The following is a 144179-nucleotide window of genomic DNA, read 5'->3' as shown; positions in this document are numbered from 1 at the left end:
CTTATATAGAAGGAGGAGATTCCAGTCAGAGGGGTCAGAGGAAATGTACTTAGAAACCATGTCACCAAGAGTACGGTTAAAGCTTTCGGTGAGTTCATTAGTCTGCGGATGATAGACGGTAGAGGTTCAATGAAGTATAGCACTTGTTTAGTAGCGCGTTAACAACGTCAGGTAAAAAGACGCGTCCTCTGTCACTGAGTAGTTCACGAGGTGCACCATGGCGTTGGACGAATTGCTGCAAGAGGAATGAGACTACGTCTGACGCTGTGGAAGATGGAAGGGCAGCGGTTTCTGCATATCTCGTCGGGTGGTCAACCGCGATTATGGCTCAACGATTTCCAGCGGTTGTGTGGGAGCGGGCCGTATAAATCATTACCGACGCTATCAAAGACCGCGATCGACAAGGTAACGCTGCAATGCGCCAGCAGAGAGATGAGTAGGGGACTTGCGACGTTAACAGAAAAGGCATGACCGAACAAATGTGAGGACAACGTTGTACATGCCCCTCCAGTAGTATCGTAAGCGTAGGCGATGGTATGTCTTGAACACTCCCCCATAGCCGCATTATGGGTCAGCGTGAAAGCAGTAGCAGACTCTCAAGCGTAGGTGGCGGAGAATGACTGGCAACCATCTGCGGCCATCAGCACTGCAGCAGCGTCGATAAAGAAGGTTGTGGCTGATGGCAATGTGTGATGCATGGCGGCGAAGTGCACATGATGGAGAACCAGTCTATGCATCTGAGAGGAGCTCGATAAGAGAAGCGACATAGGGGTCCCTCCGCTGCGCAGAAGGCATGTCACTTATGCGAAGTGACATTGCCAAGGCGTTCAAGGTAGAGACTGGCGACGTCAGTTGGAATTGGGCAGCGAGAAAGGACATCGGCTTCTTGATGCTTGCGGCCAGATTGGTAGACTACGTTTACATCAAATACCTGTAGACCAAGAGCTCACCTAGCAAGACGGTCGGATGGGTCTTTCAAGGAGGAAATCCAGCACAGGGCATGCTGGTCGGCCTCAACTTCAAAAGAGTGGCCATAAATGTAAGGGCGGAAGTTGTTCAGAGGTCAAACTACTGCGAAACATTGTTTTTCAGTGACTGAGTAATTTGACTATGCCTTCGCGAGCGTTCGACTTGTATAGGCGACGGCGTATTCAGCAAATTCAAGTTTCTGCTGAGCAAGTACAGCGCCCCGAGACCAGCACCACTGGCGTCGGTGTATTTCAGTAGGAGCCGTCGGGTCGCAGTAAAGCAGTACTGGCGGTGTCGTGAGAATGTAGCGCAACCTATATAAGGCAACATCACAATGCGGTCACCAGAGCGAAAAGTCTCAAAAGCCCGACAGAAGCTGCGTCAAAAGGGCAGCAATAGAGGCGAAGTTTCGAATGAACCGATGAAAGTAAGTGCAAAAGCCTAGGGAGCTGCGAAGGTCTTTGATAGATCTCTGCTTGATAAAGGTAGCGACCGAACGAAGAAACCCCTTTCTTGGAGACAACGTGCCCTAAAATGGTCGGAACGAGCGGCAAAACGACCATTGTTTAGTTTGAGCGACAAGCCGGCATCAGAAAGGCAGATCAAAACGTGCTTCAGGCGGTAGAGATGAGAGGCGAAGTCAGGAGAAAAGACGACGATGTCCTAGAGATAGCAGAGGCAGGTCGTTCAATTCACTCCACGCGAAATAGTTTCCATAATTCTCTCAAATTTCGCAGGAGCATTGCAAACTCCGAAAGGCATAACAGTAAATTCGTACAGGCCGTCTAGAGTAACAACAGCGGTTTTAGAGCGGGCGGCCGCTTCCATCTGGAACGTAATCATAGCGGAGGGGGGGGGGAGAATTCAGCCCCTTGCAAGCAGTCCAGTGCGTCATCTATGCGCGGAAGAGGAGAGATGTCTTTGTTTATAATCTTATTAAGTCGGCGGTAATATACACAGAATCGTATGAAACCATCTTTCTTTTTACCGAGCATAACATGCGATGTCCAACGGCTGTTTGAGGGTTGAATGACTCCGTTATGTAGTATCTGGTCTACATGGTCTTCAATAACTTGGCGCTCTGTTTCAGAGACATGGTAGGGCCACTGTCTCAGTGGTACATGGTCTCCAGTGCTGATCTGATCAGTGACAGTGAAACTTTGGCGCAGGGAACTTGATGGGAGTCAAAGGAGGAGCTTAACTTTTGAAGGAGTGCAAGAAGTTGTTCTCACTGAAGCTTATGAAGACTGGCGTCGAGGGAGTTGCTGAACAGCTCTGTGGAAGAGGGAGGTGACAAAGTTTTAGATCGGAGCTCAGCCATAGCGAGGCGTGGCACGTCGTCAGTCTTATCATGGAGAAGGGATACGATGGGTTGAAGGCTCCCAAGACATTCACCCTGGCGCAAAGCAGTGGGGTAGTTGAACTGGTTAGCGAGCCAGAGCGCAGAGGAGCCAGCGGAAATAGTGAGTAAAGCATAGGGCAACGGAAGGCACTTTCGACGCAGAAACGTATGTGCTGGTGTGTATAGGACAGTTTTATCGCACACAGGGTCGCAAGTGATATTTACAAGCAGGGACGAAAAAAGGAATGTCGATGTCTTCGGCAACGAGGGCTTTCGCGCATTGACCAGAAGGAGCGTTGTGTGACACGAACTCGGGCAGCGCAAAAAATCCGACTTCAGCGCTAGTACAATCGATTATAGCGGCGTAATGCGACAGGAAATCACAACCCAAAATTACAGTGTGTGACCGACTTGGCAGCACGAAGACCTCAATTATATAATGGCAATTCTCGATCACTACTCGAGCGGTGCACCATGCTAAAGCATTGATTTTCTGAGCGCTGAGCATTCGCAACGAAAGTCCTGCAATTGGCGTCTCCATGTTTTTTACCGAGCGACAAATTTTTGCGTCCAGTACTGAAACCTCAGCACCAGTGATTAGGGCCATGACTGAAACACCTTCGACGAAAATTTCAATGAGATTGGCTGGCGATAGGTGAGGACTTGGATAGTTCGACGGGTCGTAATTCTCGCCTCAGGAACTGCGGCCGCTTGTTTTCCTCCCGTGAATCATTTGATCGACGTTGCATCGGAGAGATAGAGTGGTGTCGCGGGGACGGTGAACGATGGTCGGTATTGGCTCAGCGGTCTGGTGAAAAATGATGGATTGCTGGAGGCTCATTAGGCGCGGAATACTGAGGCACCGAATACCAAGTACCCAGACCTTGGGTAGGTGGTGCTGACACTGGGAGGCGGTCTCAGCAACAGCGGGAAATGTGCCCAGCCAGCCCGCAAATGTAGTAAATTCGCCGATTGTTTGTCACGCGCCAGCGATTGAGTGGTCTTGCAGCCGGTGGAAAATAGGGCTCTGGCGCTTGCACAGGCACTGACGGTAGAGTGTAAGTTGGCGGCCAAGGTCGTGAAACCATTTCAGCGTAAGTGAAAGAACCGGAGACAGGCCTTGGAATGACATCGTCATAGGTCATAGTAGCGGCGACAGGTATTGGAGCGACGGTGGCCTAAGTCAGAGGAGCAGGAGCGACAACTGATGGCGGATATACAGGTGGAAGCACCTCAGCAACCTGCTCCTGAATAGCCTCTAGCAATGTCGGGGTCAAATGGTGTTGCTGCTGTTGAGGGCTCGGAAGCAGGAAAATTTGACGCGCCACCGCTTCATGAATAAATGATTTAATTTGCTGCAGCAACAATGGCTTGTAAGCTGCAGGCGTCACTCCGGCAAGCGTTTCAACCTGTGCTTGGGGCTGATGCGTCCACACTTTCTTCTTGCGCATCTCCTCGAAGATCTGGCAGAGCATGAAGACTTCATTGAAGGTACGCAAGTCGCACGCTAACAACATCTCGAAGGTGTCGTCGTTAATACCCTGCAAGACGTGTAAAAGTTTTGCAGCCTCTGACATATTCGCGTCCACATGTTTGCACAGGTCGACGACTTCTTCGATATAGCTTGTAAAACTTTCGCCAACCTGCTGTTTCCGTTCACGAAAGCTCTGCTCGGCGCGTAATTTCCTGACAGCCGGGCGACCAAAACCTTCGGCGAACGTTGTTTTAAATGAAGCCCACGTATGGATGTCGCCTTCATGGTTAGGATATCACAAGATTGCCCCGCCGGCGAGATAAAATATTACGTTGTTCAATTTAGTTTCGTTGTCCAATTTTTTTGTAGAGGTTCACCCATTCGTAAGAAGTGAGCCAATCTTCGACATCGTGCTCATTGGTCCCGCTGGATAGGCCGGCTCCAGCTGGCGAAGGCAGCCGGCGCAGATGATAGTTGGACCCGCTTGCCTGCAGCTTCAAAAAATGTGGGAAGGGGTTTATCACAGGTACTGCGTGATCTAAAAGCCCGTCATGAACAGTCCACGTACAACTAGGTTGAGAGCACACACCGATAGCGATGTCACTGGCGACTGCGCACGGCAGCTTCTTCATCTTTGAATGTGCATCTTCTTTTTCACACTGTCGTTCACAGGTTTGGGTATTGTGCGCGCGCATCTCAGTGTTTGTCTTCATTCCTTCAATAAATCTTAATATTTTAGTCCAGCCTCGTCTTGTTCGCTTCTGTTCTCTTTGTCTTGTTGTTGGCTAGTTTAAAAGGAATAAATAAAGATGGGCCCGTAATTTCATTCGTTTCGAGTTGAATGAATAGAATGGTGCGAATAAGAGAGTCGAAATCTTTAGATAAGTCTATGACCACAGAGAAAGCACATTTTGCATTGTCAAGAGATTTCTTACGTTTGTCTTCAAAAAAAGAGCTACATATCTAAAGTACCCAGAACGGCAGAAATACTGGCATGAAGAAAATAGGATAAACTTGTCAAGGTATTTTGTTACGTGCTTTAATAATAGGCTTTTCATTTATTTTGCTAAAACAATGATACACAAATTGATGTACGATTTTATTGAGTTGCGCTCACCTATTGTAAATCTGATGCTACCTCACCATGCTTATTTGGCGGGGAAAAATGCCTGTTCTAAACACGACATTTATGATTGCGGTTAGTAGATGGGATATGAGGTTTGCACTAGTACACTATGACTAGGATAAAGGTTATCCCAGCCAGTACATGGCACTTTAAAGATGTTAATGATCCAGGTAGAACGAAAGGAAGAAGATAGCTCGACCTGCAAACTGAGGCGTACCCCATTTACCCTTATTCAGTGCTCCTTCACAAAGATGTTAATATTATATAAATATTCTTCAAGTGTATTTGGAAATAAGAAAAACGAATGCGGAAGATAATTAGGTGGATGCGAATAGTGAGATGTGGTATCATTATCCATACCTAGGAGAAAGTTGCGACCTTCAGCCCTAAGGTCGCAGGAGGCGATTCTGCAGGACTTGATACTTCTCTGCTTCCGTCGGTGTCTGATGAGCGTTTTCGGATCTGGTCGACATGACGTCGAACGACTCCGTCCTCAGTAGCCACAGTGACTAGACGGGCACCACTCGTCGATTTCACTTTGCCTGGTGTCCATTTTTCTCCTACGCCGTAGTTGCGCACGTAGACTGCGTCTCCCGGGGTGAAGTACCAACTGGCGGAATCAGTCTCTGAATGCTTGGACATTTCGTAGTTCCTGGGAGGAAAACACATATCTAATTTTGTACGCAAACGGTATCCCAGAAGAAGCTCGGACGGAGTAGAGCCTAAAGCTTGTGGCGAATTTCTGTAGCTACAAAGAATTCTCGCCAGAGCAGTTGTCAACTCCACGCCCGGCATTTTCTTCAAGCCCTCCTTGACTGTTCTTACGGCCCGTTCCGCAAGACCATTGCTCTGGGGGTGATAAGGCGGGGTACGAATATGCTCGATTCCATTTTTCTGTAGGAATGCCGCAAACTCTAACCCTGTAAAGGGTGTACCGTTGTCAGTAACTATGGTGCGGGGCAATCCAAACCTGCTAAACAAGGTTCTCATGCAATCGGCAGTGGCTTTAGCGGTTGCTCGAGATACTGGAATGGCTTCTATCCAATTGCTGTGTGCATCGACAATTACCAACAACATTTTGTTTCCAATAGGCCCTGCATAGTCTGCATGCAGCCGTGACCACCTCTCTCTTGAAATCGGCCAGCTGACAGGATTCCTAGGGGGCATGGGCAAAGCCTGCACACAGTTTCGACAATTCGAGACCAATCTACAAATATCTTGATCTAAACCGGGCCACCAAAACTTAGCCCTCGCCCTTGTCTTCATGGTTGACGCACCCTGATGAGACTCGTGTAGCATCGTCAACAGTTTCTCACGCGCCGCACTTGGTATCACCACACGGTGCCCCCAGTACAACAGCCCCTTCTCCACAGACAACTCATGTCTCCTTTTCCGGAATTCCGCCACTTCCCTGCTGTCACCTTCTACGACGGAGGGCCATCCGTTAGTCACGTACCTGCATATCTCTTGCAAAAGCCCGTCAGCTGCTGTGAGCGCTTGAATCTCTTGGTGGGAAACCGCTGGTTGGTCCCATTCGTCGATTATAAGCACCATTTCCGACAGATCCTCTGTTTCCGCTTGCGGCTCCTGCGGCGATTGAGGCAAACGGCTTAGAGCGTCAGAAATTAGCATCTGTTTTCCAGGTTTACAAATGAGCTTGTACTTGTATGCCCCTAGCAAAAGCGCCCAGCGCTGAATTCGGGCGGCAGCCATGACAGAAGTTTGACGATCTTGTCGGAGTAGACCGAATAAGGGGCGGTGGTCCGTTACAAGCGTGAACTCCCGGCCCAACAGGTAATCGCCAAATCGTGTCACGCCAAACACCAGGGCTAAAGCCTCTCGCTCAATTTGGGAGTAGTTTCTCTCAGCTGAGGTGAGCGTCCGTGATCGGAAGCCAATAGGCCTGTCTTCACCATTTATTCGGTGGAAAAGGGCAGCACCGACACAGTAAGGTGAAGCATCGCATTCCAACATTAATTGCAGCTGCGGATTAAAGTACGTTAGCACTGGGGCTGAACACAAAGCATCCTTGGCCTTCTTAAATGCCGCGTCTTCTTTTTCGTGCCAAACCCATTTTGCACCTTTTTCAAGTAGGCTGTACAGGGGTGCAAGCATAGTGGAAAGATTTGGCAAAAACTTGTTGTAAAATGTAACCATTCCCACAAAGGATCGCAACTCGGCAACATTTCGCGGTAAAGGGGCTAGCCTGATTGCATCCACGTGCTTCTCGAGGGGGTGTAGCCCTTCAACATCAATACGATGACCAAGATACGTCACCGATTGTTCGCCAAACTTGCACTTGTCATAACGAAGTTTGATACCGTTCTCGCGGAAACGCTGTAGCACCGCTTGCAGATTTGCGTTATCAGCATCGCTGCTCTCGGCTACCAGGACATCGTCTAGATAAGCCTGAGTCCCTTTTAGTCCTTGCAGCACCGATTCAATCTTTCGTTGGAATATCGCTGGCGCTGATGCGATGCCAAACGGTAACCTGTTGTAGCAAAAGAGCCCCTTGTGTGTGTTTATCACTGCTAATTTCCGCGAGTCTTCATCTAGCTCAACTTGATTGTAAGCATCGCGAAGGTCTAAAGTACTGAATTTTTTTCCTCCACATAGATTTGCAAAAATGTCGTCTATGACAGGCAAGGGGTACTGCTCAACCTCGCACACAGGGTTTAGTGTAATCTTGAAGTCCCCGCAAATGCGCACTGTTCCGTCCTTCTTCAAGACTGGCACGATGGGCGTTGCCCATTCAGAATGAGGAACTGGTGATATTATGCCAGCCGAGACTAATCTGTCAAGCTCTTTAGACACTTTATCACGAAGTGCAAAAGGAATTTTCCTTGCCTTAAAGAACTTGGGTTTTGCTCCGGCCTTGATGTGCAGTCGGGCTGGCGGACCTTTCATGAGACCAGCGCCTTCAGTGAACAGGTCGCAGTTTTTCTGGAGCAGCATCGGCATGTCCTCCCTGGCTTGCTTTAATACGGAAGGCTTCGCATACATGGTCAGCACCTGAATGCGTTCGTCTGTCACTTTTTTCAGCATGTCCCGACCGCAAAGACTGGGGCCATTGCAGTCTAAAACCGTCAGACAGCATTGTATTGTGGTACCTTCATAGGAAACTGGCATGGTCAGTGTACCGAGGAGTGGCAACTTTCCGAGATAGCATGAAAGCTGTACTTCCGACTTTTGCAGCTGCGGGCATTGATGGGAGTGCACTTGGTAAATGCTTTTGGGAATGACGCAAACAGGGGAGCCGGTATCAATATCCATCATTATTTCGATGCCATTCCATGCAAACGATTTTCTGATGTGGGGTATAAGAGAGCGCGTGGTGGTAAAGGACCAGATTTGGGACGCGCTACTATCACTCTCTTCGGTTTGCCTGTCTCATTTGCCGCACACATTCGCGCTAAATGCCCTGGCCGTGCACACTTAAAACATTTGCGCTTGATTAGTCGACAAGCCTTTGTATTATGACCATGCTTACCGCAACATTTGCATTGTTGCACGCCCTGTGACTTCGTGCGCGATTCGTATTGACCAGAGAGCTTTAGCAATCTCGCTTGTTCTTGGTCAGTAACAATCCCTTGCGACTCGCGTTCAGCGTTCTCTGCGGCGAGGGCAAGATCCTCGGCTTCTTCGAGATTCAGATTTTTCTTCGCTAACAGCTGCTTCTGCAGATTCTTGGATCTGACACCACACACAATACGGTCTCTTATCATTCTGTCTAGCAGCATTCCAAAATTGCAATTGTGTGCCATCTGCCGTATTGCCACAATGAATGCATGTACAGATTCCCGTTCTTGCTGGCAGCGATGGAAGAACTTGAAACTTTCAGAGATTTCATACGGTACCGGGTCGTAGTAGCTGCTTAGCGTCTCCACAACTTCTTTGTAGGTAAGGTTGTTAGGCTTTCGCGGTGCTACCTTCGCGTTCAAAATTTCTATTGTCCTTGTTCCAAGCGCCGCTACCAGCAGGGCTCTTTTCTTAGCATCGTCTATCAGATCATTCGCTTCGAAATAAGCTTGAACCTTGACAAGGTACGGCTGCCACTTATCTTTTTCGTCTTCGAATTCCGGTAGCCTGTGTGCCATGGCTGATCCTTGGCGGTGGGTTCCTTCTGCGTGACTGTCGTGCTTGGGCGTATTGCTGGTTTCCTTGCTGCAGCAGAATCCTCGTCGCCACTGTTGCGTTCTACCGGCCAAAGGCCGGCAGCTACGCGATGAAAACCAGGCAGATTCACAGAGCGAAAAGACGACGCTTTATTTCCGGCTCGGAAATATATAGAGAAGGAAAGAAAGGAGGGGAAGAAGGAAAGAGGGACTAGCTACGCATGCGCTGTTATCTGCAGCATTGTTGTCAGCAGCATTTTTCATTAAAAAAAGAGCTACATATCTAAAGTACCCAGAACGGCAGAAATACTGGCATGAAGAAAATAGGATAAACTTGTCAAGGTATTTTGTTACGTGCTTTAATAATAAGTTTTTCATTTATTTTGCTAAAACAATGATACACAAATTGATGTACGATTTTATTGAGTTGCGCTCACCTATTGCAAATCTGATGCTACCTCACCATGCTTATTTGGCGGGGAAAAATGCCTGTTCTAAACACGACATTTATGATTACGGTTAGTAGATTGGATATGAGGTTCGCACTAGTACACTATGACTAGGATAAAGGTTATCCCAGCCAGTACATGGCACTTTAAAGATGTTAATGATCCAGGTAGAACGAAAGGAAGAAGATGGCTCGACCTGCAAACTGAGGCGTACCCCATTTACCCTTATTCAGTGCTCCTTCACAAAGATGTTAATATTATATAAATATTCTTCAAGTGCATTTGGAAATAAGAAAAACGAATGCGGAAGATAATTAGGTGGATGCGAATAGTGAGATGTGGTATCATTATCCATACCTAGGCGAAAGTTGCGAAAGGCTTCCGCAATTCTTGATGGGTTGCGAAATACGTTGTCATCATCGACAATCTTGGTAAATGTATTGTTTCTAACGTTATTTAGGAACGAGGACTATCTCCCATTTTTTCCAAGATTGCTTCCCCATCTTAGTATCTTATATTCTTAGTGCCACCGAAACCATCAAAGCCAGACTAGCTCGTTCACGAAAAGTGCACGAATTGTTGAAGCGAACCAAGAAAGAAGTAATAGAAGCATTTGTGGTTGCTGCCGATGCCTTACGAATGTGAAACGTGCTCAAATAATAGTTGAACATCTCTAATTGTTTCACTAGTGTCACAGCTGACCTAGGCTCAAAACCCCTATGAAGAGTACACCAAAAGCGATTGCCACATTTTCGATGCAAGTTATATCTGTGTGGGGCGGAGATGAAAATTGAATGCAAGCCGGGGGAAACAGAAAATTAAATTCAAGCATAGAAAACTTAAGACCAAACCAGCCGGATATGATTTTAGATATGTACAAAAGCACACATATGTTGAAACGAGAAATCAGTTTACAAATCGGAGCACGCGCACCGCATTTTAGAAGTCGGAAGCAGTCATGCCGCATTCGTGCAGCAATGAAGCGCAACAGCAATCTGATGTCAGGTGACAGCTTAGACGAAGGTATGGAAATTAATAGACAATTTTGCTTGGTTCTTCTGTGTGCACAAGCCGCCTGACGTGACCCTACGCATCACCAGACATGATTATGCACAACTAGAGGGACTAGATGCGCAAGCTGATTGCAAGCTTTAACAGTTGTAGAATCATTGGCTTGATTAGTTGTCTCGTGGATATGAAGTCCAATAAATCGGGAGAATCATACGCGAGGGATGGGCTCACTTGCAATTGCGAGTGATGAAATTATTGTCTTCGCGTTGACAGCGAGTTCTACAATCAGCACTAATTCGATTTTTTCGGGCGTTGAAAACAGACCTAGTTTGTCAGGATGACAAGTGATTGCATCAATGCCTTGCGGTAAAGTGTCCACTATGCTCCAGTAGACCTAACAAGGCACCAAAATTAAGGTCGTCTACATAGAATGTATGTTTTAGGTTTTAAGTAGATGCTAGATTATAAGATAGGTTGGGTCGTTGCGAGATTAAGAAGGGTGCGTGACAGAAAAGCGCCCTGAGAAGTACCACGCGTAAGAGGGCGAGTTGGAGACAGAATTGGGGAGAGGGAACTTGGCCGTGCGGTCGTGGGCAAATGTAAGAGGTAACGATACATCTGTAGACCACACCCGGTAGAGGCAATGTGTTTAAGAGAGGATCGTGGATAACGTTATCAAAAGCCTTACCCTCATCAAGTTCCTATTGCCTTGAGTCAAGGAAGAGGGCGGAGGGTCAAATTTGTTGTAAAGAGTACATAGAGGTGAGGAGTAGACACACCTTTTCTGAAGCCAATTTGTTGAGGCAGGAAAAAATCTGTGGATTCAATGTGAGCCCCAAGTTTATTCAGCCCCGTCCCTTTCATTATCTTTCCCAAGATTGAGGTTAGAGTCCGGGCGGAGGTTTTGAAACGTAGTTTTCTGCCTGGCTTTGACTATGAGGTTATGGTTTTCGTGAAGCATTGAGGACGCTCTCATCCCTGTGCAATTTTATAATTATCAGAAAATTTATTTGTTCTTGTCAGAGAGGTCTCGATGAGATTATGTAATTTGTTCATAACATGTGGCTGACTCCCGCTTTAGATATTCTAGCGTCCAATCGGGATCCCAGAGCGTAATCCGCACATCGAAGCCTTTATTGGAGGTACCTATGTAGGGAGGATAAAGACCATGTAGGGGAGGATGAATATAGAGGCCGAGGTTTGAATACTTAAGGAATCAGCACAAAGTAGCCAATGTTGAGTGAACAAACTTTATTGTCCGACTGAAAAGAGCTCTTTCCTACCCCTTGTCATCCCCTCTAGAGAAGAGGCGCCTTAGGGCAGTTGGCAATCCAGCTCATATGCTGGCCAAAATTCCTTGGATCTCGACGGCCTCTTCAGCCAGTCGAACCGCTAGCAGCTGCTGTTCCGGGGATGGGCTTTCCAGAAAAGCCTCCCAGGCTTCTCTACTATGAATGTTGTTTTCTCTGCCTGGGTGGATGCAGGTGGACGGGGTCGTTGAGAGAAGAGTTAGATATTCCGTGCGTTCACCATCCTGTAGAAGATTACCGATAAGCATATGCGTGATTCCACTGCTGTGCTATTGGGAGACGTGTAAAATAAAGGTGAGGGAGGGATATGGGAAGTGGCGGGCTTGGTTTACCCCGTTAGGTCAATGTAGCTGGCGTGAGGTGCGGACGTGGAGCAGCCAGCTGTTCCTGAACTTCGCAAGGCCGTGACACTGCTGCCAAGGTACTGAAGTTTCGACTGGTGCAGGCAGGAACAGTGGAGGCGGCTGGAACGATCCACCTGAGATTTCGAAAGTAGAGTAGAAGTACAGTTGTCAGAACGGAAATCTATGCTTGAGTCCTCATCCCATTCTGTGGTGTCCGGTATGGACGAAGGGAACGAACAGGCGCAGACTGCAGCCCAGGGTCGACTTTATTTACCACAGAGAGTTTAGGTTCCAGAAGAAATAAAAGTGCTGATGATGATAGCGCTTGGTAGTACATGGAAAATGAAACCGAAACTTGTATGAGATACAACAATCAATACCTCAATTTCGCGGGCAATGCTTTTATATCACCTTTCACTAGTTTCAACTCCAAAGCGGATAGATTCGCAACAAAAGAAGAAGGTCGAAAAATGCAGAAGGCTACATGGAATCGAATCCAGACGCGATCGTTTTTTATTGTTACGTGGAAACTCGATGCATTTACAGTGTATTTACCAAAGCCTTTAGTGGCATAGCAGCAAGCAGCAACACCGAACCAGTCCCGCGACCTTTTGTCCCGAGTTGTTGAAGACATCCTGCGCTCATGTTCTACGAAGCATAAGCTCGCGAACGCGTACCATCCCCAAAAAAACGGCCTTACCGAGTGCTTCAACCGCACACTTACGGACATTTTATCCATGCATGTATCACCTGATCACCAAGACTGGGATCTCGCTCTGCCATATGTGACCTTTGCTTACAATGTTTCCAAGCACGACACGACTGGTTATTCACCCTTCTTCCTGCTCTTTGGCAGGCACCCCGCTTTACCTTTGGAGACGCTAATTCTTCCAGCTGGCCGCCCCATAACTACCAACGCAAGTGACGCAATTGCGCAAGCCACTGAAGCGCGCCAAGTAGCCCGTAGTCGGCTCCTCGCCTCTCAGACTTCTCAGAAGTCTGCCTACGATAGGCGATATCGCCACGTAACCTATGACCCTAGGTCCGTGGTTCTTTTATGGTTTCCTGCAAGCCGCATTGGTCTCGCCGAGAAACTTCTGTCCCCCTATAGTGGCCCTCATCGGGTGGTGCGCCAAGTAACTGACGTGACGTATGAACTTGCACCTCTTGTGCCCGCGTCCTCCTCCTATCGCTCCACTACTGACAATGTCCATGTTTCGCGCCTGATGCCATACGAACTAATGCCTTCTTTGCCAGATTAGCGCCGGGACGACGCTTACACAGCCGGGGGGTCACGTGACACGATGAGGAAGACGAAGTGTTTCCTTCTCTTGCCTCGCGGAAGGGACAAGGTGATGACGAGTGGGACTGGCTCGGTGTTGCAGCTTGCTGCTATTCCACATGAGGCTGTTGTAAGTACACTGTAAATACATACAGGTTCCACGTAACAGTATCATTTCTAAAATGACACATATATAAACAACGCAATGGAGCCCGACTTGCAAATAATGCGGCTAGAAAGCTGTATATATTAATATTCTATGGAGCTGGAAAACGGCCCCACCACCGGCGTACCTACTACCAGTCCCCTCTAGAGAGGAGTAGCCGGCTTTACAAGCCAACCCAGGTATATTGACGCGTCTGGAACATTGCGACAGCTCGCAATATTGCGAGAGCCACTGGCTCGAAGCCGTATATTTAGCACCCACATAGGGATAATTGCTGATAATAAAATGTTTACAGACCAATCAAAATTTCACCTCTTCTTCCAAACCAATTTCAATGCTTCGACCCTTCCGTGCAACCACCCTTAGTTTCGAAATTATCTCAAGCTTGCCATTATATTATTACGGACGACAAGGAAGAAGAAGCGGGCAGTGGCGCGGGAAGGAGCGTTCGCGCTAGGCCCGCGAACATTCATTAAACGTCATCTACCATCGCCATCGGTCATGTTCTGTCTCCTGTCTCCATCGGCTTGCCGCTTCGTAACATTTGGTTGGAGGTGCGGCGTACGACATCCCCATCCTCGCCTTGGGGCACCGAGGCCATCTTCAAGCTGGGACCATCACCGAGGGCCCAGGGACATCGCCGAGCAGCTTCACCCCAGCCCTTCAAGCCCAGACCTGAACAACTACCACCGCTCAGCCCCCAGCCCGGACCTGAAGACAAGGAGAACAGAGATACGAATCAGAACCGAGACGAAGGACCCGAAAGACCCGAATGACCCGAAGGAACCGATGGACACGAACAGGCAACCCCCACCTAAGCTGCCCGACGTGACCTCGAGTTATCGGTCCCATGGACTCTGGTGACGGATGGTTGACAGCTCCAAGGGAGGCGGATCACCCACGCATCAGACATCGTACCGGCAAGCCGTTCTATTCTTCCTTCTTCCTCTTCTTCTTCAAGCATCCAGATACGCCCATCATCATGCCATAAAATCATTAACAACGCTAAACTTCCTCGTCCACGATCCGGACGATCGCTGGGTGGCCCCGGGTCATGTTATCGACGACAAGGACGAAGAAGCGGGCAGTGGCGCGGGAAGGAGCGCTCGCGCTAGGCCCGCGAACATTCATTAAACGTCATCTACCATCGCCATCGGTCATGTTCTGTCTCCTGTCTTCATCGGCTTGCCGCTTCGTAACAATATTCTACTGACTTCTATCCTCCTCCATACTTTCACCCCTTTGGCATCTCCTGCACCTAAAGTAGGGCTGGCAGAAGAAGACAAACGGAAGAGATACACAGACACAACAGCGCTGAAATTTCAACTTTATTTTGAACCTGTTTTGAGCCGCGCTTTATATTTAACAAAAGGGCATCAACGTGCAAGCGCGCCTATAAGCCAGATATGACAATCTCAGTAGCCACGTGTGTATTTTATCACAAAATTTTGGAAATAAATGTCGAAGGTTGGCCCACAATACCAACGCCGCGTAAAAACGCTAACGAGGCTAAAAATGAGGCTTAGAAGCAATTTAAAAATACACATCATGCTAACAAGTGAAAAATGTCAAGAGGAGCCAACAATTAACAAGTCAAAACTCGTAAAAAGTATTCAGGGGAAAGGTGAAGACGCATGAAAAATAATGTAGACCAACTAATAACACGGCAAATAACTTCAATAATGCTATAGATAAAAGCACGAAAACGATATTCATAAATCAGGTAACGATTAAAGCCAAAACGTCAGGGTAGCTAAAATCAAGTAAAAGATGACCTAAGAGAGGCGACAATCAAGAGGCCAAAAAAGAATGAGATAGGTAAGAAAACTAGAAGTTCTTTGACACGGCTTTCGATGCCATTTTCGCCAGTTTTTACTTGTTATCGTGCCTAGTCTTTTTACTTGCTGCTATGCCTTTTTTATTCTCGTTAGCGTTTTTGCGCGGCGTTGGTATTGTAGCCCGTCCTTTTACTTTTCTTTCTCTTTTTTTTATGATTACAAAAATACGTGGCTACCGAGACTGCAATACCTGCCTTGTAGGTGGACTTGCGCGTTGATGCCTTTCTGTCAAATAGAAAGTGCAGATCAAAGCATGCCCAAAATGAAGTTGAAACTCTAGCACGCGTGTGTGAGTATCTCGACCTTTTTGTCCTCGACTGCCAGCGCTGCGATCCCACGACGCTCAAGCTAACTACGCACCCTGTTCTCAGCGGGCACGTAGCAATAGACCAATATGTTATTTATTGCAATGTCTCTTCGGCTGCTCGCCGCCGAGCCAGTTGGATATTAATATTGTTATGGCGTGTACCACGCTGGCATCCAGCAAGTGAAAAAAGAAGTGTCTAAGTGTGTGGACGAAGATAACGCTCAGTGTTGAGTTGCGCGGCTAAGTGGCGCCCATTGAGTTCAGATTGGTGTTACCTATCGGTGCGTGAATTCCACTCATAACATCTTTACTGAAGGTGAAATCATCGATCCCCGTACAACAGGCTGGATCTCGGCAGTGGACGCCACGTCGGTATCGTCACCATGTCCACAGAACCAACACCCCCTCTACGGCCGCCACCCCAACAGTCGTCATGGCTCAACCCCGGGACCCGGGCACCTTCTCCGGGATCGACGACGTTGATGTGGACGACTGGTTGGCACTCTATGAACGAGTAAGCAAGAACAACCGCTGCGATGCAACCCTCATGCTGGCAAATACTTTTTATTTGACCGGCCTCGCGCGCGTCTGGTTAGAAACGCACGAAGACGAACTGACATCTTGGGGCGACCTCTTTAGCAAACCCATTCGACGCCGCCTTGCTGCCAAGAAAGACCTGGCATCTTCGCGCCCAAAGAACGTTCGAGTCATATATTTCCTACATACAAGACGTCCTATCCCTGTGCCGAAACGTTGACTCGGCAATGAGTGAGGAAGATAGAGTGGGCCACATACTAAAGGGTATAGCCGACGACGCTTTTTACCTCCTCTTATGCAAGGACAGTTCAACTGTGGACTCTTCTCTTCAGATGTGCCGGCGTTTCGAGCGGGCGAAACAAAAACGCATACGTCATCGTTTTGACTGCCTGTCGAACACAGCTGCTACCTCCTCCTCTACTGACCTGCCTACTCTCCGTCAGCCTTCCAACCCGACTATTTTGACACGAATCGTCCGCCGAGAACTCGAGGCCATGGCTCCCGCTGTTTCCTCATCTCAGCTGACAGACAACACCCTTCCTACGGTATTCTTCATCCAGGCTCTTGTTCGCCAGGATGTTGTTAGCATGGGCATCTCTACTGACCACGTCCCGGATACCATCAACTCGAACTTAGCCCCTCCTGTGATCGCTGCTGCCTCTATCCCCAGCTTTAGGCCTCGATACCGCTACCGCAATCCTAATGACTGCCGTACCGCTGAGGATCGCCCCACATGCTTCAACTGTTCCCGTCTTTGTCATATCTCCCGTCACTGCCGCAACCGCTGGTCCATGCCGTCACGCCCATTCTACTATGTCAGCGCAGTGGAGTCTGCACCGTGCCATTCCTCGCCCTAACCTGACCCGTCCCGGGCAGATCCTGTTTCACCTGTTCGTGTCTCCAGCCGGGCGCTTTCCCCGAAAACCCGACAATCCCGCTCTCCGCTTCCTCGTCGTAATTCTTCACCGTCCTATGCCTGCCGCTTCTCGGAAAACTAGACGATGCAGCTCCCGGAGGTGATCCTGCATTCGTGGCCCGGACTGAAAACCATCTGTTGACCTTTGCTCCACATTCTAACCTTATCGAAGTCTTTCTGTATGGTGTTCCTGTCTCTGGCCTTATTGACACTGGTGCCCAACTCTCTGTCCTCAGTTCATCGTTTAGTCGTCGCCTGAAGAAAGTCCTGACGCCAACAGTTTCGCCCACCGTTCATGTCGTCAATAGCAACGCTGCTGCCGTGCTTGGTATGCGTGCCGCCCGTGTAACTACTGCTGGTCCTCACAAACCAGTCTTATTCACCGTGCTCCAGGAATGCCCCCATGCCTTATCCTTGGCCTTGACTTCTTGACAACTTACTCAGCCCTTATTGACTACACAACTGTAATTCTACGCCTGGGCCTTCCCCTCTGCTCTAAAAACTTCTCTACGCAACCGCGCCTCTGCTCAGCAAAATATTCCCGCCTCCCTCCGGAAGCTGTTGTTTATATTCCTATAGGCCCTTTCCCGCCCGTGCCCTATTGAAACTGCCTGGCGTGCCCAATTACAGACGTTGGGCTGCAGCGTCACGTCATCCTCCCACACCTCATCGTACACGTATCTCAGAATCGCACCACTCTCCCAGTCCTAAACTTCAGATTGTCGACCCAAGTCCTCCCCGACGAAATTTCATTAGCTGAACTGTCCCCCCTGACCGACTGTGAAGTTTCAGCACTAAATATCGACCCTCCGTCTGCACCTTGCACAGCTCCTGCTCCTCCTACGTCGCCTCCTACGTCGTCTCCTTTACATCGTGATCCTGCTTCTGGAATGATTGCCGCCGACCTGCAATCCGATTTTGTCGACACGATCTTCAAGCTGTAACTCTCATATAGCGACAATTTTGATTTTGGGGCCCGAACTCTTGGCCAAACGTCTGTTGTAGCCCACCGCATCGACATCGGCGACGCTGCTCCTGGTCACAAGCGACCGTGCCGTGTCTCTCTTTCCGAGCGCCAGGTGAGAAGTCGACAAGATGCTGGCTGACGACATCATTGAGCCTTCCAACAGTACCTGGACGTCACCGGTTGTGCTAGTCCTGAAAAAAGATGGGAACTGGAGATTCTGCGTCCACTATCGCCACCTCAACAAGTTGACGGGAAAGGCGTTTACCCTCTTTCGCGCATCGACAATGCACTTGATTGTTTACATGGGGACAGATACTTTTCCTCCATCAACCTTCGCTCTGGCTACTGACATATATAGACCTCTGCGTTGTCCTCAACTTAAGTAGAACTCTCTTGGTTAGCCTCCACGTTTCAGCCTCATAGGCAAGTACAGGTAAGATGCAACTGTTTTATACGTTCCTCTTGAGCGATACCGGTAAGCTGCTAGTCATAATCTTCGAGTGCTTGCCAAATGCGCTCCATCCCAATCTTATTCTTCTTGTTATTGCCTTTTCATGGTCCGGATCTGCGGTTACTACCTGTCCTAAGTAGACATATTCGCCTACCACTTCCAGTGCTTCGCTACCTAACGTAAATTGCTGTTCCTTGCCGAGGCTGTTGAACATTACCTTAGTCTTCTGCATACCGAGTTTCAAGCCTAACTTTATACTTTTCCAGTCTAGGTCACCAATCATTCTTTGCAGTTCATCTCCTGAGTTACTTAGCAAGGCAATGTCATCAGGAAATTGCAGACTACTGAGGTCATATTCATATACCCTTATCCCTAACAACTCCAATTCCAAGTATCTGAATACTTTCTCTAAGCAACCTGTGAATAGTACTGGGGAGATCATGTCTCGTTACCTAACATCATTCTTTATGGCAATTTTTTACTTTCTTTATGCACAACTATGGTTGCTGTGCAGCCAGTATAATTATATATATTGTCGTGACGCTGGGACTAAGTCGACCCGGCCTTCACTTGGTAGTGTGTAGAGACTCCGGGTTGATGAAGGATTGAATCTTCGAAGTTGGTAAAATATATACAAGCAGGTTTAATGTCACTTTGAGAAAACTTATTCACATGAAAAAAGGGTATATCAGCAAAATGGCAAGCGTTAAGAGTTTATAGCGAGAAGCGTCTAGATGAGCCGTTTGCCCAGGGCTCAGAGCGTCATTTCGTGCTCTGCAACGTCCTTAAATCCCCTATGTCCAGCCCCTCTCAGAAGATGCTGACCAATCAGTTCCAGGGCACACCCATCCGATATCGGCAACCAATCGAACACATCACTGCACTGATGGTCTGATGCATTGACTGGTCCAGTATTGTTTCGTCGGGCGTGGTCGCTTGTGGGGTAGAGCTTGGGAACGGCGAAGAGGTAAATTTCGATTCTTCTGCAAAGATCCGCTATGTTGGTTCCGGCAAGTGGATTTCCTTCTCAGAAACCCAAGTGTACGATAGCGCCACGAATACTGCTCCCAGCATTGTCCCTTTCCGGCAATTGCAACTGTTTCCTGCATTCAAGGGAAATCCTCTAATGGCCGTAATCCTCAAGCTCCTTTCTTCTCCTGTACGTCATCGGACGTGTCACTGGACAATAGGCATTCCTCACTTGACAATAGCGCCTCTCGACGGGAAGGGTGAAAAATTGAGCAAAAGCACTTCCGGCTATTTCTTACAGGGCGACGTTTCTTTGCATTTTTCTTGACGTTACCTTGACAGGGCCAACTTGGCAGTTGTAGGGTCACGACAAGGCAAAGCATGCTCACACAAAAATATTCATGTCAACAGGCTCACTTAGAGCCCTTGCACAAACAGCATGTATCAATACCATGCCCATAGGCGCACAATAGTGCGCGCAAGCGCGGACCATGCACGGTCACAACAGCCTCATCCCCCGCCAGAAGAGTGACGGAGGGCAGCAGTCGCAGCTGCTGCATGAAGAGATGACTTAATGGCCGCCTGCACATAAACGCTTGAAGCTCGCTGTCACTTGTCGCGTTGTCTTGATTGTCGTAGGCCAAATTGCTTGAGCTCTCTCCGAAACTCAACCACACGTCTAAGCAAGCACTTGGCTCCCGTCTGAAGAGACCAGGTCAAAAGAAAGCTGCCATCGTTGTCCGAGAAAAGCCCACACTCAAGACGCTCAGGACCCACGTATGCCTAGAAAACCAAACGTGCTACTTTACATAGTCACATATATACAAGCGCACAAACAAACAAGAACCTTAGTATCAATTTGGATATATGGTGAGGAGCACCTCGGACCGCTTATAAACAGCGGCTAAGCGCGTCCGCATTCCCATTTAACTTCCCCTGTTTGTATCTTATTTCAAAATTGTACTCCTCTAAAATCAAGCTCCACCTCAGAAGGCGACTGTTCTTCGATGTCGCAGTTTGCAGCCAAGCCAGGGGACAATGGTCCGTCTCTACAGTGAATTTGGCCCCTCCAAAATAGCACTGCAATTTTTGAATGGCCCATACACTGCAAGCGCACTCTTTCTCTGCCGAGCAATAAGCCCTCTCTCTAGAGCTCAGTTTTCTGCTCAGGTAGAGCACGGGGTGCTCATTACCATCGTCATCCCTCTGGCATAGAACAGCACCTAGCCCTCGATCACTTGCATCACACTGGACCGTGAATTTTCGGTCGTAGTCTGGAGCTCGCAATACCGGACGGCTAATCAGCACAGCCTTTAGGTTTAAGAAGGAGGCTTCCTTTTGTTCGTCTCAGATTACATTTGTCGGTTCTGTCCAGCGTAGAGCGTCGGTCAGAGGGCTAGCCAAAGCTGAATAGTTAGGTATGTAGTGATTGTAGCATCCCGTCAGCCCCAAGATTGCCCGAATTTCCGTCTTCGATATATATATATATATATATATATATATATCAGGAGTTTCACATACGGTTCGTCTACTCCCTGCTTTCGCAATGCCTGCATCACCGCCGAGGTTTCTCCTGAGTCATATGCTTTTTCGTAATCAATGACTGCTATGTATGAGGGCTGGTTATATTCCAAGAATTTATCTATCACCAGGTTGATGGTATGGATATGATCGACAGTAGTGTACCGTTTCCGAAAACCTGCTTCATTCTTCGCTTGATTGCAGTCAAAGGTTGTCCTGATTCGATTAGCGATTACCTTAGTAAATACCTTATACGTAACAGACAGCGTCTCGCATAGCCTGAGTCGCTTTGGGACGTTAAACCCCAAAAATCAAACAAATTGATCGCACCAGACAGTAAACCGATTGGTCTGTAATTTTTAAGGTCCTTAGCGTCCCCTTTCTTATGAATGAGGATAATGGTTGCTATCTTCCATGGTTCCAGTACCATCGATGACACTAGGCACTGCGTATACAGGGTGGCCAGTTTTTCTAGCACGAGATTCTCTCCGTCCTTCAACAAATCTATACTTATCTGATCCTCTCCAGCTGCTTTCCACCTTTTCATAGTTTCTATTGCTTCGTCCTTCGTCATTGGTGGAACGACTGTTTGGTTTTCTCTGCCGCCAATCTCATTACGGTCCTGACTACTTTGGCTGCTATAGAGATTAGTATAGGCCTCGATCCTCGGCTACATTGACAGTCTTGTCCATATTCATAATGACGTTGCCCGCCTTGTCCCTTAGCGCATACATCTGATTTTTGCCTATGCCCAATTTCGTCACCACTTTAAGGCTTTCCCCATTGTGTACAGCATGCTCAATTTTCTGCATCTTATACTTCCTTATATCGGCCACTTTGTGCTTATTGATTAGCTTTGATATCTCTGCCAATTCTATCCGGTCTCTTAGATTAGAAGCTTTCATACTCTAGCGTTTCTTAATCAAATCTTTCGCCTCCTGAGACAGCTCACCGGTATCCTCTCTAACTGTTTGACCGCCTACTTCTACAGCGCACTCAGTAATGATATCTCTGAAAATATTGTCAATTTCTTTTAGGGTAATGTCGCCATCCTCACTTAGAGCTGAATATCTATTCTGTAGCGGTATCCTGAACTCTTCTGCCCTCTCCCTCACCGCTAATTCGTTGATGCACTTCTTTCTTACTAATCTGTTGCTTTCCTTCTTCAGATTTAGACTAATTCGAGACCTCGCCATCCTGTCGTCACTGCATCGCACTTTCCCGATTAGTTCTACATCTTGCATAATGGCAGGGGTTGAACGCAGTATGAAGTCAATTTCATTTTTAGTCTCCCCGTTAGGACTTTTCCATGTCCATATCCCTATCGCAACCGGCTGGTCGCCTGCTTTGCACATCGTTTTATACAGATTGGAGAAATTATTTTTGAAGCGAGTCCTGCTGAACAGGTGGCAAGAATACCTCGAGAAAGAAGACCTCTACCCGGAAACGATCATTGGCTTCAGGCAGCATCTGAGTACCCAAGACTCCATGATACAACTAAAGCACCAGATCATCGACGGCAACACCGGCAACAACAAAGCAGTACTGGGGCTCGACCTTCAGAGCGCCTTCGACAAGGTGAAGCACTCGGTGATACTATTCCAAGTCTCGAAACTCAACATGCGAGAGAGATCATACAATTACATCAAAGACGTTCTCACGGACAGAACGGCCGAGCTCAGAGCGGGGGACCTGAGCACAGGCACACCTCCGGGATCGGTCATCTCGCCGGTGGTTTTCAATTTTGTGATGATAGGAGTGGCCGAAAGGCTCAGGAACATCAAGGAAGTCCGACATACGATATACGTGAACGACATAACGCTGTGGGTGGAAGGGGGCAGCGATGCCCACATCGAATCCACCCTACAGGCGGCCGTTGATGCGATCGAAGACCAACTCGACGGAACGGGGCTCAAATGCTTGCTGAGCAAGTCGGAGCTCCTCGTCTGCCCGCCTGTCAAGCACCGCAAACCCAACAGCAGCCCGAGAGAGTACGAGGCAAAGTCAAGACCAGAGAGGGAAACACGATCCCAAGAGTCGACAAGATCAGAGTGTTGGGAATGACGATCGAGACGCGCGGCAGAAACGGCGAGACCGTCACCCGGCTCATTGCAAAAGCGGCGAACGCCACGAGACTACTCAAACGGATCACGAACAAGAAAAGTGGAATGAGGGAAGAGAGCCTGATCAGACTGATCCGCTCGTTCGTCATATGTCACGTAGCGTACGTGGCGGCCTGCCACAAGTGGAAGAAGAGCGAGAGAAACAAGATAGATATACTCATCCGCAGAGTCTATAAGACGGCAGTGGGACTGTTCGAAACAACGAGCACCAAACGCCTCCTGCAGCTGGGGGTGCACAACACGCTGGAGGAGATCGCGGAGGCCCAACGCGCCGCACAACTCGAAAGACTGTCTACGACCAAGGCCGGCCCCAAAATCCTGGGCAACCTGGGAATTAGATATCAAGGCAAGGAGCAGACGCAGCTCCCCGTCCTCGATGAGATCAGGCACAACATCAGAGTGGACTCGGTACCGAAGAACATGCACCCGGAGTATAACAAAGGGAGGAGAGCAGCGAGAGCCAAGGCGGTGATAGATCAGGACGCGGCCGACACACACGCACGCTACGCTGATGCGGCTGAGTACGCCAAGATACACGGCTTCACGACGGTCGTCGTCGACGCGACCGGCACCGTTCGCACGACCGCCAGCACGAGATGCACCAAGGCAGAGCAAGCGGATGAGGTGGCCATCGCCCTGGTCATCGTCGACCGCGACTGCCACACAGTGCTATGTGACTCGAGGCAGGCGGTGAGAAATTACGCCAAAGGCAGGATAGCGAAGGAAGCGGTGCGCATACTGCAGGCAACCAAGAACGACGATGGCAGCAGACAAGTGAGAATCATGTGGTTCCCGGCGCACGCGGGCGAGGCGTCAAACCGCAACGCCAAACACAACGAGACGGCACACGCCGAGGCGCGCGCGCTAACGGACCGCACCTCGGTCGATTGGCGGCTGTGGTTCAGCACCAAGGACCGAATGACCGACTACAACGAAATAACCAAGGCGTTCCGTCTAGCTCACAGACCTCTTCCATTCCCTTGCTCGGGGTTCAGTCGAGAGCAAGCCGTTGTATTCAGACAGCTACAGACAGGCTCACTCCCCAGCCCATCGATAATGCAGAGAATGTATCCCGAGACGCACCGGACAGACAAATGCAGAGTCTGCCGAACGGAGGCGGCCGGCTTCGCACACATTCTGTGGAATTGCAACAAGTACCAGGAAGAAGCTAAGTCTGGGAGGATCCCGCCGTGACTTGAAGCAGCCGCAGGGAGCGACAATCAAGAGGAACAACTCTGGGCCGTCCAGCAGGTCATCAAGGCGCTGGCCCGGCCGGGAACCAGCGAGCCGGCCACGGCGAGCAGGGACCCAGGCCGCGCGGCCGGTGACTAGAGGACGACGTAGGCCCCGTCCGGAGCGAGAGCGCGCGAGCGCGCGTTCTACTGCAGGCCCCAAATAAACGTTTTACCAATCCAATGAAGCGAAAGCTTGACATCGTAAACTGCGGCACGTTTCGCATACGCCGCATGATTAGCGGCGCGCGGTATACTCGCCGCCAGCTTCTTCGCACGTGTGGCGCACGGACCTGACGGCTCTCCGTTTCTTCTGCTACTGCTTCACTTCTTCTACATCGCCTGCTTCTTCCGTCGATAAAGGAGACCGCGAAAAAACGGCATTTATCACTCCTGACGGCCTCTACCAATTTAAAGTCATGCCATTAGGCCTATGTAATGCCCCTGCAACTTTCGAACAGATGATGGACTCTTTGCTGCGCGGCTTGAAGTGGACGACTTGTCTTTGTCACTTAGATGACGTCATTCTTTTCTCCTCCACTTTTGAACGCCACCTCTCGTGCATTTCTACCATTCTCGAGCTATTCCGCCGCGCCGGCCTTCAACTATACTCCAAGAAATGCTGTTTCGGCCATCGGGAAATCAAAGTTCTTGGCCACTTAGTGAATGCTGCTGGTGTTCAGCCTGACCCCGATAAGATTCGCGCCATTCGTACTTTTCCCATACCACGCTCATCTAGTGATGTTCGAAGTTTTCTTGGCTAGTGTTCGCATTTTCGTCGCTTCGTCCATAACTTCACAGCCCTTGCTCGCCCTCTCACCACCCTACTGAAAAAAAAGTACACCTTTCTATTGGGACCCTGGCCAAGCGGTAGCTTTCTGTCAACCTGTCGCTGCTCTCACCAATCCACCCGCCCTGGCCCATTTCAACCCTTCGGTTCCTACCGAACTCCGCACTGACGACAGTGGTCACGGCTATCGGAGCTATCCTTGCTCAGCGACACCACGACCGCACCAGAGTGCGTATGCAAGCCGCCTGCTATCTAGGGCAGAGCAAACTTACTCTATCACAAATAGGGAGGGCCTAGCGCATCTTTGGGCTATTGCAAAATTTCGCCATTATTTGTTTTGCTGACTCTTTACTGTTATCACGGACCACCGTGCCTTATGCTGGCTATCTACACTCAAAGACCCTACTGAACGATTGGGATGCTGGGCGTTAAGGCTGCAAGAACACACCTTTTCCGTGGTTTATAAGTCTGGTAGACTTCACCAAAATGCAGACTGCTTGTCCCGCCACCCTGTAGATCCTCCCAGCTCTGCGGACTGTGGAATTGACGCATGTGTCCTGTCTTTATCGGACCTTTCCCCACATAGCCGACTAACAGCGCTTGGACTGCGCACTCCGGTCTATCATTGACCGTCTGACTACCGGCCAGTCTCATCCCGCCCTCGCTGTGTTCGTACTCCAAGGTTACGCACTACAACGCCGCAATATGCGACCTGATGGCGCTGAGCTCTTGCTCGTCGTTCGAAAACATCTGCGCTCCACCATCTAAGAACAATTTCATGAAGCTCCCTCCGCTGGACAGCTTGGCGTGTCCCGCACGTATGACAGCCCGCGTCGACGTTTTGACTGGCCGGATCTCTATCGCTCAGTTCAGAATTATGAGGCCGCATGTGAGCTCTGCCAGCGTCGGAAAAAACCATCCGCATTGCCTTCAGGAGACCTGCAGCCAATATCCATCCCAACTGACCCGTTTTCTCGTGTTGGTGTTGATTTGCTTGAACCCTTCCCTGTCTGCGTCGGGAAACAAATGGATGGCAGTAGCGACCGACTATGCTATGCGTTACGCCATTACCCGTACGATCCCGACTAGCTGCGCTACAGACGTCGCTGATTTCCTCCTCCACGACGTGACACTACAACACGGTGCCCCTCGTGAACTACTCACGGATCGTGGTTGCTGCTTCGTTTCCAGAGTGGTTGACGAGCTACTTCGTGTATGCACCGTCCGCCACAAATTTACCACCGCCTATCATCCTCACACCAACGGCCTCATGAAACGCCTCAACTGTACACTCACAGATATGTTATCAATATATGTCTCCGGCGACCATCGGGATTGGGACAATAATCTACCCTTTGTAACATTTGCTTATAACTGTTCTCGTCATGATACCGCTGGCTACTCTCCCTTTTACCTGCTCTTCGGCCGACACCCATTAATCCCCTTTGATACAAAGCTACCTACTACTGATGCCGCCGCTAGTACGTACGCTCGTGATGCCATATTCCGCGCTAATGATGCTAGCCACATTGCACGCGACAGACTCTTTGTCTTCCTAGGCTCCCAGCAATCCCGTTATAACAGTCGCCATCGCGACGTGCACTACGTCCCAGGCTCTCTTGTTCTGCTCTGGCTTCCATCACGCCGGGTGGGCTTGTGCGAAAAACTTCTACCACGCTACACAGGCCCCTACCGTTTCTTGCGCCGAGTCACTGACGTCACATAAGAAATCGAACCTTTGAACCCGAAGTCTTCTGCACCACGAGCTTCCGACATTGTGCACGTGACAAGACTCAAGCCATATTATTCACGCCCTACTTCTTTTAACTAGAACGCACCGGGACAGTGCTTTTGAGGTGGGGGTAATGTTATGGGGTGTACCACGCTGGCATTCAGCAAGAGAAAAAAAAAGTATCTGGCTGTGTGGACGCAGACGACACTCAGTGTTGAGTTGTGCGGCTAAGCGGCGCCCATCGATTTCAGAGTGGTTTTACACATCGGTGCGTGAATTCCACTCGTAACAATATTATTCTTTAAATAATTGCACGAAACTAACTTCTACCTATCGTGAATAGTGGCGACTGTAATTACTAGTATGTAGAAATTTAGATTGATTCCTAGTGAAATCTTTGAATGACATGAGTGATGGAAATAGAGAAGAAATAGAAGGTGAGAAAGACGCGCGTCGAAACAGCGTCGTGGGCTTACAAGACATAACAATTTAGAGGCAGGCTAGCCCCCGCCGCAAACGGCGTTGACCTACCCATCCAAGCCCCGTAGGGCCAGGAACTGTACCCCTCGTCACCGACCCTCTCCCACCGGTGCCTCAGTATATTATATACACTGACTCCCGGGCTGCTATCCGTGATATTCAATCTAAAAGTCCAACGCATCATCTGTCCACGGAGCTCGAGGCTCCAGTTGTTGCGCTACAGCCCTGCCCCGTCTTCCTCCGATGGATCCCTGGACAATCGGTGATTGACGGCAATGAGCTGGCGAACCACCTCGCCAGTGAAACTCGTAACCGGGCACCGTTTATCCCCTGGCCAAGATCCTTGGAGGGCGAGTCGAGACTATTTCTTTGCACCACCATCAGGGAATATTACAATGCTGCTCGCTTAGACCGCAACCTAATCTTTCCGTTCGGGATGCTCATATCATTCGGCAAATACAGTTGAATACACTCATAACCCCCTGCACGGCCATATCTCTACAAATTACGTCGTGATTCATCATGCCCCAACCGCCCTTCCCCTAATGCCAACCTTTCACACTGCCTATTTTCATGTCCGGTTGCAGTGCAATCAGGATTGCTTCCCATCTCCTACCATACTATCTGGAATTGGGTGGACTGGCTTGGTGCTGAGGATGAAAACGAATAGCGCCTTTTCATCCAGCAGGCCATCGATCTATTAAGCGCCTAAGTGTTGCGCCTCAATAGTTTTTTTTCCACACTACTACAACTAGTGAAAGCTGCGGAGGCAGGGTCAGTTTTCTACATGACTTCAACTAGGATAGCCCTAACCGCAGCCTCACGATGCCATATAGAAGCTAAATAGCTTGCACAGACGCCTCATAGTTCTCAAAATTTTATTCTTGGTTCTGCATTCAAAACCAAAGCCAGCATCTGACTAGAGCTCGATAGAACCTCGAGCGCCGTAAGTTCATTAAAAAACTGCAGTTGAAATTTCTCTGCTCGTGAATTTAGATAAACCCTGGAGATGAAGTACCTTTCTATGAAGAAATGAAGGACCACTTGAATAGCAACCGTGCCGGTTTTGCATGCCTCCTGCCTTCTTATCGTCATGACTCCTTGATGTGGCTACTTCTCAGTAAATAACAGAACCATTCTCATGTGCTTCAACAAACTTTTTCCGTTATTTATCTTGTTGATTTCATTACGCGTTCAGAAGATCACCACCGCTGAAGACGTAAAAGTTTCCGCACCGACTGCGTCAAAACATACTACGAACTCACCATCTTGTCTTGCGCGTAATCCGCTAGGGGAGAGTCTTCACGCGAGGGTGTTGTAAGACAGATATTTGGAATTGGAGACACTAGCGGGAAGCGCAAAAGAAGATGTCAAAGAGCACAAGGTTACGAAGAGCACGAATGTGTTGAAGCTTGAAGCTCGAGCTCTCTCTGAACAACGCTGGCCTTCGCAGCAGCTAAGTGCGAGCAAAGATATTGCCCGCAAATTGCGTAATCCGCCTCATTACAGTATATACACTCGTTTTTTTTTTTGCATGAAGGAGTGAACAATCTTTCACTCACATGCCTTTCAGCATGTGTGCTTTCGAAATTTATCTTTTTCTTTAAATAATGTTGACGTTCCTAACAGTGCTCAAAGACTGGCATCTTATTTTCTTTTCTCAGAGTCAAAACGCAATTGTATTACTTACACCGTTGTTTTTGTCAGTACGTCTTCACTGTATCTGTACGCTCAATGGTGAAATTACATGAACAAAAGAGTTTTGTTCCTAATATTATTGCTAAAAGTACAAGTACGAAACAAATAACCCACATATTCTGTTCGTGCCTCTCCTATTGTAATAAACTGTTCTATTGGGAAGGATCTTTTGTTTAGTATTCAAAAATTACTAGCTTAGTAGTAAACTTTTTTATATCCAAAATTTGCAAACTTCTGTGCTCCATGAAAAGCACTCACGGATTTTCACATTCACATTAAGACTAATTGCTTCTTCTCGCCTAGATTTCATTTTGCTTAAGCACACACCATTGTACGGAAGCAATTTTAGAATGAGCCTTTTTTCCTGAAACCTATGTGAGCGTAGTCTATGTTACTTTGAAATATCACCTTGTTAGAAGAGGTTTGTAGGCTAATAATTATAAGAATAATGAGCCTATTTCCCAGTGCCCCTAAGACTGCACTGAGAAAGTATATTTTCATCTAGAAGAATAGATACAGTTGCACAATGTTATCCTTTTCTGCGGCAATGAGGCAGTGTTTTGCTGCAATAGATAGAAAACATTATATAGACAACACGAAAAGCCGGCTATTTGAGTAGAGATGCTATGTTCAAATATCGACGATTTTTCTCCGCAGATATCTTGGAAAGCATGACCATACCTGATGAAAATCAAAACGTGGCCCATAAAGCCGGAGTATTATACAGAACCTGTCTAGGTATGTTACTTGCGTCTGCTTGCGTATAAAATTATCAAAATATTTCTGTCAAGAAAGCTAATTAAATCGCATAAAAGCATACAATATAAAAAGCAAAATTTGGTTTCCCGTTCATTCAGTCTGCTTCAGTGATGCAGTCTTCAATTTTTATACAATCGTTGCTGCTAACACGTGTGAAGAAATAAATTAATTATCATTATGTATCAAGTAATAACATACTTTATGGTGATCAGAATATTAGATTTCAGGCATACTCATATGTACACTCCTGCAGCTTTGACATTTGGCTGTTTCTCTGTATACCTGGCAGGTTTTCCAAACGAGACAAATGAACGGGACGAATGGCAACGGAAGCTTATGAACGCTGAACTCTCAATGTGGCCAGTTTTTACACCTTCTTCCTCCAGCGGAAAGTGGACAAATGGAAAGGAAGTGCTCACGACTGTTGGGATTTATCCCCTGTTCGAACTCTACATTCGGCAATTATTGGACAAGACGGCACATTTTGTGCAGGTAAGTGAGAGAAGAATATAGTCGACATACTGTGGAACAGTTTCCAATTTAAACATCACCTTACATTATCCAAGCAAACAACCAGTCGTATGCAATTTTATTCATGATACTACTCTCACATTCTGTTGGCGATGAACACGCTATTGGACTTTTACATACTCTTTATAAAAGTCTTCTGATAATGCTCTGTAATTTCACGTAAATTACAGTGAATTTTGCTACAGTAAGCAATATTCTTATCGACGACTAAAATAATACCAATATATAATTTAAGAAATATATATTGTTAGGCAGCGCTTAAGAGAGAAAAGAGGAAGTGTGAGGAAGAAGAGGCTCACCATCTGTTGGTTAACGCACCTGGCTGAGGGGAAGAAGTGCTCTGTAAATAAACCTTAACAGTATGGAGGCAGGGGCTGCAATGGTCACCACGGATTCTTCTCTACCTCGTTCGAACCTGCCACTAGCTGGACTCCCCCCTTTGACCGTAACCATGATCCAAGGCAGCGGCGCACGGCAGCCAGGCCCAGTGGCACCCACTTGGGAGCATTACTGTGAGCCGCGCACCTTTTCTGGCTAGGCTGGCGAAGATGTGGATGAGTGGATTGCCAATTACCAGCGGGTGAGCAAGTACAATCGTTGAGAGGCCACAGTCAAGCTGGCTAATGTTGTTTTCTTCTTGGCCTCCACAGCACTGCAATGGTGTGAGAATCATGAAATATCTTTAACTATCTGGGACCGCTTCGATGAGGAGATTTTTAGTTGTTTTAGGGAGACCACGGCAAAGCGAAAATGCGCTGAGCAGGCTTTACTCAAGCGCGCGCAAGTGCCTGGGGAAACGTGCACGACGTACATTAAAGAGGTCCTAAAACTTTGCAAAACGGTGTATTCCCGCATGTCTGAGGAAGACAGGGTTGGGCTTTTCGTAAAGGGCATCGCTGTGAAAGTATATAATTTTTTTGTCACAAAACTAGCCAGTATCCTCCCACGGCCATCATCAAGCACTGTCGCATGGTCGAAGCTTTAAAGCTTTGTCGCATAACCAAGAAATTTAGCCGTTTGACTAATGTGACCACGGTTGCAAGCTTGTATTCTCCTGAGCATTTTCAGGAGCCTCAGAATTTAGCCGACATGATTCACCACATCGTTCGTGATGAACTCTCTCGCCATGAGGACGTTGGGAGCCGTAATGCAGTTTCCTGTGACATCTGTTCGCTGCAGGCAGCTCCAATCCAGCGCTTCACTTCTTGGGGTACTACCGCTCACACTCATACTGTCCGGGGGCACCGGAACGACTCATGCGGCCCTGCTCTACTCCCTCGTTCCAACCACAGCGCGTTACTGCTTCCGCAACAACACCAGCGGCCTGCACTTTGCTAATCGCTTCGATCCTTCCTCCGAGGACTATTATTTGGACCGTGCTCGAGAACCACCAGTATTTTATCGCTGTGGTAGGCTCGACTACGTATCCAGATTCTGCCGCCGACAGAACCAGGATCCACGTTACCGGCGCCAATGGTCGAACCCTCAGTATAGTGTGAGTTCAGAAGTCCGTGACCAGCCCTTCTCTTCGGCCTCCTATCCTATGCACCACAACGCAATTAATATCCAGCTTCTGACCGCCGCCTGACTGCCCCTGCTCAACGCTCCTGACGTTCGCCATCTCCCGGCACCTCTCGCCGCCACCGGGAAATGAGCGTGTGCGATTGATGGAGGAGCGTTCGCGAGGTCATCAATGCTGCCAATTCCTCTACCTGTCATCATGCTAAAGAACCGCCTGGAAGTGTTAGTGGATGGTACCTTTCGTATGGCCTAAGTAGATACGGGTGCTACCATTTCCGTGATGAACTTAGAATTTAAGAGTCGCCTCGGCCGTAGCATTATCCTTTGTTGGGACAGACAGAACTGTCATATTTCATGGCGTAGGTAGAGAATCGGTAATTCCAATTGTTATTTGTTACGTAAACGTAGCGATTGCTGGCGACGTGTTTAGAACTGAATTTACTGTGCTTTCTTGCTCTACGCATGACGTTATTCTAGGTGCTGACTTTTTACGACAGCGTTGCGCAACTCTCGACTTCAACTGTGGCGGGATATCAATAAGCCCTAGCCTTCGATCGGCCCTCATAGAAGAATCACCGCCAAAGCCCTAAGAATTTTCTTTCTTGGAAGAGACCGTAGTTCCGGCGATGTCCGCCATCTTCATCGAAGTTGTATCCTCGGAAGCAGTTCCCTATGCAATCGACGCTCTTGTGGAACCAGCTTCTCTTGCTGGCGCGAAAAAGAATTTGTTGGGGATCCGTAGTGTTGTTCGAACGAACGGGGGCGGTGCCACGGTTTGTACTGTGAACCACATGAACGAACCTGCCGTATTGCCGCGTGGTTTGAAACTCGCCGACTTCGAAGAAGAACACCTTTCTATGCACATTGGCGCGATTAGTGACGGCGTCGCTCGTCCAACTAGACAGCCTGATAGTACTGATTCCCAGTTCCAGTCCGTGATAAATGAATCACTACCCACGAGCTACCACCGGATATTCATGGAAGTTCTTAAGAGACGTGTGGACGTGTTTGACTTTACTCGAGATCAGCATCAACCGATTCCACCTTCCCGCACCCATCACATGATCGACACTGGGTCTGCACACTAGATCAGACTGACGCCATACAGTGTACCGCCTTCAGAATGCAAGATAATTTACGAACAGGTCCGTGTTAAGAATAAATGGGGAATTATTCAGGAATCACCTAGCTCGTGGGCCACCCCAGTGGTTATCGTTATGTTGAAAAATACAAATCGCACAAGGCGATTTTGTGCAGACTATCGTCGTCTTAACACTGTCGCTAAGAAAGATGTTTATCCGCCGCCGCGCGTTGATGATGCAATGGACTGCATCCATCTAGCTTCCTACTTTTCCTCTGTTGATTTACGGTCCAGATACTGGCATATCCCGCTGCCTCCGAAAGACAAAGACTGGTTCGTGACTCCAGATGGGTGATATGAATTTAATGTGATGCCTTTCGGGCTATGCAACTCTCCGGCTACCTTTGAAAGATGGATTGACACCCTTTTGCGTGGACTGAAGTGTCAAATTGGCATGTGTTACCATGATGACGTGGTGATTTTCGGGAGGACATTCGCCGAGCATAACAGCCGTTTAGTTGTCCTTAACTGCATAGAGATAGCCGGCCTCGTGCAGAACCCTAAGAAGTGCCGCTTCGGTGAACGCCAGATCGTTGTGCTTGGATACCTGGTTGACAAAGACGGTGTTAGGCCCGACCTACGAAAGATTGAGTCTGTCAGCTGTGTCAAAGAGCCGAAGTTTTTGAAAGAACACAGGAGCTTCTTGGGACTTCGCTCTTACTTTCGGCGATTCATCCCCAAGTTTGCTGACGTAGCCTGCCTACTCACATGTCTTTTTCAGACAGATATTTCCTTCAAATGGATTCCCGAATGTGATTCTGCGCTTCGCCAGCTCAAGCTTCTTCTTACCTCGCGGCCCATACTACGTAATTTCAGCCCGACAGCTCCCGATGAACTCCACACTGACGCTAGTGGCATCGGGGTAGATGTTCTGCTCATACAACGACATGGAGGGAATCAACACGTTGTCGCTTATGCCAGTCACACCCTCAGCAAGTCTGAATGCAATTATACCGTGACGGAGCAAGAGTGCCTCGCTGTCGTTTTTGGCGTACAGCGGTTTTCGTTTGTACCGTCATGGACGTGCTTTTTCAGTTATCACTTATAATCATACGCATTTAATCATCATTTGTTTCCTCGTTCTTCTAAAGGTAATCACTGGGTCATTGTAAGCGTTGATCATTTCACGGGTTACTGTGAAACTGCCGCCATCCCTTCCGCTACCGCAGCTGACGTCTGTTGTTTTCTTCTTCGCGCTGTCGTCCTCCGTCATGGGCCTCCTCGTGTAATTATCAGTGACTATGACCGGCAGTATGCGGTAGATTTGCGGAATAGCTTCTACGCTTTTGTACTTGCCAATTGCGTCACTCTACACCGTACCATCCCCAAACAAATGGCTTCGTTTAACGCACATACCGGACACTGACGAACATGCTTGCGATGTATGTCGACTCTCAGCTCAAGAACTGGGATGACGTGCTTCCCTTTAATACATATGCCTATAACACCTCGAAGCATGAAACAACTTATAGTATATTTTTTCCTCTCCATGCCTGTCCACCTCGATGTTCTCTCGAAACTATTTTTCCGTTCTCTCTAGACACCGAGCCTTCTGTTTCGAGCACCAATATTTGCGGCGTCAGCATGTATGCTACCTTCCTGGCGACTTAGTATGGGTCTGGATGCCTGTCCACAAATGCACGTGGTTTGTCCCAGAAACTGTTGTCGCTCTACACAGTTGCATTTATTGTGCTCACACGCATCAATGACTTTAATTAGGTGGTGTCTCGCCAATGTTCCCAAGGCCGCCTCACTTGGAAAACACAAGTTGTCCATGTCGCAAGAATGAAGCGCTGCCACTCTCGGGACTCTGATGGACAGTCCTGCGGCTTCGTCTGCGTAGGGGGAAATGTTAGGCAGCGCTGAAGAGAGAAAAAAGGAAGTGTGAGGATGAAGAAGAGTCTAACCATCTGTTGGTTCGCGCACTAAGCTAAGGTGAAGTGCTTTGTAAATTAACCATAACAATATTATTCGCGTTGTTTCATTTAGACACGTTGATTGAAGAATCAGGCAAACAGTGAGGAAATCAATGGTGGTCCTAAATAATCAATGATAAAAATTTTTCGCATTTCCCTGTGGTTATTTTATAGCCCAGTAGCAGTTAAGCAGGGAAAGCGTAGCAGGGGGCGGCAGAAAGTTAGGTGGGCGGATGAGATTAAGAAGTTCGCAGGGGTCAAGTGGATGCAGCTAGCACAGAACCGTGTTAAGTGGAGAAATATGGGAGAGGCCTTCGCCCTGCAGTGGGTATAATCAGGCTGATGATGATGATGATGAGCAGTTAAGCTCCAACAGCATGCTCGAACTAAGGCTTTTACTATGGCCAATATTTTAAATTAGTATGTGAGACTTGCATGTGAGAAATATGCCTTCATAATTATGGTTGTGATTGCTTTCGTTTCACAATGTGTTCACTAATGAACGATTGGTCGAATAAATATAAACATGAACCGAGTTAAAAAAGGGTAGACGGGCTGGTGGATATTTTACTTTTGCTTTGTCATCGCACTCACATAGGGAATTCTACGATAATGTTACATGGCGAGAAGCAAGGAGACGGCACAAGAAGGTGGTGGGATGAAGGATAACGTAATGGCTAGCCGAGCGCCTAAGCATCTCTCGAGCCACAGCCGAGCTTCTTTGCCACACTTTTCGGGGCCCCCGAGCGATCGTCCCAATTGGTTCGTTGAAGTTGACGGTGGAGTCGGAAAAAACCACAGAATATTTTCTGTTGTTACGACAGAATTTCTGTGCGTTGTTTTGACGGAAAAATCTGTTGTGACAACAAAATGTTGTAGTAACATAAGAACTTTGTGTAGTTACAACAGCAATGTGCTACAGAACTACAAACAGCATTATACTACAGAAAAACTATACAACTACCGAAAAATACTACACAACTACAGAAAAATCTGATTTTTAAGACCGAAATAAAGAATATTTTGATGTCGTGACGGCGAGGATGTTCAAGAAAATATAGAAGAGATTGATGTGCTTGCCACCACGATGACAATGACCACCATGATTCTTGGGTGATCCACCTCCCCGTGAGCTCTTAAAAGCTATCCGCCACCAAAGCATCCATGGGACCCAGCATCGACCCACGGGATAGATGGGTCGAGGTCACGTCAGCCGGCTGGATGGGGCGGGGGTTGCGTATTGGTGTTTCGGTTCTTCGGGTCGATCGGGTTTCTGATCTGATCTAGTTACTGGTCAGCTCGTGTGTGCGCTGTGTCTTCAGATCCGGGCTGGTGGCTAGGCGGCGATAGTTGCGGCTGGTAGGGTCTGTGCAGGAAGGGCTGGGGCGAAGCTGCGCGGTGATATCCCACGGCTCTCGGTCGATGGTCCCGGAGTACAGGTGGCGTCGATGCTCCAAGGCGAGGATAGGAATGACGTACACCCCACCTCCAACCAAAATATTACATGGCGACATGCAAGAGAACGGCAGAACATGGCGACAGGATGAAGGATGACTTAATGGCTGGCCTAACGCTAGGGCTCCTAGGGTAGCTGCCGATCTTCTTCCCAACAATACGAAAAAATATCAACTGTGTCAATAATACAATAATGGCAGGGTTTGGGCGAGTTGGTTAGACATGTTAAACCTGGAAAGCGCATAAAAAACAACGGACAACAGCAAGTGTGTCTGTCTCTTGCTGTTGTCCGTTGTTTTTTATGCGCTTTCCAGGTTTAACGTGTCAATAATAATCGGCGTTCATCGCTGCCAATGGCAAATCCAAGCACGTTATTCAGAAATTGCTGCGTGTCACACTCCGTAAGCATAGTCCTGAGAAGAGTAGTGTTAAAATATAGTGATTGTGATGAGTGATTTAAAAAATTTTGAACATGTGGAAGAAATTTGCTTTTATTTGGGGGAATTCAATTGTTTCAGTTTTAATAAATAAGTGTTTCCAAGTTTTTCGGTATCCAACCTTTACTGACCGAAAGAATACGCACTAAGACACTTCAAGATCTAGATGTGGTATTCGTAACTAAAACCTGAAGTTGTGGTCTCGAGGGAATGTAGTCTTCTTATCGAACTTTTAAATTGAGATCTTTATAATTACACAGTTTTTAATATACTTTTTTTGGATACTAATTTCGTCTCTTTCATATGCCTCTTTTGTTTAAGTTTCCATACACTGCAAATTGTGCAACAAGACGTTTCACATTCCAGTTGCATTTTCTTCCTGCAAGTAGAATTGATGGATATAGGAACCGACACCGTGATGAGGTGCTAAAACGAATCATAAAACATATATCCAGCAGCCAACATGCTCAAGAACAGCTGAATAATTTCTGTGAAACTATTGCTGCCTTCGAGCATACGCTTCACAATGTAAGTAACAAAATGCTTCTTAAGTGTTGTCGGCGTGTAGTTAACGCTTAGTGGAAAAACTATTTCCTATCAGGATAGCACAAGCTAATGCTTGTTAATTGTTTAAACCTTTTCACGCTACATATGACGCACAAAGACGGCTCACATGTGCAATACAGACGCAGGCTGAAAACAAATCACATCTTGAAAGGAACTCTACATATAAAACGCACACAGACGGCTCAGATATGCAATACATACGCAGGCTGAAACAAAAATCGCATCTTGAAAGGAACTCATAAAATTGTGATTTCAAGGCCTCTATTGCGTCCTCCACTGCCGTGTCGTCTTAAAATGCAAACATAAATACCTAAGTATTTTCACTACATAGTTATCAGGCTTGTGCTATGATTGTCGATTTTGCAGCTAATACTCCACGTTAGGATATTGCCAAAGAAAGTACTGCAAAGAATTTATTTAGCTTGCATTCGGCAATGAAGATAATTAAAACATAGTTCAAAACTTTATATTGAAAGTGTTGTTTTAGAAACAAGCTGAAGTGATTATATCAATCAATGATAGTCGAATGCATGAAATGTGCAAAATAGCATGAAAAGCAATTTTAGGTAAGCATTTGAAATTCTGATTTAATCGCAGTTAAATAAACCGTGAGGTTTCTGAGGGGGCTCCTTGTCACGCACTTGCAGATTTGGGACGCATGATGCACCATTTATCCTGGCTGCACATTTATAACGTAGCTAATACAAGCTGTAGCTGAGCGCTACATTCGGTATTGCAGGTAATATTTCCCCGTACGCCATGAGTACCATTAGTTTACCCGTCTACCACGTATACGTAACATTCGTATACCGTTTACCTGCGCGGCTCATTTATATTGCATGTACTGCTCTCTTTTAAAAGAAAAAGGTAATAGCTTTAGGGCAAAAGATGCGAAGATTTTCCTGGCAGGAAGCATGACATGGTGTGGACTCAGGCTTTGGGAATATGTAATGTCGCCATTCATGCAATGACGGAAAGCTTCACCGCATTTTACTCATCTGTTCGGGGAGTGCACCGTGATATCGATATTTGCGCAGAAAGTATAAGCATGGTTTGCCTACAAGCTACATATGTTATCATTAAAGAATATAGGAAAACTTTTTAAATATGGTTTAGCGGAACAGTAACGCCCAAACTTATGTGGAGATCCCTGAAACTGGGAGGAATATTCTATACAGCGCTAATAAAAACAAATATTGGGCCATGTACTATTCGCATTCATGAAGATAGTCTTTTTTAAAACACTATGTTTCTCAAGCAGGGCACAAAAGTGTATTGGTAGAAGCTTATACAAGAAAGTAACCAACCTTTTCATGCATTTTGCGGGAGGCCGGGCCTCTCTCTGGCAGCCGGAAATAACACAAACATGCAATATCAAATAAAATGCGCCGCTACATCGGGTATCATTGAGACGATTGGTGAAGACTTTGAACTCAAACAAAATTAACATGTACATTCCAGCTATCGTTGGCTACCGACTGTCAAGGCAGAATAAATTTGAAAAGCTGAGAAGCACTATGAGAAATGTCGATTTATGCTAATAAATCGGCGAAAAGCAAGCGGTACAACATTGTTTTATTTGAAAATATCAAAGGTGCTATTAATATCCCAGCATTTTCGCCAGTCTGTAAGGATCTAAATACATGTTAGGGGTCGCAAGGAACTGTTCGTGCAAATGAACTCCTGAGATAGTATTGCAATATTGAAATAACATCAGCCTGAAGAGAGGTTTAAATAAAACCCTAAAACGCCAAATATTATGAGTTAAATCTTATAACAAAATTCAGAGATAGACATGGAGAACAGTGTGTGTATAAGCATATTCGTTATGCATTGAGGTGAATTTAGCACGTTGGAGGGGCTCTTCAGCTCACCTACTTGAAGTAGGCTTTGCCACTTGCAATGTCATCTGTTCTCATTAAATATTCGAAATGCCCTCATAGTCCCTACCCTCAGTAATTCATTCCTCATAAACAACCAGTTTCAGTTTGAGACAGGTTATACACTTCAATACTCTTATTCACATGTATATAAGAAGAGGGTTATGCTGCGAAGCATAAATATAAATGTGTTGGTGTCGAAATTCGTTTAGTCGCAGTACTGAAGATTGGGAAACGAATTTGTGTGGCCTTTCACTCAAACTATACAAGAAACCTAAGCGCCTCCCGAGGGAGGTGCTGCACATATATGTATATTATTGACCTCACTTCCGATGTGGGAAGCAATTGCACTGATTCGCAACTTAGCAGTGAGTTAACGGCTGTTGACTATTACTTGAATGAAGTCACTGATTGGAGATTTATAGATGCTAGGCACTAAAAATATCCTTCCTGCAATCATGGTTAACAAGAAAAAGGTGTTGATCAGAAGGAGCATATAGCTTCGACTATCCAGTAAGAATGTTGAAGAATTGGAAGACATCGTCAACTAATGAGATACCAAGAAAATAAGTTCTCGATTATGTATTTGGCGCAGCTTGAAACAAAATGCGCAATCTAGAGCACTTGTGATAGTTCAGATGTGAACGAGCTGGTTATTTAATAAGTTCTTTTTTTTTTCGAAAAGTTTGCCACGAGGCATAAGTTAAGAAAGGGGGAATGGGATGTAGGAGATAGAAAGTTAGAGGGAGTGAAGTCCAGTTGCACTTAGGCATTCGCAGAGGTTAGCGGTGTGTGGTTGTCCATTTTCCACTTCAAAAATGTGGAACGCTTCACGATTTTGGATGTCAACCTTGCGCAGGGGCCATGCTAATCTTCTAAAGACCCGCTCTGCAGAATGTATCATTCGCTGGAGGTGGCTAAGTCAGCGAAAACTCTCAAGAACAGTTGGTGATAGTCGCATTTTATATAACTAGCTACTAATTGGTCAGTGGCCTGCGTGACCACATCGTGCCGAATTGACAGGAGCTACCATTTCAAATTGTGTATTTTGCATAGAACGATAATACAGGGATAATAATAGAACAAACCAAGACGCTAAATCCAAAACCATACGTTGTACAACCTGAAATTGTGGCTGTTGCGTAGGTCCTGAACAAGGATGAATCATAACAGTTGGTCTTTCACGTAATCTAGAAGCTTCGTATTCGATGGTAATCAATAATGGCAAACTCGTAGGCCTGGAGAAACGTTTAGGTTTCCGACAAGGAAGACGAAGTGCGTTCAAGGGCTATAATTCTTGTTGCTTGGATTTATGGCTGTCTACATATGCATCTTCAATCATGTCTGTAAAATGTGTCTCAACCTTCTTGATGTAGTCGTGCCTAGCCGCAACACAAGTTGATCCTCAGAAGTGGACTCAACCTTCTAAGTTATTCTGAGCTACATCGACAGTCGCATCCCCGCAGTCACTGAACACCCCCGTGACCTCGCGACTTTTTGCAAACATGGAAATATAGAGGCGGAGGATAGCCTCGCTATATACAAAGGGCTTACCACACATCACGATGTAACACTACAGTTATGTTGTAAAACGTGATATGCCTGTAATATGTTGCCCTTGTTTTCGGACCCAAAAGGACAGTCTCACAATTTTTCAGGTTGTTGTTTTCGCGCCGTTGTCCCGAAACTTGACAATAAAACCAATAGCCCATGAAAGTCTTCTTGCAGGCATAGGTTCCATGCCCTGTTCAGTGCTCTAATTGGCTAACAGCTCGCGACTATGAATGGCTTCGCGTACCGTGCACCGATGGGCACAAAGTCTTGCGTTTCATGCGTTCATAAAGTATTAGCCTATGCCTCAGATCCGATAGCATGCCATTTTAGTGTGACTAGTTGCGTCTCATCTTTAAATGTATAGGCAATGACGAGGCCTCTCTTCTCATTTAAAAGGACGGTAATATGCTTGATGGAATCTTTTTTTGAATGTCGCCACATGAAGAAATTGATGAGCCGCTACTCCAGCCACGCGTTCATGGGTCTGCCGAATACAGATGCGACGGGGTTTTGCGCCGACTGACACCCCAGTGCTCGACACTGACATCTGAAAGCGTGACGCGAATTGAAAGTCCTCAAGGAGAGGCCAGATCACTTTCCCCACACAGGCGCCCCATCAAGCACCTACAACCTCCTAACTTCAATCTCGCTTGTGGTAAGGGTTCTAAAATCATGTGTTTTTAAACAGGGCGCTCCATCATTTCCCTAGACGGTTGCGGCATTGCCTTGGTCCTCAGCCCTCTTAATAAATACTGTCAATCAGGAAATCCGCCTAGCGGAAAACTCCAGATAGCAGGCATATGTGTTTTATTTTTCCCTATTATGGCCTTTTCTTTCACACTGCTGAATGAATCCGCTCGTCGTTGACCGATCACCGCCATCTGGGATATGCCAATTGCGTTTCTCCTCTTAAGCGCTTTGACCCACACTACTGCAGCCCCGACCTGGACATCCTTCTTACCAAACGCTCGTTGTTAACCCAGCTCCGCCGAGCTCCATGACGCTGTTTTCTTCTCCTCTTCTGTCTTCCCCCTAGGAACCATCCGGCTCTGAGTGCTGCCAGTGGCTGCGTTTTGAAACGGCCAGAACGTCTCCAGTTGCGACTTTTATCAAATTTGAACTAATCTGTTCTATTGCGGCGCTGTCGAGGCTCCATCTTTCTAAAGTTCATTCGGTCTATTCAAAAATGATAGCTTTGCTGATGAAAGCCCCTAACGCTCTAGACAATAGATTTATATTCCCTGCCGTTGCATCAACTACAGTTTTAGAGGTTAAGCTCGGCTACTCATGGCTAAACTTCACATTTCGCCAAATTGTTATCAATGACCTTGACTTACTACTTGTAGCTGTTCGCCGAAAAGTAAGACTGATATTTTGCCTTCTATTACCAAACAACCAAACTAAAAAATAATTGGGCAATTTATAGGCGCTGTTAAAGACTATCCTGTCACTCCTAAGGCCAAACTTGAGTGTCTATATAATTCAACCACCCTATTTTCTTCAACCTTGCTGTAACAAAAAAATATATGTTTAACACATTTTCGTCGTATCGCGAGTTTTAAGGCCTATTTAATTACCAGTATGTTTTGCTCGGTTTTAATTTTGGTTTTCAGAGCACGGTGTACAACTCACTTGAGGTAAAATGTTTCAAAAAGGATAGAAGATCTGCTCCGTAATATTGATTTGCAGGTTAAACCCTAATCGTAATTTTTAGGGTAAAATCTTCATTTTCCGTCTAAAAAGTAATTACATTGATCACTGCAGTTTTTCTCGTTACTTTCACTGTCTTCAAGCGACGTAGAAAAAAACAGTTACTCAAGTGCACATAGCCGTGGTTTCGTGCTGAGACAGCATCGTAATTTCAGGAATGAGCACTATGATATTTCCATTTCAAACTCTTAGCATTCTTATTTTAGCATAGTAGTTGCATAGCTTTTCAAAACGTCATGCGCTAAGTAACCACCACATATTTTCCACGCATGCAAGTTTTGCAATTTATCACTGAAGACGATGATAAATTATTTCCTGCATGGATTCATCATGTTTCTGTAACATGAAATGATATGCTACAATGTTGAAGTTGATGAACTTTCTTCTTTATGTTAATTGTGGCGCTTTCAGATGGTAAAAGATGATCGCTGCCGAAGTTTCGACTACTACTTTAATCAAGTATTTGTTAACAATCGAAATCCGGTAAGTTCTAATTTTATTCATCGTGCACAACATTTTTAAATATTTGATACATGAGTAGATTATATTCCTGGCAGTTACACACAAACCTTGATCGAGCGCAACTTCCTCTTCGTCCTACTCCACGCGAAGAAAATACTGCCAATGTATGAGGGGATACCCAGACCTATAACGGCGCCCTAATTCCAAACGGCGACCAAAATAATTCACGCTAAGGAAAAAACATGCAGCTGCGCAAATTGATTTAAAGTTGTGTATATTTCTTTTGAAATTATGGGGATAAGAGATGCGCGCCTGATCATTCACGCGCCGCCAGCGATTGTTCTCATTATACCACCGTCGCCGACGCAAATAAGGCCACAGGAGCGAACCTATCGGCTAGCCAGGGCCCTTGTTTTCATTTGGCTCGCCATTTAAGTAGTTATCAAATGCTAACGCTACTTTTGTTTCATTTCAACTACACCTGGGAAGTAAAATGGGAGTTTCCGGCTTTGGGTCCTGCGCATCGTCTCACATGGCGGTGGACACCCAAAACAAACCGTCACTCTTAACGTATGTGCACATGAGGGTGTTCCCAGGTTGGATTGGATTCTTGGAGTTGATGTGGCCGGCCACTGTTGCTTATGGGCGGTACTTACTAATGATAGGGAAAGGGGCAGGGGGCGCGTTCCCTGATCGAAGCGGAATCTGAAATTAATAGCGAAAGGAATTGGGGAGCGGGAAGGGGGCCGGGGAAGAGGGCGCATGCACGGTTGAAGCGCTTGCTCGGAAATTTAAAGTAGTTTCCTGTTTCAAAATACTGTAATAATAGTGTGGACATTTTTGAGCACACATTAGTAAATGCATCGGTGTTATTAATAAATAATAAGCAATCGGGGCAGATGGCACATTTCTTTCCAGTTTACACAAGTGGTGGAAATGAATAGTAAGATTATGGAGATATCAATAATCGTTCTCTCCAGGGATATAAACTGCACGTTGAAAATTATCAGTAAGAAGTGTTTGAATAAAGAACAGTTCAAGTTCATCTTGAGCGTGGCTCTGGCAGCAATTTCGACTATGTCAGGCCATTTTGTTCTCTGCAGCCGCAGCAGATTTGCAGTTTGTTAAGAACGCGCATAATATATTTTTCTTTCACACTGGTTTTTCGTTTTGCACCAAATACCAATTGCGCGTATTGAAGTTAAATTTGCTCTTCTTTTTTTTTAAAGGATATTAGGCCACAATATGCCAATCATTGCTTTGGAACGGCGAAGACAATTGGCTCTTGGGAAGTAGAGGCTCCGAACGTAAGATATATTTTGCAAAAATATTGTCCTTTTTGTACACGAATACCAAAGGGTTAAAAAGCACACATCTATTTAAAATAGGCCTGCATCCAGCTACTCGAAAAATATAAATTGAAGGATTAAGCTTTTATTGCTTGAGTCCTTGCAAGCGCCTTGACGGTCTTTGAGGGTTGCCAGCCAACAGAGTAGGCAATGGTAGATCACGGTGTTGAAATGTATGCTGTATAGGTATAGTCTCCACACTGAAAGCAAAGACAATAGCCAGGCATTTCTTTTCTGTGGAAGAGCAGTACCCGATCTCGGGTTATGCAGGCGCAACCCCTGAGGCTGTATTATCTTTCTTCCACTACGGGAACGGTGGGGCTACTCCTGGCGTCCCGGAGAGCTGTACTGACAAAGCAGCGGTGATTGGAAGCTGCTTGGGCCAGGGCCGGCATGTGAAATGAATTCTGTGGTTTCCAGCGAGAGCTGTCCAGGCATCGGACAGAAGCCATCAAAAAGATACCCACGTAGGGCCAATTTCTTATGGAGGCACCTGCGATAGATATGTCTAACCTCGCAGCAATATTAGCACAGCGGTCACGGCCGGGGGTCGCCTGGCAGCAATCCTTTGAAAGCCTCAGCGTTGTTTGGCCGGCCGGTAAGACACATGGGTAGCCGGTGTGTAATTCGGCACATAGCGTCGAGCAGAAGGAGTTCGTCTCAAGTTCCAAGACGGTTGTGTAGCTGAGAAGGGTGTGGTCATATCTAGCGCCTGTTGTACTCCGCGCCTGAGGTGAGAAATCGTGGCCACCTGTGGCTCTGTTGTGACCGGCAGGTATTTTTTGTCCCTTCCCGCAAATTTGTCCCTTCCCGAAAATCGTATCACGCAGAGGTTCTGTGGAAACTAACACGGTTGCACTTGCACTAGATAATGGACTCAGTTTTGCGCTGGTACATCCGTGCTCATATGTCAAGTACCTTTGCGATGACGGTAGCTTCTGTGTACGCTGAACGTTTCCGAAAAGAACATGATTAATGAAATCAGCCACCCTTAGCTGCTCCCTAATAACGATGTAAGCAAACAGCTGCTTGACACCCTTCTCCAAAATGCGTTTTTCTTTATCTTCTGGCGTGGCGGGGTACACGCGACAAAAAAGGCTCTTCATCTCTTCGAAATACACCGCAACACTTTGGTTGAGATTCTTCATTCGGCTGCGTATACGCAGAGCTGTTTTCCTTGTCAAATGGGCTAGGTAACGTTTTCCTTGAATGTGTCCGATTTTTGAAGTAGGGCTTTGAAGCTATAAAATCATGTACTTGCAGAATATTCCAGTGCAAATTTAATATGGTGCTACCCGTAATCAATGTTCAAGTATTTGAAGACAGCCACCCTGTCGAACTACACTACCTTGGCGTTCTCATGAGGCAGGCAGTGCAAACATACTAAATTTCGCTGATACTGAAGCAAGGTCGTATTGTTCAATACTGGCGGACGCACTGCGCTAGCGCCAACGTTTCGTGTCATCTTGGGGTCAGAATGAGGACAACAGTCGAGAGATGCACCTTGAACTCGGTAGCTGCTCTGAAGCACTGCAGTCTCTACTTCAGTTATGTGTCCTTGGCTTCATTCTCGGCTGGCAAGGGGCATCCGTTGTATAAAAGCAGTACCCAACACCCCTCAAAAATGATACGTAGACGAGAACCCTCACAGGTGCATCCGAAAAAGATTAAACAGATTCGGGACGGCATGATTAATTGATAACTTTCGAACTCTTTTTAAAGCTGGCGCACTTGTTTTCTGCGGTTTCGGTGCCCTCCTACTATATACTCACTTTGTATCAAAGGATGTTTATTACCGTATTTGCCTTATTGTATCTTATTCGTCCATTCAGAGGCAAACCTTGGTCTGCGATGTTTCATAAGAAAGCGTGGCATCACCAGGAACGGGATAAAAAATATGTGTTTAGAAGAAGGCTAAGGAACGTATTAGCATCCCTAAAATGCGTTTCATATTCAACTTTATTCTAGGTATAGGTACTTCGTAAGGACATTGCGCTTATTTCGGCGTTCGGCTACATTCCGAAACAATAGATAAAATATAAAACTAAACGAGAACAGCGGGGTGGCGGTTCAGCTTTAGTGCGCAAATATCGCAATGTTTTTCTGTTACTACATTTCCTGCAAGAAATCTGGTGCGACATCCAATCTGTAAAGCCGTTTATAATTTCATTTGCGAGAGCAGCACCAACGTTTTGCACTTGGACAGGTATAATATTTGCGGTGCTTTTAATCCGGACTAACACTAATTGCCGCAACTAGAAAAACTATTCGAGGATCACAGAAAAAATTTATTTTTTTGTAAAACAAGACAAGTTGCAGTTGCAAAATAGGCAGATATAAAATTATGCTCAATATTTCTGCTTCTTTGTGTGCGCAATGCAAAAGTCCGTATAAAAGAAACCCACTGACATACTCAAAATTTTGATCTCATACAGCATGATTTTAGGCATGCTTTTTATATGTAAATAATGCGTCCTGCACCGGTTGGCTTATACAATTTTGCACTTGAATGGAGTTTTACGTTAGTGCGCATGACGTCTTGGTGTCATTGATCAACGAATGCATATTTGTGATATAATAGTAACTGGTTTCCGCATTTACTACCGGGCGGAAAAGTTCCGCGAATATAAGCTATGTTTTATAAAAACATAAATATATGTAACAAAGTTAACAAGGGAGACTTTACGCACTTTTCAAATTCTTTTTTGCAGATTCCTCTTTTCTCTGCAATGACAAAAATATTTTCGCAAGTCAGTGATAACGTAACGGAAGGCGACACCGTAAGAATACACACTCAAGGATACTACAAAAGGATAAATGAATTCCTTGAAGGATCTGACCCGTAAGTTATCTTATTGAGCATAGATTTCGCAATCACAAGCTTTCGCTAACACATCTAATAGAAGAAAAACATTTTAAATGGGGCCAGAAGGTCTTTCGAAAAGGTGTTTCTCAGAATGTAGGATTCCCGTAAAAGCCTACGTTTAATATAAAGGAGGTAAAAATAATGCTTCCCTATTTGAGTGTGACCCAGCACTCTTATAAATGACTCATTATATACGTTCAGAAAAGAACAAGTTGTTGGTGAGAGTTGGTTTGATGCGAAATCGCCAAAATTGCTTATTCTAACCCAAATTCAGGCTTTGCTGTTTGCGTAGCGAGTGTAGTGAGATTGGCATTGAAATAGGCCTTTTACAGCATGGAGGATACCACCGATCCTATATATAATTATCAAATACTTTACCGTGAGCGAAAAACTAGGGCCCCAACTCTAGCGAAGAGAACAGTTCAAGAATTAACAATTGAATATTTTCAATTTCGGATTTCCTTAACCGACTTGAGCGCTATATACCGGATCTTTACACTTTTTTCTCGGGCTAGTGCGCAATCCTTGGTGCTACATGAAGGATCCAGAACCTTGTTTATACCAGGTGTACGGTCAACAGACCGCTAAAACAGCAATGCGTGGCGGTTCTGTACATTCACTAGGACATCTCTTTGCTAGGAAGAATCACGTGCAGAAAACGCTTGTTGAATAATGTATTTAATGTATTTCAGCGTTCACTTCAGGCATAACTAGGTTTTTCACTTCTTGCTCAGGGTAGTGCAGTTATCAGTGGGAGGAGAGTAAATTTCAGCATGGTAAAATGAAAGAGAATGGCGCTCGAACCAAAGTTCTGTTAATGACAACACAAGAAGGGCACCAAATTCTGATCAACTATTTCGTGTGTCCACTTCAATCATCCCACCAACCAAAACTACGCACCGACCACTGGCACGAGTGCTCCTTTTTTGGTTAGCCGGAAACGTTTTACACAATGTGAATAGCAATGTTCTCTATCAAATAAAAGTTAATAGGAAAATATTATCAGCCATAAGGTATGAAACTTTGATCACTTTATTTGTGCTACTTCGTATTTTATGATTCCCTCATGGCACAGTTGGGATTACCCGTTAAGTCTGAGAAGGTACTTTCGCTTACCAGTGATTATAGAGCAACTCAACTTTTCCGCTAGAAATCATAGCTGCAGAAAAGAACATAGATGAAGTAATTATTAAAGTACAAACACTGACATGTTGCTTTGTAAGACAAAGTAAGTTTTGTCGCATAGAAACCGACATTGAACATGAGAAGGAGTACCATGAAATCAACGCGGTTTCCTGATGTACAATGCCAAGAAGAGCAAAACATTATGGGTGACGTTTAGGCTTCACTTTTAAGCGATAACTACGAGCCCACAAATAAAGGTCCGCTTTAAGAATGCCGTACGAATGTGCATGCCTGTCCTAGTATTAACGTAAATACAAGGGTCCAGGTAGGCTGATTTTATTTGAAGTCTCCCATGTGAAAGCATACCATCGACTTGACAGCTTCTGCCCAAAGTGTCTTCAGGCAAACGTACACGTCCAGTCTCTGCGCTGCCATGTCAGCTGCCAGCTATCGCCTGGCAGCGCCATGTTTGATGTTTCGCTCAAGACGCCAAAGCCGACGCTGATGCCAGGTTTTGTGTGAACGAGGCTTTTGATGCTATCGCGCTCAATTGCTTTGTCTTTCTTTGGATCTCAGTGTCGGCTCCCATAAAAGTGTATTGTCAAATGCGCTTGGTGGTAAAATATATTCCTCGTCTGAACGTGCGTTTCGACATCAGAACTCCGCTAGAAGCTGATCAGAAGCTGATTTGAACAAATTTAGGGAACTGGGATCGGTTTGGTTCCAAACGCTTAAATACCATAATACTTTATTTTCATCCTCAACTAATATTGCGGAATGTACCACTTATTATCCGTTTCATTTTATATGGTGGATAACATATTACCTGTTATTTTTCTTTTTGCTTGATTACTATTTATTATAATTTTCAGAGGGCATTTATTAGTTTTCTCTTAGCAATGTATCGCCGTTCCAAGAAAAAAAATGTGTTAGTTCGTGTGCAACACTCTGGAAGCTCATGAATAAATCTGTTTCATGTCATTTGTTCAATCGGTTGAATATTTAGGTCAGGTAAATCAAAATAGGAACTATTTACTTATATCCTTGAGCATTGTAAATAACATTGCTTTAAGGGCAAAGATAACGGTAAATTTTAGAAAATGGAACAAAATTATATCTTTCGGTGAAATAAGCTCGCGAAAACGGTGGAGCTCTTACTTCATGTACGTCGTATTGAAATATAGTATTTTCGACGTAAGCAAGGGCGCGTAAACACTGCATTCTTCAATGCTGTCATAATTAGCATCAGCCGGCAATATCGTCTCCAAGCCGTAGGTCTCTCCAGTACTCAAACAATCAACCCTGCCTTGCGCTAGCTGCATCCACATGACGTCTCGAAAATTCTAATCTCATCCGCCAACCTAATTATCTGCTGCGCAGGCTTTCCTTTCATATGATGCTAGTTTGTTACCCTTAGCGGCCCATATGAGTATTCTCTCCGCATTACAAGACATTGCCATGCCCATTTCATCAGCTTGGTTTTAACTAGAATGTCAATACTGGAGTCATTTTTGACATACTCTACGCCACCTATCTCTTGAAGAGGCCTGAAATGCTTCTTATAATAAAGTTCTACTGCAAGATATTCATAGTGGTCGTCTCGGCGAGCATTAGACTAAACTTTGAAAGCTTTGCGTGTGGCGACAATATGCATGTAATTTGAAATGTACTCCTGGCCACTGCGCTCAAACTATTAGGGCGTCGCATCCACGAGCGCGAACCTCCCCAGTGACGTCAATGAAGCTGCTGGGTGCGCACGCTTTTTGGACGCTCCGAATTTAGATGAGCGGGAAGGGGTGATTGTGGAACCGTCGTGACTCCTTTTCTTCACTTTTCTTGCGCTCTGACCTAGTTTAGGTTGATGGAGGAGCGGAAGTGCTTTATTTCTGATCGCCCTTATGTTCGGTGCCATGAAGCTAGCCTAAACATTTCTGCATTGCGAACATACTAATGGGACACCTATTTCTTTTCATGAATACATTTTAGTAAATAGCTTTTCACTGGTGCATCAATTTTAGTAAATAGCATTTTATTGGCCCTTTAAAGTTCCTCCTACAATTTTTCGCTTAATTTCTTCCTACATTTTCCTCAACTTAAGTAGAACTCTTCGTTAAACTGCACAATTGACCTCGTTGGTTAGTACTGGTGACGCGCCTGAGATATATTTCCTCTTGAGAAATACCGGTAAACTGCTACTGATTAGGTGCGAGTAATAGCCATACGTACTCAATTTCTATTTTATTCGCCTCCTTATTTTGCTTTTGTGATCCCCACATACGGTTGCTACTTGTCCTAAGCCCAAATAATCGCCTACCACTTCTAATGATTCGCTAACTATTGTAAACCGATTTTCCATTTCGATGATGTTGAAAGTATCCTTCTCTTGTCTACATAAATTTCACGCCTACCTTCCTGCTACTGTTAGGGTCAGTACTCATATTTTACAATCCGTTGCCTGAGTGATTTAGCATGGTATTGTAATCACAGACATTCTCTATCAATCCATATCTGTAACTGCCCATTATTCAAGTCAACATAGAATGTTATTGAATATTCTTCAATATGTGGTATCAGAATAGTGGAGTTTGCGATATATGTACCATAATCGCTGAGCACACTTGCGAATTTGAAGTTCGAAGTCGTATACAAAACGTGTTTGACACTAACCGCATTCCAGCAAGAAATGCTTCAAAGGAAGATCAAGTGGCTACACAAAATGTTTCATTAATTGACGTTGTAGCCTATACAAAAGGCATTCGGAAGACAGATTCATTTTTATTGTTCGAATAACCATGTACGCAAAATAGGTTTCCAAAGTCTTTACTTATGTGTTAGGTAAGATTCTCACTCGTTCACAAGAAAAGCTTATTGTGAGCGATATATGCAGCTTTGGTCAAGGATGTCCGCCTAATGTTAGCATGCGCGGCAATTGTGACACTGTTATTTTTGACGATCGGAATTAGGCATTTCTTATCCTGAAGAATTGATTAAAACTCTGGATGATATATAATGTACAAGGTGTGCCAAGAAATCCATGTCTGCACTTAAGCCTGCGTAGGTGTAGTAATGCGAAATTATCGCGCTTATGTCTCCGCTCTGTGTTGGTGCATATTCGCTTCTGACACTTTTGTCGCTGTAGATAAAAGTAAGGTGAGGCTCGACCCCCATTTGCTGGTGCATAGTTCACAAGACTGCTCGGATGTAGTTTCTTGTTCCAAAGATGTTAGATGGTGCAACGTGCCTGTCCAACGGGAGATTCATAGCCTTTTGTTTGCTTTTTTTTTAGTTCTGAACGCGCATATGTCAAAAGCTTTTCGTTGCCCACCATAAGTCATACTCAAGGAGAGGTTTCTAAATTTGTCTTTATTGTTAACGTTTTCTTCTTGCCTAATGTCACTATTGTCCTTACCAGAAATTCCCACCGGTCCTTTTACGCTATACAAGGGGATTAACTACCCGGTACTCGGGCAGAATGATTTTTAACAAGACTTCCATGTCGAGCGAAACTACCCCGATTCTTTTCTTCGCCTCATTTTATCTGTTTTTCTGCAAAGAAGCTGCAGCTGAGATACGGCTGAGCGCTTTGTAAACGTTGTATATATACCTTCTTTCTACATAGTATGTAATAAATACTATGCATGAAAAGAAGTCAGCGCAGAATAGTCGTTTTTACGTTCGTCTGCATAATGAAACGATGGATTCCTGGTGGCTACAGGACTTGTTTTTTTTTTGTGGGTCAGTGTGGAAACATTTGCGCACACATGAGCCGACAATCTTTGTCCAAATCTCCTGTGCTTTAAATATTTACGTAAGGTGTACACCCATCGCTTCCCCTCGGTTTCTTTTTCGCCGTTATATACCTCCGTAAGAATTACGAGAATTGTGTGTCGCCATTGAGTGAAGCATTTTGTACACCCTTTGTATCGACAATAAGCGTCCCTTTTGATGTGAAATTCAATGATCACGCCCTCCAGGACCAGGGAAGCTCTGGCCTGCTAGTTGCTAGGATCGTCTTATATTAAAAGGCTGGAATCAGACTGCATCAGGTCACCTCGGTATCACTTTTAGGTGGTGAAAGTCATTCTGATTTAATTACATAGAAATAGCCTAACGTGATATTTATGGCCTTGCCATGGTGTGAAGGCATTTGTGCGCATTCAGTGCACAAATATTAATATTTTTGCGCATGCATAGAGAAAGAAAACAATTTTCATTTCTTGTCGTTTCGAAGAAGTGTAGCCATATGGAGTTTATCGCCTGTCCTGTCCTTGTCTATTAGTGAATTCGTATTTATTAGCGTTTTGAAACTTTGCCTTTATTTTACTTTATTCATACGCTGCGATGCTTCACTGGTGACTATGAAGGTATTTGTAGTCTTGAAACGTTTTGCCAAAAAGGAAGGGTCCTCCACTGAAGTGTGATTAAGGGACTTAATTTGAAAATGTGTTGCGGACAAATGAAAAAACTTTTACCGGTAAATATAATAGCAAGCATACATGAAATAGTGTTGCGTCTAGACCTATTCGACTTCCCTATTATAATTTACCGACAGCAACAACGGTATCCTGAATAGAATGTGTCGACGCTACCGTGAAGTGCAACGTGACTAATGATTATTGACCATAAAGATTAATGGCAGATTGTAACAGATGAAATGGTTTTTAATACAGGTGAACGGACGCACACGGCTCAGAAAAACCCGGAACAGTCTGCGCGCGCCTCGCTTGCTCCGCTTCTTCTTCTACTCCTCCCGCTGCTTCTCAGTGCGCCGCTACGCGGCGTAACAATTCCCCCCCGGCAAACGATTCTCGTCCACGAGAAAATTAGGTAGATCGAAGAAGGCAGCGCTTCATGCGAGCCACGTGAACAACTTGTGTCTTGCGGGATCGGCGGTTATCCGTCGTGACTTTGGCGATAACGTTATTCACGTCATTCAGTTGGTCCAACACTACGAAGTGGCCATCGTACTTGCAGAGAAACTTCTCATGTAATTCTCGCTTGCGAATAGGCGTCCAAAGCCAGACGTAGTCTCCAGGGTAGTAATCAACTGCACGATGATGCAGATCGTAGTGTTCTTTCGAGTGGTTTTGAGAGGCCAGTGTGCGTAAGCGGGCTATACAACGGGCTTCTTCGGCACGGAATAGTATCTGGGAAACAGACGCATCGTCGTTGGGGGAAAATGGGAAGATGGTGTCTAAGAAAACGTGCGGAGTTCTTGCATAGAGTAAATAGACAGGAGAATAGCCGGTAACTTCTTGATTTGCAGTGTTGTAAGTGTACGTCACATACGGTAGCACTGAATCCCAGTTGCGATGGTCAGACGAGACGTACAAGGACAGCATGGTTGTGAAGGTGCGCTCGGTGAGACCGTTGGTCTACGGATGATACGGTGTCGAGTGTCGGTAGTGTGAACCACAAAGTCGGAGCATTTCTTCCACGACATCAGCAGTGAATTGCCGACCACGATCACTTATAATAGCATGGGTTGTGCCGTGGCGAAGAATAACAGATTGCAAAAGAAACGACGAAACATCAGCAGCTTTTGCGGTAGCGAGAGCAGCGGTCTCCGCGTATCTGGTAAGATAGTCAACGCAGACGATAACCCAGCGGCAGCCCTCCACAGTCTTTGGAAAAGGACCGAGCAGGTCAATAATTGCAATCTTTTCGAACGGTGAGGTAGGTGGCTTGACGGGTTGTAAAGGTCCGGCCAGCGTGGTGGTGCGTGCCTTAAGTCGGCGGCATTTCTCACATATCGCAACTTATTACTTGGTGGTCTTATAAATTTGTGGCCAATAAAAACGCTGGCGAATTCCGTGCAGGGTACGACAGAAGCCTAGATGTCCAGAGGTATAATTATCATGCAAAACTTGTGCACGGAGACTTTTTGGGACAACCAAATCGAGGGCAGCACCGTCAACTGAGTAGTTCATCTTGAACAAAACACCATCTTTGATAGTAAACTGCGTTGACTATGATCTTCCTTCTGCCTCTTGTATTAGAGGCTGTAGTGACCGGTCGTTGCGCTGTTCTCACCTAAAGGTCGCCATACTAGGAAACGTCGATGCGATTGAGGCTAAACATCCGTCGAAGCCGTCTTCATCGTTAACGGAAGTCGGCAATGGGTGCCGTGACAAGCAGTCTGCATCACTGTGATGTCGTCCACTCTTGTACGCGACACCAAAGTTGTATTCTTGCAGGCGTAATGCCCAGCGCGCCAGACGACCAAATGGATCGCGAAGTCCGATGAGCCAGCATAGCAAATAGTGGTCAGTAACTATGGTGAAGTAGCGTCCATATAGGTATGGTCGGAACTTGTCCACAGCGAACACAACTGCGACGCACTCCAATTCGGTAACTGTGTAGTTCCGTTCACATTTTGTGAACGTTCGGCTGGCATACGCAACAACGTCTTCAGCCCCACTATGCAGCTGCACAAGCACCGCCCCAAGACCGACGCCACTGGAGTCAGTGTGGACCTTAGTCACAGCAGAAGGGCCGAAGTGGCGCAGCAGTGGTGCTGAAGTTGGAGCTGACTTGAGCCGATTCAAAGAGGATTCGCACTCTGGGGTCCACACAAATTGCGAATCCTTGTGCAGTAGAGAATTAAGGGGGTGGGCAAGTTGCACAAAACCAACAATTAAGCGACGAAAATAAGAAGAGAGGCCAAGAAAGCTCCGAAGACTTTTCAGGGTGCGTGGAGTTTCGAAGTCGCGTACTGCAGCAATCTTCTGCGGATCCGGCCTAATACCATACTCGTTGAAGAGGAACCCAAGAACTAAAGTTTGTCGCTCTCCAAAATGGCACTTCTTCGAATTCAAAATGATGCTCGCTTTGCCAAATCTTTCAAAAACTTTATGGAGCCTCTCATTGTGCTCTTGGAAGGTCTTTCCAAAAATGATAACATAATCAAGGTAACACATGCATATTTCCCATTTGAGGTCACGAAGGATAGTGTCCATAAATCTCTCGAACGTCGTGGGAGCGTTGCATAATCCAAAGGCATTACATTAAATTCGTATAAACCATCTGGTGCTACAAAAGCAGTCTTCTCACGGTCGGATGGATGTAGAGGAATTTGCCAATACCCTGATCGCAAATCAACAGAGGAGAAATATGACGCCGAAAGCAGACAGTCGACAGCGTCATCAATGCGAGGTACCGGGTATACGTCTTTCTTTGTTACTGCATTCAAACGACAGTAGTCTACACAAAATCTCAAAAAACTGTTTTTTTCGCACCAGGATCACAGGTGCGGCCCACGGACTAGAAGATTCTCGGATGATTCCTTTGTGCAGCATTTCGTCCACCTGTTCTTAAATTATCTTGAGCTCTGCCGGGGAGACTCGGTAAGGTTTTTGGCGAATAGGGGGTGCGCTTGCTGTGTTAATTTTGTGTTAGCCAAAAACCTGGGAAATGGCTACCCGATCCATTTGAGGCAAAGTCGAACATTTGAGCATGAGTTGTCAAAATGTCTTGCAGAATACGGCGTTCATTAGATGGGAGCGATTTGTTGACCATGCCCTCAAACTCAGCACAATATTCGGACTTGTCTTTCGCTGCTCCTCTGAAATCGGAAATAATTCCAACGGTATGAGTCACATATTTCTCGAATCTCGCGAGTGTCAAACCAGAAGGAAGACAAACTGGCTCTTCTGACATGTTCACAGCCCAGAGGTATGCGCGATCGTCCTCCACCTCCACGACCGGAGCGTGGCACCGAAATATTTTTTTCGCTCCATTCGAGACATCTAGCTCGACGACTATTGAATGTTTAACCATGAAGGATTTAGATGACTTCATGGGGAGAAACGTCGCCGTCATCGCAGGCAGCAGTACATCTTCCTTCAAGGCGAGAACTCCTTGATGACTCTGAGACATGTTATCTACTAATGCGGGGATAATGTTCGGCTGCAAACAAATTTTACCGGCACTAAAGTCTAAAGTCGCACCACACTCGCGCAAAAAGTCAGCACCCAAGATAACGTCATGAGTGGCACGTCTCAAGACAACGAATTCTGACCTATAGCACTCGTCACCATTTACAACTGAAACTGAGCGCAGGCCAACCGGAACTAAACTTTCACCCCCAATTCCACAAAATGTAGTGTTTTTGTCCCACACAAACATAACTTTCTGTCGAAGGCAGTTCTTAAATGAAAGACTCATAACTCACACAGCGGCACCAGTGTCAACCAAAGCATCTGTTTTAACATTGTCTACATACATTGACACTTTGTTCTTTAGCATGACGATAGGTAGAGGTATGCGCGAACTGACCGTCTGGCGACCTTACCTCCATCGGTCGCACCACCTAGTTTCCCAGTGGTGGAGAAACAAAGCGGCGACGCGGGGATGGCGAACGGGGTTGTCGCAGCGGTGGGGGAGTGATGCTGCGATCGGACACAGGGGCTCATTCCGTGCATGGCGTTGAGGGGAAGAGGGCCGATAGAAGGTAGCGGGTGGCTGCTGCTCCCACTGGGCACCATTTGTGAAGCGCGGTGCTCGTTGGACAGGGGGTTTTACAATGTGACAAAGTTTCAATATTTCTTCGATATAACGTGTGCATGTCTCACCGGGCAGCTGGGATGTCTGGGAAAGCTGATTCTCAGCGCGTTCCTTCTTCGCAAGGGTATCCCCAAAGGATTTCGTAATTTCTTCAACAAATCGGTCCCAGGTTGTCAGGATTTCTTCGCGGTTATCAAACCACGTCAGGGCCGTGCCAGCGAGGAAGAAGACAACATTGTAAAGACGTGCGATCAAATTCCAGCGGTTGTACTTGCTTCATCTTTCGTAGTGTCGGAGCCATTCCTCAACGTCATCTTGGGGCTCAAAGTAGAACGTACGCGGCTCTCCCTGGTGGGGAAAGGCCGTCGTCTCTTCAGGTCGCTGTTCATGAGTCTTCGTCGTGCGGGTGGTAGCCATTGAAATGTACTGTTGAGGACATAAAGGTGGCAAACCTGCTACACGACGGCTGCGACGAGGTACTGGGAGATCCAGAACGTTTTACCCCGCACCTCCACTAAATGTAACAGATGAAATGATTTTTAATACAGGTGAACGAACGCACACGGCTCAGAAAAACCGGAACAGTCTGCGCGCGCCTCGCTTCTTACACTTCTTCTTCTGCTGCTCCTGCTCCTTCTCAGTGCGCCGCTACGCGGCGTGACAATATTCTTTGCCGGAAGCTGTTTTTTTTTCTTAGCAGTAAATTTAACATTAGGCGATATGTTCTTCGGAGGGCGATCACGGCTGTGGCGAAAATGGCAAAACCTTCAATATTTCAAAATCAAAAAGCCGCTCGATCTATCTGTGAGTTCAAAATAGTGATTATAATGGCTGTATATTAACTTTCCTACCAACAAGTAAATTATAACAAACTGACTTTCGTGATCTTCTGGCATTGTATGTATTCGCTACTCCTATTACCTTTTAGGTTTCGTTTGTGCGCGCAATATCCATGCACGCTTAGCTTTTATGCTTACGCTTCTCAAAACATACGTTACTTGTGACATCACTTTCTACATTCCTCGCTCAGCCTTAATCCAAAATTACTGTTATCAAAAAATATTTTTAAAAATTATTGTTTAAAGTAAAATATAAGGTGTTACATTAACCGCCCCATAAATTTTGAATGCCAGAATACTACCATTGTAGTATCTAACAAAATATTGAAGCCACGTAAAAAACAATTAACTGCATCTATGGAGATATCCTGGTGCCGAATGTTCCTTCCAAAGCAAAAAGGATACAGATCATGGGAATCCAGATATACCAATCATTATTTGCATCCTCATCAATTATAGCACCTTGTCTGGGGCTTCAATAGAAGTACTCGCATGCATAACATTCTCGCAGTCCAAAAGAGACGCATCGGTTACATCGGAAATCAGCCGTACATTTCCCACACTGGCCACTTGCTTGCAACCCATTGAATATCCGTGTTACATCTTTGTATGAGTAGAATTTTACTAACTGTTTTCTTCAAACAACTCGTTACATGAGTTTATAATTGCAATAATAGGGATAGTAAAATATTGCACTCATCATTTAATGGTTACATCACAATATTGCAATCAATTGTTGCATGCTATCTGAGTGACGTGCATTCTAACATATTCATGGTGTACATTGTGCTTTTCGTCTTCTATTTAAAGGGAGAAAGTCGCCAATATTGTAAACTATGCTGGCGTTAGGAAGATTTACTCACTGACAGGTGACTGGGCGAAGCTGAATATTCTACTCAAGGAGGAAAAAGAAAGGTGGAAGCCCTGTTTGGAACTGGTCAAGAAAGAAATGCCAGATGTCGTCAGTTATATATATGCAAATCACAGCTTTGACAGAGATGCAAGAGATCAGGTACTTCACTCTTTTGGTCTATATCTCTAGACGTAAGAGACCCTTCGCTTCAGATTTTCTGTTAATAGCAAAATGGGACATAAATCATATAAAGTAATGATAGAGTATCAGAAATTTGTTTCGGTAAAACTTGCAAGGTTGAGTTTGATTGCGTAGAGTGTGAATAATATTGAAGTAGTCAATGTTTTATATTTCATAAAGTTACATTCCCCAACTCGCCTAGTGATGAAATGTAACTAGTTCACCTTTCAAATCAAACCTGATAAAACCAAGGCGTAATTATGCTTCAAATAAAAAAGGAGCGAACAGAAATTTCAGGAATGAATAGCTGACTGCTTTCTATCTTATGTATTCATGAGAGATACAATATTTAGTTACAGGAAACAACAATGGCATGTGCCATGAGGTAACCCGACTAGTCTGCATTACTATGTTTGTTTTTTGATGCCTCACTAAAAACACTAAGGAGTTTTATTGTTTTCTTTTGTGTTACTGGATTTTTACTACCTTTTCGTAGATAATAAAGTAAACAAGCCGCGTATATTTTACTTTTAAAATGTCTAGGAACACTGCACTCGAGCGGGCTGTAGGTGCATCGTAGAGCTCCCGATAAGCGCAACGTGCCTTTCTAACAAACAAACAAAGAAACAAGCAAAAAACGAAAGAAAGGAAGAAAGAATTGTTCACTACCTTTCAATATTTATCTTTACTGTTCAATACATAAAACAGCGCTCACTAGCAAGAGTCAATATGCTACCTTGTTCATACATTAAAATCTCAGAACAGACATCTAAATTACGCGCTCACTACGCCAACACTCATCGAGAAGAGATCTTGTAAACCGAAGAAGCTACAGGGCCGGAAATCCTACTCGTGGACTTGGCATTTCTTGTGAATTGTGCTGTGTTTACATTCTGGAAATGCTGAAATACTTATTAATGAAATACCTAATATTGAAATACTTAACGGAACAAAATTACAGAATAAGTCAAAGGCAACGGTTAAGCACAATAATTACGGGGGACGCATAACTTTCGTCATTAAGGCTATGATGAGATAGTGAAGGTTACCTCCAGACGTAATGGCCTGGTCTAACTTGGCTATAAGAATGCGTCGGCGTTGCCTAGGTGCACCATGCCTCACTAAATGAGATGCAAATCAGATGTTAACACCAGGTGAATATTACAAACATAACAATTTAACAGCAGGTGATAGAAGGCTTAAGTATAACTGTAGACAAGATGGCGCATAGTGCATGAATGACAACCAATTTTTAGAACTCTGGCGCCGGGTATCGTCGTGATTGTTGGCGCATCCGTTGACTCCTGCGGACTTGTATAGATTCGGATGGCCTTGTTGTGTCTTGGGCTCGCACAGCATGCAGTGGTGCGGATGTCTCATGGTCTGGAGACGAGGGAGGAGGCGGCAGTCAGAAGGGTTCTCTTGTGCGCTGAAACTGTTCGCCCTCTTCCGTTTTATAATGTAGGCACGAGGAACCTAAGCCCGTTTTATGACCCTGACAAGGGATTATGCTCTTTAAGGCATGTTACCTCTGCCATTTACCTCTGTTGTAGAAGCAGCGTTGCTTGCGCCTGATTTCTTCTAGTCTTTGTCGCGCCGTCTTGGGTGGCTCTGTTTCTGGTCGCAGGTGGCAGATTGGAACAGAAAGCAGCGTTCTTGTCTTTCGCCCTATGAGCTCCTGCACAGGGAACTTCAGAAAAGAGTCCCGAGGTGAATATCTGCAGTCGAGAAATGCGGCACAAATTCAGTGCTGCCGGAACGCAACTGCCTTAACAGCTTCGTAACTCCTGGTACTGCTCATCCTACCATTCCATTATAGCGAGGATAGTACGGACTAGACCGGATGTGTTGAGGTGCACTCTGACCGACAGAATCCTTGAACTGCTAAAGGGTGGTCGGTTTACTGTGCATAGTCACCCTGCGAATGCATGTGGGGCAAAGATGTCATTGAATGCTGAAATAACCTTGTTAGCTCACGGCGCTTGCACAAGCCTGTTTTTGATTCATAAAAAGGAGGACAGAAGTCAAAAAGAATAAAGTACTCGTCACCGTCATGATTAAATATCAGCCATTGTAAAAAAATAAATGGAAGCGAGCTCCCATTGAAGCATTCTTGCCGACTCCAGGCGAGGTTTGAGCTTCTTCGCGCCTCGTGATGTCAGTGACGTACTTTCGGCGAATAATTTGATATGCTTGTTTTAATTTCGGCGACAAACAAGGCCAACGAAGACGGAGGCAGAATGATGCTCGAATAAGCCGGGAAAATTAACACCATAATAACTGTTGAGCCAACTTTACTTGACATGAATTTCTACTGTGAAGTTGACGTTAACTGAAATGTTACAGCATTCTCAACCACCTTATTATAGCGTCGTTCTTGCTCCATCATCTTTAAGCTAGTCTTTCGTGGCGTTTAACGTAAACGTATTTTGGGGCTTTTCTTCTTACTCATTTATGCACATGGCCTTCAAGTGAATTTGGCAACCACATGGGTAAGAATCACAAGGCTTGAGTGATTTCACTAAGCACATAAACAGTGAAGTCCTGCTGCATTTCAAGCAAGGCTTTATTAACACATGGATACATGCATAGAGGCTTGAACTGTAGGGTGGCGACCACCGTTCATTTGTCTGTCATGGTCTTCATGTAATCCCTGTGATAACAAAATGACCTGAATGTAGGTCTGCAAACGAGACGTGGTAAGATTATAAAACGGTAAGAGATTTTACCACCAAGTAAAGGGTGTACCTATTGTCACGTGGTGGTGGCAATGTCGATGACACAAATAAAACTTTGGGAGTACACTGAAGAAACTCTTTATTGGGCAAACGAACTTAACGATTCGGCAGCGGCGATAGGAACTTTTGTGCTCGGTGTCGTCGGCCAAAGAATGCACGTCGCACGCGCCAACGCTCAATTTAAAGGCGGCAGGGAAACATCGAGATAAAGCCACACCGTGAGTAGCGTAATCTTGAACATTGCAGAAACACGCGATTGTCAAGAACCTTCTAGATGTCCCCCCTCCCCCCCCCCCCCCCCCAAGACGCATCTTGCGGGACTTAAAAACGAAAAAGCAGCGTCTCGCGACAACGAGCATGAACAAAACAAACGACCAAATCGATCCTTGTGCTAGAATTACAATGATAACGCAGCATGCCTAAAGGCGAATACATTGCCGCATAACTCCCCCCTTAAAAAAGCATCGCCTCGATGCTTACAAAATAAATACTGAAAGGTAAATAAAATACTAGAAGTTAAAAACCGTCCTTTAGCGCGCGCCAGATAAGGCTTCAGGCGCACCACATGGACGATTTCTGGACGTGCCCGACGCCAATGTGATACGCTCATGCCGTCAGGAATGACTTCGTAATCAAGTTGTCCTATGCACTGAATGACTTTGTATGACCAAAGTATTGACGCAGTAACTTTTCACTTAGACCACGACGGCGAATTGGAGTCCGAACCCACACTTAGTCTCCTTGCTTGTCTCTGCGTGGCGTCGGCGTAAGCTGTATTGTCGGCTGTCGGTGACATTCACAAATGTGGCTTTAAAATGCATGTTCTACAACTGACCATGTAGTCCACCTAGAAAACTGTCCGTGAAGAATTTATACATATACAAGACTATCTTGTTGTCTTTTTTATATGGAAAAGGCATATGACACAGGCAGGCGTTTCGGCATTCTCAGTGGCTTAGCAAACTTGGGCATCCAAGGCGGAATGTTAAACTGCCTTAATATCTCCTGGTGTAACCTTCTATTCCATATGCGAGTAGGTTTTGCACATCAACAAGCCTGTCCAGGTGAATGGAGTACCTCAAGGGTGCTTCCTACGTACGATTGTTTTTATCATAAAAATGAACTCTATAAGTGAAATTATCAAAAAAATCTTTAATTGATTCAGTTTGCGTGGATGACCTGCAGATAGCGTGCACGTCCTCGATTGTATCATCATGCGAAAAGCAACCGGGGTTGACTATCAATACACTAGCAGCCTGATCGACAAACATTGATTCAACTTCTCTTCACAAATATTGCCCATTCGCATTTTATTTCTAACGGATCTTACAAACTGAACCCACTCTATGCATAAGTGAAGCCATATTGCCTGTAAAGAATCAGTTCGAATTTTTGGAAGCAACTTTGGACAGGAAACCGACACTTCTACAAAGGATAAATAATCTCAAAAAGAAGGCTTCTCAATCTCTTAAGATACTCAAAGGGCTGTCCCGAAAACACTGGGGCTTTAACAGAACCTGCCTTTTGAACATCTGTTATGTGTAGTACGCTCTTCCTTAGACTACGAGTGCGTTGTGCATGGGTAAGCAAAAATGTCCTACTTTAAACGTCTTGACACAGTGCAATCTCTCGACTTGCAACTCTTGACGGGTGCGTACAGAAGATCCCTATAAATTGCCGCCAAATCGAAAGAAATGAACTTCCCCTCGAAAACAGGAGGACAATGCTAATGTTCGCTTATGTGCTCAAAAATAGATCTCTATCAAAATATTTTTGGTACCCGACAGTCATACGTGCCCATCTGGAACACTCTTCAGCCACAAGCCGCAACAAATATAGCCAAAGATGTCATAGAATTTGTACAGAGAATACTGAAGGAGAAATGGAGAAATAGCAGGATTCATTGAACAAGGAACTACACAACAAATTAGACTTAGTGAAGCCAGTGTTAGAGAAAGCGAAATCATTTATTCACAAAAAGCATTTCATCGAAGTCGTTTTATGTCACTTCCAAATTGGTTACACAACTTCCTACTTGCAAAACAAATGTGCCTACATGCGAACTATTGGGGAGAGGTTGTCCTGTCTAAGCGCACTTAATTTACATGTAATAAACGTGAAGAACTGGGACAAAAACACTTCCCGTAGGTTTTTGTGTAACATACATCACTACACCCAAGGTTAATTATACCATAAAAATCACTCACTGACATTGCTCATGATTTTTTTCATCCTGTAAAGATGTGAAGCCTTCAAACCATTTATAGAATTGCGAACTTATAGTGTTTATTTTCAAACCTTGTTGGCGCATGATGGTCTAAGTTGCCTATGTGCCATCAAGCACAAACAACACACTTCACATTTGTCTTAGCTAGCATGGCGTTATCCTTCGGAGGGTCGATGATCTTGTATCGAATTTTGATGATTACTCGACGTGAATTGACGCTCCGGGAATACTGAAGTAGTATCACAAACCTGGCAGGATAAAAGAATTTGTTTACTGTAAATCTGGCGGCGCATCGCCTTGATGGCAAAGCGAGTCCGCGGGCCATCCCAGGTGGTCCTTATTTATTTAAGCTCGGAAGTGAGCCATACGCTGATGACTGAGTAGTGAGGTCCTGTATCTACTAAGACATTAATAGCTCGATTGTTGGCGGCCACTTCAAGGTCATCTATTCACATCCTCCATTATCTGATGGCCTCGGTGTGGTCCAATATCCTTACCGTCTTGTACTGAATTCGCTGTCGAGCACACCATTGTCACTTCGCTGTTTGGGGGCGTAAGTTGGAACTCAGGTTTCGTGACTCTTTATATTGTCATGGTATGGAGTGGGGGTGGAGACATTGCGGCACTCTGGTATACTTCGTCGCCGGAGAAGGATCTTCAGTCGCTGTACAGCATTATCACTTGCAAAGATCGGTGTTTTAGTTCTCCCTGCAGGGTAGGGGACTTTCCTCGCACATAGCTTTGGCCAGAAGACGGAAACGGGTTCTGAGAAGCTATTGTGAACTATACAGGCAGCCTTATTATGCATTCTATCGCTCGCAGCGGAAGTGTCATGGACGGGTGTAGGGTGCCGAAAGCTGAGTCGCACAAGGCAATACGTCTCTACCGGCAGGGCTGTGGCATTTGGCCGGCCTAGCTACATTGGAAGCAGAATGTTCTTTTTCTTCGAAGTCTATCAAGAGTATAATTTCCTGGTGCTCGAGAATCGTTCGTAGACTTGGGAGGAGTGGGCCCAGGGGCGGGGTTTGGCAACGCGATAGAAGCGATGAGGGCTTGATATTTGTATTTTCGGTAGCTAGCTACTTAGTAAGGCGGTCTTGTTCGCGTCTTGTGGTTGCTATGTAGTAGCTGCCAAAGGCGGGTTGCCAACTGCCTGCTACATGTTCGAAGCAGGCGATGACCTCGAAAGCAGCCACATGAGGCTGTTAGGATTACGTTAGCAGCTGGTGCACTTTTTCCCCGATAACTTCCTCATTGATTTCCCGCAAGTTTTCTCGGCCTAGATATGTTACATCTATGTCAATAGACGAGGCTTGAACTGGGCGGTTGTATTCGAGGGCTTCAGAGCCGAGGATCGTTTCCTTGGTGGACGCTTCGTGAACAGCCACGACTATGGATTTGAGGGGTTTCTGCAGAGGCCAGAAACAAACGGCTCTTTGAGGGGACAAAATAAAAACTGCCTTTTTTTTCTCCAGGCATGTGTGTGTTGGCTCGAAAAAAAGGCTCTTCAATTCGTCCCTACCGGGGTGGCACAGTGGTTACGGCGCTCGATTACTGTTTTCAAGGATGCGGGATCGAATTCTGGACTCGGCGGCCGCTTTTCGATGGAGGCGCAAAGCGAGTAGCCCATGTGCTGTGCGATGTCAGTGCACGTTAAAGAGCCCCAGGCGGTCGAAATTTCCGGAGTCCTCCACTACGGCGTCTATCATAGCCTGAGTGGCTTTGGGATGTTAAGCCCCACAAACCAAACCAAACCATCTTCAATTCCTAATTGTAAGCACGGAGAGACTCATTGAGCAGCTGAGGTTTAGTCTGAAGGAGCGGTTCGAATTTTTTTTGAAGAGGTTTGTCGACTTGCTCGTTATTTGAATATTCCCCAAGATATTAATGAAGAATAATGGTCTTCATACCACGTCCTAGCTGCCCCAGTTAGCGTGAAAAGGTTTGTAGCTTGAAGGTGTAGTCCAAATAGTTAGACGCAGCAATTCGTCCGTTCTGATCAGGGCAATCCTCTAGACGATATGCCGGGGTTCCATTAAACAGTGGCGGGCGGCTGCTGAAAGACGACCGGAACAGATAAGATGGTGAGGTATGGGAATTTTTGAGTAATTGAGGCTTTCATCTGGGCCAATTAGTATGAGGCAGTAGCCGCTGGTAGCCGGTAGCACATAAAATCGGCGGCTTTCTCGTAGGCTAGCTCTCCCAAGTGATACTTTCACGGCTGTTGCTGCTTGTTGTAGGGTGTGCCCAAAACATGAAAAACAGCAACTTCAACACATATAATGTGATAGTGGCGATGTTGTAGCCAGCGAACGAACAGACAGGTTTAGGTCTGCAGTCAACTCTTTCCTCAGCTGACATGCGCTCGCGAAAGAACTAAGTTAATCAGCATCGGCGATGGCTGCGAAAGGCCTCGTCAACATCGAACTACAAATTCCTCTTGCCAGCGCTTAAAATAAAGTAGTGACGAAATATACAGATAAAGCTTCAAAGGTGCATAGAACAATTTCATACAATGTGAAATCGATGCGAAAGGTTGGAATTATTTGAGGTACACTCTGTCCCATTTTGCGCTACAAGCAATATGATAAAAGCTCATTCGGGAAGCTTTGAAGGTGAACAAAGAAACAGCATAAGTTCCTTTTGTATGGTACAGGCACATCTATAAAGCTGCTGGCCAGAGCCTTCCAACCGTGAAATAGAAGCATTACAAGTACTTGCTCCACTCCCTAGAATGAATGTAGTTGGTGGCCTTTTTTGAAACTGCTCCCATTAACGTTGTTATATTATTCTTAAAATTAAACCTCATCTGTAACTCTTAATCAAAGGAGACGAGAAGTAATGATTCACCTACAAACATTTCTTATATACACCCAGTGCTTTCTCTGCAGCCCGTGGTAATTCTGGTTCTGGTTGCTTACCTTTTGTAAATAAGGTGTGAGATCTGTTGCCATCGCGAACTATCCCCAGCATCCTAACACACTCAACCAACTCAGGTATGTATTATATGATGCGACTAAAATCATGGTGGGGACTGATAACGCTTTCCACGCCTGATCGTGTTACATAATGTATAACTAACCGCGCGCTCTTGCTGTAGAAGGTGGAGCTCCCAATAGTGAATTTAATGTAATTACCGCGAGGACATGAAGGTTTCTCGAGCTTAAAAGGTATGGCCGCTGTGAAGTGCGAGAATATTTTTAGAGAAAGCGATGGCCATGAGCTGTTAAACTTCACGCTTGCAGAAAAGGATTCCGCAGTAAGTTACCTAGTAGAAAACACTTGGAGCTTATCGCGGTGAATCAGATCGATTTCCTGATTTCTGTCGCCGTGCAGCTGATCACGTTTTGCTAAGGCAACTACTTAGAATATTTTTTATTTCCTAGATATATACAGTTATAATATGACCTGTAATGAATGAGCATGGTCACGAATATTACCATAAACAATATCAAGAAAGGGTTTATGGATCAGTCTTCGCACACTCCATTAAATGTTAATCGGTTGTTAAGGCACTGGTAACGGGCAAGAACGGAGCGGTAATGGTTTAGCTTGCAGATATCTAGTCAGTCGAAAGCACTTCTTCCTCTCTCTCAGCCATATTCCGCATAATAGTACCTTCTTTATAATTATAACTTTCAATAGCAAATTTGATTGAAGCAAAGTTACAAAACTCATCATCATCAACACCATTTATTATTCCCTCAAGGATCCCTACGAGGGACAATAAATAAGGGGGGGGGGGGGGGAGAATTGAGAGAAAGGGCCATACATTAGCATAAAAACAAATAAAAAGAATACAGAATTGTATATCGTTGATAAATTGGGTAGAAAAAGAAATTTAAGGAAAAAATCAAAGTCAGGAATTCGAGACAGTGCACACTAAATACGAATAATCATGTAGCAAAGCATAACAAAATATGATATGCGGTAAAATAAACTATGATAAGCCGAAATGGAAAAAAGAGGAAATACAGAAAAATAGACGTTGGCTCAACATTGCACGCAAGTCGGATTCCTAATAATGGAGCGCAAGAAAAAGTGACTATCGCAGGTCAAAATGATCAGTTAGTAGCTGCCTAAATTTGGAGGGATTAAACTCGTAACTACGCATTCGGAAACTATGTTCCATTCCTCTATGGCGATCTATAAGAAGAATTTGTTGAAGGCGTTTGTGGAAGTCGAGCTGTATACTTTTAAGGTATGAAGCGTGCTGCACGATTCTGAATGGCTTCAAGTGAGTGGATCAAGTAGGCCTGATGGGGGTTCCATATTGCTGAGGCATATTGTATTTTAGGGCGGATGTATGTTTCGTAAGCTAGTTGTTTACTGTTTAATGGGGACATAGCCAGTGATATTCGGATGAATTCAAGTGTTCTGGAGGTGCCAGCCCAAGTTTCGTGATATGGTGCACCCAATTTAATTTGTGCGTTATTTCAACACCGAGGTACCTGTACGTGTTCTTTTAGTGATTGAGCGGTGGAGTTGAAGGAGAACGGGATTTAAATAATAGAGCGTTTACGTGAAATGTGCATGAATTTACATTTTCAAATATGAGGCTGCATGAGCCAGTTGGAGTGCCATTCCTGCATTTTGTTAAAGGCGACTTGTATAAGCTCCTGGTCGGTATAATTGGAAATGCGGCGATAAAGGACGTAATCAACAGCAAAAAGGCGGACGGATGACGAAATCCCATATGGCAGGTCGTTGATAAAAACGAGGAAAAGAAGCGGAGCGCGAACAGAACCATGTGGTGCTACGGAGATAATATTACTTATGCCCATCAGTTATCAACTAAAACCGGAGGTACACTTATATGTTGATGAAGACAACAGTGCTCGTTAGGCGCAGGTACATATGTATACCTTGACAAGAATGAATGTATCTAAGGTTCCGTTCCAGTACCGAATTACTGTCGGAACAGAAATTGGCCATATATATATATATACCTAAGCCTAACTGGGCTGATACTTTCAGCTACACAAATAGACCTATACCTGTCAAATGGCTTTTTGTTTGTCAAGCACTTGTGAAAAACTCGCTTACCATTACCAAACTGCTGCTATTCTTTCAGAAATCTGGTACTAGAAGTTTATTATTATTATTTAGCTGAATTATCGATTCTCAGTCGTCACAATGAATCCCACACCACGAATGTTTATTTGCACTTTACAGGTAAATACACAATTCGTTAAGTGCAGGTGCCTTTCCAAGATACCGATGATTGAGGAAATAAACTGGGCTGTGAAAACGAACTTTTACGTCATTGTAGCCTACTAGAGGCTGTTAAATCGGGATAATAAAACTATAAGGTCTGACGAATGCCGAGAAGGTGCGTTTTCAGAATTGCAAGGTGAAAGAATTCGAGCGATTTACGACAAGCTGCATGGCGTCCAAATTATTTAAATCTAAAACTTGTTCTAAGAAGGCTGTGTGGGTCGGGTATATACATGAAAACATCAAACCTATACTGTAACTTGGCAGACCAGTGTTTTCAGAAATTATTTTGGCACGAACCTGGAGAAACCTTCAAACCTGAACAAAGAAAATAGATGCTTTGCGTCTAAGCTGAACACATACTAAGGCAAGCATTTCTCCTTATTATATGCCATACGAAGCAGAGAACCCTTTTTTCAATTGAGGCCAGTTCTGAGCTGAAGGTATACCTAATTATAGCGGCCCTCTCCAATGATATATTGGATGCGGTAGCCATTTCGTACCAGAGAAAAAAGCGTAGGGCTCTTTGAAGTTCAATCGGCGACAGTACGCAACTTTCTTGAATACGCTGAAATTACAAGAAAAATGAATATGCGAGATTATTATCTTAAAATATTACTGTTCACGTGGTCTTGGCGCCACATACAACAGTTCTGCTCTTTTGATGTTCTCGTGACCGAGGGTGGCAAACGTGGCCTACGTCGCCTAAAGGCGATGGTGTCAAGCCTGTATGCGCTGCCACATTAGAGCAGTCGGGCGTGAATAAGCATTAACCCATTTGTATCTACCTTTTGATAGTTAGACAAAATGTGCATTGCTTTGGAAATAATTTTTGTTCTAGTCGGTACATAGAAGACTTTGAAATGTGCGTAATGCAATTACATATACTCTGTTCAGCGACACTAGAGTCGTTGAGTCATTGGTTACGTTCAACAATTGCTATTCACGGCACAACCTCTATTTTATAATTAGGTCCAAGAAATTGCTGATAAAATTAAAGAGTCTTTCATTGAAGAGATAGTGAAAAGCGAATGGATAGACAAGCAAACCAAGGAGACTATAACTGCAAAGGTAAGGAGCCATGTTTTAAAATTTAAAAACTTTTGGGTGCATATTTATTTAGCGCATTGGCCGATCCTAGCTATAAAAAAATATTTCATTAGTGAGGAGGAGGATAGGAAGAATGAGAAAACGTAGGTAGGATAAGAGGCAACGAAGTCGATTTACTAGCCTGCATTGAAAAAAGGGCTGTGAGGAGAAAAAGAACGGGTTAAGGGTGGAAGAAACCTCTAGATGAAACACACACGGTAAAGTCCCAGCTTCTCGTGCAGGTCCGATGATAATAGAAAACGAAGTAGTGCCTGGTAGGCCTTCACCGCTGATAATTGCTGCGGGCACTGCTCGAGGATCGTTTCCTCCGGCAGCGGGTATCGGTGTACAATCTGTAGTGCATGACTTAGAGGCCGTATTTTGTCAGTGTATAAGTTGCACTTACAAAGACTAGGGAGATGTTCTCTCACTACCGGAGATACCGCAATTCGGGTTCCATGTCCAAAACTAGTTAATAATGGATTGTGAAAGCAAGCCAAGCCAGAGACTACACTGCAGGAGTTTGTTCATGCCATATCAAACAATTTGGAAGTCAAAGGTTTAAGCTATGGTTTAGGAAAAGTAGACGTCCGCTTGAAATGTGGCAGGCATTCCCAGAGGAAATATAACATATCTTGTACCATTGTTTGATGCCTACTCGCTGCGCTGCTTTTGCAAAGAGCGAGGACACAGATTGTCTCCTAGTGAGTTAATAACGCAGCCTCGTTCGCCCTGTGATTGCATTTTATGTCGAATGTCCACTTGCAAACTCCAGCTACGAAATGCGTTTGTACTCAAGTATTGTTGAAGAAAAACTTTTTGTTAGGCTTGTTGGTCCATAACGATTTGAAAACGTTCAGTGCAAATGAAATAGCCCGAAGGGGAAAAGAAGGGACATATTGTCGAAGAAATGAAGCTACGTTTTTGCTGTGCTGACGCCGACATGAGGAAAATTAAGATATCGAATTTTATGATGCAAGGCGTCAGAGTTACTTTTTGCTGTCCTCGTGAGAATTCTACCATGAATAATGGCCGGAGGCCAAAGAGAAGCGTCCTCATTCGAACGGACCTTAGAAGCCTTAAAACTCTTCAATGCACCACCCAGCTCAAGTTTCCAATCTCCAAGCCAATGCAACGTCTGTGACAGCGACAATTTTCGGGATATCATACTGGAAATTGTCAAAAAAGAACTTCGCCGGCTACTGCCATTAATTCAACAGCGAAAAATTTCGACGATTACAGACTTCATTCGCGAAGAGGTAGAGCGCACCGTTAGTACCACTCCGATTCAGACGGCCGCGCCGAGTAACCACTAAGGATGAGCTATACCGCCGCCACCATCCTGTGTACTGAAGCTTCCCCTTGGCTCCCACCCGCCAAGTTTACGAACGACACTCCAACCCCAGAAAAAGTGACGAGTGGAGGACTTCCAACAGCTGACCAATCTGCTTCCATTGGGGTGCATCCTCCGTCGTGGTGCGTAGAGGCATATCGCCCTGCGTAGCTATTACGCCTCGCCTCAAAGCCGCGTGGCTCCGTCCTGGCGAAGAACCATAAGAAATCGACACCTTCCTAAGCAGAGAGGAGCACGCGTCGACAAGGTTTTTGTCCTGCACCGTATCCAGTTCGAGGACCGATCTGCATCGTCGGGACGAAGCTCCTTGAAAGGAAGGTACCCGAGCCCCCGTAGGAGCACTAAGGAGAGCAACCTTTGTAGGTGAAGTTGATGTTCAGGCGAAAAACATTCTCTGCCGCCGATTGCGAGTGACGAAGCCGCGGACTTTAACAGGAAGCTCCTTATGAAGACGCCCTCGACGAGCACGTGCCCAGACTTCTAAGTAACCTTCCTTCATGCGAAATCTTCACGGCGGGACCAAACAGCGACTTAAGTACACGAAGAAACCGAGATTGACCATCAAAGCCAACATGTTATGCAATGACGCAAACAAGGAACCTCTTTGATGCTGTCGACGGAAACACCGTTATCATCTTAGAATAGATTTCGCCCAGTGGCTCCTGTGATATCGCTGTTATCACTGGACCCGACAATTCTGTCATCAGTGAGCCGTTCGCTGCCCAACTCAAAAACACTGAATACTTCGGATGACTGGCGGATCCGCACCTCTGGAGGCAACCTTATTGCGCCGTTGGAACGATGCATCACACGAGTAACAGAGAATGAACGTAATTATCCTACCAGCATTGTGGTCCTGGGGCAGTAACCCCTCAACGTGATTTCGCCAATTGATTTCCAGAATGAGCAATGAGCGATTATTGACCTTGGCTCAGATCTAATCAAGGTTACATAAAATACATAGAAAGCCCAAAAGGTGTCGTAGATGGAAACACATAGCTACTCTTTCATCTTGAAGTGGGAATTGTAAGGAGCGTCACCCTTGTCCCGCATGAACAAAATAAAGTGGTGGTGACGAACTTCGGATACAAATACCGGCATCTCAAAAGTGTACGACGACTACTTTTCTCGAATGCCTAGTAGATATCCCTGAGGTCTCCGCCCTCACTGAAAGACTGAAAGATTCTGCACCCAACCAAGGCAACCAGCTCTCATTCGACATCAACCCAGCGCTATTCCGAAGCATACAAGACCAGATACGCGCCCTTCATCAGAGCTACAGCGAGTGCTTCTCTTCAGCATCGGCAGTGCGACAAACACTCATTGCGAAGCACCGCATTAGACCATGCAAACAGGGCTTACCCCTACACCAAAGCCTTACCGTGTATCGCCGTGAAAGCGCTAAGTCATCCGCGAGTAAAAAAGAATGAACTGCTTCGTGGCGGTGCTATCTAGCCATCAAGGAATAGGAATAAAAAAGAAACTTTTCACTTCTTCGTAGATTACCACCGCTTTAATAGAAAAAGAAAGACGTTTGCCGCCCCTGCATAGACAACATAGCGGACAGATTCTGCAACGCCACATATCTCTGATATGGTATTAGGAGCGGCTACTGGCAAATAGAGTTCGGCAAAAGAGATCGTTAGAATACCTTGTTCATCATACTGGGTGGCCTCTTAGAGGTAATGGTCACGACTTCTTGCCTCTGTACCACAGCAGCGACGTTTCAGCTAGTAATGAATACTGTACTGGCTTGCTTGAAGCAGCATATTTGTTTGGTATTCTTAGAGGATGTCATTGTCTTCTCATCTAGCTTTGCAGGCCACGTGTAAAGGCTCCTGATAGTGTTAGATGCATTCAGGTCGTGTTGCTAACGTTATAACAAAAAATTCAGATTCAAATTTCACCTTCCAGATTAGTCACAAAAAACTCTGAATGGTTCCTGGAATAAACTTCGCCCTCAGCAACTTAATGAAGGCAAAGGGAAATAGTGCAGAACAGCAGTCCACGCAAGTTGTCAATAAAGCAACAATAAAACAAGCGAACTTATCAAAATTGAAATAAACTTTAAAAAGCTATTTGCATCACGACGCACACGTATATGAAACCTGAAAAGAAACTGTTACAAAACTGGAACATGTGGTGATAAGACTGAAAACTTGTTACAAAATATAGGCTTACCATGAGAAGGCGTACAACGTAGTTTTCATTAGATCAAAAGAACGTATATAATCCTAGCATAGATGCCAAAAATGTTTTAGTTCTTTCTTTGATGAAAAAGTATGTTCGGGGTATTTGTTGAGAAGAGATGGCCAAGCACAGAGAGTGAATGTATTTTCTACCGGGTGAGCGACAGATTGTTATGCAGAATAAGTCTCAAATGCTTCAACATTCGGAAGACGTCGAGCATGGGCCTAATTATTTTAACGTGATAGCGTTAAGGGTGGCATGTCACAGAAACTCCGGCGACGGCGTTCTGATTGTAACTCGAAAATAAGAAGAAAGTATGAAACCAAAAAGCTTTACAGAAACCCAAGGAATCAAACAAGGTTCTTTCCCAGTGCTATGAAGGCACGCAATCACTCCTCCATAGAACCGCATTGCTTCTCTCCAATAAATGTAGACCTAATGTATGCATTGACTTATGACTGTCGGCTAATGTTAAATGCGTCATTAAAAAGAAGCTAATTACAGAATCAAGGCATAATCAAGTAGCAACGAACATTTATGCTTTGTTTACCTACAATACGGCGTCCGCTAGAGAATGTCTTCGATCACACGGTGCTGCCGCAACACATGGCGCTAGTCGCCACCAGATTAAAAGCCTCATACATCCATGCATCGCCCATTGATGAGCTCTTATAATTCGATGCATCCATGCAAAGCATTCAAGTTTGAACGCTATTGCGTTGAACTCTTAGGCAAACTTCAATTTTTGGCAGTATCATGTATTTGCCCATACTGAAATTTTGAACACAACTTGGAGATAAATGCTGCAACAGATTTTGCTCGCATTGGTTCTTACTTCAAAGAAATATACGCCTCCGTTCCAGGTCAATGGAATCAAAACAACGTTTGGATATTCAGATAGTCTGTTTGACCAGACTCTTCTTGAAGCCCGTTACCAACATGTGAGTATGTTTTCAGGTCTGAGACGGCTGCAAGATTAACATTTCCTTTCAATATTACCTTTTTTGCTGAATGTTTCCAGTAAGACCGAATTCAATCTGTTATATATAAAATAAGTTATTTAAAATAAGCCACTGCAAAGCTTTGCGCCCGCCGCACAGGTGTGTATCACAGTACCGCTAACATGGAATCACTAGCTGGCTTCTCACCGCATTACTATGTAATTTTAATATTCCAAAAAAGTACTTAACTCCAAGGTTTATAATTTATTTGAAGCGTTCGAGCTTAATGTAGCTAGTATCCGCAGAAGTTTTAAACATGGAAAATATTTAAAAAGGGATAACACGGCTAATCCTAAGTTGAGAAAGCGAAAGCGCGAACCACTCCTCTATCAGTATCTGCTAACGCAAGGACACCTCAAGCGGACCCTGACGACCCGAAGCTTTCAAAGGGGTAACGACGGATACTTGTATTCATAGCAAACGCTATGAATACAAGTACAAATATTTTTACAATTCAAGACGTTACGAAGGTTTCAATAGTATATTTAAAGGGGAGTCGCAGGTGACGAGCCGAGACGGACAACGTTGGTGGAAAATGGCAAGCAGGGGCGTAAAGGCTATGTGGCATTTTTTCAGGAAACGATTTATATTTGTATAGCTATGTACAGGTACGAGTGAAGTTTGCCATGTATGGGCAAACTGTAGGGGCGTGTATGAGCAGCCCTCTCGTAACTCGACAGGGCTGTATGAAATCTACTCGGATTCAATCTCGGAAAGGCGCGGCCTCAATCTCCTTAGCGCTGCAGCCTAAGCGACAAGCGAATTTCTAAAATTATAAAAAATCAATATATATCTACGGCAACGTTCGCAGATGTCTTTAAAAGTAGTGAAAGACCGGTACATTCATGAATTATGTTATTTACATTTGAAATCCTCCTGATAGCTGACATGTTTTAGCTTCAATATGATGCACTCTTGAAAAAAAATCCCGTTTTCGTAAAATAATTTTGCATTTGAAACGAACATTACCTTGAGTGAAGCATCACCTCTATAATTTCCTAATTGGATGATTTGTACTAGTGTTACTTCCCTTGCATGCATGAAATATTAAGGCGCATGCCTTACTAGCCCCATTACACGAAACGCCGTATTCGTTGTTCCGAACTTCCTACTGATGAGAACATAAAGGTCGAATTTAATTCCGCCAATTTTAGACCACTGTAGCAACATATATAGACGGTGCAGCAAACCAACGGCTTTGGATTTCCAAATGAGGCAGCCACGGGCATACGTAGTGCTTGCGCTCTTACGCTTCCAGACTTTTCGCGGCTAGCTATTCCTAAAATCATCCAAAGTGAAATTCAGCCTGAGAAAAGACTGCAATGCACTTCCAGCGAGGCAGGGTAAAGCACAACTTCCACATCTTGATCGAAATGCATGGTAAACTGTATGGTACTTTTACATGCAAAACGAGTGCTGGTGCGCCTTTTCCGATTGGATCTGCACGCGCAATGATATGTATGGAGTTCCAAAGCCATTTCAATACCAAATATAGTTTACTTTATTGGGGTCTCTCCAAACATCTGTCGCAGCCCGCATCTGAAAACAGGTTGTTGTGGCAAGTGCGCACAAAGAAGCCACATTTCCGCGGTTTCGCGTCACGTACCCGCCACCACTTCACACGCTCATTCACATCGACAGCACATACTGGCTACAATTCCAGACACATTCGTCCCATTTTGTGCACATCTTTCACCCCATGGACTTCCCACCATACTGCACCACCTGCAACGCCATCCCACCCACTCTCTACCATTACTTATGGGAATGCCGACATTGCATCCGCTTTCCTCCCATCAAAACCCCACCCCATATCCTTGGATATACCATTGCTCTGGCCACGTAACCCAGAGATCAGCAACAAACGGTTGAGCGGGCCAAGCTAGGGGGAACAGCCAGATGGCTTCTGGACTAAGACGTCCTCCTGGGAGTGTTTAGATTAATTTTAATTAAAAAAAAAAGTTTTTTATTCCTCCTCCCTCTGATGTCTTCATTTTTATTTCAGCAGGGTAGAAGAAAGAATTAGCATCAGGACAGTGAGTTGCAATTAGAAGGATTTGCCTTTTTTTTAAGAACCATGACCGGCGTGGCATTTTTCTTGTGTGATGAGAAGCAACCATAACCATTCAAGTGGGATTTCGTGACTGCTTGGTGTTCGTTATGAGTTTACAGACACCACGCGAACGTGAAATATATTGCCCACTGCAATGGTTTTGCTAGCACTGTAGAAAACAAGTTTCCTACCCATTCATTAGTGCCGACCACCATCACCCAATCGAGCAGGTAATTATCCTTCTCGGAATCATAATCAGCAAATATGGGTGTACCACCAAGACGTCTACGCGGATTTCAGCGAGAACACGTACGAAGCTTCTGGATCCAACCGGCACTGCGAGTTGCCGTCACCTGCTACCTGCCACGACCAAGCAAATCCAATCAATAATATTCTGCATTTTTTACCTCTGTGAGCAGGAAAAGAAATTCTAAACTACGAACAAAATGCTCCAAACGCCCTAGTGTGATAAGATTACTACCCCGGTTTCGCATGAGCGACAGATGGTCAGGTTATTATATATTTGCATATAGAAACAAAACAAAGTAAGCAAAAGAATATACAGTATAGACTGGTGCTGTGTCTGAAACAACGGGGACGTAGACATGCACATGCATCTCTCAATAACTAGTCACAACCCTTATATACTTATTACGAACATAATCGTGTCAGCAGCTCCAAAGAGCCAGATACAAGCGAGTGTACACAAGTTCACAAATTCAAGGCAGAAAAGTAGAGGATTACCAAAGATTACAATACATAAGTAGGAAAAATCAAATGGTATATAAAAGCTTCCAAGGAATATGCGGCGCACACGCGAAGACCTGTCCCGCACGACCTGCCGTCGCCGGGTTCAAAACAGCGCAGCGACCGGTAAATACCTCACGCTCTTCGTCGCCGTCCACGGCAGACTGCGGCGCAAAAATATTCGCCGCTGAAGTGGCAGCCTTATTTTCCCAGCCCTTAAGCAACAAGCCCCTTTTGTTTAGCCTTCTCTTTCCAAGGAAAACCTTGTTGCTCTTGTAAGCTGGCGGGCATACTCTGTACTGTTTGCAAATGCAATTCTAGTGTTCATGCTTTACTGTCATGGACTTTTTCCATTTTTCACTCCACGGTTCGCTGCCGTGGATGATGCACATGCGGTGTGGAGTGGAAATGGGACGGAATACCGCATTCTCAAATCGCCACAGCACATGGGTTTCTTTCGGAGTGCAAAACAAAATTCAAAAACACAAAGCCGCATTGTTTGACATGCGAAGGTACCATGAAATTTCCAAAAACTCGGCTCCAGGTTTTTAAGCTGTGCTTGGCACTGCCATCGCAAGGCATGAAAAATGGTATTTTTCTGTACTTCGAATTACCTTCTGACGGTATGAAGAGCTTGAAAACAAAGAAACGTACAAGCGCGAGCCTTAGTATTCCTGTCGCCGCTTCGTTCAGTAGCACAGAGCCGTTTCGCTACAACCTCATCAGGTGACACTATCACTATAGCGCTCTCAAAATGACGGCGTTCAGTTTAGAATCTGTGTTGCGGTTTAGAGTAGCCACATGGATGGCGTCATCGCCTACACAGCCAGCACAGCAGGGGAGAGCGGAAGCGACGCGAAAGAGTGATCAATGATGACGGGTCTTGGCGCGTTGCATGGGTTGGCGATTGACAAGTGTTTTCACCCAGGCAACGCAACAACAGGTTTTCGGCGGAGACGTATACTCTTTTTGCCAGGTCAGTCATCTCAACTATTTGTGTGCACTTGAAGTCAATAAGCAACGCTAAACGGGACAGGCCACGCAAATACTTTGTTTAAGAGAAGGGACAGAGACGCTCTCGAGAATCACAAGACCGTAAGAATCCAGCTGGCGGCTGAAGGAAGCAGCGCTCGCTTCTGAAAAAACGATCATATCTGCCCATCGTACGGCCTACTCTACGCGCTCAACAGATAGCTGACGTAATGAAGCAACCGCGATCCCAGGCCCAGGGACAGCAGAAAAGAAAAGAGATTCAGAGCGAAAGCTGCAAAAGCAAGACCACGACAAATATTTAACAAGAGGCTGAAGCCAAACGCAAACGTGAGTCAAAGAGGACGAATGCCGTCAACAGGAGGTGCTGACGCAATTCATTTGCACCAATAATAATCGAATTAATATTTGATTGCGGATATATTACGGCCGCAACAGGTAACGCTTTTGCATTCCCCACATTGTCTGTTCAATGTTTCGCTATCAATTTTTGCAGCACAACATAATTGCTAGTGAAGGAGACGTCGGGATGAAACCTGTACGACATTTGCCTCCGAAAACATGGTTATGAAAGTTTTCTCATGGAAATAAATATAGCCGTGAGGCTAGCATCAACAAATCGGGACAGAAAAGGTTTTTATTGTCTGTCAGGTATTCTTCACGCTGGCGCATAATATTAAACATTTCATAACGGCAATAACCAAACAGCATTGGAAGTAATGATCCCAAGCGCTAATAAGCCGTTTACAAGCAAACTCTCTCTCATATTGTGATATTTAAAAAACGTGATGACACCTACGTTCTAGAATTGTTATTTTGAAGCGTATTGGCGGTTAATTTATTGCTAATTATAGGCATTTTCTGATGCTATCGTGGCAATTCAGCCCAAGATTATAAAGTGATGAAATTAGCCTGGATTGTTTACATGTTCCTTCATCTTATTTTAGATTGTCGAGCCAAATTCGTAATTCAGAATCAGGAGTGCTTATCGTTCTTCGTTCTTAGCTTCTTGTTTTGCACACATGGCTTCAGTTTCAAAATAAGCGTACTGTAACGATGTACAATTATCTCCTCATTAGATTCCAAATCTGCCTGACGGAACATCTTTTCTGGAAGTACTGGAAATGGTTCGAAAAAACCAGCAGTTGAACGAATTGAAGATGTGGCGGAAAGGAGCAACAATAAATCCAATGCAAGTATTTCAAACATCAAATTCTCACAGAGAGAATCCGATAGCAGTAATCCAAACAGCAGTAGTTTCAACATGAACATTTCTTACGGTTAACAAAGATCAACGCAACCCATCGCTAATCAGTAAAGTTTATTCACACTTTCAGGCAACAAAAATTTGCTGTCCGGTTTTTGTTATTTTCATACTAGGAGGCTACGGTTTATTCATAACATTGGAACAGCAGGCTTTACAGACAAAGCCTGCACACTATTCCATGCAGTGTAATGTTCGCTAAAGAGGCATTCCTGAGATAAAGCAAGATGCTTCGGTTGTTGCTAAAAAGCTCATACCTATAGAGCAACGAATTTACAGCTCTCAAACTGCTGCTTATTATTCTCCATATATAGTCTAAACGGCAAAAACCATCGGTCTCAACTGCTCACACAAATATTTGTGTTGCAATAGGGTACACGCTGCCTCCGAGCAAATCCTATGAGGGTCTATTTGCTGAAAAGCGTTATGGTATAGTTAGGCTTCCTAAGCATATAGACACCTTATATGATGCAACTTATTTATTGCTCGTAGAGTGCCTACTTCAGCATGGCACACCACAATACCCCGCCTCATAGTTCTATCTTAATGAGGAATCTAAATCACCCAGAATTATTCGCAAAGTCTTATTTCCATGGTACTTGTATAGGCAGAGTGGTTTAACATATTTATATGAAGGCATTCTTGTAAATTCAACTTTCAGAGCTCTTACCACACGTTGGCTCCCAATTTCTTGTGGGAAGCCTTTAAAGTTCACTTGCCTTTTGTTTCTCTTTTTCCCGCTAATGGGTGCAGGAGGAAATAAACTAATCGTGAACAATGACTATAGCGTGATAAAAGGGCATATGCGGGAGAACCAATTTTAGTGATTGCGTGCGCCCGAAACTAAAATACAATAACAATAATTGGCGGTCTACTTGAAAGTAATTTTGATTCGCTCAAACCTTGTGCACGACGAATATCAAAAGCATCGAAAGCAAAACGTATAGGAAGCTATGATAATAGTATTGCTCCAGGCCAGGTTCATATCTAGTTGTGTGAAGGTTTTTAAACTTACAAAATTTTTTTCACGTATTGCAACACTCTAGTAGACAACCATGGTCAAATCAATGCGTCTCCACTGCATATTACATTTTTGAGACATTGTGCGGTTTCGCTGCCTGGTGTACGCTGAGAAATATTTTTAACCAAGGTGTTGTCAACATTGATATATTATTTAGAATATTTGCATTTTGCTGAAAAATCATTTTGCACATTGGTTGTATAATGTCGTTTCTGATGGGCAAAGCTGATTCAAAGCTCCTGACTAAACGTCTTTACGGTTCATTGCTCCTGAGCTTCTGTAGTCAGCATTTTAGGCAATACATCTTGTGATGGATATTTCAAGTACTTAGACTCATCTTGAAGCGTGACACAGAAGGTTCAGCATATCTGGTGAAAGTAGTCAAGGAAAATATCAGAGATACATTAACAGCAGCTGGCTTCGAGGAATCTATTTTTTAGGAACACCAGACGTAGCTCCGAGCACGAGCGAACTGTGAAGTGGCCTGCCTAAGAAACTCTTCATAGTTCCCAGAAGAGGCATTTTAACTCCCCGCCGGGGTGGTGCAGTGGTTACGGCACTCGACTAATGCCATAAAGCGCTCTAGCAAAAGTAAGGGTTCACAAAGTTTCAAAAACGCTTTAGGTTGGCCAGTTCACTCACAACTGGCATCCATTATAGATGGCGGTCAGGTTGTTGATACTCTCAATGAAATACTCCCTCGCTGAGCGAGCATCCACGTCCTCGTGTATCACAGCCATTCTCGTTTTCCGTACACTGTGGAGGCAAAGCAACATGAATAAGTCACATGGCACACCCCCTTGATTATGGACCGGCAGGAACCGTATTCCATAGAGCGTAATTGGCAAGTCCTTTTTTAAAGTCATCAGCAAGATATCCCACAAAAGATTGCATCCCGGCAGTCAAGAAAAATATGGTCTATGGTTTCCGGGTTATGACAAATAAATCAGTCCGCCAACCACGGGACAGACACCTTTTCCCTCAACCACGGCTTAACAGGTGATGTACCACTGTGTAATATGTAGAAAAAACGTTTTTGCTGACGACCGTGCTGGCATCTTTTTAACTCAAGCAGGTCCTTATACAGTTGCTTTTGGGTTACAGTGCTTAGGTATTACAATGAGAATCTCACTTTTAAAATTTTAAAGAAAGCCACAACCTCACACCAAAAAAACACTGTCTTCTCTGTTTAAAATTGCTAAAGGACACCAAACATTCGGGTAAGTCTTGGCTCAGTCTAACTTGAAAAACCGTACGCAGAAAAAAGTCGGTTTGGTTCCGTAAAAACATAAACCTGGATACTATTTGTCGTAAAAATATTTGGGCCAAACCAAGTCCTCCACTTTTTACCGAGCGAAACAAATTTGTACGACTTGTTCTCTCCCAAACTGAACCCCATACGAAAACCGCCAGCAATCGGTGAAATTTCCGGACGCTAAACCTTGAGATAGACAATGCTTGCAAAACATGCCAGACTTTCGCAACAATGAGCAACTTGCATACAGTTGAACGCACGAACATTGATAAATCAAGGCCACCCCATTTTGTTGTTTTTCACTGGACACGTTCTTGTGCAGCATTTCAGTAATCATTCATATCCTTGTAGTGTTCCAGCGGCACTCCAAGGTACCTCGTAGGTGTGACGGACCATGAAACATTTTGGAAAATGGAAGATGCGTTGCACCAAACCCGATGCCACAGCCTCAAACATTTGTCCACGTTGACTTCGCTGGCTATTTTCCTACAAATTCGACTAGCATATTTGCTTCTGAAACGCTGTCTTGATCTTGGCAGAACACGGCTATGTCACCAATGTATTGAACGAGTAAAACTGTGCGAAAAAGACGGGACGTAAGAAACACAGGCAAAAACAAGGCCTGTGTGTTTCTTACGTCTCGTCTTTTTCGCGCAGTTTTACTCGTTTCATTAATATGAACCAACTAGCCCTTCAGAGTGTATTACTTCGTCAGCATATGACAATATTTTTACTTCGCTTTCCATAAGTCTAAATCCACGGACCCTTTAATTTTTATTCACCTTTAAGCAAAACGGTTCTATACATATGGCTAATAACAGAGGAGAAAGTGGACACCCTTGTCTTACGGACTATTTTATCTGAAAGCTTTCTGTGACTTCCTTATTTACAATAATACTAGTGAAACAATTTTCATACCCCGATTTTAACTGCGTCTAATACGAGTGAGCCAACATTTATATAACCCAACATTGAAAATAAAATTTCGTGACTAATCCGGTCAAAAGCGTTCTCCAGGTCATTTGTAACATTGCAACGTGATCTGTAAACACGCCACAACTTTACAAAATGGATATTTGTATATATGCTTCTCCCTTTATTTCACATGTTTGGTGAGGCCCAACAATATCTTTAATTACCTTCTGCAACCGTTTCGCTAGGATCTTCATGGAGAACTGGAAGTCTCTGAAATATTTGGGCGTTTTATATCATGACCGCATTTATAAGGTTGCGAATTTATGTTTCGCAGTCTACAGGCCCCCCCATTGCTGCCGCTCTAATAACTACAACTTCTTAATCATTGGAGCTTGCTGTCTGCTCTCACGACTCAGTGTCAGTGTGTCATGAGATACCAGAGGCGCGGCGGTCGTGCTCTCTCTCAAAACGCTCGAAAAGACCTATCGAAACATGGAAACTCTAGAAAAAAGATACTGCATTTGTTCTCTTCCAGGCTTCACAGCAAAAAGCGCTTACTTGAACCATATTTTTTATATGCGCCCCGATGGCTGATTGCGAGTACGCTGTTGCCATGTTGGCTCCTGAGGGATGCTAACCGGTCAACGCCGTGGGCCGCACCGGCTATACTGGGACACTGGGACCAGTGCGGCCCCAGCGCACATATAGCGGATTTCTCAGTGCATCGCGAATGCCAGCGACACACCCAGCGTCAAAAAGCTAATCCCAGCGTTTTTCTCCCATCGCACAAGTGCAACCAGTGTCTTCCCGTTACTGCTCCAGTGATTATCGCAGATATCCAGCGAGCCCAGCAGATCTAGTGGAAAACCAGCGCGAAACCCTTACTGGTTTCGCACTGGAAGACGCTGGGAGACGCTGGTTTTCGCAATAGGGTAATTTGTATGGCTCATATTCATTTTCACTGGATCTCAAAATCTTACCGCGAGTCCTACCTGAACTGGCCGAACATTTCCTAAATCATGGAAACAGGAATATTATTCTCAGACGTTCCCTAACTTTCGTTTAACTAATGCAATAACTTTGAATTTGGCATGTGAAAGACAATCGCCTGTTTTTTATTTATGCTGCACACAGGCAAGAAAAAATAGCGTGCATCATGAACAAACTGGCTCAGAAACAAGTCATTTTGCTACCACTTTCTAGTTGTCAGCCGTGTGTACGTGAAATCTTGCGCACTGTGCAGTGCCTTTTTTGTCGGCTGTTTTTCCGCGCAGCACGAACCAACTAGCTCAGAAATAATGGTTCTCTTTTATAATCAAGTTTTATTTGAGCTCGCTCCTGAAAATATTCGAGAACGACCCCTTTCGCGCATGTACATGGCAATTTACTGAGTGCCTTACGTGAAACCTTTCCGTATTGTTTTTATGGCATGCATTCTGCTATTTACCATAATATATATACAACGTCCAAATATTGGGCGTTTGAAACAAGCCGGCATGAAACTCAGCACACATTTTTAACCAAATAGTTTGAATGGTTTCTTAAAAAGCACTTCACATTCATTGGAGCTGATAGATGCGGCCAACGGTATCAACAAATAAATTGCCGCATTGGATCTACGGAGACGAACCGGAGCGATATATTGTCCATTACTATAGCTCAGGGCACCATTTTCAGAGCACAGAATACAAGATATAAAACACGGCTATATGAAACAGCCGCAAAGCACCAGGCGCCTCCAATAAGTTGAGCAGTAAACAATTTATTATCCTTTTGAGCCCAGAAAATTATGGAAGTAGGACGTAACCACCATTAGAATTTCTGTGCCAGCCCACAGTCCCATGTAATGCGGGAAAAGCATTGATGCAGTTTTGCAAGATTACTACCGCTGAAGAAAGCTGTCATTGAAGGTTTCTGAAGTTGCGTTGGTGGCGTAACTTCAGCCGTGTAACAGAGCGTTCTCAATTCTAAGTGCTTTGAACGGTCAAAATCAATTTTTTTTTCTCATTCCCCTACTTTCTTCAATGCAGAACAGTAATCAGAAAGGACTTGAAGGATTGCGACCACAAACACTCAAAAACACCAAATCATTTCGGTGAATGTAACTTTTTTTTATCTCTTTAGGACCTGTAAATCATTGTAGATGTAATAGGGTTTCTCCAGACGGTGCTAAAAGTTCAATTTGTAATTACGTCTTCCAGAAGAGAGAGAATGTACAGTGCGACGACTCCTGATGGTCTAGTAACCAATTATCGCCCAGTTTATTGGGCGAACAATTTCTGTAGATTGTTGGAGGGTGCTATTTTTTGATTCATAGTAAAATGCTTATAAAACCTTATAATTTTGTCAACTTACTGGAATGCCGAGCCTCTGCTCCCACTCTTAATTACTCTTTTTCCATCTAGCCCGATTTCTTTCTTCCTCTTGGTCATGTCTGAGTTTGTTTATTTTAAGCCCTGCCTGTGTTGCACAAACGCACAACAGACGGGTTATTTGAAAGTAATGAGATATGCACCTGCGGACGAGCAAAGGTTTGTCCTACCTTTAAAGGCTGCTTTACTTGTGAACACTCCTTCGCATGTTATTTTCCCTTGTCGTCAGTCATCGCGGTAATAACGGAACAACAGTGAAGACACATAGACGACGTGATAGTTTCTGCGCGTCTTTGTTATCACCCCGTTGTTTTCTCGCTATACCTATCCTAGCCTAACCTAACCTAACTACACTTAATAACCAGCCAAGATTAATACGGGAAGGGGCGCCTCCAGCTGGTCTAACATTAAAGAAACAAGCATAATGGTTCCTTTCTGAAATTTCACAGCAAGAGCTAACTAGTAAGGCCATGAAGAAGTCTACGTATCCGTTACCGATACGACCTGCTTTTTGTAGTTCAAATAGTCGTCAAATGAAAGCTCTTAAATGACTACGTGTCCGTACAAAAATAGATAGACAGATCGAGATAGAGGACTCTACGAAGCGTTCGGTGACTGCGAAAACCTAACGTTCTACCTGTAACTGTTTTCTAAACATCTGAGCATTTAACTTAGCGTAAATTGCTCTTGATTCAAAGAGAAGCAGTGCATTATTATGGCTAATTGGGTTTAAGTGAGGAATGTCAACTGTTACCCAACTTGTATTCGAAGTGCATACATTTTCAAGGGTACTTACTGGATGCTTTGGGCAAACAGATGTCTTATTTCTTACTTCAGTAGGACATTTGACAACGAGCCTCACGGAAAGGTGCTGTTTAAACTGGACAAAAAACATTTCCTTCTTTTATTATTCAATAGATCAGCGCCTTTATATAAGAATGCTGTTCTGACATGCCTCATGTGACTTCAGGTGTTCCCCAAGGCAGTGTCTTGGGGCCCGTGTTATTTTTCATCCATGGCAATGTCCTAATAGATGTTGCTTAAAAGGATGTATCTGTGAGGGTATTCGCCAATGACTGTGTTGGGGTCAAAGAAACAGTGAGTGATTATGATTACCTGTCGCTGCATAAAACCGTAGCATCAATTGCAGACTGGTGTGTGCGCTGTGGTAGGGTTATTAACCAAGAAAAAACGGTTTTGCTGCGAATCACAAGAAAAAAGTTCCCAGGCAACATGGTTACATACTTGACGACCTTCTTATTTTGGAAGTGGACAGGTATAAATACCTCGAAGTCCCCCTCACTACAATGCTCACTTGGAAGTCGCATATCTCTGACGTATCTGCATCCGCAATGAAGAAATTATGCTTTATTATAACGAAACATAGAATTTCCCAAATGAGTGCTAGAATCACCGCGTACAAGGCTTGTGTTAGGCAATATGTGGAACAGTCTGAGATCCACATAATAAAAAAAGACATCGCTCAACTGGAGCGTGTACAAACAAAAGGAGTTATTTATGGTAAATAACTCCTTATGTCCATCCAATAGGCTCTTGAAAGTATTGAAGGATTTTTTATAGGGCTCCTAGTGTTGGTGTTTTGCTGAATGCTGGGTTTTATGTCCTGTAAATCACTTGCGGCCGTTGCGGTTGTTGCGGCTGATGATTTTATGGCTTTTATAATTTAGCAATGTGCTCCTCCTACTTGGGCCAAATATATTGCTCCAAGTATGTCCAAATAAATAAATAAATTATAATTTTATTTGATTTAGCCGAATATTTCCTTTCATATACTCAGAAATATTGCGATCAGTGTACCAGCGCTATAAAAATTATAAGTAAAAGAGGATTACCTTTTCGTCCTTATAAACAATTAGAAGCGTTAAGTAGAAAATGTTTTCCTTTCTTATTCATTGGAAACGCTAATTCCGAGAATCATTTGCAGTTTTTCCGATGGAATTCTTCCAGGCACCATTTTTTACGCATGGACTTCCATGGTAAGTTTCAAATTGATAATGCAATTTTGAACGTCTTCAAAAAATGTTTAAATATAACGACGCGATGTATATTGCGATTGTCGTATTGGTTTTGCGAGATGCCTTCCGGCAGCAGCATAGAAATGAATAGCTTCAATCACGAGGCAATGAATGACTGCCAAATCTGGCCATAGAATGAAGTTGTCGGCAAAAACGATTTAAACCTTTCTTGGGCATGTAAACTTCTAAGCCATCTAAAGAGTGCGGCTTTCTTGTAAAGTGGTTTTCAAGAAGTGTTCTCTGAACATCTCGTATGTTGCCCAAAAAGCGCGATTAAGAAACTTCGTGCTTTTAATAAACTTGTTCCCACATCACCAGAAAGATTGTAATTATTTTTGCCTGCAGTTTAACTCGTCACTACCTTATTAACCGTTTTAAAGACTTATCAGAGCAAAATATTATTAACGAATGCAGGACCAATATCATGGCAGTAGGTAATCCTAATATGCATAATATGAATGCCGAAATCGGCCGTGGGAAAGGGTAGTATCCTTAGATGCGGAATTTGGCATGAGGTTCATTATGTCAGGTCCTTTAATGCGCACTGATAACGCACGATAAAAAGAATTTGCTGCATTGAGCAACCAGGCAGTCCACAATGAGCAAAAAGTGCGGAAAGCTCAAATACGGGTTCTGCAAGCGTTTTGTGATTCAAAATAACATAACTATTGCAAAAAAGTATAATCTTTCTATTTGTAATATATTTCAAGACTATTATCTATTTTCTTAAATGCCCTAGAAGTTCTTTGGTTGACCTGAAAACTCTCCGATCTGGCATAACAAGACTAAGAAATCAGCCATACAAGGACTAATCGGTCAGCGATAAGCAACGCAGCCTACACCTTGAAAAGAATGCTGACATAGACGAAGATGAAGATTTGATGAAAGTCGTAACTGTTATCACCCCTGTTACCTCAATCTTTATTGACTTTATGTGATCGTAAATATTAACTTAAGCGCCATAATTGGCGACTAGCGTTATCCAATCGCTTACGTTTACAGAATTCTGCAGTTGTATGCTTGACACAAAAGTATTTTCTAACACCACTGCAAGCATTGACCCGTCATGCTGGCCGCCTCTATTTTTATTCTTAATGACACTGCAACACTCCCTGACACAAAAGCTTTTGCTGTCGAAGACAGTCATTACACGCAGTATGTAACAAATTTAAAACAAACATTGATGAAGTCCAACAATTCCGAGACCATTGTGGAATGTACACTGCAGAAATGTGAAAGCCTATGCGTTGCTGGTGCATACGGTGTGTCACGTTTGCTCTTATTATTATTATCAACTAAATGCACTGTCATTATTATAGCTAATGTAACCATTATCATTATTGCCATTTGCAGCATCAGTGTCACCGCTACTACAGTCCTCATGGTACTAAACAATCCCCGGTGAGGCGGAGTTGCTTAAAGCGCTCGGCTGGGACTTCATCGTTTACAGGGACTTCATCGTGACGACACTTGATTGGCAGCTACAATATGACCGAACAAACGCCGACAGTATCAGCGTTTTTTCAGGTTTTTCGTTGTCAGAAATGTATTACACAAATTATTATGGTGTTTTTGATACAGAAGGAAGTCCCAAAGTGAAGCTTTCAGGGGGCCTCCTATAACAAAATGCTTAAAACAAAATCACAAATATGGCAGAAATTAACCGTTAAGATATGATAACATCCGTGAACAACAAGAACAACGATACTTAAAAAAAGGAAAACATACCCTTGTGGTTATAACTTGGTTATTAAAAATGCTTTGATGTTACTAGTGAAACGCCTATACGACCAAACTGTTTTAACATATGAAGGTAGTGAATTCCATAGAGTTATAGCTAAAAACAAAAGGGTTTGTTTGCCATAATTAGTGTTAACTCTGGGAAGTAATGCCGAATGTTGGACGAGTTGGTGAACATTCATGATGGAAAATAGCACAAAAAGTACACGAAGGACGCTTGTCCGGTAGCGCTTGTCCGTGTCGTCCTTCCGTCCTTCGTGTACTTTTTACGCTATTTTCCATCATTATCTTTTGAAGTAGCAAATTGTCGCTTTGGGAAATTTTACTATTTATGAGGGGTTATGACGGAAGGGCAATAATGACAATGTCACCATTGCGGGCGCTGTATATAAGTGTGGCTAATCTTAGATGGAGCAGACTCAGTAAAGGGAAGATATTAAGATTTCGATGTATAGGGCAGCTGAGGCAGTGGACGGGGAAAAGTTAAGTATCCGAATCACAGAGTTTTGTGAATGACCGATGCTTGACATATGAGTGAGATATGTAGTTCCCCAGGATGATATGCAGTAGGTTAGGTGACTGTGAACAAATGCGAAATAAAGCGTCCGAATAATATGGGGCTGAACGGAATGACGTGTTCGAAGAAGCTCCCTAATGCCAAAGGCAACGTTTTTGCATAATGATTCAGTGGGCAAGGTAAATTTAAATGTTTGTCTACTAGGATGCCAATAAATGTAGTACAATGAGAAAGTGGAATTATGTGTTTATCTAAATAAAGCGGAGCAATATTAATCGGTTGTTTATCATGCGAACGAAAGGTCGTGAAATTTTTAAAATTAATTTCAAGCTGATTATCTTGGCACCAATGAACTAGAATTGCAAGTTCAGCATTCAATGTTGTGCTCATGTTATTTATGTTTTTGTCGCCAGTATATAATGTAGTGTCATCGGCCTATGGAATGCAGTTAATTTTGGTGAAATAGCTAGGTAGATTGTTAATGTTTATTAAGAAAAGCAGTGCTCCTAAAATGAAACGCTGTGGCACACCTTGGTTAATGGATACTGGCTGAGATAAACGGTCGGCTAACTTTAAATTTGAATTCTGTCAGTAAGATAAGCACGTATGAACGTTAATGCTGGGCCGTAGATTCCCAGAGACTCCAGTTTTGAAAAATGTATGGTGTGGGTAATTTTATCAAAAGCTTTAGTAAAGTCTAGAAAAACAGCTCCCGCCCAAAGTACTTGGTCATTCGAACATTTGATAGCGTCAGTTAGTTCTAATAGCGCAAGCTCTGTTGAATAATTGGAACGAAATCCGAACTGTTGGGGAGTTAAGAGATTAAGCTTAGTGAAGTACTTCATTAAACGATTAACCAAAAGTTTCTCTATGAGCTTGCTAAAAAAAAGGGTAAAACAGGTATTGGTAGATCGTTGGACACATTATTGCGGTCTCCATTCTAAAAGACCGGTATTACTCTGCTTCTCTTTATCGCTACAGGAAAAACGCCTGTTTTAAACATTTGATTAATGAGGTTAGCCCGCGCAAAAGAGCTGTCGCGCCACCAGTTTATTCTTAGATGGATGGATTTGATCGAACACTGATCCAATATTCTTTAAGGACGAGATTGTGGTTATGATTTCTTCGGATGACGCGGGGTACAAACAAAATGAATATGGGCAGCGCAAGTATTACAAGAAACTGAAGCTTGCATTGGGCAGGCACATGAAAAAAATTTAATTAACGCATTAGTTATGTCCAATGGATGAGTTCGTGCCATATTACCGTCATGGAATTCGTTTGTAGTTTGTTGCTGGCGGTCTATGTGCAGAAAGTAGTCCCGTTTGGCTTTTTGAAGTAGTACAGTGATTATTTTGGAAATATGCGCGAGAGCGGGTTTTGACGGAAAGGTTAAATGACTGTCGTTTGACTTTTTTATGAAGGTTATCGTTTCTGCGAATAGACCGCAGCAGTCCATTTGTTATCGAAGGATTTATGGGAGCAGGATACTAACGCTGAACTGAAGATATGGACGTGCAAGCATTACTATTTCTAGTATTGTATCGCATAAGTTTTAAAAAGCAATTTAAACATACGGTTCGCTGGTTATAGCAGCCCAATTTGAGATACGATGTTAATAAACCGGTCGGAGTGAAATGAGTATGAGTTGCAGACATTAGGCTTCTTTATGATGACACTTTCAAGTAGTAGAAAAATGGGGTAATGCTCGGTTATATCGAAGTGGACTACCCCTGCAGTGCGAGGTGAGAGAATGTTAGATAAAACATGATGAATGAGTGTCTGCGGGCCAAGAGCTGTGCACCGTGTAGATATGTCAGTTAAAGATTCCAAACAATGGCTAAACATGCATGTTATATATTCACAGCATTTGACGTCAGACGTATTTTTAATGCCAACATTAATTTCGTTCATAATAATTATGTTACTATTTTCGAGGCTCAGCAAGTTAAGAATGCCGTCGAGTTCAAGGCAAAAACCTGATTAGGATGAGGACGGAGAGCGATAAATAGATCCAATTATGTTACAAAATAACGGCTTGAGGGGCAAGTTGGTGCATAATCGTATTCAGATATGTGGCGCAAATAAACACAAACACAGGAGAAGATACACAGCACACGCGCACTATGTTACGTTACGTTACGTAACATAGTACGTAACATTACGTAACATTATGTTACGCTTGTTAGATGGAAGAAAAGACTGCCTATGAGTTAATAAAGGCTTTCGCATTAAACATTTTCTAACAGAAATACTTTATGCGATTGCGTCACGATATCAGTCAAGATAGGAATCGTGTACCAAGATAATCATTGGATAGCTTTTTGAAGGCAGCTCAATAGGCAGCCAGCTGTCAAGACAGACCATTCTCCTCGCTGTCGAACAAGTGCTCAAGCCTCCTCCCAGTTCCTATAGGCACCATTGAATAATTTCCTATTCTCCACTTCCACTCTAAGCCGTCTGCTGTCCGATCTTCTTATGACTAGATGGAATTTTTTCACTTTTCGTCCTCCACGTCCTCCAGTATCTTCATAAAACAAATAGGCGTTACAATGTTCCGAGTGGGTCCTGAGTTACTTTTGGCATTGCTTTCTTGTTTCATCTATCTTTTTGCGCAGTGTGAATTCTGCTCAGCATCAACTTGACAGTGTAGCCAACAAACTATCCGGAGTAGATGTGCTCAAAGATCTGCAAATGTTTTAACCTTACGGCGGCGCCTCATGAAATGCAAAGACCTTCCCCTGCACCTACATACATTTTCCGTCGATGGAACTCCGGTAGACTGTCTATGACTAAGCCGAGTTGGTTGCTCTTGCCGATAGATATTACTTTTAGCAATCGTTTTGGACAAATTCTCGCACAACTATCTCTTGGCCTTGTATTGTTCACCTATAAATCGTCAAGTATCATTCAGAAAAGTGTCAGAGTTTCTGCGCAGGCCCAGTTGACAATTGCGCCCTTCTTCTACTTTCTGTCTTGTATGCCTTTCACTCAGAGTCTTGACAAAGTCCAACTTAATCCGCTTCGTCGTTACTGATGATTATCACCTCGCTAGTAGTGCCTTTACATACACTTCGCAAGGAGTGAAGAATTTACAGCTGCCATTGTCTCTGCCTTTGGCGACATATCGTATGTACTTGTATTGCGTGTCTAGGCGATGACGAAAGGCAAGACAGGTGCCAATGTTTGACCTGCTAGCAAAATTATATATCGGCTTGGGTGAAGTGGAAACACTCCTTTGCTAGCAATGCCTTCTGGCAGTTCCGCCAACAGCGTACATATTTTTACGTGGTAGTGGCGTTACAAAGAGAAATTACATCCGGGACAATAAGAACTAGTCAATACAGGATCTAAAAACGAGTCATAAAAATATAAGAATGATGAGAAAAACCAGACGCTACAGTTGGCACTTCATCTCGGTATGTGTTTGAAGGTGTAATGTGAAATTCCAATGAACATCTGTATCAAATGTTTCCACTCAGTTTGGGGCAGTCGTATTCCAATGGGAAAATGGGAACGAGAGCTCTCTGCTAGAATGGCAGAATAGAATCAGGTGTCGATTCCGGATCACTCCGTAGAGCAGCAATACTTTTTTTCATCGCGCAAATGTGCCCTCCAGCATAAGTGATCTAAATATAATAATACAGGCTTGTGGCACTATTAAATACAAATGCTCGGTGTTAGGGCCTATATACCCATACTCTTGTATCGGGTACCCGGGTAGGGTCATAAGAGTGGCTTCGAAGCTGTAGCTCGCTTACCGCGCAACGTCCAGGATAAGTTTTTAGCGGTGTTAGAAAATGATCAAGCATCGTGTCCGTAGCGGGAGCTCGACAGAAAGGGGAGATCAGGAAAGCAGTGTGCGAAGTCTAGGAGGATTTGGCGACTGGTGTAAACGCAGTCTGAAAACGGATTCTCCTCAACACTACCTTAGGTTTATAGCAATATTTGCTCCGTCGAATTGGAGGATTTTACCGAAAACCAGTATGCCATCTCCCTTGTTTCCGCTCCCTGCCATTGTCGGCGCACCATCGATTCCTGTTGTACTTACACGGTTGTCCGAGCTACTGTGGATGTCATGAAAGCTGCCCTTTCTTCCCGACCTCCAAGGACTGAACGTTCATTGCGAAATCCTCACGGTGAGAAATAGCTGGTCGCATCGAAATCGTTGGACCATGCTCTTAGGGAAGAAAGAGCGGAAGCCGCCGGCACGCACCAACGTTAAGCCTATCTCAGTAGCAGGTGTCCCCGCGCCGCTGTATACAAGTATAGACGTGCAGTGGCTCCGGTCGCAAAAGAAGCGGCTACAGCTTAAAATGGAATAATTTATGGGTCTCAAGTTTTTGCTTTTTATAGTGTCATGCACTCGGTAATCACCGGAGGTCACCACCGAGACATGACAAAAGGCGGGGTGGTCGTTTGATGCCCGGCATAGCCGGTAAGCAAACGTGGAGAATGACACGAAGACGCGCTGACCTGAAACAAAAATAAGAAGACGTTTATAGGCTCTGAACGAGGAATACATAAAACATTTAGAGGGCAGCAATTAACATTCTGAAAGGCAACGACATGAGTGAAGAAACAATTTAAATAAATACTTCGAATTATGTATACAGGGACATGCTTTTCTGGGACGCAAGTAACAATTCATGTAACAGTAAGGGAAAGAAAGTTCAGAGCAGTTTCGAACATACAATTGACCAGGGAACGCGGCGGCAGTCCATCACAGGGATGACGCAGACGGGCAGCACTCGAAAGCGAAGGTCCTTCCGGTGAAGCTTGCGGTCTGAGGATGTGGTGCCGGCGGCGGCGGCGCTCGGGTACCCCCCGTGAGTACGTGGCAGCTCGGGGTTTCCTCTCAGTAATCGAACTGGGCGGACCGACTTTGGGGCCTCGGCGGCTTCATTTTAAACTCCTGTGGACGATGCTTTGTGCGCAGGGTCGGAGTCCGCAACAAAACACACACTTCGAGCGCACAAAGTAATTCACTCACAGAGGAAGGCACACGTAGACAAAGCACACTTTAGCACTGCATGGCCGCCATCTTAACTTTGAAAAACATAACGCACAACAAAAACAAAAGTCACGTACGCCCTCAACTTCGGTTCTTCTGGGGGTGACATTGCCAGCGAAAAAAGAATATACGGATATACAAAGGAAGCTGTGTACTTCGGACGTGATAGGGGTGACTTTGAGTGGGGAAAGTACGACACAGGCAGCACGTATTCTTATGCTCGGGCATGGAGAGAGCTGAAACTAACACAGTAAAAGCTATACTGTTCCGAGGCAACGTGCACGTCCGCGTTCTTGCGCGCCCGACCGACGGTCACATATACAGGTCCTGTGAACGTATGGGGTTTACAGAACAACAATTCAGCGTGTGTATAAATGCAACATGGGCAACCTAACGAATGCCGCCTATTATGTGACACATAGTAAATTTTTATATGTTAATCTTGTAAACCTAATTATGTGAGCTATACACATGACTCAATGTTGTTCACGCACACATCGCGGCGACAGCAATGGCGACGAAACGACGCTGCTAGCCACATCGTCGATTAGGTTTAAACAAAGCAAGAATAAAACCTAGTGGGTGCACCGTAGTAAAAACCCAGCAATTGGAGACAGTGGCACATCAAGAATCTAAGAAATAGTAAGGTAAGGACTCCTTCATTGAGTTCATATTGTTACGTGGCGGCAAGCGATTACAACAGGAGAACAGAGGACAGACAGAAAATGCTCGATGGTTGTGAGATGACGTTTAATGAATCTGTGAGCGGGCCTAGCGCGCGCGCTATTGTCGGTGCCACTGCCCGCTTTTTCCTCCTTCGTCCGTAAGAATATTTTCAGCGAGCTGCATCACGGCAAGAGAAAATACGCTTCAAGAACGTCAGGCTTCAAAATTTCGCATTCTCCAAACGTAATATTGCGTTCAATAAATATATTTATTTCCCTTTATTATTTGTGTTTGCGAGAGTTTCAGTATTTCTAGCATTCTGAACCGCATAGGAATAGATGAAGTGAAGTGTTGGTATAAATTCATGACGCACGCTTTTCAAGTACTTTTTAAGTTGCTGCCGTTCACTCTTTTTTTAAGAACCTTTTAGTACTTCAGTTATGTGTTGCGAGAAGGGGCGTGCCGCATTAGCGGTGCAATGCAGGACATAATGTGCAATAAGGACATAAAATACACCAGGGGCAATCCGGGTCCTTCATTGACTGCAAATACGCATCGTCAAAATCTTCACATTGCTCTGAGGAATTTATGAAAGGCACCGCCGCCCACCCCAGCAAACTAACTCTTTTTTTTTGTTGTTGTTTCAGGTCTCTGAACTTCGGTAGTTTTGGATCCGTTTTCGCACACCAGCTGCTACATCACCTTCACATTGGAGGTAAAATCCTGACCACATCTATTGCTATTAAGTAGTCAATTGAATATTTGTTTCTTCAAGCAACCGACGCTAAAACATACTTCTTTTTATTATTTATTTATATGCACGATATTGAAGAATCCCATTTTGGTCTAAACAGATAGGGCAGAAAAATGCATTCTCTCGAAGAAAAGAGCAGCTTTTTCGATTAAAACAGAGAACAACAATATTGTCTAATGTAGAAAAATATAATTTAAATAGCTCACAAAGTGTATTGTCAAAATCAACAGCCAAAATCCCTCGTACAGGCAGGGCATTCCATTCGTCAATCGTTCTCGGAAAACAGAAAACCTAAAAGCGTTAGTATGCGAGAAGTGTGGTGCTAAAGTGTGAACATAAGGACAACGAGTTCTACGCGTTTATGAAACATGCACAATTGGGGGCTGGAGAGATGCATAGTCTTCCATGAACTAGGTTGTGAGGGAGCGATAGGCAAGCTATCTCACGTCTGACGTCAAGAAGTTCAATATCATTTGCTCCCATTAACTAATATCGAGAATGAGTTCTATCGTACCTATTCTCTGTATTCGCGTCTTTCTATTTTTTTTTTAATTCTCCTATGTCTTTTTTCTATGGCGGTCGCAAATGATACCGACATATTCGATTTCTGGTCTTATAAGCATACTGTAGGCTAATAGCTTGCAGTTGTTAGGTGCGGCCCTAAGTTTAAGGCGAAAAAAAAATCAATTAGGTAAGGCTGAGGATTTAACATGGGCTATATGGTCATTCCGTTTTAGTTTCGAGTTTGCTACAATTCCAAGATACTTATACCTTGGCACTTGTTTTACTGAAACGCCATTATTGCAATGTTTGAATGAAAATGGATTTTTCTTCGTTGTTATCCGCATGACCACAGCCTTCTGATTATTTCTATGCCTAATTTTACACTCCAGGAGACGACACTATGCAGAGCATTTTCTAAATGTTCCTATATTCGGAAACAGAAGATACCGGAGTGTATATCATGCAGTCATTCTCAAAAAAATAACCTTGACAGCTGGATTATACCGCTAACTAAATCATTTACATGAACTAAAAAAGTAGGGGGCCAAGCACACACGGGAGTGGAGAAGAACCACTCCCGCAAATCTCAACAAATTTCGTTGTGTTGCAGAAAAGCTTGAATCCAAGCAGTGAGCTGATTTGGTATACTGTCACGTAGTGGTGACAAGGTCGACAACACAAATGAAGGGTCGATGATTGCACGAAAGAAACTCTTTATTGGGCTGACTTGCGCCTGCAAAAGAACTAAGCAACTCGGCGGCGGCGATAGCAACAAACGTGCTCGTCGATCGTCGAACAAAGAATGCCCGTCACACTGGTCAACGCTCAATTTAAAGGCTGCTCAGAATAATCTAGATGACGTCGCAAAGTGCTACTAGTGCACCCCGGAACATTGTGGAATCATACGCAAGTGATTGGAATCTTCGAGACAGATCTCGGCGCAACTTTCGTGACAAAGAAAATGATAACCCGTCGTATCGCGACAACGAGCATGAACAAGCACGGGATACAGAATTGATACGCGTGCCAGAATCACAGTGATAAGGCCGCATGCCGGCGGCTGTTAAAAAAAACAACAAATACAGTTTTGAAGGTTTCGCGGCAATACCAATAAGTTTCTGTTTTAAAAGGGCTTTATTATGAGACACGTCAAAGGCGTTGGCAAAATCTAGAAATAAAACATCAATTCGACCTCACTCGTTCAAAACTGCCCTGAAATTATGAATGACTATTATCAATTGGGTAGTAGTAGAGAATCCCTTCCTCAACCTTGCTGAGCAGGGTTTAAGGATCGTTACTGTTTAATACTGAACGTATTTGATAGACAGTAATATGGTCGATAAGTTTACAGCAGGATAACGTTAGAGAGATCAGGCGGTAGTTGTTTACACAGAGCCCCATCATTCTTATAAACAAGAATAACCTTCCCTGTGAATTAGTCAGGCAGCAAGGAGCAAGAGCATAGGGAAGCATAAAATATTTTGGACTGAAAACAAGACAATGGCTCAGCATAGCACCGGAAAAATGCATTAGGAATGCCGTCTGAGCCGAGAGAACACTTCGTATCTAATCGGAGTAGCCTGACATCATCATCCGAGACAATATCCAAAGGTTCAAAGCAATCACAAACAAAACCGTCCATATTTTCATCTGAATAAGTTGAGAAAACAGATGTTAAATAATTATAATAGCTATGACAATGTCCTTTTGGCACGTGACAACGCATACATTCGTCGCCATTTGCTCGATCGGCTTACGAGACTCTCTATTATGATTACAAAACCTATCAGAATTTCTTTTTATCAATTCGGGAGACCATCTGTGAACCACCGTTTCCTTGCAAATCAATATTAGAATAAGGTTAAGCTGCAAGTCCTGCTAAAAATGTTTCCCATTTTCAAACGCTAAAAGCTTTTGACGTTCCGCTTACGATGAATAATGTGGATTCAACAGACGAAATTCACGCTGCTTCTTGAAAATATCCCACAAAAAAAAAAGACATCATCACCCAAAAATTCGTCAAAAGCAAAATCTAAATAATCAAGTACTAAGTCGTCATTTGCGCTTGAAATGTTTTTTATAACTTTAGGCAAGCTTTCTTATGTTTTATCACAAGAAACAACATTAGAGAAACATGTAGCAGTCAATGATATTCATGCCAATTCTAATCCTAGAACGGAACTACACACCTCTCGAACCCTTGTTGGCTTCGTTACAACTTGAACAAGGTTCTGAACAATGTTTTGGTCTGAAATTATGTCTGCATTTGCGGAAGATTCGAAAGAACCACTAGATTAATTGAAATTTGGAATAATGAAGTCTCCTAAAATAATGATTTCACTGTTCTTAAATGAATACAAATGATCCTGCAATTTGTTCATATAGTCAGTACCAAAATCTAGAGGCCTATACAGTGTGCACAGAATGAAGATGTGAACAACGTATTTAATCTTTAAAAATAAACTTTCGCGGCTGTCTACCTGCTGCAAATACTCTTTTAAAATCATTTTTGACTAGGATAACGACGCCACCGCGGTGGGAACACCTATCACACCTGAAGACATGGCTTTATGCACACGTGATTATTGATTTACGACTATATAATTCTTCAAATAACTTCTTAGATGAAATCAGATCAACAGACTTGTTCTCTTCTCCTCTCGCAACCTAACTTGCACCTATGAAGTCTATGGCTTCTTGTATAAGATACCAAGAACTAGGTTAGGATGGTGTATTTATTTGTTGCGAGAAATAATTATGCTCTTATTTAGGAAGAAATGTTTGGAGGCAATAATAAGATGGTGGCGTGTCATATGGTTCTAATATTCATTTTCTTTTTGATGGAATATTAGGTAATATGAATATGGGGCCTTCACGATACATTATGAACTTAAAATGGTCACCTTTGGCTGATTTTATTCAAACGAATTACAATAAAATGGGTGCAGTTCAAAAAGAAATAGGCTTATGCTTGCTAAAAACTGGATATTTTACTGACGATATGCTCATTATTATTGGCCTATTCTTGTATTCATAGGTTTTTATTTTCAGGTTTTCGGGCCATTTTATATATCAATATTTTTTGTGACTGTTAATTCCTTCTATTTCCAAGCGCTTTTCTAAGTAGTCCTTCGTTGAGATATATCCGTCTTGCAAATTTCAAGATTTGGAAGAGAGTTTATATGTAAATTTGGAACACGGTTTCTGTCTTATTTTTATATATAATATCTCTGTCGCCTGTCAGTTAACAGCTGGACGGACAAACATTAATCCTAGAAATACACAAAAAGACCTTTCTGATTGCAACAAAAACGGTCAAACAAATTGACACTACCACACAGCTTTCTCTGCGACGTGGGAGTTTGAAATAAGGGGGCGGGGCCATTTCTATTATTCTTTGTTTCCACTGAAAAGTGCCGATCACAATTCACTGGACTCATCTGGCATAAATGTTTGAGCTGAGTAGTACAGTCGTAAACATTTTTGTCATTGAATACATTTTTTTTTGCTATAAAGCAGAATGCTGAAAATATCTTATCCCTAAACAGAGGCGGAATGGCGGATCATAGTGTACAGCTATTCTTTTGCGTTACAATTTATAAGTGAGCAATATTTATTTTAAGTAGATATTTTAACAGTAGAATATTGTCGTCGAATGATAATAATTGGTTTACAGGAAGGGAAAGACGCAGTAACTGTCACACTTGCTCTGTGGACACCGCAACCGCGCCGTAAGGGAGGGAGGAAGGTGGGAGTGAAAGTGGAAAGAGAGAAAGGGGAGCCGTAGTGGAGGGCTTCGGATTAATTTCGACCACCTGGGGATTTTTAACGTGCGCTGACATCGCACAGCACACAGACGCCTATTCGTCTCGCCTCCATCGAAACGCAGCCGCCGAGGTCGGGTTCGAGAACGGGAACTCGTTTTGAGAAATGTGCATAAATATAAGGCCAAACAAATTCATTGAGGCACTAATTTACATTCAGCAGTCTCAGCCAGGTCGTCATGCAACAGCGTAAAAATATGAGAGCATGAAACCTCGTCGTTCGATTGCGGTTACTGTGCTCTGCCATTTGCTAATTTTGTGCCGGTAATAACGGGTCACACCGTCGAAACGGCTGTGAAAAACGGACCTTAGTACAAGCAATATTACTCATTTAGTACGTAAAATGTGCGCTTAACAAAAAGCGAAAGCATGTGTACTGAGCACGTCACGACATTTCAAATGTGCAGAAACCAAAGAGCCAATTGCTGCAGCCGTAGGCCATCAATTACTGTCCTTAATGATGCATTTCTTTGAAGGCATATATTAGAGACAACACCAAAGCAAATTTGCTTAGCGTTAGTGGCAGGAGTAAGAACACGCCTTATTGCCAACTTACGCGCACAACAAAGGATTGAACTGTCTGCAGCAGCGTTCTTTTTTTAAACGCAGTCATCCTTATGTTATTCGGCTTCGGCATTTTATTGATTTTATTTTTGCTATAGATGCATTCCCGAAGCAATATAGAGCATGCCGAGTTTCCAGTAGACAAAAAAGGAGCCTAACTTTGTGATGTTAAATACTTTGTAGTCTTTTTAGACAGACAAATAGTCTAAAACTGAGAAAACCAAATTGGCAGTGCCTTAGCTTAGCTAAACCGGGATATACGTAGCGAGAGTTCCGTTTCTCTGGATGAACGTGTTGTTGTCATGTATATGTTTAACAATAAGAGACAGCTTTACAAAGCCACAGGGGCCACTTTGGACCACTAAAGTGCGATGAGGTGAAATTGTCTGTCGCGCGATGGTCTGAAGCACTCCAGTACAGCCGCTCTTTCTCTCTATTTTCACTATCACTTTCTTCTTTTTCGTTACGACTAGCTTAAGGTGTACGGGGAGAATTGTGACAGCTACTGCGCCTTTCCTTTTCTGTAATCAAATTTGAAACGCCTCTGATGTCTGCTGCACTGAGTCTGCTTCTATATGCTGTGTGGTGAGGCGTTCGAGGAAGAGCCAAATGAATTGCACCACATGGACACCTGGATCGAAAGCCCCACGGGGTCTACATTGTATATGTGTGAATCGCCTGATGACGTCATCACAAGTAGTGACGTCATGTCCGGATATGGTGTCATAATAACATCACAACCGATGATTGCACCATGTAACGATGTCATGATGAGTCATTGTAATTTCACATTACTATTTAGTCATGACTAATGACTAATTGGTACTATTTAGTGACCAGTTATCATCAGTTAGTACTGGTTAGTGACTAGTTAGCTAATAATTAGCACTATTTAATGACTAGTTAGCCATCAGTCATTAGTACTATACCACTGATGTAGCTCGCCAGATGAGATGTAGGAGCGATGCGACTACGGCTCGGCCACCGCCACAGCGAAAATATGACCTTTCGGCCAATATAGCCCTCGCTACAAACGTAAACATGCTTCATGATTTACGTCCATTTAGAGTGAGTGTTTTTATAAAAGTGACCCCGCATTATGGTTTCTTTTTGTGATATACTGAATCATATATACCACTTCTCCTTATGTAGACCTCTCTAAGGTAGAAATGTACCACAACTAGCCTTTTAATAGTATTTCACATGTAAAGAACCCTGAAAGGATTTACTTTTCGAGGAAGAAAGGAAGAAATTATTCCCCTCGGTTACATTTGGCAAAACGGTGCAGGCCAAATATACCCTAATGAGTTCTCACTCTTTTTTGTGCTTTATTTTACGTCTCGTAAAGTCGTTAACAATGATATAGTAACGAAATGACGGTTTTATACCTTTAGTCGGCAGCTCGGTGGGATTGAATAAAAGCATTTGACAAACACCTAAAAACACAGCTCACACAATTATTGCTGCGAAAGAAAATTTTTGTCCCGTGTAAAAGAATTAAATATTGTTGATACTTTTTTACAGTTCACAAGGATCCTAACGAGAAAGACTTTTTATTGACTACATCTTGTGACATGTTCAAAGATAACGACAAGTGTATAAGGAGTAGCCATTGCTTTCTTAACCAATTCAAGAGTGTCATTGAGCCGGTGAGTAGATGACGACTTTTTGTACGCTTGTAGTTCACTCAATCGATGTGCAGTATACCTTTGTATATTGACTTCAACCATCGCGAACCTGTGATTGTCATTTACTTAGGTAGATAAGTTATATTGATACGTGGCGACAAGCAAGAAGACGGTATACAACGCGGCAACAAGATGAAGGATGATTTAAAGGCTGGCCTAGCGCGAAGGCTCCTTTCGCACCACTGCCGATCTTCTTCTTCGCACCGGACGCCCTAAAAGCAATGCGTCCGCTACGACGCGTCAGTCGCAGCCCAGAAATCTGCCAGAATATACATCGTCTGGCGGCTCGCATCTCGCAAACCATTCGAATTGAGTTGGTCCCACGTGACCAACTCAGTTCGCACACCTCTGCAGATTTCGCAACACGCGAGGCGACTCTACCTTCATCAATGACACCTATGGATGATGCCACTCTGCTTCTCACAAAAAAGAAGCACCTCCAAAGCCGCACACGTGCTCTTGTACCACCGTGGGCGGTAACCCTCCCCAGCGGTTTTTGCCGCGCAGAGGAGGCTGCGCTACGGAGGATCCGGGTCGCGGTTGCCCTCACACCTGCTGTAACACGAACATGGCCTCAATATTGATATTTATATCAACGTCGAGGATGTCCTATCTGCAAGTCCCAAAATCATGAGGCAGATATGCACCACTAGTTGTGGGCTTGCCGGGCACTGAAGCCAACGAGAATTTGGCACCTGACGGCAGTGGGCCTTTCGCTGAACAACTCATCTTTGCAAATTGCTTCGACGCAAGGGCCTTATCATCGCTCTCTTTTGATCTTTGTTAGAACAGTAAACCTTTTTTCTTTCATTTAATACCCTTTTAAACCTTTTATACATATTCTGCTATGACCTGAGGCAATGAACAACGTTATTAAAAAAAAAAAACTGATAAACTGTGATGCAAACAGTTTCGTGTCAGTCAAACGCTACTTCGTGCTACGTGTGCATGCTAGCATAATAGAAGCGTCCGTTGTTAATACTGCATCTTTGTTTTATCAAAACATAGTACCAGAAAGTTGTCCTTGCGCCAAACAAGATTCCCTGCGAACGCAGTCTTTTTACTAAGTCTGTAAGTTCACGAAAACCTTTGCAACCGTACCTTGTTGAGCAACGACATTTATTTCCTTTTGCTGCGCGACTAAGTCTACGTATATTAGTTTTAAAGTATAATTTACACATGTTCTTTGTTTGCGCGCAAAATATAACACGCACCGAGGGCAGCTTTCACACAAATCGAAACCGTTATAAGACAGAAATACCTTTTATTGAATACCGCTATTTTAAAGCAGCTTTCTCTTTGTCAGTATCAGATGCTGAGTGATACTGCTGTTGCCATCTCGGCTACCATAACCAATTTCTTTTTGCTCTGAGGCTACCAGATGATTCTTGTACCAGGAATGGTTAGCACACATTTGTCAGCATAACACAGGTGTCTATTAAGATTCCTTACGAGGGTGCCGCACAGTAGAATACAAGAACAAAGTAAAAAGATACATAAATTAAGTTTCACTGTGAAAATTCCTTTTCTTAGTTTATTTTCGTTTATGCTTCCGCCGTTTACGACAGCGCCGGGCGCAATTACGTTTACTACAGGGCATCACTACGCTACAACAATCCAGCAAAAAAATTTTGAACACAGTGCAAGAACAGGCAAACCGTGCGGGTCTGAATTCTGGCGTATTTTAATAGCTCTTGTTTTATAACTCTCCACACTGAACATTACACCAAGCAGTGATGTGTAATATTTTAGGTTTTGAGTAACGAACAAAACCTTCCGCTCTTCAAGAGAATGCGTAAATGTTCGCGCCACGCTGACTGCCTGAGAGCGCGTTTTTCGTTCACCTATGCCTTTCATAGGGCAATGGAGGGAATTAAGGGAAAGAAAAAGGGTGGGAGTAAGTAAGAAAAAAAAAATCAGTAAAGTAAACAGCCTGCCGGAGAGTTTAGTTTTCGGTGGTGAACTCAAGCGTTTCGAAATGCGCATACAAAATAAAAAGGCAAATACGATGAAGCTCGCTGTAGATGGACGCGATGCGCAATTTAACTAGTTTGACGCAAAACGCCACACCACAGCAAATGAGCTGAACCGAAATTTGCTTCAACGGCACCTCCAGCTCCTAAGAAGTCTAAGTGCAATACTCTAATGTTTTTTTAAGCTGTGTCAGTTTGAGAGCAGAAGAAATAGTCCTTGGCATGAATGCGTTAGAGCCGGTTCCTGTGGAACTAGGTTTTTTTGTCTCTAGGGATGATTTGCCAGTAACTAGTACCAATTTGCGGTGAGTTTAAACCGTTACTCACAACAATATTCATTTCTTGTAAGATATATTGTGTCACGCCAATGAAGAGTGCTGAACCAGTCCTGGACATTCGTGACTTCGCAGAGCTACTATAAGTCGTAAGGATGGTAGCCAGGTTTGGTAGTTTGCCTGTAGATAGAAACAATCCACGCTGTCCGCTCGGCTGGATGCAGGGAGAGAGCCAAAGTCGCTTGGTTACCCCATAACAGATATCACCGATTATTGCTGTCACGTGGTGTCAAATAGCGCCAATATATGTTTTAACACTCAAATATATGGACTGTAATACGATGTGCTAGATAAAAAAAATGCTAGTAAATATTATGTGCATTTTCTTTTTTTTTCTTTACCCAAACAATTGTGAAGTCATTGCTTAAAATTGAGGTCTGAATAATAAAATCAAAAATCTTTAGCCATTCTTTTCTGCTTTAATATTTTGTGATTGTTAGGTGGCGAAACTGACATCATAATTTTTTGCAGGTGTACAACAAAACTGTGGAAGCATATCTAAAACAAAAAGAAGGAGCTTTCAAAACTGTATGTATATAACAATTAAGGTAGTTTAGCTTGTGATAATGAGCTATCAGCATCTATAAACTAAGACATTTCCTTTTATTAAGTGTTCTATTTTCACTGCGCATTGAAAATGATTGCAACAGATTACATCATTTCCTCAATATTGTTAACCTTAATATGTGGAACGTAAGCAATTGCAACAGAATGTAAAAACAGAAGCATTTTTTTTTTCTCCTAATTAAAAGCCTACGCAGGTACTAAAACGAGATATTCAAACAAAGTTAGGAAGCTCACTCAAAAATAACACGCAAACCTGCTTTTTAAAACTAGCTTTCAGCCTTCTGAAGTAATACTTCGTGACCTGTGCATGCAAAAACATTTTGTATATTCCCCCAACGTCCTGTTTTCAATACAGAGTGGATCAGCATATAGAAGTAGAAGTCAGACATATTACAGCATTGAGTGGGCTATTATTGAATTGATTCGGATATGCTGCGAGTGAAATATATGCAAAGCAAAATGTAACGAAACATTCTTCGATGTGAGTGTAACCAAGCTGTGGTGTATGAATATATAGCTGTTATTAGATCAGGGGTTAGACATGTTTTCCAATGCAAGGAATGCCAGTGTGCAACTTGAAGGGCAGATAATGAGAATTATCTTTTATAAGCGTTAACTGTTGGGCTGGTTGGTGATCATTCTAATATTCATCTTGTTTAGCACAAAAGGACTGGAAAAACAGTACGAAAACACGTACAAAACAAGCGCTTGTGTTGTACTTGTTTTCTCGCTGTTTGTCCTGTGATTTGGCGTTAAATAAGATGAATTTTTTAGGAATGAGATGTATATTGTGATCGTTGTCCTAAACTGCATAGATAACGTGCATCTAGCCACAATTAAAATAAACGTTTAATATGTTCAAAAAAGCAGCGCAACAGACTTTGCTTCAAGGGATGCAGTAAGAAAATCTTCTGAATAATTTCGTCCACCTGGTGGTCCGAAATGCACATTGACATCGGACTATACGTGCGCAAGGCGTTTCTCCATCTTCGAAACGTTGCTGCCATGTCAAGCGGATAGAATTCAGGTCTCCTGGATGAGAGATCGACAACTTTGAAAACTGAACCGCTGCAGCAAGTGTGAGCCGTAAAACAGATGCAAATTTATAAACAATGTGGGCAAGTGACAGGCGACGTATTAAGCTGGAAAGCGGTCATTCATAAAAACACTCCAGAAAAAGAAAAAGCAGAAGATCAGAACCTAAAAAGAGAGCTCGAGCAAAAGAATATTTGCTAATTTCGAATATTGTCATCGCATCCGAGAGATAGAAAATGTTCTTCAAGCAATCCTGGCGAGGATGGATCAATAAGAAAGTGGAGATGGAGACGCGTATCGCCCCAGCCCTAACCAAATTGCGGATCCGATACTAAAGTAAAGTTGTACGGAAATTAAATTGTACGATTTCAAATTAGCTTACACAAAGAATTCAGAAGCTGAAACATAGTGACGAAAACCAAGCACTATCTTCGACAAGCAAGCTCAATAACATATGGTGCGCACCGCCGAGGGGCTCAGTGCTAAGGATGCTGTGCAACTTAGCTTAGGACTACGAGATGGATTCCGATCATGGGGGTTGCATTTGGGTGGAATGAAAATGCGAAGCGATAAGTTATTTTTGACATCAGTTCAAATTAAAATTGCAAACGGATAAAAAATTTGCAGCAGCCTCCCACAGCCCAGTGTTCATATTCGGACTTGTTTGGGCGCCTTTTCTCTAATGAACAGGAAATACTACAACATTATCACGGCGTCCGATTGAAGAATACGAATTCAATAGAAACGTTGACTCACGAACCTTAATATTGAGATGTGAATCGAGCTATCAAAACAATATAATTATGCTAGCAAGTATAAGACGAGTGGAAACATCGAGTCTAAGGAACTCCATAGAATAGCAAAATTCCGCAAGGCGGTCAGAACAACTGTGTTAACCCTCAAAGCTGCTAAATAAGCTAGATAAGAACACAATAAGAAAAATATCATGGCTGCCTAGTAAGGAACATACAGAAGTTGTTCACATTTTTACTCGAAAGGTTCCCCGGTGTAGTGTCAGTTTTGCTATTTGCATGAAAAAATACCTGGATCCTTACAGTACAACGCCAGGCGCCGGAGTTGCGCTTCGCATTTGCGGTGCGCGATTGCCGGTGCAGCAAGCGACGTAAGCGACTACTGGCGTCTCCCCTTATTGCGTTCTGTATGGCCGCTAACCTTTTTGCACAGTCGACACGATCCTAAGCTACCGCCCCTACACCTCTGAATTGACAACCATTTCTTAATTGGCTACCTATGCTGAAGAGTGTCGTCGATCGCCCTTAAGATTACAAATCGAAACAAGCACCACCAGAAAAAGGATGCCTGTTTCACGTGTCTGCCCGCTGCTTAAAGTCCTCGGTGTGGCTATGGATGCCCTCTTCCAGCTGAGGAAAGTCGAACTCCTGAGTAAATACCAGGGTCCTATCGTGTGCTTCAATAAACTTCCCCCGTTAGGTATCGTGTCGCGCCCTTCAACCCTTCGACATATCATGGTCGCCGAGGACGTGAAATCGTCCACACTGACCGTCTCAAACCATACGATGACCCTTCTATCGGGTCTTTCCCTTAATCCACCAGCATGTCCTCCTTTTCAAGCTGGGGTATTATAAGACGGATACCTGTCATTTATAAAACCAGTAAGAGCCAAAGGAGACGCTGACGAAGGCGGCCAAGTTAGAAGGACGACGAAGCTGACGATGCCCAAGCTCTCGCTAAGCAGCGCTGGTTTTCGCAGTAACAACGTTTAAAGGTATTGCCGTGTAGACTGCCTAATTTGCCTCATTACAATATCGATATTATCAGCTTGTGTTTGCTGCTAGCTCATTGTGCAGCTTTATATGTCGTGATGTTGTCTTCTTGGTTCTTATATTATTAACCTGAACCATTGCGTGGGTATATCGATTTCAGGAGTATTGCTTCATAATATAGGGGACCTTAGCTATATTTCAAGACTATTATGTGATGGAGGGAATGAGGTGAGAATATAGTGAGGAATTATCAAATACTGCCACGTATGCTGAGAAAAAATACGTAGCCTTAGCTTGTTATATTCAAACTTTCATCATAACACCGGAAAGCACATATTAGCAGTATACCATTTCTCCGATTATTTTGCATAAAATTACGACAATTTATTGGAAGTAAAAGATTTGATTAGTACAGAATTTGTGTGCGTAAAGTGCAGGTGTAAAAATGGCAAACCATAAGTGATTACCCCCGTTTATTAATATGAATCATACTGTGAGCGATGGTAGCAGATGGACACGCAAGCAATTTAAAAGTTATCAGTTATGAAGTCGACCAGTAAGAGATAAGTAATTCGCCTTAACTAGAAAACTACTTCAGTAATCCCCCGCATGTGTTCGCCAACGTAATGCTAATCTCTCTGCTTCGTAAAACAATATAAGATGCTTGGCACGGACTAGAAGAGAGACACGCATTACTCGCATCTATTGGAAGCAGATTGGTCACATACAGTTTTTCAAATGGAATATTTCTTCCAGCTTGCCAGCATTCATTATTATGGAATGTATGATCCTGCCATGGATAGATACACGCCTGGACATATCGGTGACAGTAGCGGCATTAATCTGGTTCTTAAGGTGAGGACCCATTCTTCCAGTTTTATAATGAAAATTTGCATGCTATTTCACCGAAATCAAAAGCTTTACAACTCTCATTGTAATTAATTTAAAAATGTGAATTTGTGAGTTTATGAATGGGAACAGGCGAGAGCGGCGCAGAAAGCCTCGTCTAGTACTAGTGGCGAAGCGCTACGGCGGCGTTGGGATTGAAGAGGAGAGAAGCGTGCGGTTCCTTTTCCTGGCCGCACCCTGTGCCATCCTTGCATCGGCATCCAACATTGAGTGCAGTGTCGTACTGCCGTCAAAGAAATCACCTCTCATATTGCGCAAAATTCGAACAACGGCTCATCGATGATGGAAGCTCTTTTTTGTGACCCTCGGCGATAAAAAAGGCAAAGAACAGCACCGATTCAACTTCTACTATAACCCAATAAAAGCAGCTCTGCAAATCGAATTCATTCATTGACAAGCACTCCGGGCATCCAACAGAGGTGTGATAACTTTGCTTTAGTGCATGAGAATACTGAAGACGACTGTAGCGTAACAATGGAACTGCCGCTTTCAGAGCAGCTAACGAGAGAAGAGTAAACAGACGAAACCACTCAACGCTTTGTCGTGTTCATTGCTTTTCATGCTCATTTCACTGTTTCTTTTTTATTGGTGGGCGTCATATCAGCGTGCTTCCTTTCTTCTCTATCATCCAATGTCTTGGATTTTCGTGAAGAGATTGGTGATATCCTTTGACGGCGGCACTACACTGCACTGATTTTACCTAACGATGAAAACGTTGCGCGTAGTGCACGGGGTGCGGCTAGCAGACGGTACAGCACCTCTCTCCCTCACGACTCCATTTCATACGTTGCTAGTTCTGGTCGAGTCATGCCACGTGCTCGCGCATTCCCTTTCATAAAGCTGGCGACTCTACTTCTGCTAAGAACACATCGGAGACATCTGATTAACTTTTGGTAGAGATTGGCGAGTGCCACAGATTACCGCAGCGGGCTAACAAGAGCAAGCGGGTACGTGCCGAGCAACTCGACGTTGTTTTCTTTGTATTATTTGCAAAAAGAAAAAGCTCCTTGATAAGCAACCTAACCGGTGCCGGGGATCAACGTGAAGCACCGCAAGCTGTTGGGGCGACGAGAACCAATTGACGGCGAACAGGAGATGATGGGTTCCCAACTAAGCAGAATAAGTGCCTTTGTGAGTACCCATCATACGCCTTTTACTCAGACCGACTCACGGTGGTGCCACCGGCAGGTGGCAACATGTTTGAGTAAACATCACGGCCAGGTGACCGTGCACCGCATGCACGGCATGCACCGAAGAAGCACCGTAGAGAGCGATATTAGTAAACAGTGTACACTTCCGTAGGACATCCTACAAAATTGTTGTTTGTCCAGCAACCTTACAAAGTGCAATCTCATATGGGCTCCGGACCATTTGGGACTCCTGAGAAATGAGTTCGCCGATCATAGGCCCGTGCGCTTTCTGCCCGGGAACTCATGCTTTCTCGGGAAGACTACTCCAAGACTACCCAATATCTGACCACATTAAATAAATAACTACATAATATAAGTATAGCCACCGCCGCTTTCGGGAACCCTGCAAGGGCCTTGAGAAAGCGGTTTAAAGGCTTCCCAAAATATTTAAGAATATAATGATGAGTCCAGCAGTCCTTTAACTCTTGAATACATGCTTCGATGGAGCCTGGATCCTGTGTTGAATGACTTTCTGGGATGTTTTTTCGCATTGTCCGATCCTACCCATTCCGTTCCCCGCCGTTCCCAATCCTTCATAACACACATCTAGGGAGACCTGGTATGAGGCGCTGCTCAGTTGCGAGGACCTACGGTCGCCAGGCCCTGACCCGGCGTTAGTCGTCATTGAGGCTCCGAAATAGCAGCTCCAATCTTGATTTGTAAGGACCTATCCAATAGGGCCTGAAGTGAAGCACCTCCTTGTAGAAAGCAAGTAATAAATATTTGCCCCTACAACCACCACGAAGGGCCCGAGGCTCAAATTGAGTGTAGCGCACCTAATGACTGAGAGTCAAGCTAATGTCTCAATTAAAGGCGCAGTGGATTGAATGCTGGCATGCGCCCTGCACCCTATTGACTTGCATACGCTCCGCCGTGCCACCCTCTGTTGGCTCATTTGACCTGTGTATGATGTGCGATTCTTTCTCAATTGAGTTTCAACATTTTACAATGAAAATTACATTCCACGTACTCTTGACCGGCCATCAACACAGCTGAATCACAGCTGCTGCATAACCGCAGTTTTCCCAAAAAATAACACCAGATATCTCTATTGAAAAAACCTATATGCAATTTTATAGGTTTTTACTAAATCGCAAGAGAATATGCAAGAGCTGATTTGAGGCATAAGAGAACCATTAAGAAGCTTGCAGGGTAGTAAGAGGACGCACAGGATATGCATATAGGTCCTGTGCTCTCCTTAACACGCTGCTTGAACTGATGTATATTGTTTGTGAGATATAGTTTAGAAGACATAGGAGGTATGAATAGGTCCTGCATTTTCCCATGAACGAATATATAATATAGATCGTGTGCACCAAGATATAGGGGTTGGAAGCACTCCTATATTATTATCACTTTGTAGGCAAATTCTCATAAACATGTTCGATGTCCTGGCAGGAGTGGATCATCATAATCATCAGCCTGACTATACCCACTTGCAGGGCGAAGGCCTCACCCATATTTCTACAATTAACCCGGTTCTGTGCTAGCGAACTTCACAACCTCATCCGCCCACCTAACTTTCTGCCGCCCCCTGCTACGCTTTCCTTCCCTTGGAATCCAGTTTGTTACCCTAAGCGACCATCGGTTATCCTCTCTTTGCACTACATGTCCTGCCCATGTCCTTTTCTTCTTCTTGATTTCCACTTGAATATCAGCAATTTGAATTATTTCGCTGACCCACTCTGCACGCTTCCTATCTTTTAATGTTAATCCTTAGAGTGGATCAAGATACAAAAAGACAGCGTTTTGCAATTTCAACAAATTGAAAATTATTTAAAACATATTTTTCGTCATCGATCTCCCATAGGCTCCCATGAGCGTATGACGTAATTACAAGCAAAAATCGCTCACCTGGTCTGATCTTACGGTGCACATTCATATCTGCAACAAATAAGGAGCCAGCAACACGAAAGTGCTATGGATAGATTAGCCTTTTTCCAGAAACATGAAACAATATGCTCCAGCGCAACTAAAAAAGGTCGTCACGCGCCGAAATATTATTGATAAGTGCATAACAGCAGTTTTGGGGGGATTTGCATGTGCCAAACGCGGAAAGGGAAGTAAAATATTGCCGCCGCTGCTGCGCTCTACTATGGGAAGCTAAAAGATTGGCTATGACGTGCAGTTTTTCACCAAATATATTTTTATGTAGAAAGAAATACATGCGTTCTAAGTCGACGACAAAACTGCCAGCCCTTAGCAAATTAGAATATTTTGAGATCTACCTTCAAAAAACTGATGCGATATAATGATGGAGGAATTTGGCTACCCCTGCGATAAGCTAAAAAAGATTCATCGCTTTCAGAGGGCAATGGACAAATGACGACTGCACATAGAAAACGACACGTAGTGCGAAACAGCAAAGTAACGCTTTAAATGAACGAATATAACCTGACCACTGCAGTTTTCCTACGTGTTCTTTTTTTCCTTGAACTCCTTTTTTCCGCCTCGATAAAGCAATTGTATAATAATTTCATTTTCATGCTCTTCACCCAACTAGCGATCTTTGCATTATGGTCTATCGGGACACGATACACTCCAAAATCTGCGGAAAATGCCTCTCACGCTTTGCGCGAAGAATTTTTATAAGCTACGTTTGCTTGTTAAAGCATATAAAAGAATGGTATTTTTGTGGCCACAGTAAATTGCTCTTTGTGCAATACACCAAAAACAATCAACATTGTTTCATTGATTGCCAGTATTCAGTGCTGTTCTGGGATTTTATGGAAAAAAATATTGAAAAAAAAAATCAATTTTACACGGCGCTTCGTATGATATCGTACTGCATTGTAATATATGGAAGCCTATAGGCATCTTCTGCCTACTTGGAGATCAAAGCCTCTGAAAACCGCGTATCATGGACCAACGTTGTGGGCTTTTGATTCTGAAAATGCCAATTTCCATAGGATGAGTTTTCATGTAAGAGAATTCAATGCACAAACTGAGTTCGAGTCGAGGTGGTACTAACTCTTAGTGATGTGCTCTGCATTGCCTCTTGTGCAGAATATTCTTAACTAAGTACATTCTATTTGCATTCTGTTGCCCGCCTGCTTATTTTATTAACCTGTTCAAACATCGTGTACATAGAACATTTTTTCAATGTAATAATTACCATAGCACAAAACCTCGCCATAGTATAGTGGCTAGGATCCCAGGATGACATCTGGTGAGATGCTGGCTCAATTATCGGTGTTAACTGCAATTTTGAAACGTTTTTTTAGCTAGGATATCGTATTTCATACGTCTGGACATTTCCTTACACTGGACCCCGCATAATCTCCAAGGCCGCCGGCCACCGACTACATCCTACAATCCCTATATCCTGCATATACTATAATTCCCATGTTCGGTAGCCCGGCATAAATTGGTTCCATAATATTGTTACGATGAAATAAGAAGGGGGGTTTATTTACAGTGCTGATGTAGCGGAACAAGATGAAGCCTACTAGCGCCCCGAAACCAACGCTTCTTCCTCCTCTTCTGTCACACCATCACCATCCTTCATCGTCGTCATTAGCGTGACATTTCCCCCCTACTCGGACGAAGCCCTCTGGGCGTGTTCGTGAGTCGTGCGAGGCTGACACGGCTTCAAGCGGGAAACATGACACAGTTCGGTTTTGGCAGACCGGCGACCCGATGCTGTCAGGCGGGCTGTTCCATAAGTTAAATCACTAATGCGTTTGATAACCACATATGGGCCGTCATAATGGGCCAAGAGTTTTTGAATTAGGCCACGGCGCCGAATTGGACGCCATAGCCAGACTAAATCACCTACAGAGTACGTGCCCGCCGGTGACTGGCATCGTATCGCACTTTAGAACGTTCTTGTGAAGCACCAGACCGTAATCGGGCGTTTCTCCGAGCTTCTTCGGCGAGACAGAGGGTCTCAGCCAGGCAGGGGTCTTCACAGCTTGTGAAGGGCAGGATAGTATCCAGATAGTAGCGTGGGGGTCTGGCATAGAGCAGAAAAAATGGACTGTACCCAGTCGTCTCATGCGTGGCGGTATTAAACGCATACGTGATGAAGGGCAGTATGGTGTCCCAGTTCTTATGCCCTGCGTCCACATACATGGCTAGCATGTTGATAAGCGTTCTGTTGACACGCTCAGTCAAGCCATTTGTCTGGGGATGGTATGGCGTCGAGTGTCGGAAAGTTACGGCGCATAAACGCATGAGCTCTTCAACAACATCCGCAGTGAATTGTCGGCCCCGGTCAGTGATGACAATTCGTGGCGGCCCGTGTCGTAAGATGACTGAGTGCAGCCAGAAAAGCGACACTGATGCGCCGTAGCAGATGGAAGAGCGGCGGTTTCACAGTAATGTGTGAGATAGTCCACGCAGATTACAATCCAGCGATTTCCATCCACGGACTTCGGAAACGGACCTACGAGGTCAATGCCTACTTGATCAAACGGTGCTGTCGGGGTCTTCACAGGGTGCAGCAAGCCAGACGGAGTTGCCGTTGGACGTTTGTGGCGTTGACATTGCTTGCAACTGGCAACGTATTGTTCAACCGTCGAGCGCATTCTGGGCCAGTAAAATCTTTCTTGAGCACGGTGGAGTGTTCGAACCGATCCCAAATGCCCAGAAGTTGGATCATCATGCATAACACGCAATACGTCCGTGCACAACGTCTTGGGAACTACGAGTAGGTATCGCTGGCCGACAGGCGAAAAACTCTTTTTCCATAGGAGGCCATCATGCACACAAAAACGGCTTGTAGGTACGTTGGCTTGGGCAAACAGAGGCTGCAGACTGCTATCATTTTGCTGTTCCGTTTTGAAAACATTCGTGTCGGGGAACGCTGGCTCGAGGGTCGATATATAATTGTCGAAATCGTCGCTTTCAGGTCCAGTCGTGGCCATTGGCATCCTAGAAAGACAATCTGCGTCTGCATGACGCCTCCCGCTTTTGTACACCACAGCAAAGTCATATTCCTGTAACCGGAGGGCCCAGCGTGCGAGGCGACCACATGGGTATCGAAGGTTCCGCAACCAACAGAGTGAATGATGGTCAGTTACGATAGTAAACGAACGTCCGTACAAATATGAACGGAAACGCTGCACAGCGAAAACTACAGCTAGGCATTCCTGTTCGGTGACTGTGTAGTTTCGCTCCGGTTTACTCAGAGTACGACTTGCGTACGCGATAACATGCTCTCGTTCATCGTGCCGTTGGACAAGGACTGCACCAAGACCGATTCCACTAGCGTCTGTGTGTACTTCTGTCATTGCAGTAGGATCGAAGTGACGTAGGATGGGTTTCGATATTAAAAGAAACTTCAGTTGGCAGAATGACGCGTCGCAGTCTGGTGTCCAGTTAAAAGTAAAGTTTTTGTGGAGAAGGCACGTCAATGGGTAAGCAACGTCAGCAAAGCGATGTATAAAGCGTCTAAAATACGAGCACGACCCTAGAAAACTGCGCAACTCCTTCACTGTCTGCTGGGGTTCTAAAGACTCAACAGCGGCAGTTTTCTGGGGATCAGACATTACACCATTACCATTGACAATTTTTCCTAGCACCAGCGCTTGGCGCTCTCCAAAGCGGCACTTTTTGGAGTTCAGAATTAGGGCGGCGTCGTGCAGACAATTCAAGACACGTACTAGACGGTCATTGTGTTCTTGGAAGGATTGCCCAAATATGACGACATCGTCCAGATAGCAAAGACAAATGTCTCATTTTAAGCCGCGCAAAACTGTGTCCATAAAGCGTTCAAATGTGGCTGGCGCATTACACAGCCCGAATGGCATAACATTAAACTCATAAAGGCCATCTGGCGTTACGAAGGCTGTTTTTTTCTTATCCGCAGGGTCCATTGGAATTTGCCAGTAGCCAGATCTGAGATCAAGACAAGAAAAATAGGACGCACCAGAGAGGCAGTCGAGGGCATCGTCTATGCGAGGAAGAGGATAGACGTCCTTTTTCGTAACAGAATTTAGACGCCGATAATCGACGCAGAATCGATACGAACCGTCTTTCTTGCGTACAAGAATAACAGGTGTTCGTGTTCTTTATTGGGGCCATCACTGTGGTCTGAGCTAGCGGAGCATTGTTGCTCTGAGCGCGGCGCCCCTGCCCCGTAGAGAATTCCACAATGTATACATTTTCACGCTTCTTCCTCCTCTTCTGTCACACCATCACCATCCTTCATCGTCGTCATTAGCGTGACAATATATACATTGTGGAATTCTCTACGGGGCAGGAGCGCCGCGCTCTGAGCAACAATGCTCCGCTAGCTCAGACCACAGTGATGGCCCCAATGAAGAACACGAACACCGAGGACCAAAGGGTTAACCGTTTAATGGTCTTCCTCGGCCGTGCGCGCGCGATCAAGCAATGGCTGGGTTCAGCTGGGCAGTCCGTTATTCGTGGATGCGTCCGATCTCTTCGCCCGTCCGGCCCGCACTACCCTCGGTTCACACACGCCACGCGCACTCACTCACTCTCGTCTCCAAACGCCACACCCAGTCAACAGAGTGGAATGTAACAGACCATTTGTTATACCCTTCATAAAATTTTTCTTATTCACTCAACAAGGAATTCGCCCTCGCCCACATAATATTCCGCAAAATCTCTCTAGCTATTCATGCAATTATCCAAAACCCACTAAATAACAGTTTATTTATCGTAGCTTGGGGATTAGCCCCAATGTAAAGATTGAAGTCGTTAGCGATATGAAGCCATATCAGGTTTTGAAACGAAGAAAACTCCTTTTTTAGAGTCCTGCAGGGGGAAGAAGTCCGACGCTGCAGACGTAGCCTTTCATAAACGGCGGATCTTCTATGTCCCTGAGATGAGTCTCGCATAGAGCGTGCACACCTATTTTGCCATCCTTCAACTGCTGTTCTATCTCTAGCCATTTCGCTCTTTTTCTACCTCCTTGTGTGTTTACGTAGCTGATCCTAGTGTTAAATCTCTTACTTGTTCTTTTCTTTCTCCACCTCCTCTTCGCCATTTTTTGGGGGGCTCAGCCTCCAATATTACGCTTTCTTCTGCTTCACTTCCTACTAGTACCCCTGTGCACTGAACCCTCGCAGACCCCGTAAAAAAGCTACCGCCCTGCCTTCCAGGGGCCAGCCGATTTCTGCTCCCACCCTTCTGTTAAAATGTATGCCATCTCGCTGAAATCCCTGCCAAAACCTGCTTTATGCACCTCCCTGTTTATCTCAACCACTTCGAAACACTTCTCCAGGCTTAGCTTTCTTATGTCCTGATTAACAGTCACCAGGTCCTTTTCAAGCTTTCCGCCCGTTCCTAGCACCTCCGGTACTGTACATACAACTCTCTGCGCTTGCTGAGTCATCGCCCTGATATCGACCACTCGTTTATCTAAACTTCCCACCACTACTGCAGTGTCACCATTTAGGACATCGTTCAGCCCCGCGGCTATTCTCACCATATTGCGCTGTGCGGAATTTTTCAACCGCCTATTCTTACTCTATTTTAGCACTGCGCTCATTGTCATCTCTGGGAAGGTTCCATCTAGCACTTCCTTATCACCCTTTACAAGTTTCATGATACTTCGCTTGCATCTGCTCATGTTGTAATCCCCGGAGATAAGCACCTGGGCATTCCTTTCTCCCTCCCAGCTGTTGTCTCCTGCTTTCGGTTATCTGTGCCTTTCTCTCTCGGATTTTAATTCTTGCTTACTTCTTTTTTCCCCTACTTCTTCCTAGCTTCTTCCAAAAAACTCTGTCGGTTCAACTCCGCTTGACCTACTTTGCTTATGCCTTCCATGCCAGTGCTAGTACCAGTAACATGACCCGCTTTTGAATGTCCGTCCTTGTTTCTTCCAATGACAATGTCGGTCATTTTTGTTTTCATTTGAGGAAGCTGTCCTAGCAGTTTTTGATTTTCTGCCCTTAATAAACTAATTCATTTTCTAAGGCTTCCGAGATACGAGATACTAAACCGCTCTTTTCTAGTTCAAATCTATCCAGGCGCGCTCTCAACACGCAACAGCGGCACAAAAAGTCACTGCCTTCTGCTTCCTCTAGCGAATCAGAACGTGTTTCTTTCAGATTACCTGCGCCTCACACCCAATACACTTTACCTTCTTTTGATAGCACATCTTAAGCATATATGAACCGAATTTTCATACGACGAATTCTCAGAATATACAAACTGAGAGAAGACGTGACAGTAGCTCCTCCACTCGGTATCAGCGCAGATTCAGCTGCTGTGCGCCGTGCCTACCGACCGCCGCCGCCACCCGACGACTCGACTTGGTAGACTATATCTCGCAGCTGGTATGACGTCACAGCCCACACGTGCCTACCTACCGTGGCTACGTGAAGGGCTAAAAATGGGAGTAGTAATGCTTTCGCAATAAAACAGTAAAAGATTTGTGCGAGCACGCGGAGTCGCACATGGTTCCTTCGCAGTGCGAGGCAAGCACGCAGCCACTCGGTTACAGAACCTAAATAATTATCTCAAGATAATGATGGGCATAACGTAAGCATTGCGTTATTGCTGTCTGCTAATATTTATCTGCCTCAAATACGGAAGTAATAGCTAACCGAGTAGCAAACAACATTTCCTATATGCTTATCTGCGAAGCTATGCTCAGTGGAAAATTCCTTCGGTCATACGGCGCAGCTGCAGCAGATTTTTTTTTCTTTATTGCCTGACTTTTGCAAGACAACACAAGCACGCACAAGACATTGATATAATAAGCCTGCCAGGGGCTGGCGTTTCTAAAATTTCTTAAGATCCATCAAAGGTTCTACCATTGGAAACCACTCAGGATTATCATCGCCAAACTTCACAATCTCGATAAACCAATGGATAGCCTCGCGGAAAAAGGTTCGTGTAGGACGCTCATCAGGATCACAGTGATATCCTGGCATGCGTGAAAGCCATAAACTGTGGAGGCCCATTAGCATGATTCAATCATATGGAACCCTCTCCATATTTTGCGTGGGTAAGTACCGTATTCCGTAAGGATTAATAGGTAAATCTTTATTTATGGTTCTTTGAAGTACGTCCCAAATACATGATCTACGGTTTCTGGCTGTTGACAAATTAAGCAATGTGCACCCCATGGAAGAAATAACCCTTTTTCTTGCAAAAACACTTTTACTGGCAAAGTTCCAGTGTGCAACTTAAAAAAGAAAGTTTTAGCCGCTGCCAGCACTTTCATTCTCTTTACCCTCTTCAGTACATTCCCCCCAGGGTCTCCCCTGTATATGGCCCTATAGATGGGCTCCGGAAGAATAACGTCGCACAAATCTTTGTACAACTTTTTCTTTTTCACAGTTGATAAATATTCTTTTGAAAATCTTGCAGAAAGAAATCGCACACTTTGAATGACTTCTCTAAAGTAACCAAAAATACCCCCCGTGTAACAATCGGTTGACACAACAAAATCTGGCATGCACGTCCAAGCCTAATTTGGCAAACAGTGAACAAAAATGGATCATGAACGTCACGCAGGAACAGAAATCTGCTGACAATCTGCCGCCAAAAAAGATGTCCTAAGCCCACGCCGCCATCATTGACACTTGCGAATAAATTTGTGCGGCTGCATCTTTTCCATCTTGAAGCCCACACAAAAACCGCGAATATCCTATGCAGCTTCTGCACACTCAATCTTGCACAGTGTAAAACTTGCATTACATACCACAGCCTAGAAATGGAGAAGAGGTTTAACACTGTGGCTGTTGCAAAAATTGATAAACCAGTTCTTTTCCACTTATCTGCCCTTTCCCGCATGTCAACTGTGCATGCTCTCCAATATGTCTCGCTATCCTGATAGCATTCCAGTGGCACGCCCAGCTACTTTGGCGGAATCGTCACCCAGGACACGTTTGCAAAATTATCAGGAGCACTTTGCCATCTACCATGCCAGAGTCCCAGGGACTGGACCAGTTTACCCTACTGCCTGTAACATCACTAAAGGTTTTTACAGAATCACCAAGTTCGGTTATACCCTCCTGGCTAACCGTAAAAACCGCAACATCATCGGCGTACGCCACCAGCTTCACTTCCACGGCTTACAAACGAAACGAAAACCAGTAATATTCTCATTGTCCAAATATTTAAGCAAAGGGTTTCAATGTAAGTGCAGAATAAAAGAGGTCTGAGGGGACAGCCCTGTCGAGAACGCTGCACGCTAATTGGGGGCCCCAGAATTTTATTTACGACTAATCGCGTAGTGCAATTTCGGTACGCCAGGGCCACGCTCTCGCGAATAACAAAACCAACATTTATATGGTTTATTACACAAAGCAGAATTTCATGGGCAAAACAGTCGAACGCCTTTTCAAGGTCAAGTTGCAGGATGGCCACACGGCCATTTATGACATCACATTTTAATACAGTTCTTGCTTGTGTATATTTGTAACAATGGACCGTCCCTTTATCCCACACTTTTGTGATGTGACCCAACGATATCCTGGATAACCGACTGCAGCCTTCGTGCTAACACCTTCATATAAATTTTGTAGTCAACGTTCGTGAGCGCAATTGGCCGGTATGATGTTACTTGTAGTTGTCTATCTGCTTCATCAGTTTTGGGTATGAAGAGTGTGTGAGGTTTGCCATAAGAAGGGGGCAGTTCGCTTACGTCATAAGCTTCGTTAAACACTAAAGTTAAGACTGGCGCTATTTCGAGTTTAGATTCTTTGTAAAATGCCGCACTTAAGCCGTCTGCACCGGGTGAGTTTCCTGGGTTTAAATTGTTTATTGCCAGTTCGACCTCTGATTGAGTTGTTGGCCGCTCTAATCCTTGTTTCGTTTCTTCATTTAGTCTTGGTTATGCCTCGAGATACCTGTCCTTAAACGCTCTCATATCAAAGTCGTGCAATACAAACAGTGTCTAGTAGTATTGAAAGCATGCGCGCTGAATATGCTCATTGTCATCCGATAAGACGCCGCCCCATTCTATATTTGCGATGTGATTTCTCTGTGCGTGCGCCTGTTCAATTCCTAGCGCTCGTCTCGACGGTGCCTCCCCTGCAGCTGTCTCCTCCGCTCTCGCAAGTATAAGCGCACCGCGATAACGGTCTTGTTCTATCAATTCGATTTTTTGTTTAATCTTCCTTATATCTTCTGTCCATTTGCCAGGCGCTGCGCATTCATTTTCTGGCATTTTTTCAAGCAGGGACCTCAAGTTGCGTTCAATATATTTCTGTTCGGGGGCAAGGGCACTAGATCTACTAAATTGCTATTATTTTAGGCTGCTCCTTACAAAGCTCCCATTGCTGCCATGTTCTCAGTGTATTATTAGGGTCTATCTTGTCTATTTCTTCCGTTACTGAATCTCTGAAGATTTCGTCTTTAATCAACTTGTCATTTAATTTCCACTGGTCTCAGTTAAAAGCACTGCCCCGCTTTTGTGATCCTATTACACATATTGCTAAACAGTGGTCAGAACAAAGAGACGGGAACAACATTGTAGTTACTACATTTTTGTAATCACATCAAGCGAAACATATATGCTGTCAGGACGAGCGTGGCTTGCACGCTGAAAATGTGTGCAGTGTTTTTTACGCTGCACACGCCGTCAAGGCATTCCGCCACATCCTCAAGGTTCCGCTGCCCCACACGTTTGGACAGTACCTCAGTGCTTACGTCTCTGAATCCGCGCCCACTGGTCTTATCCCGACTACTAAGGACGGAGTTGAAGTCACCCATAAGACTGAGGTGGTTTTGCAAACTGAGATGCTGTTCAATGCTTTCAAAAAACGCTGCCCTTTCCTCTGTTTGATTTGGTGATTACAAACATACAATGTGCCACTCCGCGTTGCCGAGAGTGAAATCTACAAAACACACCTACCCGACAAACATGAGAAATGGGCCTTCACCGCAAGACCTGGCAGCTTTTTAGCAAAAAGGACACATCCTGCAGAAGTGCCTATGGCGTGACTCACAAGAGCATAAAATCTAGATGTGAAACGCTGCACCATACTCCCGGTCTCTTCTTCACCCTCAATTTTCGTTTCCTGCACAGCTAAGAGATTGATCCCCTGCTCCGTGAAAAGTCGGTTCACTTGGCTCTGCTTTTTCTTTCCTGCCAGACCTCTGACATTAAGTGTGGCAACCTTAAACGGGGGTGCAGGAGCCATTTTCGCGAAGTGTAAAAAGGCCAATAGCATGGTGCTTACCCTTCGCGTCTAGCGCTCTGCTAGACGTCATCCATGACACCGGAGTCATACGGTGGGAGGGCATCAGCCTGCTGCCGTAGGACCTTGTCGAGGGTCCACCTTTCCGACCGCCGCGGCTTGGACATTGAGTGCCGGGCCTGGGGCGTTTTTGCTGGCGGCTCTCCAATGCTGCAGGCTGATGCATTGTTGACCTCAGTGTCGATCTGGGCGTATGTTCGCTTAGTCGGAGCCGTCACGCTGGTGTTGTGGGCGCCGGTATTAGTCTGCTGCAATTCCCATCTCGACGAAATGTCAGCATTGACGTCCGTAGAGCTGGATTCGTCGCTAGTCTTTCCACCGTCTGTCTGGAGTTGTAGTGCCGCTTCAGGTGCCCTCCCTCCGCTGGCAGACATGCTGGTGTCCTTGCTCACTACATAAGGTGTCTCTGTCGTCTTCCCGAACCCCTCTGTACCTTTCGCCGCTTCTTCCGCCTCCACCACGTCCATTAGAAGTTGCGCTAACTCGTCACTCGACCCATGACCCGTAGCCGATGCGTATGTGCGGACGCATTCGCTGTCCAGATGGCTATAGCTTCTGCACCTTGAACAGCGGGGCACCATGCATTCACGTCATACATGACCTGTGCCATGGCAACGCAGGCATTGCATGGGTCGTCCAGGCATTACAACCAGGGCTAACTCTCCGGCAACGCGTACCTAGAAGGGCCGATCATCGACTTTGAATCCGGGCTTCAGCTTCAGGAGGACAGTTCTTGTTGTTGAACTCTTGTCGTTGACACCCTGAACCCGCTAGCGCTCACGGGCCACTTCCGTAAGCTTTCCAAACGCTGCGCAGGCGGTCCGGATGCTTCATGCAGTGGCCGACGAGGGCGCTGCTGCAACAGATGGCGCAAGCCACTACACGATTTAAAGTCTTGTAAATTCATCTATCGTTTCAAAGCGTCGAGATTCAATTACAACGGAGAAAAGAAAATGACAGAACTTGAGCGGGAAGAAATAATGAAACCGAGGTTATTTGATTCGTGGTTAAAATCAAGGAATAAAATTTCATAAGCACTAAATACAAAAATTTCATAAATACAGCACTTGACGCGGCTAGGTCGCGTGAGCTGCCGTCATCCCTCCATCCATCTTACGTGAGGTAGCGACGTAGACGGAAATGCTTATGGAGCGTTCTAGAACGACTCTGCGACGAATGCGGTGCGATGCGGTACATGCAAATGCGGTGCGAATGGTGCCCGATAGCTCTATCGCGCTGGAGTCTTGAAACCAAAGCTTAAGCGACCTCCTTTTTTTTTGTTGTTCCGTACGATATCAAAACCGACGCAATTCTTTTACCATTTGGCGCGTCATCAGGAAAGTGAAGAATACTGACGAAACATATGAGAATAATGAAATAAAACACCCCAAGGAACGGGACGAAACACGGTGGGAAAGAAACATGGTCCTTGCACTGTCTAATTTCATTATGCAGTGTTAACTAGCCCGGCATTTTGCACTTCTGAACGCATGAGAAATCAGACGATGTGTACAGCACAAAAATGGCACAGCACAAAAATACCACAGAAGTAAAGAATCATTGAGTAGTGAAAAATTAGCAGCGCTCCAGATTTACCTTGCTGAATGATACATCATAAACCATGCATTATGAATTACAATGTTCGGTTACACTCGCGGGTTCTTCAGCAGTATTACCTTCTATTTTATATCAAACACAAATTTTAAACATAAGAATTGTAGGTATACCTTCGGTAAAGTTCAGCTTGGTATAACATTGGGGTTAAACGCAAACCTCTCCCCGCACCACCAAGCGATGCGAACTACGACCTTGTCAGAAAACTACCAGCAGAAGTTCACATCTTTCATCATCAGCATTACATTGTTCAGGAAGTAAACTTTTCTTAATGCAAATATACTGGAAGCTTCATATAAACTGAAAAAAATTTGAATATATGCTGAACCCTGCCTAGAATTCATTCCAAGAAGAAAATGTAAATAACATTGTTAAAATATTCTCAGCCGCAATGCACAATAGCTTTTACATACAAATTCATGGTTTCCCTAATTACTACACGTGTCCTTATAACCTGGGTCGCTTTGGGATGTTAAGCCCTACAAAGCAGCAAACCATAATGTATGATGTTGTCAATTGATCAATTGCTACAAGATCTCTACATTAAAAGAGGACGAATGGCGAGGTGAAAGGTAAACCGCAAGAAACGTATTGAATCGTGAAAATCAGATAATAGCTTCCTATACCTCTTGCCAGTATAGTGCTATCGTTGCATCAAGCCATGTAGCCGCATTACCCGGTTCCTGGCATCAGCTGGAAAATTAACATTATAAGCAAAAGTATTTTTAATGTTATGTACTGTATACCGAGACTGCTCAAACAGGCGAAACGCGAGAAAGCGGTAGAGAAAGTTTTGTTTCATTAGCACACCTTTTATTTTGTGTATTTCGCTGCAACTGGACTTGCATTTACTCTTGGAAACCGGGAAATAAAAAAAAAAACCCTAATAATGATTAAGAATTTGTGGACAATTTCCTTGACAATTCCACATCATTCTTTGCAAACCTTTTCGGCACGTTAGTTTATTCTGTATTTACTAACAGTTTGGCCGATACCCTTGCTCCTCAAGAGAGTTTACTGGTACGCTCTCACGTACGGAATTAATCTGTGCCTTCACGTACAAAATTCAATTATTTTAATAATTGAGAAAGACATATGTAAAGCTTTTCAAGACTATTTGAATATATATAATGAGTTTCCTCCTGGGCGAGAAATTTCTTATGACATTGAATTGTTAGCCATTATAGATAAAAAAACTCTAAGAATCATAAATGTGAATTTTAGCTGAGCTCATAAAATTTTTCTCCCGGTATACGGATCCAAGAACTTGTATTGAAGCGACGTCCCAATATCTCATAACCTCGTGTAATTCTCAAATTTAATATTTTGTTTAGGCGTACAAAAAGCTGCTCGATGAGGAATGTGATAACCCAGAAACTCGTCTCAAAGGCCTTGAACAGTACTCATCGATACAACTGCTTTTTTTGGCAAGAGCGATGGTAAGCAGTTTCTTTACCATTTGAAAGTAAAAAGTAAAATAAAAACCTGCTAACATTTTTTTTTCTATCTGCGCAGGTATTGTGCGGCACCATGAATGAAGATAAAATGAATGATTGGATTATTAATAACCAACATAGCCCGTACAAGCACCGGTAAATATTATTTAGACTCAGTCTTAGGGTCGGCCACAGTGCAAATGCAAACATATAAAACAGAATAAGCAACTGAAAGCTATTCCGGAAGAGTACGCGAAATATAACAAAGCAATATTATATATCTTGATAATTTTATTATGACATTATAACTACGACTGAACGTTATTTCTCGTTGTTGAGACAGCTGCCTTTGTACTGTGAATAATTGTTATAACAGGTGTATATCAGAGTACAATCAAACGTACTTAAATTGCAGCGTATAGCTTTATGTTGGATATAAGCGCATACACACCTTGTTGTTGTAAATACATTACAATTGTGGTAACAAATAATTTAATCAGGAATGATGATGCTGTTTGTTGATCCTTAACATTGGAAGGATACGGCATTAAAGTAAGGCTCTATCACGCCTATTCTGATGTCAAAGCAGCTTGATCTTCTCTTTTGTTTGGTTTTTCTGCAGGTCTTTTGTTTTAGAAATATTTTAGGATACGGATGCGCTTCTGGTAGTTGTGGTGCGTTTTCAACTGAGAACACGAACTTCTTTGATCGTGGCGCCTTTGCATTCTGATTAGCTACTTGTACACGAGATAGGGCAGGTGTATACTGCCGCCGAGCCCGCCACCGCCTGGCCGCCAGGTCAGACTTGGTCAGCTCATCAGTAGGATGATTTTTACCAGACTGTCACTCATTACAAAAGAATTTGCGCTTTTGGCTTCTTTGCATGATCCCTCATGTTGCAATAAGTCTTTGTAGAGCACGGCACAAGGATCCATGTTATTCATGCTGCCCTGCTTGAATGAACCCGAAATTTATTTGGGGTTAAAATCCTCTGATTATAAATGTTCGGTCTGCTTTTCACGTATGACACGTAATAGTAAACATAGCCATTACGGCAGAATGCTGAAACAAATTCTGTGATTAAAATAGACAGGCACAGGAAGTAGAACGATGACAGTACACATGTTAATATCGCTGATGAGCGCAGTAGTGAAATGACTGTTCAAAAACCAAAAACATACGTTTTGTTTTAATATAACTATATGAAAATAAATAAGTTTTTATGATCCGCTGTGTTTATATACAGTCGTGACGACGCGATGAAATGATCGACGATTGGGGGGTGCGAGACAAGTATTGCCTTGATAAAAGGTAGACACGAATAGTTTGAGGACCTCTACTCTGTATGATGGGCAGCTATTGTTTCGGAACTGTACAAAATTCAACAATTATTTTTCAGATAACCAGGTACAAGACAATTGAACCGGGCACATATTAATAATCCTTTATGCAAAGTTATAGTACAGAATGGTGAAAAATGAAATAACGGGAAACGATGCGCAAATGAATCTGTACCTCTGCAAATTAAAATCAGACTACCATGATAGTACTAAACTTGAATGCTGAAATGGTTATATATATCCGTGCTGCCTTGCACTTAAGGACTCTGATTTAAGGGCGTGAAAAGAATTTACTATATTTCGAAAAAAAAAAAAGAAAATTCTCGCGAATTTATTGCCGCTTCGAAGAACATTGTTTCGAAAGCTTGCCATGGCGCAAGTCCAAAGAGTGACGATGGTGCGAGAAAGTTCAAAATTTTCGCTTGCCTTCAGCCACCTGTTGCAGGGTTCGCGAAGTTGTTTGCATTAAATTAGCTTTTAGAAACATGAAGCTGTGGAAGAGCATGAGCTCCTAGTTTCCCTCGTGATCTAACACCAGAGAAGCAGAGTCTATGGACGCATCAGTTCCATAATGAGAGACGACAAAGGTACCCGACGTTCGATGCTTTCAGCTCGAATTTGAAATATATAAAATCTTTTTCGTTGCATTCTTCTGCCCGCAACGTCAGGCTTGACATTTAGCAATGAGAGTTTCGCAATGCTTGTCGCTCTCTCTTGCTTCGGAAGAAAATAAAGCGGCATGTAGTCAATACTCACATCGAACGTATCACATGGTAAAATGACTTTCGTACTCACAAATATGAGCTCTTGCTGGGAAGACGGAAGCTGTTATCATAAACGTAATATGGATATAAATTCCAGACTGCGAATGGCTCCAGACCCAACGTGCGAGCTTTCTCTTCGCGGTAACTGTGTGGCTAGGTGACAATGTCCCCTTCACGGCGCGGGAACACATACCAAGTCAAGTGATGAGGAGACGAAGAAAGCGTTTGTTCGCGAAAGGGAATGTATACTGCCTAAAAATAGCTTCAGAGATATTAACAAAAGTTACGGGGGGCAAAGTCGACAGTTTAGCTTCGGTCGGTTGCGTGGAAAAAGGCACGATGTCTCAGTGCGTAAAGTAACAAAGAAAAAATACGCCTCGCAAGGGGCAGGCAAGCGCTCTTCCGAGTAAAGGTTCCGTCCAGAATAATACGACGGAAGAAGTGACTCCTTGCCTGATTGCCTGCTGCTTTAGCCCACGCTAGCTTCTTCATGCCGACGGGTAGAAAAATGCTCCCATGAACTCTCCGCGCCCGTGTGCTTGACTGGACTCACGTGTGGACACAACCGCAGCGGCGAGCGGAGGCTGCAGCCATGCTAATGTAAAGGGTTTACTTTTATTTTCTATGTTCTCACCGTATTTCTTTTTCTGTAAAATTGTTGCTCCTTTCTTTATGGCAGTTAAAGTGTGCACCACAAAGCTTTTTAATTTTGTAATGTTCTAAATTTTGTAATGTTCTGGATTTTATTTTGCATCTACTAGTTTCCAGTGAAAAACGCAAAGCTCCATCACCTGTTTTTCAAAAACGGCTGCTCATGGGGCATGTCGGTGTAAAAATTCTGGGCCAAAATAACAAAACACCCCGAATAATAATAAAACGTTCACATTGTATGTTTTTTAGCTATGATCCCAAAAGATTAACCAGCATCAATCTCCATGCTACTCTATTCCTTGTAGACGAAACAATTCTGCATATTTTACAACGAAAAACCGGTCACATGGCATGTAATCGTCGATAGACTAGCTCGAATGGGGTGAAGCACTGTAGAAGTAAAATAGTGATTCCAGAAAGTTTCCATTCCAGCTGCATGCAAAAAAGCCAAAATGAGGTAAAGAAGTTAAATTACAATTGAAAATTATATCGCATGATTTGTTTATTACATTCACTATTCTGAAGTTATGAGAGGTCCAAAAGGCAAAAATAAATGAGGCAGCAAAAAGAGAAAATACCTCAAGACCATATTAAACACAGAAACAAGAATATACTACACTGTAAACGGCTAGAAAAGATGAAAAGAGTTCATCAGGTAAGATAAAAATTAAGCATGCAATGTAAGGAGAGTCTGGAATGCAGTACGATGAAAGAGAAAAAGGAAGAAAAAAGACAACAGCGCTAAAAACTGCACATATCAACCATATTCAACATGAACAAGTGCGCTGTCTTTGTTTTCAATATAAAGGAACCCATGGGCCGATCTTTAATACAAGAGCAAAAATAATTTCTCAGGTTAAGTCTCTCAAATATCTAGCTCTGATTTGTGACGATAATCTTAGATGGCAACGGCACGTTACCCACGTCGCCACGACAGATGCTCGTGCCGTGAGCATGTTGCGGCGATTATGTCGCCCCGGTCTTCAATACGGAGAGATGCGCTTGTAATGGTTTATGTAAAAGTATAGCCGTGAAATTTTATAATTCAGGTTGGTATTTTTTTTCTGTTTCGCCAGCTATTAATATTCGCAAGCTTGTTCTCGTGGAAGGGAAAGCGCTTCGTTTGTGTTTCGGGCTTCCCAAATTTGTGGCCATCAACGTGCTTTACTTTGAAACCTTAGTACCACCTTTGCTATGAATATTGTCACGGACAACAGGGCTAGACGTGACTAAAATGACGGGACGAAGCTGTACCAGCAGGCAAAGTTCGGCGCACAGCACGCGAGAGTCAACTTCAGTGTCCTCTTCTTCCAGGCGCAGCAAAAACATGGGGACACCAGGTGGCATTACTCTCCCTCTTAAAAAACGAAATAAGGGACGGAGCGCGCGTCATGGCCAATGTAAGCGAAAAGAAAGATCAGCACATGGACAGCATAGATAACGGAGCCGGGGTAAGGTGTCTTACGCGAAAACGAAACAAGCGCATAGCGCACTACCGCGTGAAATAGGGCTTCATGCGGACGACGTGCACGACCTCGGAGCGTGGTTGCCGACGCGAGGGCTGCACAGTACCCACTGGAAGAACTTCGTAAGTCACTTCCGTCACTCGGCGCAGAACTTCGTAAGCTCCGAAGTAACGGTAAATCAGCTTATGACACAAGCCGGGCCGACGCAGCGGGGTCCACACCCAAACTTTCTCTCCAGGATGGTATGCGACGTGTCGATGACGGAGGTTGTAGCGGCGTGCATCCGTGCCCTGCTGTTGTTTAATGTGAATGTGGAAAAGTTGACGTGCTGCCTCAGCGCGCTGAGCAAACTGCTCGACGTCTGACGTGAGTGGATGATCATCTGTGCAGCTCGGAAGAATAGCATCCAACATCGTCTGAACGTCATGTCCGTAGACTAGGCGAAATGGTTTAAAACGCGTCGTCTCTTGGGTGGCCGTGTTGTAGGCATATGTGATGTAGGGGAGAATTTCATCCCAGTTTTTGTGCTGCGAGTCTATGTACATTGCGATCATGTCGGCGATGGTTTTGTTGAGTCTCTCCGTGAGGCCATTCGTTTTCGGGTGATATGCAGTAGTTGTTCGGTGGCTGGTATGGCTAAGCTCGAGCACGTCGTGCATGAGCTGTGCCGTAAACGCGGTGCCTTGATCGGGTACGACTAGGGACGGTGCGCCATGACGCAACACGATTTGCTGCATAAAGACTTGAGCGATCTCAATTGATGTGCCCCGCTGCACTGCCTTGGTTTCCGCATAACGTGTGAGATAGTCGGTCGCGACTATAATCCATTTGTTACCCATCGATGACAGCGGAAATGGGCCCAGTAGGTCGATGCCGACTTGGTCACACGGCGTCCGAGGTGAAACAATAAGTTGGAGCAAACCCGCGGGCTTGAGAGGAGGCACGTTTCGACAGTCGTGGCAGCCTCTGACGTAGCGATGGACGGCGTCAGAAAGTTTAGGTCAATAATAGGCTTGACGAACTCGAGCGAGTGTGCATGCAAAGCCCAAGTGGCCGGAGGTGGGCTCAGCGTGGCAAGCAAAAAGGATATCGTCGCGAAGGTCGGCCGGCACGACAAGGAGGTGCGCTCGATCAACAGTGCTGGAGTTTTTCTTGAATAAAACGCCGTTCCGAAGACAGAATGCAGACAGGTGCCTTCCAAACTGGCGGGGGACGTCAGCAGCGCGACCCTCCAGGTGGTCAATGACAGGTCGAAGGTCTGGGTCAGCTCGCTGTCGGGTCATTATGTCTGAGGCATTCACTAGTCCAAGAAAACCTCTATCATCCATGACGTTATCGACAAATCCGACAGGCGCCCGGAAGAGCGCGTCAGCATCTTCGTGCTTCTGACCAGATTTGTACGCAATGGAGTAATCAAATTCTTGGAGGCGAAGGCTCCATCGTGCTAGGCGCCCCGATGGGTCACGGAGATTGGCCAGCCAGCACAAAGAATGGTGGTCAGTAACGACTTTAAACGCACGGCCAAAGAGGTAAGGCCTAAGTTTCATAGTTGCCCACACAATCGCGAGGCATTCCTTTTCCGTAGTGGAATAATTTGTTTCAGCGCAGGAGAGCGAGCGGCTGGCATGCGCAATGACTCTTTCCACGCCAGCTTGGTGTTGAACGAGTACAGCGCCAAGGCCGATATTGCTGGCGTCGGTGTGCACTTCGGTGTCAGCGTCTTCATGAAAGTGCGCAAGAACAGGGCTTGGTTGCAGTCGGCTGCGCAGCTCCGCAAAAGCCTCTTGTTGCTCGGCGCCCCACACGAACTGTGTATCATCGCGCGAGAGGCGAGTCAGGGGGGCGCCCACTTTGGAAAAATCGGCGATGAAGCGGCGGTAGTACGTGCAGAGACCCAGGAAGCGTTTCAAACTTCTCTTGTTTGCAGGAACCAGAAATTTGGCGAAAGCAGAAGTCTTGTCGGAGTCTGGCTTAACGCCTGCGGCACTCAGAAGGTGACCAAGAAACTTCAACTCTTTGTAGCCAAAGTGGCACTTCTCGGGCTTGAGCGTCAAGTCAGCTGACCGGAGGACATCTAATACTGCGCGCAGGCGTTCGAGGTGTTCTTCAAAGGTTTCAGAGAATACGACAACGTCGTCGAGATAGACTAAGCAGATTTGCCATTCGAGGCCGGCGACAACGCTTTCCATCATGCGCTGAAATATAGCCGGCGCTGAACATAGGCCAAAAGGCAGCACTTTGAACTCGTAGAGTCCATCTGGGGTAACAAAAGCTGTTTATTCGCGGTCCCGCTCATCAACCTCAATCTGCCGGTATCCGCTCTTCAAGTCAATGGAGGAGAAGTACTGGGCGCGACGAAGCTTGTCGAGCGAATCGTCGATACGGGGCAGCGGGTAGACATCTTTTTTAGTGATGTCGTTCAACTTTCGATAATCAACACAGAAGCGAAGGGTGCCATCCTTTTTTTTCACCAGCACGACAGGAGACGAGCACGGGCTGTTGGAGGGTTGAATGACACCATCACGAAGCATCTCTTGAACCTGTGTCTGAATCGCTTCACGCTCCGTCGTTGAGATGCGGTATGGAAGCTGGCGTATAGGGCGGGCATCGTCGGGAGTAATTATATGGTGCTTCACAAGAGGCGTTTGCCGAATTTTCGATGATGTCGCGAAACAAGCACTGTATTTTAGAGGGAGAGAATGCAGGTCGTGCTCCGGTGTTTCCGCGATCTGTACTAATATTGAGACGATCAAGGAATGGGCGCGCATTTTCAACTTCTTCGAGCGTAAAACATTCAGAAACGTCCGCTAAGGCGTCGGCGTCGGCGAATGCGATTGCGGCAGCGCGGAAAAGCTGGCGGGGTTCGTTTGTGAAATTAATCACCGGGAGCTCAGATCGGCCGTTACGAACATGGATGATGTATACGTCGGGCGAAGAGATGGTCGGCTTTGGTAAGAGGTGGAAATGCATTGGGAAGAATACCAGCAAGCTGATTCCGAAAGTGGATAGCGAGAAAGAGCGTCGGCATCTTGGTGTTGGCGACCAGATTTAAAAGTGACGTCAAAATGGTAGTCTTGCAGGCGTAGAATCCAGCGGCCAAGTCGGCCTGTCAAATGTTTAAGTGAAGACAACCAGCAAAGAGCATGGTGATCGGTCACAGCTGTGAAGTGCCGACCGAATAGCTAAGGGCGAAATTTTTGGACAGCCCAGACGACGGCAAGACACTCCTGCTCGGTAATGGTGTAGTTTTTCTCAGCTGGAGTCAGAGACCGACTGGTAAAGGCGATCACTTTCTCACGCGATGTTACATCACGCTGCAGAAGTACAGCGCCAAGACCGTGACCACTGGCATCGGTGTGCAGGATGGTTGGAGCGCTGTCACTGAAGTGGCCAAGAACAGGATCTGATGTGAGGGCGTGCTTAAGGTCATTAAAGCAGTTTCGCACTGTTCAGTCTAAACGAAAGGGCTGCGTGCTTTAGGTAGCTATTGAAGTGGTACAGCAATAGTTGCAAAATGTCTTATAACACGCCGTAGATAAGACGAGAGGCCGAGGAAACTGCGCACATCTGTAGTCCGTTGTGGACGAGCAAAGTTCAAGACCGCGATGAATTTTTCGGGATCTGGACGAATGCCGTCATGGCTGACCAGATGTCCCAATATTCAAATGCCTTCTGTGCAAAGTGGCACTTTTTGGTGTTGAGCTGAAGGCCTGCCGATGCGAGACAGGAAAGGATTTCATTCAGGCGTGTGAGATGGTCATTAAAAGTTGCTGAAACGATAACAATGTCGTCCGAGTAACACAAACAGGTTCTCCATTTTAGGCCACGAAGTACAGTGTTGATCATTCCTTAAAATGTCGCTGGTGTGTTACAAAGTCCGAAAAGCATAACATTAAATTCGTAAAGGCGATCGGGTGTTACGAAAGCGGTTTTTTCTTTGTCGTCCTCGTGCATAGGTATTTGCCAATAACCTGAGCGGAGGTCCAAGATCGACAAATATTCGGCGCCTTGGAGAGAGTTAAGGGCGTCATCAATTCGCGGCATCGAATATACATCTTTGCGGGTAATTTTGTGGAGTGGGCGGTAATCAACACAAAAGCGTACCGAGCCGTCCTTTCTTTAACTAGCACTACTGGGGAGGACCATGGGCTTGTTAAGGGGCGAATAATATTGCGATGGAGCATGTCATTTACATTTTCTTCAATTACTTTTCGTTCAGAGAGGGAAACCCGATGACCGTCGGCGAACAATAGAGTTACCTTCAGTAATGATGCCATGGTGCGCAGTACTAGTACGTCCCAGTGGTGGGGAGGTGGCAACAAAAATGGCTTGGTGGTGTCGAAGCAATGTCAGCAGTTGGTGTTGGTTCGGCGTGAGTTTAGGATTAATAGTCTTTGTAAGAACAGAAAGAGAGCGTCTGACGAAACACATTGCTGAGGCGGAGGGGCGGTGAGCACCATCAGGAAAAAAGGTTAAACATCCACCATGCAATGCAGAACAGAAAGAGAGGGTCTGACGAAACACATTGCTGAGGCGGAGGGGCGGTGAGCACCATCAGGAAAAAAGGTTAAACATCCACCATGCAATGCAGAACAGAAAGAGAGCGTCTGACGGAACACATTGCTGAGGCGGAGGGGCGGTGAGCACCATCAGGAAAAAAGGTTAAACATCCACCATGCAATGCAGAGAGGTTCTTTTTGGGAGCACGAGGGATTCACATAAAGTGTTAGTGACCTCTGCTGTCGCTGAGCCGTTGTGAAACCGGGCGAGATTTGATGGGAAGGCGATGCCACGTGCAAGATGACTATATGATGCTGATATGAGTACGTCTACGTCAGTGATGTGGTCAGAAACAACAGTAAGCAGTTTTTCGCACTGAGGAGGCAAAACAGTATCAGCGGCGGCAACGAGGAGATGATGTCATTCAGAAAATTCAGATGAAAAATCGCTGTCTGTCATAAGGATAACACGGTCACCACATGAAATTAATAATGAAGCGGTTGACAAAAAATCCCATCCAAAAATCATTAGATGCGCACAAGGTGAGAGCATAGCAAACTGCACATGATGGCGGATGCCGTCGATAACAACTCGTACGGGGCACTTCGCTGAAAGGCGCAAAGGGTCGTCATTGGCTCCACCTAGTTCAGGCCCACCATATGGTGTGGTCACTTTTCACAAACGGGAGCACAAATCAGGGTGAATGACAGAAATTGCAGTCGCTGTATCAATCAAAGCTTCGACCGGTAAACCTTCAGCGATAACAGCAATCACGTTATACGGGCGAACAGGAAGATTATTAGTAAGTTCGCTGAGTGCAGTTTGACCTCCGGAAACTGCAACACTTAGTTTTCCGGATGACGGACAGGGAGAGCTGTTGCGGAGTGAAGAGGGGAAACTGAGCGGCGGTATGGGGATGTGGACCGGCGTCGGGATACATGGGCGCCACTTGGTTCAGACGAGGATACCGGCGGTGGAGAGGATCGACGAGGTGGGCTGCTGTGTCTAGCGTTTTACTCCGATGACAAAACCCAGGCGCGCGCCGGAGCCGGCGCCGCGGGGCGATGATGATGGTATGTACAAATGAAAGAGGAAGATCATGACATGTACAAATTAAAGAACGTTCACAGAAGGCTCATATATATATATATATATATATATATATATATATATATATATATATATATATATATATATATATATATAGGTGGGCTTGGAATGGACCGGCGGTGATAATATGAGGTTGAAGGCATGCCACTTTAGAAGGTGTCGTAGCCACAGCGCTCATTCTGAAGGCGGCGATGACAGAAGCGGCATATATGTCCTCTAATACCACAGTAATAGCAGAATGGTCGGGAGGGACGCCAAGGTGCGTAATAGGTTGGTGTAGGTTGAGCCATCGCCATTCCATTGACGTGATTGTTGGTGACGGTCGGGGCGGGGTAACCAAAGAAGGGGGGGATGCAGCGACTTGCACGTAGGTCGGCGCTGGGCGGGTTGCAGGAGGACATTGGGCTAGTTTGGGGTGTGGGGCTCGCGTTTGATAAACCAAGTCCTGGCGACCTCAATAAGGTAGAATGAAACATTCAGGAATTTTAAAGCATCATCCCAACGGTTGCAGGCACTGCAGCGTTCATAAGTGTCGAGCCAGTCATCGACGTCTTCGTCGCGACGACCAGCGAACAGCGGCGGGTCGCGTTGTCGTGTGGGTATCATCGGAGGAGGCGGTGTAGCCGACGTAGAGGGTCCGGCCGGGTCGGGATTGCTCTCCGTGGACATGGCTATGGTGGCATTTGCCAAACGCGACCGGAACGTAGCTCCAGCAAAAGGCGGGGCCCAAGGCAGCAAGGGGATTGAATTTCACCTCCACCACTTGTGAAACCTCGGCGGTGATGCAGGCATTGCGAAAACAGGGGGTAGACGAGCCATACGTGAAAGTGCTGGAAGATATATATAGCGGCTGCACAGCAACCATAGTTCTGCATAAAGAAAGTAACAAAATTCCCATAAAGAGAGGTGTTAGGCAAGGAGACACAATCTCCCCAGTACTATTCACAGCTTGTTTAGAGGAAGTATTCAGAGACTTGGAATGGGAGCAGTTAGGAATAAGGGTAGATGGAGAATACCTCAGTAATCTGCGATTTGCTGATGACATTGCCTTGCTAAGCAACTCGGGGGATGAACTGCAAATAATGATTGATGACCTAGACAGGAAAAGTAGAAAGGTAGGCTTGAAATTCAATATGCAGAAGACTAAGGTAATGTTCAGCAGCCTCGGGAAGGAACAGCAGTTTACATTAGGTAGCAAAATACTGGAAGTAGTAGGCGAATATGTCTACTTAGGACAGGTAGTAACCGCAGACCCGGACCACGAAAAGTAAATAACAAGAAGAATACGATTGGGATGGAGCGCATTTGGCAAGCACTCGCAGATTATGACTAGCACCTTACCGGTATCGCTCAAGAGGAAAGTATACAACAGTTGCATCTTGCCTGTACTCACCTATGGGGCTGAAACGTGGAGGCTAACCAAGAGAGTGCTACTTAAGTTGAGGATAACCCAGAGGGCTATGGAACGAAAAATGGTAAGGGTAACATTAAGAGATAGAAAGCGTGCAGAGTGGGTCAGAGAAATAACTCAAGTTACCGACATTCTAGTAGAAATTAAGAAGAAGAAATGGACATGGGCAGGACATGTAGTGCGAAGAGAGGATAACCGATGGTCGCTGAGGGTAACAAACTGGATTCCAAGGGAAGGAAAGCGTAGCAGGGGGCGGCAGAAAGTTAGGTGGGCGGATGAGATTAAGAAGTTCGCAGGGGTCAAGTGGATGCAGCTAGCACAGAACCGGGTTAAGTGGAGAAATATGGGAGAGGCCTTCGCCCTGCAGTGGGTATAATCAGGCTGATGATGATGATGATGATGACTTGTGAAAGAAGGCTAGGTTGAGAAGGCAAGGTCGTGACGGTAAGGCCAGCGATGCCTTGTCTAGCGTTTTAATCCGATGACAACACCCAGGCGCGTGCCGGAGCCGGCGCCGCGGGACAATATTGATGATATGTACAAATGAAAGAGGAAGATCATGGCATTTACAATTTAAAGAACATCCACGGAAGGCTCACAATATCCTCTATTCTTCATATATGGCATGATTATGAAGTATTATGATTACGAAATCGAAACGCAAATGCAAGGTTCAATTGATTCATGTAAACAGGTACCTGAGTAATAAACTTTGGCTTTATGCTACAAGAGCCAACTGATGTATGGTTCAAAATATTTACATAATTGCAGTAAGAAAATATCTAGAGTTGTTGCTCGATAATGAATAGAACCAGGGTAAACCATGTTATTTCTTAATGCCCTTGAATTTAACGTTATCACACGAAGATATGGGGTATAGAAGAATAACTGTCTTCACTATAGGCTGCAATTCAAGCATTAGAAAGCTTGCACACCGACAAGATACCTTTTTGGCGATTCTAGTGGCCAAGCAAAAACATTGGTAGATGTCGATAGAATAAGATCGATAGAAAATCAGGACCCTTTCGCCGTCATCGTTCATTCCTACGGTTGCTCTTTCCTCAGACGACTAGTAATTGTGGGCAGCATATTTCGTACGACACAATATTGAATACTAAATATTCTTCCCTAAAATAAACGATAACTTCAAGAATGTGTCCTTTTCTTTTCGAACGCATGACAATAAAGTGAATTTTTATTTTATGGTGCGAACGTTCCTTTCAAGGAAAGCGTAGTTTTTAAATAATTAAGATATATTAGCAAGTTTTGTTTTACTCATAGCCAAAACTCCTTATTCATTCAAATATTTTAGCAGAATAGAATTTTCATGTCTCTTTACCGTCTGGCATTATTACTCAATGTTGAAATGAACCAAAACGATGAGACTAGATAAGATACAATAATTTAATTAAATTTTTCTCTATTTCAGAGTCAATCTTCCTATGCAAAATAATGGTGATTTTGCAGAGGCGTTCAATTGCAAGGAGGGCTCTGAAATGTATAAAGAAGAAGAAAAACGATGCAAGTTGTGGTGAATTTCAATACGAGCAAAGATAAGCGCACAGGTGGTGGTAGTCGCAAGGATTAAAGTATATCTGTGAAAATGAAACAGTCACTCAGAATAAAGGTTGTGGACAATATAAGAAAACTTATTTCTTTTCACTCCGGAGCACAACATTTTGCGCGTTTGATGCCCGCACTAGCATGCTTGACCTAACTCTCTTTCTTCAAAGAATCCAATTAGTACCATTATTGCACATCTCTAAGAAAATGGTATCACACAAACTATGTTTCTATTTAAATTACACGTGAAGGTAGACGCGGTGATCAGAGATATGCCAGTTTGGTAAAGTTTTTTTTTTTTTTTTTCCAGCGGTATATGTTCACTGAGAGGTGAAAATTTATTGCCGCTAGCATACTCGATGAAATGGTTTTACCTGGTCATATCTAAGCTTTGCATCAATATATGGTAAACAGCGGCGGAAAATTCTTTTTTTTTTTTTAACGTCCCAAAGCAACTCAGGCTATGAGAGACGCCGTAGTGGAGGACTCCGGAAATTTCGACCACCTGGGGTTCTTTAACGTGCACTGACATCGCACAGCACACGGGCGCCTTGCTTTTCGCCTCCATCGAAAAGTGGCCGCCGAGGCCGGGATTGGATCCCGCGTCCTTGGGAACAGTAAAAAAATTCTTCGAATGTAGTAGGGAATAATGGTTTTTCTCGCACGCATCCGTTCTATTTATTGAACCAAATGATAAGGAGAATAGCATAACAGGAGAAGAATAACGTGTGCGCAACTTTGAAACAAAGCGGTGGAAACACCCCGTGCGTCTAAATTGCGCTAATAGAATGTGGAACACGATGGGAAGATATTTATTTGCTGTACTTGCACAGGACGAAAGCTCGGAATATCAACGGCCACTCAAGCACGTCAATTCGTCACAATCATTGCTAGTGTCAAAATATTATTCAGTTACTATATTTACTAAAATAGCTTAGCGCCTATATTTTCCGTGGAGTCAGGTCTGCACTTCTCCCTTTGCAGGTTTGCGACCACTGCACTTAAACTGTACATTTCTGCTTACTCTAAGGTTATGGTTTCATCTAATGGTGAAAAAAATAACAAATTTGGCATAGCTCAATAAGGAATATTTATCTATTTATTTATACCTGAAATGCCTCTGTAGGGGTAGTAGATGAGGGGTGGGCTGCTAAAATTCATTGTGAGTCTTTCAATGAATACTTTGAAGTCTGCAGGATGAGCGTGATGGCCGGCGTCGGAAGGAAGGCGATTTCGGTCTGTTGCTGTCTCTAAAAAAAAAGTATTTCAATGTGCAGTGGTATTTGCGGATGGGGGGTATACTACTTTATTGTGATTAGGTCGATGTAATGCGCGGTAACAAGGCATTATGGCGCAGCTTTCAAGTGGTGAATGGTGAAATTTATAAAAAAGAAACAGTTGGGTTATTTTTCGAAGTGATTTACGAGAAAGGACATGATATTTTGTCATCAAATCAGTAACACTTGACTGATATGAGTAGTCTGAATGAATGTGCCTTGCTGCATGATTTCGAAAGGATTCGAGGGTGAGGTAAAGGTAAGACTTCCTTAAAACTTCCTGCTGGGCGAGTTGGTAGTTCATTCTGATGTAGGGGTTTTTTAGCGCAAACAAAGACAGACACGAAAGGCGAGACGTAGCGCTTGTGTGTGTACGTACGTCTCGCCTTTCTTGTCTGTCTTTGCGCTAAACCCCTGCAAAAAGTTAGACTGTTGATGGTCCCAAACTGCGCATGCGTAATCCAGTTTGGAACGGACGAGGGTTAAATAGGTTATCAGTCTTACTGAAGGAGGTGCAAGTTGCAGGTTACAGCGTAAAAACCAAGCGTGCCATTGGCGTCTTTAGTAAAGTTGGAGACGTGAGTAGACTAATTGCGGGAATGGGTAATGGTTACGCCGAGATACTTATAAGAGTCACCTGCGGAAATTTTAGAGCCAAATATATGGTACGTAGGCGAAAGAAAGGGTTCTCCACGGTGGAATGTTATAATGACAGTAGCTATGGCTTGAAAATGGCGAACCATTTTTAGGCACTGGAATCACCTTGCCTACATTGCAGTCTTGTGGCAACATTCCAAATAATAACGATTGCTAAATTATGTGCGACAGAATGATACTTGTGATATATTTTGGCGATTTTTTAGTATTTGTAGCTGATGACATCACCCCGGCTGAGGACAGTACCTTTAAAGAGTCAATTACATTCGTAATTCTATTGGCATGAAAAGAAACGGCAGGCATGACAGGGTGATTGTATCGCGAAAAATCTTGAAAGTTCATCGCTAGAATCCTCAGTAAAATAGATGAAAATATGGAGTTCACAGCTTCTTGTACATTTTTATCAGGAATAGGATTGTTTTGATCATCAAGCAGATATAAATGATGGTAAAGCGGTGAGTAAACAATTTTCCAGAACTGTCAATGGTTTTTTTGCAGCATGTTGTCCAACGTGTTTGAATAAAAGGTTTGCTTCACTTTGGCGGCAAGTGTCTGAAATGTTTCCTCGATGGTGTGATATTTTTCTCACGCGACTGTGGTGTTGAAGCGTTTAGCTGCTTGATAGTACCATTTATTTTTGTTGTTTAGTTGGTTTAAGTTAGCGTTAAACCACGGTCATGTGAATTGCTTCGTTACGGCTATAGCGGAAATGTAAGCGGGGCAGGCTCATGCATTTATCATTGAAAAGCGACCATTAAGTTTACACAGAGCGAGTAGTGAAGTCTGTTAAGTACCATATTGTAAAATTGGACCACTTATCATTTATGCGTTCGTAATTACCATTATGAAAGTGCGTTAGTTTCTTTTTAGTCTTTTTTGTGCGAGCTTGTATTATTTTATACCGCTAATGCCGGGTAAGTACATAAGAGGCAAGACTTTTTCAGGGTGGGAAGTTAGTATGAAGTTGAGTATGTTCGAAGAATGGTTATTGTACCTGGTGGGGCGCAAACTGGCTGTGAATAGCTGAACTTGAGGCATGCGTATAAGAGGTGTTAATTGTTAATATCTCATCAGACCAAGTGATACCAGGAAAGCTGAAATCACCTAAAATAAGAACGGGATCGGAGGTATGATGAAGTCAAGGAGTGGATAGTGTCGAAGAAGTGATTAGAAAGAGGCATCAGCGTCTGGGGGGGCGATATATATAGATGATATCTATCGCGCTATCTATCCATATCTATATAAACCTGGGAGACGATAGGTGTAGCACGATATCTATCGCGCTATATATCCATATTTATATATACCTGGAAGACGATAGGTATAGCAGGATATCGTGCTATACCTGCCCTTTGCGCGGATTGGTTTTAGTTTGTCCGCTGAAATCCAGCTAATGGTCCTTGACGGTCAATGTTAGCGTCGTCGTTTCGCCTGCTGAGCTCATCATCCTATAGACGAAAAATATTGTAAACCTCTTGGAGGCCAGGTTAGTCCTTACGCTATCCTTACAAACCAGATACAAGTTGGTTTCACACAAAAACCATTTTTGTGCGCCACCTAAGGATTGTGTGTCAAAATGAAGCCGCACATTTAAAAAACAAAAGGTATCTTGACTTTAACCTCAACTTTGTCTTTGGAGTTAAAGGAAACGAAGAAAACGTCTCAATGCCAGCGAAAAAGACAAAGAGCACGACAGCAACAAAACAAGACAGAAAGCTAGCACGTGATAAAACTGCTACCAAAACGGCGGAGTAGTTGCACGGAAGTGACCAGCCAAGCTGATCTCTTTTCCTGTTTATCAGTCCACTAGGGCGAAGTTTTTATGTGCTTCCTATGGAATCATTCCATGCCCACTTTAAAAAGGCTAGCAAAGCTAACAGCTGCGGCGGAGTCAGCCGAATCTGTGGTGGTGCGACAACGGAAAATGGTCGTCGGCACAGGCACGAAAATCACTTCTGCACTGTACTGGAGGCTGATGAGGACGACAAAATATCAATCAGGATACCGGTACTAGTGCTACAGCAATGCTTATAGGAAGCTCTCATGACGATTTCTGGTCTCATCAGGCACCTTTCCGAGATTAGTCAATCTGTGTGCTTCCAGGAATCAATCGTCTGTGTCGGCCAGTCCATCGAGGGTGTTGCATTCGCATTGTTTTATGAAAGGAATGAACTTTGACGCCTACGTCTTCGAAACCGATCGGGGATCACATGGTCACGTAGGGATTCGAATGTCTTAGGAATATTCGCCATTTCAATCCAATGGTCAAAATATGCAGTCAGCCTGGATGCTGTTTTTCTGTCTCGCCATCCTCCTATCGAACATTCCGAAATTTATCGTTGTAGCTTTGATTAGTAAATATGTTCGCTACAGAGCCCTGGCGTTGACTTATAAAAATGTAACGACTCCGCGGCAGTCATTCCGCCCATCACAGTTAAGGCCTCGTCTTTGGGTCACATGCTTCAACTCTACAGACAATTCCTATTTGTCCTAGTACCAATCCCGTTCCAACGCTTTGAAAAGACTGCAAGTATGTATTTAAGTCCTTTCGATGCTCATCGAACAACGGTAACAGTTTTTTCAGTTTGAGAGAGAGGCCATTGTTCGATACAGGGAGGGTTCCAGCATCATCTGTTGCGTTACTCCTAGCTCCTGGAAGTTGGAGGTTTGGTTCGACAGTCTCCCTTTCTGTGACTACTTCGTTCGGCCATCTGCTCTCCTTACTACGTCTCGGTTCAGTCTCTCATCTCGCACCAGAAAAACCCAATTGAGCACCCAAACCGACTAACCGATCGAATTCCCTCGTCGCTCAAGCGAGGCGTTGGGCGTGGACACAAGTCTTATGATCAGCTTTCTCGCTGAAGGAATGCTACCAGGCTCATGAAATTAAGATTTTATCAAGGGCCCATGTCCCTTCAGGAGCCACTAGCAGAAAATAGGCCATACTTACGCATAACGTTTTTCACTCACGTGACGAGGGCAAAGCAGGACGTACTTTGAACGCGGGCACACTCACACACAATACGAGTCCAATTACAGCCTAAGACAAGCAGAGACAGGTTAGCAGAACTTACCTGCCATGGGTTCAGGCACGCGTGGCCCCGAATTCCGATTCCCGTACGCAGCAAGTGTCCAACAGTTGTTGATGATGATAAACTGATTTTTATGGCGCAAGGGCATTTGGACCAAGAAGCCCCAAACACAAGGTGAAGGATCAACTCGAATAAAATTTTTTATGTGTGATGTTTAATTATGCACTTAAAAACAATGGTCTATAGAGCCTAAGAGATCGTTCGAAGTGTATGATCTAAAAACAGTGGTGTACAGGGCCGAAAACATGAATTCATGGTGCAGAGTGGTCTGAGTAAATATTAAAAGGAGACATTTACTCGTTAAAGAATAAGCTGCCTCAGAAACAATTTCTCAAAAGAAAGCTCTGCCATCCAAGTAAAAGAAACGTAGTGAAGTCCACGTGTATAAAAAACTCCACATAAAAAGTCTACTTTATTAATTATTTAAAATCTCTTTCTAAAGGGAAAGTTACAGTACCACGAAAAAAATGGACGGATATGTGAGTACTATTTTCTGTGCAACCCCGGAAAATGACGTCTCGTTTGCTGTTCATTTCGGAAATTCAGTAAAACATCAATAACTGTAAGTCGGTCACCACATCTCGAACAACGTGGCGTAGAAAAGTTTGTTAAACGGTATGAATGTGTTGTATATGTGTAACATAATCTCAGCCTCCTCGAAGCTACTTCTTTGAATCTGTCTTGTTTTTCTGTTTTACCTGCCTATCCTTGGTTTTATTGTGCGTAGTTTATTCTCAAGGTGGACGACCGTTTCCCTGCGGGTGACGCTATCATCCACGCACCCCACAGCGGGTAGGGCATTGTAACCAGGACAGGTATCCAGAAGGCTACAAACTTGCGGGTGGGAACTTGAGGGCTCCTAGGACACAGTCATAAG

General features: G+C 44.5%; 1 protein-coding gene and 2 pseudogenes across 1 annotated transcript; 2 read left to right on the top strand and 1 right to left on the bottom strand.

The window, feature by feature from the left end:
* The first annotated feature begins 22714 nt into the window (after positions 1–22714).
* Positions 22715–24549, top strand: LOC146174858 (uncharacterized; annotated as a pseudogene).
* A 12729-nt stretch (positions 24550–37278) lies between these two features.
* Positions 37279–138343, top strand: LOC146174856 (neprilysin-1-like). The gene is made up of 16 exons (XM_084585472.1): positions 37279–37437; positions 43032–43103; positions 44312–44389; positions 47143–47273; positions 58577–58778; positions 74478–74555; positions 79485–79597; positions 84891–84955; positions 87178–87229; positions 95853–95920; positions 102376–102500; positions 105319–105375; positions 108951–109049; positions 125370–125474; positions 125551–125627; positions 138143–138343. The coding sequence occupies exons 2-16, from the start codon at positions 43032–43034 to the stop codon at positions 138246–138248; spliced, it is 1428 nt and encodes a 475-aa protein (XP_084441598.1). The 5' UTR covers positions 37279–37437; the 3' UTR covers positions 138249–138343.
* On the bottom strand, positions 40171–40234 carry LOC146174857 (U6 spliceosomal RNA; annotated as a pseudogene).
* Positions 138344–144179: the final 5836 nt, after the last annotated feature.

This window comes from Amblyomma maculatum, chromosome 11, assembly GCF_055883805.1.
Source record: "Amblyomma maculatum isolate TAMU_Amacu chromosome 11, ASM5588380v1, whole genome shotgun sequence".
Classification (NCBI taxonomy): Eukaryota; Metazoa; Arthropoda; class Arachnida; order Ixodida; family Ixodidae; genus Amblyomma; species Amblyomma maculatum.
This window is presented reverse-complemented; position numbering and strand designations above follow the sequence as displayed.

Excerpts from the sequence above, each read along its gene's own strand:
- LOC146174856 (XM_084585472.1), top strand. The coding sequence starts at position 43,032 with ATGGTAAAAGATGATCGCTGCCGAAGTTTCGACTACTACTTTAATCAA. Across the intron at positions 47,274-58,576 it reads TTCCTTGAAGGATCTGACCC|GGAGAAAGTCGCCAATATTG; the intron begins GTAAGTTATCTT and ends TTCTATTTAAAG. Across the intron at positions 87,230-95,852 it reads TTTACGCATGGACTTCCATG|GTCTCTGAACTTCGGTAGTT; the intron begins GTAAGTTTCAAA and ends TTGTTGTTTCAG.